The sequence below is a fragment of the Marmota flaviventris genome, chromosome 5 (assembly GCF_047511675.1).
Source record: "Marmota flaviventris isolate mMarFla1 chromosome 5, mMarFla1.hap1, whole genome shotgun sequence".
In the NCBI taxonomy this organism is placed as follows: Eukaryota; Metazoa; Chordata; class Mammalia; order Rodentia; family Sciuridae; genus Marmota; species Marmota flaviventris.
Genome location: NC_092502.1, coordinates 143,896,668 through 144,040,846, shown reverse-complemented (window position 1 = coordinate 144,040,846; position 144,179 = coordinate 143,896,668). Strand labels below are relative to the sequence as shown.

At 35.2% G+C, this 144,179-nt stretch overlaps 1 long non-coding RNA gene across 4 annotated transcripts; it reads right to left on the bottom strand.

Annotated features, from left to right (window-relative positions):
- Positions 1 to 70,924: 70,924 nt before the first annotated feature.
- Positions 70,925 to 140,172, bottom strand: LOC139705798 (uncharacterized). 4 transcript variants are annotated; one of them, XR_011707640.1, is made up of 4 exons: positions 140,076 to 140,172; positions 114,968 to 115,068; positions 95,560 to 95,614; positions 70,925 to 72,180 (listed from the first exon to the last, which is right to left on the bottom strand). It is a non-coding gene; the product is annotated as an uncharacterized lncRNA (long non-coding RNA). The 4 variants fall into 4 exon arrangements; XR_011707638.1 differs by lacking the exons at positions 70,925 to 72,180; positions 95,560 to 95,614 and adding exons at positions 96,817 to 100,060; positions 114,178 to 114,384; XR_011707641.1 differs by lacking the exon at positions 95,560 to 95,614.
- Between the last annotated feature and the right edge of the window lie 4,007 nt (positions 140,173 to 144,179).

The following is a 144,179-nucleotide window of genomic DNA, read 5'->3' as shown; positions in this document are numbered from 1 at the left end:
CGGAAAAAGCATTTGACAAAGTACAGCATCCCTTTATGTTCAAAACTCTAGAAAAACTAGGGATAACAGGAACATACCTCAATATTGTAAAAGCAATCTATGCTAAGCCTCAGGCTAGCATCATTCTGAATGGAGAAAAACTGAAGGCATTCCCTCTAAAATCTGGAACTAGACAGGGATGCCCTCTCTCTCCACTTCTGTTCAACATAGTTCTCGAAACACTGGCCAGAGCAATTAGACAGACGAAAGAAATTAAAGGCATAAAAATAGGAAAAGAAGAACTTAAATTATCACTATTTGCAGATGATATGATTCTATACCTAGCAGACCCAAAAGGCTCTACAAAGAAACTATTAGAGCTAATAAATGAATTCAGCAAAGTGGCAGGATATAAAATCAACACACATAAATCAAAGGCATTCCTGTATATCAGCGACAAATCCTCTGAATTGGAAATGAGGACAACCACTCCATTCAAAATATCTTCAAAAAAAATAAAATACTTGGGAATCAACCTAACAAAAGAGGTGAAAGACTTATACAATGAAAACTACAGAACCCTAAAGAGAGAAATAGAAGAAGATCTTAGAAGATGGAAAAATATACCCTGTTCATGGATAGGCAGAACTAACATCATCAAAATGGCGATATTACCAAAAGTTCTCTATAGGTTTAATGCAATGCCAATCAAAATCCCATCGGCATTTCTTGTAGAAATAGAGAAAGCAATCATGAAATTCATATGGAAAAATAAAAGACCCAGAATAGCAAAAACAATGCTAAGCAGGAAGTGTGAATCAGGCGGTATAGCGATACCAGACTTCAAACTATACTACAGAGCAATAGTAACAAAAACAGCATGGTACTGGTACCAAAACAGGCGGGTGGACCAATGGTACAGAATAGAGGACACAGAAACCAATCCACAAAACTACAACTATCTTATATTTGATAAAGGGGCTAAAAGCATGCAATGGAGGAAGGATAGCATCTTCAACAAATGGTGCTGGGAAAACTGGAAATCCATATGCAACAAAATGAAACTGAATCCCTTTCTCTCGCCATGCACAAAAGTGAATTCAAAATGGATCAAGGAGCTTGATATCAAATCAGAGACGCGCCGTCTGATAGAAGAAAAAGTTGGCTACGATCTACAGTCGGTGGGGTCGGGCTCCAAATTCCTCAATAGGACACCCATAGCACAAAAGTTAATAACTAGAATCAACAAATGGGACTTACTCAAACTAAAAAGTTTTTTCTCAGCAAAAGAAACAATAAGAGAGGTAAATAGGGAGCCTACACCCTGGGAACAAATCTTTACTCCTCACACTTCAGATAGAGCCCTAATATCCAGAGTATACAAAGAACTCAAAAAATTAGACAATAAGAAAACAAACAACCCAATCAACAAATGGGCCAAGGACCTGAACAGACACTTCTCAGAAGAGGACATACAGTCAATCAACAAGTACATGAAAAAATGCTCAACATCTCTAGCTGTCAGAGAAATGCAAATCAAAACCACCCTAAGATACCATCTCACTCCAGTAAGATTGTCAGCCATTAGGAAGTCAAACAACAACAAGTGCTGGCGAGGATGTGGGGAAAAGGGTACACTTGTACATTGCTGGTGGGACTGCAGATTGGTGCAGCCAATTTGGAAAGCAGTATGGAGATTTCTTGGAAAGCTGGGAATGGAGCCACCATTTGACCCAGCTATTCCCCTTCTTGGTCTATTCCCTAAAGACCTAAAAAGAGCATGCTACAGGGACACTGCTACATCGATGTTCATAGCAGCACAGTTCACAATAGCAAGACTGTGGAACCAACCTAGATGCCCTTCAATAGACGAATGGATAAAAAAAATGTGGCATTTATACACAATGGAGTATTACTCTGCATTAAAAAATGACAAAATCATAGAATTTACAGGGAAATGGATGGCATTAGAGCAGATTATGCTAAGTGAAGCTAGCCAATCCCTAAAAAACAAATGCCAAATGTCTTCTTTGATATAAGGAGAGTAACTAAGAACAGTGTAGGGACGAAGAACAGGAGAAGAAGATTAACATTTAACAGGGATGAGAGGTGGGAGGGAAAGGGAGAGAGAAGGGAAATTGCATGGTAATGGAAGGAGACCCTCAGGGTTATACAGTGGAGGAGGTAGAGAGAGAGGAGGGGAGGGGAGGGGAGAGGTGGGGAGGGGGGAGGGTGGAGGATGGGAAAGGCAGTGGAGCACAACAGACACTAGTATGGCAATTTGTAAATCAATGGATGTGTAACTGATGTGATTCTGCAATCTGTGTATGGGGTGAAGGTGGGAGTTCATAACCCACTTGAATCAAAGTGTGGAATATGATATGTCAAGAAATTTGTAATGTTTTGAACAACCCACAATAAAAAATTAAAAAAAAAAAAAAAAAAAAAAGAAGGAATATAAGCACACATTCTAATTAAAAGTTCATTTGGAAAAAAAAAAAAAAAAAAAGGTAAAGTTATTTTTATTCATTTTTGTATTTGTAAGACAAGCTGATATGTATCTTCTGTGGTGTGGTGGATTTTTCACTTTCTGCCTCTAATGATTTAGCCTCTATTGATTGTGAAGGTTGCAGTGAGGGGTGAAAGCACTGTAAGTTGGCATATCAAAGGTTCCAAGAGAGTGCTTCTCTTAATTTGGTATTGATAGAGGGTACAAATTCCCTTTTAATATCCTAAGAAGCCTGATTGGTTTTGTTTGCAGAAATTATGTACAGATATCCAGGTTGGAAAAATAATCAAATATCCTAGGATACTTGATAGAATGTGTTTGGATCACTTATATTTCTTGTTGCCATGAAGATCAAACTGATGTACATATGCATTTTTAAAATAAAACACTTTTTTTTTTTCAGGACCAAACTCAGGGCCTTGCACATGCAGTTACTGTGCCACTGAGCTAAATCCCCAACCCCATAAAACACATCTTTAAGGACAGTTACCCTCACTGTAGAAATCATTCATGTGACATGGTTTCTACAGTGAGGGAAACTGAAAGACCTCTACAATGAAATCTACAGAACACTAGAGGAAGAAGTTGAAGAAGACTTTAGAAGGTGGAATGTTCTCCCAACGTTTTTGGATAGGCAGAATTAATATTGTCAAAATGGCCATACTACTGAAATCACTATACAAGTTTAATGCAATTCCTATTAAAATTACAATGACTTTATTCATAGAAATAGAAAAAGCAGTCATGAAATTCATTGGAAAAATAAGAGGCCCAGAATAGCCAAAGCAATCCTCAATGAGAAAAGTGAATTAGGAAGCATCATAATACCAGACCTTAAATTATACTACTACATAGCCACACTAACAAAAAAGGTATGGTATTAGCACCAAAACAGAAATGTAGAGCAATGGAGCACAATAGAAGACACAGAGAAAAACCCACACAGATACAATTATACTAGACAAGGTCTTCATACATTGGAGAAAAGATAGCCTCTTCAACAAATGGTGTTGAGAAAACTGGAACTCTATCTGTAGCAAAATGAAATGGAACCCCTATCTCTCACCCTGCATAAAACTCAAAGTGGACCAAGGTCCTAGGTATTAGGCCAGAAACCCTGCACCTACTAGAAGAAAAGTAGGGCAAACTCTCCATCACATCACTGTGGGAACTGACTTTGTCAACAAGACTTATAAAGTGCAGAAGTAAAATCAAGAATCCATAAATGGGATAGAATCAAACTAAAAAGCTTCTTCATAGCAAAGTAAACAATCAAGAATGTGAAAATAGAGGCAACAGAATGGGAGAAAGTCTTTGCCACTGGCACCTCAGATAGAGCACTGATATCCAGGATATACAAAGAACTCAAAAAACTTAACACCAGAAAAGCAAATAACCCAATCAACAAATGGGCTAAGAAACTTTACAGAAGAAATGCAACCAATCAACAAACACAGGAGAAAATGTTCAATGTCTCTAGCAATTAGAAAAATGCAAATTAAAAGTACACTGAAATTTTATCTCACTTTAGTCAGAATGGCAATTATCAAGCACCAATAAATGTTGACAAGGATGTGGGGAAAAGATACCCTCATACATTGCTGGTGGGACTGCAAGTTGGTTCAACCACTATGGAAAGCAGTATGGAAGTTCCTCAGAAAACTTGGAATGGATCCACTATTTAACCCAGTTATCCCACTCCTCGGTATATACCCAAAGGACTTAAAATCAGCAAAGTGACACAGCCACTTCAATGTTCATAGCAGCTCAACTCACAATAGATAAACTATGGAACCAACCTAGGTACCCTTCTGCAGATGAATGGATAAAGAAATTGTGATATATATACACAATGGAATATTAGCCATAAAAAGAATGAAATTATGGTATTTTCCCATAAATGGTTGGAACTGGAGAATATAATGCTAAGTGAAATAAGCCAATAGCCCCCCCCCCCCAAATCATGCAGATGCTAACTTCACAATGGGGGGGATAAGAGAAGAAAAGAAATACATTGGATTAGAAAAAATGGAATGAAGGAAAGGGAAGGGAGAAGGGAATAGGAAATTTGGTAGAATGAATTGGACAAAACTTTTCTAGGTTCATATATGAATACATGACCAGTGTAACTTCACATTATGTGCAACCACAAGAAAGGGATCCTAATTAGAGAAAGATAGACTCCATATATATAAAATATCTTAAAATATATCCTACTGTCATACATCTATAAAAATAACAAATAAAGAAAAAAAAAAGAATAAAAAAGGAACCACTTGTCTCTGCTGGCAGCATTATTTTGGCGGGAAAGATTGATAATCATAACTCTGACATATCAACTTTAATGCAAAATATCTAAAATACTTTCATTAATCACAAATTGTAGACCTTTATTTGGTATATTCTGTGTTTAGGGTACTGTGGTTTCAATGAATATATAATATTAGATGTGATGAAATGTAAGGTTTAATCAGTGTGTTCTTTTTAAAGTCTCTTTAGCTGGCACGCATACTCCTTGGCAGTTATACCTTGATCCCCTATTCCCTTTGTGCTGCAAAGAGCACATGCCAAATTTGTAGTTTGAAAAGAATTCATCTGGAGTAGAGTAGAGATGATTTGAGAAGGGAATGCTAACAGACTGAAAAGATTTTCTGTTTCTGTTTCCAGACTAGGTAAAAGACAAAGGAAGGAACAGTTGAAGAGGGAAGTGGACTTAGACATAACCCTTTGCTCTGACTTTAGCTTTTCTGTAGGGTTGAGGCTATGTAGAAGACACAATAAAATTGCCTTTGAGTTTTCAGGAATTTGAGAGTAGGGAGTTTTTGCTTTAATTTCCATTTTGGAAACTCTGAAAGTAGAATTCCTTCAGTTGTGTCTTATGCTCTAGTACAGTGAGGGGATAGAGATGATGTCATGTGTACATGCAAAATGACTGTTGTCACAGGGAACATATTAATGTGGCCTGGATTTGTTGGGAAAATTTTAAGTCTTTTTCTGTCTTAGTAAGTTAGAACAGGGAACATAATGAAACCAGGCCCTTGGTAATTAAGCCATACTCTCCTGCTAGGCATTATTAAAAATAACTTATAGGCCTCCTGCAGGCCAGAAGCATCTCTCAAGGCCCTGACTGCCATTCCCAAGAATGCTATCATTAAAGAACAAGAACCTTGTCTCCCTCCTTCCATGGAAGGACAGAATCCTAACTTTGATTATTGCCAGCTAACAAACACAACTGACCTTATCTCAGTTACCTTAACCAACCTTTTGTACTTTTTTACTTCTCTGACTCTACTGAGCCCCTATACCCTCTATCCATTTAAGATGTCCAAATGAGAGTGGAACTCAGCTCCTTTCTGTATTGCTAGACATTTCACAGATAATGTCTTCATTTATAACTATTTGGTTTCACAGAACAAGTGGTTCTTTGAGGTACCTTAAAGTTTGAACTAAGGATGACCCTGAGATGAATGGAGCTAAAAGACTCAAAACAGAATCTTAGATTTAGAACCAGAAGTTTCACGTACTAAAACCAAGAGCAGTGCTGACTATAAAATTACAACTTAGTATTAAAAGAGTAAAAACCAAGAAAGACAATTGTATCCAATCAAAACCCAAGACACTGTCAGATCCACCAACTCCCAAAAGACCTTAAAAACCTTCTTCACTGGCCAGTTGGGGAGGCAGATTTAAGCATGACAGAAGGCATGTTGAACAGCAGTAGTCTTGGTATTTCTCTGTTTGTTCACACAGATAATGAAATATCTATCTCTTAATGCATAAATAATAGAGCAAACATACCTTTTTCTTGACACTTAGGATACTTTTACTTCTTTCCCTTATGAAACTACTCCAAACCTGATGCTTAATGATTTTCTTTTTCCAAGAGAAACTGAGGTAACAGGAGTCCTGACCAAGTGTCATTCATCCAATAAATGGTATAGAAGATCAATAATAGCCTTTGATAGAACACATTCCAGCCATTACATTTTGGAAGTAAGCCTAAATCCTAACAATCAATCAGATCACAGGGTACAAATATTCATAGAAGGTTTCCTTCCCCTCAGAGGTCTCATTTCTCCCACAGAAAAGCCACTACAAGGTATAATTTTCATACATTCTTTCTGTCCCAGAAAATCTTCAGGTAAGAGCCTCTTTTTATCCAGTTTACTTTCCAACAGTAAAGTAATAAACCAAACTGTAGTAAGACAATGCAACCCCTCCTTCACTTTTTCTCCCATGCAATTTAATGCAGGATCTCAGAGGGATTATCATTGAACTAGCTGCAAACTGTAACATATGGACTAGAAATAATAACTTTAATGTCTGCAAAAGACCTTGGGAAATGTTGCTTAGATTTAATTACTAATCCATTTATACTGAACTTATGCTCTTCAAAAATGATCAGTTATTCAATGGACTTAGAGTATCCAAATAATATAGAGTTACATAATGTAAAATCTCAATTCATAATTTATATTATGCAACTTTGTAATTACATTTGGCCCATTTGTCCCTTATAAGAAAAATGGCATTTTCTGACAGTTCTATTCCTGGTAAAGTTACAGGCTGAAGTGTGACCTTTCACCTTACATGAACAATTACATAACCACGTAATGGTAATCACTTTACCATCTGCAAACCACACTAAATTAAAAGACACCTGATCTTTAGTTCTACATATGGCTCCAAGTCCTGCCTTTGTTTTCCTAGTTCAGTAAAAATGATACTTTCTGTCTTGATGGTAGTTTGACTCAGTCAGTTTGATGGATGGAAAACTAGCACCTAAACATAGCCCCATTTATTGTGGACGGATTACCTCTATCCAGCTTTGTTTCCATCACATAATGCTCAGTTTTATGTAATTTAAGCTTTTATATTTCTCCCCCCCCCAAACACTTTACTGAGGTCTGATTGTCATACAAAAAGAGCTGTGAGTATTGAAAGTAATAATGTCACAGGAGTACATTTACCTCCAGCCTTTCATGTTTCTTCATTCCACTTTGGTCTCATATATAGATGATTTGTATTAATTTTGCACTGTGAAGGTTTTTTAGTCTTCAATGAGATTCCAATGGGTTCTGGAGGGAATAGGGAGCATAGAAAGGCCAAAAACTTTTTTGAAGACATAGATTGCTTATCCTGTCTTGATGTAGAGAAAGGGCTATCCCTTGATGGGTGTCAAATGAATGCAAGGGTTTCACTCACACTTGGTCTTAAGGACGTATTTGCATTTGTTCCCATGTGTAGAAGGCTTTTACAGCATAATTTTTAAAAATCAGTCACATTTCCTGATAATCTAAATACCTCTTTCATGTATTTCTCATTGTTGGTGCTGAGAAGGGAGGGGAGTAGAGAGACTGACAATTCTAAGTCTCTGAATTATTGGCCTTTTTCTTCAATTCTACAAATATTCTGACCTAAGATCCTCTGCTTTAAGGATCCTCTACTTTTAAGCTTTTACAAAAGTACCAGAAGTCAGCTTCTTGTGACAGTTAAATATGAAAGAATTTGAATGTCATCTTTTCTTCTCCTCTTCCATCTATGTGCTTGATATCTGGTCCTCTTCATTTTCCATCTTTTCTTTTATTTTTTCTCATTTCTCCATGTCATCTATTCTCTCTCTTCATCAAGATATCTACTTTACTGGACTTGAATGATTTGAACTTATAATATTGAATTTATCTGGGGAACTGGACCTGTGACTGTGACTTATGGGGTATCTTACACTTCTTAGGATAAAGAGAAAAGTGGGCAGCCTAGATTTAGGACTTGCTGTTTCTGAAAACTCATCTTTGTGAACTGGATTCATGGGATCTAAGAATCTGGTCTTTAGAGGTCCCCTGGATGACTGGAAGATTCTTATCAGAAATGAACTATTAGTATAGAAACAGTTTTAATTAATAATGTAGAATGACTTGATAGCCAGCCAACATGTGATTATGGAAACATTTGCTAAGATTGTGTTACCTTCAAAATATATCCCCTTAGATAGAGCTGCCATGTATCCTGATTGTTAAAGCACGTCATAAATTGCTACATGTGTTAAATCATGAAACTGTACAAAAAACAAGGTAAATTTTATTCAAGTTAACTTGAAAGTAAACTGCAATTTTGATCTTAAGAAAACCTCAAATACATATTCTTAATATTTGAAGAGAACTTACTGAGCCTGGGTGTACATGAAACACATGCGTGCATGCACATGCACACACACATCCTATCTATCTGTCTAGCCAGTCACCCACCCCCTATAAATAGTACAGTTATATAGGTAACATATTACATATCTTATAAATTCCTTCTCCTAGATGCCTCTGGAGGAAAAGTCCATCTCCTCCTAGATCAGTCTTGATTATAGGGATAGCAGGTGGTGAGGTCTGTGGGGTGACTGACTAATGTGTGAGCCTATAAACATTTCCTTCAGATTTATTGTAGAACCTCGTAGTCTAATCAGTTCAGTTTCATTCCTTTATAATCTGAAGATGTTTCACCATTCTTAATGATGCATAAATTAAAATTTATACATTCCTTGGAATACTTATGGGTTTAACTTTACTTGAAAGGATGGGAAAAACAGAAAAGTTATCTGTCAAAGAGGTCATTAGATGACAGCAAAATACTGACAAAAGAGCTAAGGGTAGATACCTGTATTTTTCAGGAGGACAGCTGGTGGTAGGGAAACAGGCTTACGGCCACAAAATGTGGGAGGGAAGTGTCACAGACAAATTCACAAGTTAAGTTTTGCAGAAGTCAGGCCTAACCTTTCTTTTGTGTGTAGTGGGTGTTCACTCTGTCAAACAAGTACTTGGATGGTCTCTGAAGGGAAGTAAAGAAATAACTTTTCCCCCAAGTTAACAGCCAGAACCTTCACACACCTAAATAAACAGCTTCCATGCCAAACATCACATAGTTTATAGGGAGATGTCAGTGGTAGAGCTAAAACATTGCTTGAAAGATTTCCTGTTAGAGGATCTGACAGAAGAGCTGGAGGACAGTTTCTCTGGACTGGGACACTAAATGTTCTTCAACAGTATTCCCAAAGGCTCTGCTAAAGTTGTAATTCTTCACATACAAGTGAGTTAATATATTTCTTTGGAAGTTAAATGGCTGGAATGTGGCTCAATAAAAATGAACACTTGCTTATATCAGTGGGGTTTGATGGTTATTAGGTTAGTGATAAACCTTTACTTACTTCTGTTAGTCTCAGTCTGTGCCTCATTTTTAGCTCTGAATATGATCCAGTTTCTTTTGCTGGCAGAGTTTGACAGTGCTACCTTTGTCTCCACATTACTGATGAATAACATGCTGACTCCTTCTCCTGGCCATCTTGAATTTGCTTTCCAGTGTTTTCTATTGTCCCTGTTTTCCAGGATTAGGTCTTACTGTGTCTCTCTCTTTTTTAAAAGTCATTTTTGTAATAACATATTGGTCAAATCAGAATGGGAGGAGTAAAAATGTAATGAACATAATAGTAAGTACTTACTATGTGACAAGTACTACATATGAGTATTTTTACACCTTATAAAGCAATGTGTTGCAAAGACAGATAACTATTATGAACATTTGTATATATTTATAAATTGCATCTCAGAGAGTTTAACCTAAATACTGCTTGAATGTAAAGTCAGTTTTGGGTTTTAATCTTAACTCCTCTTACTTGCTACTTGTCAAGACCTTGATGTTACTTTTCTCACATGTAGACATGTATGGAAATGTACAGATTTTTCATATGCCTAACATTGAGAAAGTTTCATAATAAAATATTTTATAAAACTATAATAAAAAAGCTAAATTTTAAAGAATATTATAGAGCAGTTTTCCAATGATAATTACTAGGACATTAGGGGATCTAGGGCTACTTGTGAGTGACAGAGGGATATTTGGTTGAAAGTGCTCTGAGCTCTGTTCTCAATTGCTGTACTTTTAACTGTTATACATATCAGTGTTCCAAAATAATATAATTTTTCAAATTCTTTGGGTTTTACAAACCATTACTTATCAAAAATATGTTTATAAGATTTGATTTGTTATAAGGTTGGGAAGATTTGTGTGAGGAACTCAGGATGTCAATGTTAGAACCACAAGGTTGACTGAATTTCTTAACAACTTCTGGAGGCTGAAAAGGAACTACATTTCCTGATAATCTAAATACCTCTTTCATGTATTTATTATAGAGTTTATAGAGTTCTTATTATCTTGTTCAGGAAAGGAAGGGAAGAAGTTGGGGAGAGAGAGGACAGAGCAGACAGATGAGTATGGAAAAGCATTTTTTTTCCTGGAATTGAGTGCAGGAGGAATTTAGCATGCTTCTCATATAAGGGACATCATGGACAGTGATAGTTTCAATCATGGTTTTACTTAAGATATTCTTATGATTGAGTTTTCCTGATGACCTCTAATGAAACTTAAAGCCATAAATGTTAAAATGAATAGCATTCTTTGAAGAGGGAAACAAAACATGATGTATAAAACAGGCATACCAAATGCCTAACCTTCCTCCTGGGTTGTTGCTAAAAATTCAAAAGAGCTAGTATACCTGTTATGGTGGTATATACCTTAATCTCAGTGATTTGCCAGGCTGAAGCAGGAGGATCACAAGATTGATGTCAGCCTCAGCAATTTAGTGAGGCCCTAAACAACTTAGTGAGACCCTGTCTCAAAATAAAAAATAAAAAATGGGCTGGGGATGTGGCTCAGTGGTTGAGTACCCCTGGGTTCAATCTCAGTTTTAAAAATGGAAGAGCTGATATATGTGAAAGCATTTAGAAACTTGTCAGAGCTCCTGTGCTGTGCCTGGTTATTGGTCTAGGTGCTGAGAATACTCAATGCCAATCATTGTAGGTTAAGTTTTACTTGTCTATTCATATTTCAGTAAACTATATATTTAATTGTCTTGCTACTTTGAAAGACAATATTGATTATCAAACAAATTGAGTTATACTTGATCAATGACTATTGGGCTGTTCTCAAAACATGAAATCATTGAGTCTCTAAATTGAAAGGATTTCTAGAGGTTATCCAATTCTTGTCAATGTAAGACTTCCTCTCACAGCATTTCTAAGGGAGAGTATCAAACACTTTAGATATTTATAATTCCCTTGGAGTCTTGTCTGTTATTATCTTTAATTTTTTAGTAAATTTCTTTATTGTACTGAGCAGCATAGAAGGTTGGGGAACAGTGGTAGAGGTGGGAATTGGGAAATTCTCTATGGTCTTATGTTGACTCTTTCCCTCTTCAATTTCTGCTCATTGGCACTAGTTCTGCCATCAGAAGCACAATAGGAAGAATCCTACCACCTTTATACTTGAGAACTTTTGAATATAAAGACATCTGTGAATTCATCTTTGAAATTTATTAATTTATAGGCTAAACAGTTTAAGTTCTCTCATTTGTCATTGAAATGGATTCCAGATATGTCTTGGTTCCTTTGTCTAGATACATTGTTTTGACAGTGTCCATTTTACAACACAGCATTCAGAAATAAACAGTGTCCAGTGACCTACATTTGGCCTGAATAATACATTGGGTTCTGTTCTGGAGAGTTTAATCTAGATTTTTGGTTTATTTCTTTTTTTAAACTTCAGATTAACATATACTTGAAATATGTGTTCATGAGTAACTTCTGATCATCTGTCTATCAAATTGTTTACCAATGTCATTGTACAAACTAAAAGATTTCTATCACATGAGAAATGTTGGATAAATAAAAGACACAAAGGCTGTTTGTAAGTCATAAACATTTTACAAATATTATTTGTTAGAAATAAGATCCTCCTGTTTTTAACAAGTCGGTTCTAAAATCATTGTTGAAATACCTTTGCATCCATAGAACCTAATTCTGTGTTATTTTACTTAGGCAAATTAACCAAATATCTTTCAATTAACCAAATGACTCTTCCTGATGTTTTTTCTTTTTCTTGAAATGAATTAACAAATTAACCTACTCTTTGGTAAATTGGTTAGATAAATATACCACTCAGCACCCCAGTGGATACAAGGAAATCTTAGAACACTGTTTTTCACCAAGGAGTCTCAAGAAGGCAGGGTGGCAAGGAGTTGGGCTGTGAATTTGTCTTTGCTGCTTCATTGAAGTATTCTTACAAAAGGAATTGATCTGGAGAGAGAGAGCTCTCCATCCTGACAGGCTAGAGAAGAGTGGTGATTATTGGTGTATGTCACAAATGCATGATTTCTTTTTTTCTTTTGCAGCACTAGGGTTGAACCCAATGGTGCTCTACTACTGAACTACATCCTCAACCTGTTTTTTTCTTTTTCTTTTTTAAATTTGGATACAGGGTCTCACTAAGTTACTCAAGCTTGTTGTAAACTTGCAATCTTCCTGTCTCAGCTTCTGAAGTTGCTGGGATTACAGGTGTTTACCTCCCTGCCTAATGCAGATGTGTGATCTTAAGTGTTTAAATATTTGCATTAGGGTTACACAATGGACTTGCATTAGAATTCTTGGTTTCCTTAGTGAAGGCATAGTGAAACAAAGGGGAAAGGCATGTTCTGAAGGAATGTAAAGAAGAGAAAACAGCATTGAGTGAGTGTAGAGAGTCCTAGGAAGGTTTGATGGTGATGAACAGCTAAGCACAGGAACACTAAGAAGGTGTTAATAACTGAGGAAAAAAATTAAAGGACTTGTTTTTGATGTAGCACCAGGGGACTGCAAAGCCCAGAACTTCAACACAGAGATTTCAACCCCCAAATTAAGAAATCAGATGGATTTGCGACCAAGAAGAACAAATCTTGATGCTCCTTAAGTGAAAGGAAGATGAAGCTCTGTCTTGAACTGGCGTGAGGAGATTAAGGGGAGCATGATTATAAATGGCATCAGTCAGAGTGGGCTTTTTACAGTCTCACATTGTAAGTGTGGAGTTAGGAGATACCACAGGTTAATTCATTGCCTCAGTGATGTGTTCAAGGGCCAAGGCCAGCCCTTTCCATTCTGCTGTCCTTTCAGCCTTACCCTACTAGCTTTTTTCTTCAGGCTTATTCCTTAGTGTCAGGGTGTTTTCTGTGGTTTCAGATATCACTTCTTCATTTCAACTGCAGAGTTATAGGAAGGTATAAAAAGTGGGCTTAGTCCATTCCCTTCTTTCTTATTGGGGTTGAACTTCTTTTCCAGAAATCCCTATATATTTTCCTGATGTTATCATAGTTCCACTTTTAAATTTACTGGAAAATGCAGCTAGCATAATCAAGATAAACTAATCATAGTTTATCCTTTTGGACACAGGAGAGGAGCTTACCTTTTCTGAGCACATGATTGCCAACTCTCTGTCTCAATCAGGAAGGAAACATAAGAGGAAGCTGTTGAAGGGTACTTAATAATTAACTGCCATAAGTGATAACCACAGCTGAGATCTCATTCAACAAAAATACTCCTTTTGTTTTTGCTTTTGTCATAGACCTGTGATAAAGGAATAAATACTGTATAGCAAACCATGGAAAGAGTTTGTTTATTTATGTTTTAATCTTTGTCTCTGTTGCATTGTGTGATACTGAACTTGTCTTTTTAAACACTTTGTAGGGTATCCTGGAATTTTGAGTTTATGTAAATTAGTTTGTTGCTATGAATTCTGATCCTTGTGAACTATACAGAAATTAACTTCACTGACCATTTTTTATATATTGTGATTTTTATTGGGTTGAAGAAAGGCTTTATTTTGTGCTGATAATGTATTCTGACAGAAGTACTGCCAGAAGTTTTATAGTGTCTAACACATTTGGTGAGATACAAAACAGAAATTCCAAATCTATGATTTCTTACTATAACATAATTTGATCATAATGCAGCAGTGAAGAAGCATTGGGTTGGAAGATAGGAAGCCTGGAATGTACTGCTGGCTCTTCAGCAAATTAACTTGTGGACTTCCTTCAGTTATTTTATTTCTGCACAGCTTAAATGCATCATCTCTTCCCTTGAAGAAGTTTTATTAGATCCATATTTCCTAGACTGTGTTCCATGTAAGAGGAACTTTCTGAGAAAGGTTTATTGATGTATGTGAACTGAAAATTTTGTTCAAATAAGTTTGGAAAATAGTGGGTTAAATCAAATTAATCACATTTCTTCACTGCAGAATTCTCAGAGCCTTTACTGTACAAATATGCTCTGTGGATCTCCAAGGGATAAAGTGAGTGCATGGGATTTTCTAACCCAGTTGGATCAGGAACTCTGTTTTGTTTGTTTGGTTTTGACTTTTTGAAAAATCAAAAAGCATTTTTTCTGTGGAGCACAGTTTGTAAAACATTGACTCAGGAGTAGTTGACTCTGTAATTATACAGAAGGAATTTTTTTTTTTTCTAATCTCAGAGTTTCTTTTCCTGGGGTAACAGCAAGGGATAGCCTTAACCACGTCAGTTATGGAAGGCATATTGAAAGAGAAGTAGGTAGAATCTGTAAGGTAGATGGAATTTTCATAGATGAAGCTGAGTGGAGAAATTTATCAGTAAAAGGAACAGCATGGATAAAGACATGAACAGTGGACTTGGGTAAACCAACATTATCTTCATTTTTAATTTCAACTTTTTCTGGCTTCACTGTGCAGAAATGGGTTGAGAAGGGAACATAACAGAGTGAATGAACTCCATTGTATAATAAGGCATAATCATTTGAGAGCTTTAGGGCCATGTTTCTCTGTGGCCTATTGGAATAAGGGACACTCAGACCATACTTGTGCATGTGTGTGTGTGCGTGCATGCCATATGTGTTCATTTGTATGCATGTGTGTATGTTTATTCATATGTAAGCAGTTAATTTGGATGTGAGATGTTATTTATTCTCCAGTTCACTTTTTGTTCTGTGCTCCTTTTTACTTCAAACCTTGAGATTTCTTGGTTATCTTGAAAGGAAATGTAGAAATCATGCAGAAGAGGAGGTAAGAAGGCAACATGAACATTGTAGTCTTCCTGCTCTTCATTATCTTACCACCTGGTAAGTTTGCTCCTATAACATTTGAATTCTGGACCCAGGATTTTTAAAAGTAGGGACACACAATAGAAAATTTTAGAGTCCAGAAAACCCCCATGTATTCTCAAAACTGCTTAGAATCCGTGAAAGTTATCATAGCATCAGGGAAATTGAAATTTCACATGATTCATGCCCTAGGATTTTTTTTCCTCAGCTTTTATGTCCATTGAATCGTTTCCTGGCTTGTTTGAGTTCTCATCCAACCCAGGAGGTTCCTATCAGAGCTGCCTAAGCAGACTGCGTAATATGGATGATTTATGATGTTCTACTGACGGAGTTGCGGATTTCTTTATTAAACACTGAGAACAAAAGGGAAACGAGGGAAAAGCATAGATCATAATCAATGCTGAATGAAATCTGTGCACTAGGCCTGTGAAAGCCCCAAGACATATTGCTTCCAGCAAATGTGTATGTGGATTTGCTGGCTACCTTCTTTGGGGTTTTCTGTTTTTTCCCCTTTGACTTCCCCAATTGTTGAATGATGGTTCTGTGCCAGGCACTGAGTATATAGCAATGAACAAAACAAACAAAAATTCCTACCTTTATGGAAATTATGTTTCCAAAGTGGGAGACATACATAAATATACATGGACACTCATCTCTATGTATGCACACACATATGCATAGGTATGATTCTACTCTAGATATCTACTGTTTATATAGATACTTAATATACATATATACATAATGCATGCATGAATAGAATACATACACATATAATATTCATGTGAATTAGGGTTAAAGCACAAGAGAAAAAATGAAAAGTTGTTGAAAGAGGGAGTGTTTAATTTTAAATGAGGATCAGAGGAAGGCCTTATTAAGAAGGTAACTAAGGACTTAAAGGCATCCAGGGAATTGCAAATGCAGAGACCTTGAGGAGTTTGATGAGCAGAAGGAAGCCAGTGTCCTTACGGTACAAAGAACAGAAAAAAGGAGATAGAAGGGTGAGATAGCATGGATTTCCTTTGTGTAGGGTTTTGTAAGTCATAGTAAGTTTGGCTTCTTCTTCATGTAATATGGAAAGCCACTGGAAGGTTTTGAGGAGAGGCATTGCATCATCTGACTTGAGGTTTTATTTTTTGTTTGTTTTGTTTTGTTTCAGTAGTGGGTATTGAATCCAGGAGCATTCTCTGAGCTATATCTACAAACTTTTAAAAATTTTTATTTTGAGACAGGATCTTGCCAAATTGCCCAGGCTGGCCTCAAATTTGCCATCCTTTTGCTTCAGCTGGGATTACAGGAGTGCATCACTGTGCTTGGCCTGACTTATGTTTTAATAGAAATATTTGACTTTTGTGGTGAAATTCATTGAACCAGCAAGGACAAAAGCAGGGAGACAAATTCACAAGCCACCTGGGAATTGGAGAGTGTATTTTCGGTTTCTTCCAGTAGCTCTTTTTGACCAGACCTGAATTTCTGATTCTCGCTAGCATATACCCCATATCTAGTTCATAGAATTCCTCCTTCATTTTGCCTCAGTAAGCACAGTAGATGCACCATCAACTTTTCCTTTTCTCTGGCTGCCAAAGCTGTAAGGCAGTCCTTGCTTTTTGGAGTTCCCAGGCAGGAGTCAGACCCCAGTTCACACAGCTCCAGTCTAACAGAAGGAGATTAATGATCCATTCTCTGAGTGCTCTTTGTGGTCTGATTTCTCATGACTGGGGTCAAGAATGAAGCACTTGCTTTTCTCTTTCCAAGGGAGAGAGACAACAAGAATTTTCTCCACAGAAATTCTCTTCAGAAATTGTGCAGATAATATCCTTGAAGTTCTTCTCCTTAGACTGTTTTTGTATATGTCTCCCACACTTCATTCTTGGAGGAAAAAAGTTAGGAGAAATCTCAGAATTCTCTAAGGAAATCTTTTTCTCCAAGCCCTACTAGTCCCCCATTTTTTATGTCCTAGATGTAAGTGAGGTGTTCTGTGATTGTTGTTTTCAACAGTGAAACCTTTGAAAATTTGTGTCTTAGTCTGGCACTTCACCCTGCAGTGTCATAGCTATTATATTCTGATGCCATGATTGCAACATCATGTTACAAAGGGAAGGGCTTTTTGCTAATTGATAAATTGTGTATTTCTTTCTTGCTAATGGATATCAATAAATAAACAATGTGTTTGGCAGGGAGAAAAAAGAAAACTCAGGATGTCTTATATCATTATGTTTTGGCATGGTGATTCACATGAGGTAAATACTTAATAATATTTGATGAAAGAATGATTGAATTTTGTGGTTTCAATGGAAACTGTAAAGTGAATTCATATTAGTAAAGCATTTCACAGTCAGAACTAAGTCCATCCTTCACAAAGGAAGAGGCATGTGAGACTTCAGGTCCAGCATTAGGACTGGACTGGAGTATTTTAGAAATGATGATGACAAATACTGGAACATTGTTTTAGTGTGTTCTGGTATGGGGTTCACACTGAGACTCTGCACTGTTTTTATCAATTAATATCTATCAAGGAAATACTGTGTGCCAAGCCTTGAGCTGGAAGAAAAAGTATATAAATGTGAAAGATTATCTGACAGTATAGGAATGATTGTGAGGCAGTTCACAGTGAATTGCCAGCCAGTGAGATTTCTAAACAATGAGTTCTGTGAGAACAGAAGAAGAAGCGTTTGCTGTGGGATGGAGAAGCTTGTGAAGGCTTTTTGGAGGACTAGAGAGTTTGGCGCTATCCTAAGACTCTATCTTATCAAGTTTTGCATCAATGTAACATATTTCCCATGAGTGTGAAAAATACAAAGCACTTAATCAATCTGTCTACCCTTTGTCACCTTTTTTTTTCAAATCGAGAAATAGAATACTTAATTACCTCCCAAATAAGTGTACATACACTTTAATGAACAAACAGAAGAAAGCCACACGTATAATCATAACTATGCAAGAGAACTTGGACAGTGCTCTAGAAACTCCTTCTCCCAAGCAGTACCCCTCCCCCTACCGCCAGGTAATCACTGCCCTGCACAGTTTTCTTTCCTTGCTTTTCCTTTTAGTTTTGTGCTCTATGTAGTAAAAGCCGAGGTGTTCAAGTCTCATCTAGAATAGAACATTTCTGTGTGATAGAATGTGCAACTTTTTTGGATAAGACTAACATTTTCCCCGTCAGTCCTCTTGGGGATTGAACCCAGAGGTGATCTACCACTCAGCTACACATACAGTCCTTTAAAAATTTTTTTTTTTTTTTTTCATTTTGAAATAAGGTCTCTTGCTAAGTTGACAAGGCTGATCTTGAACTTGTGACCCTCAATTCCTGAGATTACAGACATACACCACAGTACCCAGCAAGACTAACATTCCCAAGAAAGTGCCTGAACTATTTTTTTTTTTGATGAATTTGAGTAAAATTAAGTTTTTTTTTTCTGAATGTTAATTACTCATCCATCAATTTGGCTTTCAGTTGCAATAATTAGACTCATTCTTTGGATATCTAAACAAAAAATTGCTACCTAACGATTCTTTTTTCTTCTAAGTGTACCTTTGAGGAATAACTATTTAAATAGGTGTATAGAGAGCTGGGGTTGTAGCTCAGTGGTAGAGTGCTTGCTTAGCCTGTGAGGCACAGGGTTTGATTCTCAACACCACATATAAATAAATAAAGACATGGATGACTAAAAAATATTTAAAAAATAAATAGGTCTATAGATATCTTTTCCTAAATGTGTAAAAGTATTTTAAAAAAGAAAGTCTGTTAACTACTTGTAAGTATTCTGAAAAGTTCACTTTAATGGTAGATGCCACTAAACAATGTGTTTTTTACCGATCATTTTTTAATGTTGAAATGGATTTGTATTATAGTTATCTTCTTATCATCTTTTCTTCTTTTACTTAGTAGTTTGTTTGTAAGAGCCGGCTATCTTATTCTATATAGTTTTCTTCAACCACGTTTATTGCTGTGTAATTTTTTGTATTTCCTATAATATACTTTAACAAATTATTTATTTATTTATTTTATTCTAATTAGGTATATATGACAGCACAATGCACTTTGATTCATTGTACACAATTGCAGCACAACTTTTCCTTTCTCTGGATGTACACAATGTAGCGTCCCACCATATGTGTAGACAAACATGTACCTAGGGTAATGATGTCCATCTCATTTCACCATCTTTCTTGCCCCTCCTCTACCCTCCCCCGCTTTGCCCAATCAAAGTTATTGTTGTGTAATATTATGTTGAAGGTATATAGCAAAATTTATCCATTCTATTGTTGATGGACACTGTTGTTTCAAGAATTTCAATTTTAGACTGTTAAAGTTGAAAACATAGTTAGAAACACTTGCATATGGTAACAATGCAAATATGAAAGAATTTCTCTAGGGAATGGACACAGGGGTATTCTTGGTAGATAGGACATGCAAACATGCAATCTTCCTTTTTTCTTAATTTTTTTTTAGTTGTAGATGGATAAAATATCTTTATTTTTATTTGTTTATTTTTTTGTGGTGCTGAGGATCGAACCCAGGGCCTCACACGTGCGAGGCAAACACTATACCACTGAGCCACAACCCCAGCCCCCAACCATGCAATCTTAGATCCTGCTCACTTGCTTTTCTAAAGTGTTTCTACCAATCTGTACCCCCAGCAAAACAGTAGTAGTTTCCATTTTCTTCATTTCCTCACTTAACACATGATATTTTAACACTTTTCAATTTTAAAAAATGGCTTGGAGTAGAATAGTATCTAGTTGTGGTTTTAACTTGTATTTGTTTCACTAGAAATGTGGATAAACATATTAACATGCATTTATTAATCATTTGGATATCTTTTTTCATGATTTTTCTGTTTAGTTTCTCTCACATTTTTTTTCTCTATTCTGATGAGCAGTGTGTCTTTTTACTGATTTGGAGTTTCCCTGTTGCTAATATCTTCTCCCACTTTGTACCTATTTTGCTATCCTTTTTCCAATACCATAAAAAATTATTAATCTTTTCTTTGATGGCATATGGTGTTTTTTTTGTGTGTATAAACACATACAAACTCATTTAATTTTAGAATCTTTTTATACTTTGACATCAGGAACAAATTCACGTTATTTTCTAAAAGCCCAATTGTTTTTCCTTTTACTTCTGATTCATAATACAAATAGGATTGATTTAATGTATGATTTGAGCATAACTTTAATATAGTCTTAGCAGCTTTCTTATGTTTCTTGATTATATGACATTTTAATCCTTTATTTTTAGTCTCTTTATAATAATTTATGTTTTTAAAGTATATCTTCTTGAATAACAGCATATATTCAAATCTTGTTTAGCCATTCAGATAGTCTCTGTCTTCTAATCAAGGGTTTATCCATTTTTATATAATGTAGTTATCGATACACTTTGATTTGTGTTTGTTTTCTATTTTTCTGTTTGTTTTCTATTTTTCTCATCTATGTCTTTTTCTGCTTTCTGGAATTCATTTCAGTTAATTGGATGTTTTTTGGGGTTTTGTTTGTTTATTTGTTTTTGTTTTTATTTGGCTTTGCTTAGTATTCTTTTTAAGGGTCATAATGTGCATCTCTGACTTAAACCAAGTATACTTAAATTCAACACTGTACATGTTACATTAAGTGTAAGAATTTTGCAACAGTATAGATGTTCTGTTGTTTTTAATGAACTGCTTTTCTTTATTTTTTAATCTATTATTTTTTTATTTGTTTGTTTTAGTTGTACAGAACAGTAGAATGTATTTTGATATATTTATACAAGATTCACTGTGGTGTATTCATATATATATATATATATACATATATATATATATATGTATATATATATATATATATATATATATATATATATATGAAAGTTATGTCAGATTCATTCCACTGACTTTACTATTACTATCTCCCCTCCCTTTCTTCTATTCCTCTTTGTCTAATCCACTGAACTTCTGTTCTTTCCCTCCCCTCCCCTATGTGTTAGCATCCACACATCAGAGAGAACATTTGACTTTTGGTTTTTGTGGATTGGCTTATTGCACTTAGCATGATAGTCCCAGATGCATCCATTTATGGGAAAATGTCATAAAGTCATTCTTCTTTATGGCTGAGTAATATTCCATGTGTAAAAAATGCAATTTCCTTATCCATTTGTTGTTAGACATCTATATTGTTTCTATATCTTAGTTATTGTGAATTGAGCTGCTGTAAACATTGGTGTGGCTGTGTCACTGTAGCATGCTGATTTTAACTCCTTTGAATATATACTAAGGAGTGGGATAACTGGGTCAAATGGTGGATCCATTCCTATTTTTTTGAGCAATCTCCCTACTGCTTTCCAGAGTGGATGCACCAATTTGCAGTCCCACCAACAATGTATGACTGTACCCCTTTCCCCACTTCCCTTCCAGCATTTATTGTTACTTATATTCTTGATAAATGCCATTCTGATTGGAGAAAGATGAAATCTCAGTGTAGTTTTAATTTGCATTTCTCTAATTGCTAGCATTTTAAAAATATATTTGTTGACCATTCATATTTCTTCTTCTGTGAAGTGTCTATTCAGTTCTTTTGCCAGTTTATTGACTGGGTTATTATTATTTTTTTGGTGTTAAGCTTTTGAGTTTTTTGTATAACCTGGATATTAATGCTCTATCTGAGTACAAGTAATGAAGATTTGCTCCCATTCTGTAGACTTTCTCTTCATATTCTTCATTATTTCTCTTATTGTGAAGAAGCTTTTTAGTTTGATATCCTCCCATTTATTGATTCTTGATTTTACTTCTTGTGCTTTAGGAGTCTTGTTGAGGAATTCGGCTCCTAAGCCAAAGTGATGGAGAATTGGGTCTGCTTTTTCTTCTAGTAGGCACAGGGTCTCCGGTCTAATGCTTAGGTCTTTGATTCATCTTGAGTTGAGTTTTGTGCAGAGTGAGAGAGAGAGGTTCCATTTCATTTTTCTACATATAATTTTCCAGTTTTCCCAGTACCATTTGTTGAAGAAGCTATCTTTTCTCCAATGTATGTTTATGGCACCTTTGTCTACTATGAAATAACTATATTTATGTGGGTTGACTCTCTGTCTTCTCTTCTGTACCATTGGTCTTCATGTCTGTTTTGGTGCTAGTACTATGCCATGTTTGTTACTATAGTTCTGTAGTATAGTTTAAGGTCTAGTGTTGTGATACCTCCTGCTTCACTCTTCTGGCCAAGGATTGCTTTGGCTATTCTGGGCCTCTTATTTTTCCAAATGAATTTAATCCCTTTTTTTTCTATTTCTATGAAGAATGTCATTGGAACCTTAATAGAAATTTCATTAAATCTGTATAATGCTTTTGGTAGTATGGTCATTTTGACAACATTAATTCTGCCTATCCAAGAACATGGGTGATGGTTTCATCTTCTAAGGTTCTCTTCAATTTCTTTTGTTAGTGTTTTCATTGTAGAGGTATTTCTCTTCTTTTGTTATATTAATATATATAATCTATATGTTATAGATTCCCAAGTATTTTTTTCAGGCTATTGTGAAGGGATAACTGTCCTAATTTCTCTTTCAGTTGATTCATCATTGGGGTATAGGAATGCAGTTGATTTATGGGTGTTAATTTTGTATCTTGCCAATTTGCTGAATTCATTTTTTAGTTCTAGAAGTTTTCTGTTTAAGGTTTTTGGGTCTTCTAAATATAGCATCATGTCATGGACAAACAGAAAATTCAAGTTCTTTTCCTATTTGTATTCCTTTAATTTCTTTCTCCTGTCTAATTGCTCTGCCTAGAGTTTGAAGAAATATGTTGAATAGAATGGTGAAAGACAATGTCCCTGCCTTATTATAGTTTTCATGGGAAATGCTTTTAATTTTTCTCTGTGTAGAATGATGTTGGCCTTGGGTTTAGCATATATAGCTTTTACTATGTTGAGGTATGTTCCTACTATCCCAAGTTTTTCTAGTGTTTTAAACATGAATCCATGCTATATTTTGTGAAGTGCTTTTTCTGTATCTATTGAGATAATCATGTGATCTTATATTTTAAGTCTATTAACATGATGAATTACATTTATTGATTTCTATATACTGAACTAATCTTGTATACCTTGGATGAAACCTACTTGATCATGGTGACTATCTTTTTAATGTGTTCTTGTATATTATTTACCAGTATATTTTTAAAGAATTTTTGTATCTATGTTCATGAGGGATGTTGGTCTGAAGTTTTCTTTCCTTGATATGTCTTTGTATGGATTTTTTAAAAATCAGGGTTATACTAGCTTCATAGAATGAGTTTGGAAGGATTCCCTCCTTTTCTATTTCATGGAATAATTTGAGGAGGATTGGTAATTGTTTTTCTTTAAAGGTCTAAGAATCAGTTCAGTCCTGGGATTTTCTTTGTTGGTAGGCTTTTGATGGCATCTTCAGCTTCATTACTTGAAACTGAGGTGTTTACATTTTCTATATCCTCTTAGTTCAGTTTGGGTATGTCATATGTCTTAGGAAATTTGTTGATAACTTCATGATTTTCTAATTTATTTTAGTATAAATTTAACAAGCTGCTTTTCTGATTGATCACATTTTCCTCTTGTTTTTGTTTTTGCTTATTTACTAATATTAAAATTGTATTTTGGATATGGTAGATGTCATCTTTAGATTCTGGATTCTTATTACTCTCTCTAAAGAATATTGATTTTTATTCTAACATAAGTGCAGTTGATTCAGTTGCAATCAAAGTTCAAACTCCATCCTTTCTTGATGGATTGCAAATTAAGCTGCTCACTTCTATCGGTTTTTATTTGTTCTTTGGTAACCTTGGAATCTGCTCTGAGCATGTGAAGTTTAGAGATTATCTAAGAATGTAGACAGAGTTTTTACATAGATTTTGAGGCCCCTGTATCTAAACTCTTTTTTCTAATTTTTTAGCTTGCACCACAGGGGCCAAAATACCTGACAAGAACAACTTAGAGGAGAAAAAGTTTATTTTGGCTTATGGTTTCAGAGGTTCAGTTCATAGTGAGTGAGTCCACTGCACTGGGTTCAAGGTGAAATCAAACATCCTGAGGGAAGGGTATGTTGGAGAAGCACTGCTCACCACATGGTGGCCAGGAAGCAGAGAGAGGAAAGAGGGAAACACAGTACAACATACCCCTGAGGGAAGGGTATGTTGGAGGAGCACTGCTCCTCCAGGAAATACGAAACCTTCCAGGTCATGCTTTCAGTGACCCACCTCCTTCAGCCATGCCCCAGATGCTTACAGTTACCACCTAGTCAGTCCATTCAACTAGGATGAGTTGATTATGTTATAGCTGGCATAATCCAATTATCACTGCTAAACTTTCCTGTACTAACACTGGAGATTTTGGACGACACTTCATACCCAAAACTTGGGGAAAACCATATTCCAAACCATAACTTCTGGCACCCTCAAAATTTGTCATCTTAAACTTTGCCAGTCTGTCTTTATATTTCTGTGTGATTTCTAATTGTGCCCTCACACAAAAAGTCATAAAAATAAAAATTTTATCTAGTGTAATTTCCTTGTTTCAAAGGTTTTTTTCCTATATAGTTTTTTTTTTTACCTGATTTATCACTGTCCAATTGGCTTCAAATAATTGTTTTAAATGTTTTTCTGGTGTTTATACTTATTTTTAATCAGAATATAAGTCTGAAACAAGCTAATGAATATTATAAGATTCTAGTTCACTGAATCACTTTGATTTCACCTTCATTCTTTTTGATTCTCAGATTTTAAATAATTCTCAAAGGATTTGTCTATGTTTGGTGTTTCTAACACGGTGTTATAGGGTACATACAGATAGTAAAATGGTTACTAGAGGGAAACAAAGTATCTCATTGTACATACAATACTCCTCCCTTATCTGTGGGAATATGTTCCAAAATCCCCCAATGAATGCCTAACACCAAAAGTAGTACCTAATTTTATATAAAGCACTGTTATACCACAACAATTGATCTCATTATCTAGATGGCTACTAAGTAACTAATGGACAAGTAGAATATACAGTGTGAACACACTGGAAAAAATGATGAGTTATATTCTGGGCAAGACAGAGCTTGATGATATGAGATTTCATCATGTTACTCAGAACAGTGTGTAATTTAAAACTTGGAATTATTTCTGGAATTTTTTCATTTAATATTTTTGGACTGCAGTTCAATGGAATTGACAACTGAAACTATGGAAAATAAAATCACAGATGAGGGGGACTCCTGTAGTTACTTTTCTTGTTGATAAGAACAGCTAAAATCTATTTGTTTAATAAAACTTTTTTTCATGTCCTTCATGAAATCTCTTGACTTATTCATTCTTCATATCTGCTAATTTGTATCATACCCACATCTCCACATTTCTACCTTCCTCCATCTCTGTGTGTTTTTCTTTTGCCTTTTTTTAAGTTCCACATATAAGTGAGATTATATGATGATTTTCTTACTGTGTCTGGCTTATTTATTTCACTTACCATTATGTCTTCCACATCTATCCACATTGTAGCCAATGCCGGAATCTCCTCCATATTTAGGACTGAATAATATTACATTGTATATACATATTTTAATAATATTACATTGTATATCATGCTCTACTTTATAATTTTTGATCAATCTTGGACCACATAAATGACAGTGGTACCATAAAATAATAATAATAATAATAATAATATGATAATCAGAGTAATAACAAATAATAAGTATTAATTATTAAATATTATAATTATTATAATGTTATTTAAGACGTGTGTGTTACATTTTCTTTATCCATTTGTCTATTGGTATATGCTTAAGTTGTTTTTATATGTAGGTTGTTTTAATAATGCTGTAATGATCATGGGAGTGCAGATCTTTTTAAAATGATTTTATCTCCTTTTGCTATAAACCTAGAAGAGAGATTTCTAGGTCATATGGTAGTTGTATTTTAAATTTATTTCTAGGTCCTCTATTTTGTCCATTAGTGTGTCTGATTTTATGTCAATACTATTTTAATTGGTTAATGTTAGTAATAGCAATCATACCATTTTGATTACTATAGCTTTTTCATAGAATTTTAAATTAGGAATTGTAATGTCTCCAACTTTGCTTTCTTTCTCAGTGTGGCTTTGATGATTTGCATGTTTTGTAGTTCTTTATGACTTTTTTAGATTTTTTTTAATATTTGTGATGAATGTCTTTGAGATTTTGATAGGGATTGTATTCTGTATTTGCTTTGAGTAGTATGAATATTTTTAAAAACAATTTTTAAATCCAAGAACATGGAAAATCTTTCCCTTTATTTGAGCATTTTTTAATTTTATTATTAATGTTTTATATTTTCCAGTGTATAAATCTTTTATCTTGATTTAATTTATTTGTAAGTATTCTTTTTGGAGGGGATGCTATCATGCATGCATTGTTTTCTTGATTTCCTTTTCAGCTAGGTAATTGTGTATAGAAATACTACTGATTTTTTTATACTGATATTGTATCTTGTAACTTAACTGAAATCATTAATTAGCTATAACAGTTTTGTGGACTATTTGGAGTTTTCTACTCAGAGGATCATGTCATCTGGAAATAGAGATTTTTTTTTTCTTCCTTTCTAATTTGGATGTTCAGTTCTCTGATGAAGCTAAGAAAATTCGTGGATTTCACTTTGTTCAGCTGTTTTTCTTCCTGTATGGATGGGAATGATGACTTTAAGCTCCTTACATTGCTGGACTGAAAGCCAGAAATTTCTGAAATCTTTCAGTTTTCAAATGATTTAAAATTTTATTTTGTCTTATAGTCATTCCATTTCACTTATTTTGGAGAGACCCAGAAATTTAGAAACCTAGTCATACAGTAGCAAAACTGATTTTAGAACTGAAATTTGAACTTGTCCACTGTTATTTATCCTAACAAAGTGAGTACAGGTGATAATGTTGATTTTTTTCACAATGAAATCTAGAACAATTTCATTAGAACAATACAATTGGAACAATAAGCATGAGGTTAAGTAGGAAGCAGAGAGTATGTTCTGGAAGAAAAAGTTATCAAGAGGAAAACATTTGACAGAGTGAGAAAATACTTAAAAATATGCTTTTATAAATCTTGAAACATAAATGGAAGTAGAATTTATTGAGTAGTAATTTCATGTAATTAATGCAACATTCTCAAAAATGTGCTAAGATTTCTTTGCCAAGAAGTCTTTTTTTTTCTTTTTTTTTTATGAAATTTGCCTTTAAAAAATTTCTTATCTCTTGAATTCTTCTTCATTCTGTTAGGTGCAGTATAAAGTTTTCCTTCAATGAGACAGTCTTTGTGAAGGTAGGATCAGAATCAGCCACATAATTTGTGGGGCCAGTGAAAAATAAAAATTATGGGGCCCTTAACTTAAAAGCTTACGAAGAATTCCAAGACAGAAACAGCAAAGCACTAAGGCAAGAGTAGGGTCCTTTTAAGCACCAGGGTCTCTGAGATTTTATAGGTCTTGCAGTAACTCAGTTTTGTGATCAGTTATTGGCTCGCTTCTTTGTCATTTCTGAAACACAATTTAATTATGTAGTTTCTAAGATTCTGTACAATGCCGAGTTCATTTGAGATTTCTCAAAAACAGAGTAGTACTTACTAACTCATTTAGTACTCATTTGTAAGTATCCTCCATTCTCCTCCTCCCCCCCACAAAAAAACCCATGAAAACCATATGTATACACATTCAATGCCCAGATATTAGAATCCTTCACTTCTAGATGGTTTGAATGACTCTCTCTCTCTCTCTCTCTCTCTCTCTCTCTCTCTCTCTCTCTCTCTCTCTCCATTATATGTGTTCAGTGATAGATAAGAGCTAGAGAAAGGCTTTAAGGTTTCTCTTCCCCACTTTGGGGAAAGTAAGAGGAAGAGTGAGACACTGAAATCTCTTAGAAAAACAAAAGAATGTTTTAAAGTGACAAATTCTTTGGCTAGAAGCCTCATCTGGTCCTGGCGAGCACACATTCTGCATGATTCTGACTATGCATTTTTATACAATTATTTGTCTTGATGTTGAATAAAAAAATGCCATTACTATGGAAACTGCTTTGTTGTATCAGGCTTTGTTTAAGATAATGCAAAAGAACACATGCTTTTCGCAATGGTTTGTCAACCTCTTTAATATGGATAAAATGAAAACCAGAGCTACATCCTTCTTGTTAACTAGTGTTTTTAAAGCACCATAAAAATTGCAAAGGGCTAAACTAAAGAGTTCCATAGGTCTATGAATTTACATAAAACATTCAGGACTGCTAATAACCCCTTTTCTTCTTAAACATTATAAATGACATTTTCATAAATCTTCCTGCCCCCCATTCTTTTTAAGATTTTTAAAATTTACTTATAGTAAAATTTGTGTGTGTGTGTGTGTGTGTAGTTCTGTTTCAGCAAATGCATAGAGTTGTGTAACTAAAAGATACAAAACAGTGCCATCATTCTTCTCTGTCCCTGTGCTCGCTCTCTGCTTTCACAGGTCCTAGCAACCACAGACCTGTTCTGTATTCCTATAGTTATTTTCCAAAATGTCATTAAATATCATCACACAGTACATAGTTTTCTGATTCTGGCTTATTTCACTTAAAAAATGCACTTGAGATTCATCTATGCTATTGAATTGATAATTTGTTCCTTTTCATTGCTAAGTAATATTCAATTATACAGATATATCACAGCTTATTTATCCAGCACTGCCATGGAGAGACAACTGTTTTGAATTGTTTCCAGGTTTTGGAGATTCTATACTATAAGAATTCATATACATGGGCATAGGATTTCATTTCATTTGGATGAATATCCAGAGGTGAGAATGCTGACTCATATAGTGTGTATTTCAGTTCATAAGAAATGGTCAAATTATTCTCCGAAGTAGTTGTATCATTTTGCATACCCACTGGAAATGTTGTTTTCATTCCTTATTTCTGTCAAGAATAGATATTATTAGATTTTTTTGTGGTAGATTTAGTAATAAGCAAATAATGATATACATTGAAGCTTTTATTTACATTTCCTTAATAATTAGTTATGGTGAACATCTCATATTCGTATTTGCTATACATAATTTATTTTTTGTGAAACGTATGTTCAATTTCTGTTGTCATTTTTAAAAGTTGGGTTATTTTATTGTTGAGTCTTGCAACTTCTTTATATATTCTACATGTGTGGCTTTTTAATAAATATGATCTGAAGATATTGTCTGCCAGTCTGTTGCTTGTGTTTTTTGTCTCTTGTGAAACAAAAATATTTCAATTTTGATGAAGTCCAGTTTATCCAACTTTTAAAAATTAATTCTGCTTTTGGTTTTGTCTAAGAACTTGTTGCTTAGCCTAAGGTCACAAAAGTTTTCTTTTATATTTTCTTTAGAAGTTAATAGTTTCATGTTTTACATTTAGTTATATGGTACATTTTGGGTTAATTTATGTATAAGAAATAAGATTTCCATCAACTTTTTTTGCATATAATGCCCTGTTGTTTTAGAACCATTTGTTGGAAAAATATGTATGCTTTTTCTATTGAGTTGCTTTTACATATTTGTCAAATTTTAATTGACCATATTTTTGTATATGTATTTCTGGGCTCTGAGTTCCATTAATCTGTTTTTCTCCTTTCAGAAATATTGCAATATGTTTACTTTAGTTTTATAATTTTTAAAATTAAATGATGTGAATTTTCCAACTTAGTTCTTTTTAATTTTTTTTTTACCTATTACAAATCCTTTGCTGCTATACCTAAATTTTAAAATCAGATTATCTAGGTTTTTAGAAAATTATTATGGTGTGTTGATTGTAGATACATTGAATCTATATTTTATTCTGGTAAAAAAAATGTCAGTTTATCAACAGTGAGTCTTTCAATCAATGAATATAGTATATATATATATATATATATATATATATATATATATATATATATATATATATATCTATCAGTGTTTTATGATCTTCAGCAAACAGATCCTGAACATGTTAGGGTATACTTAGTTTATACTTATACTTATGGAAATTTTTGGTACTGTTTTAATTTTATTTTCTGTGGCCTATTGCAAGTATATAGAAACACAGTTGATTTTCTTCATTGAACTTGTGTTCTGTGACATTGCTAAACTATTTCTCCACTTAGTTCTACCTTCACATTAAATGTACATGATAAATAAGTGGAGAAATTGTTTTAAAAAATGGAATTTCAGAGTCCCCATATAGGATATTCTTCAAGTTTTCTAGTACAAAAGTACTAGTCCACACACCATCTTTTGTTTAGAAGTATTTTTGTTTACTTTTCAGAGTTTTAAATTGTTTCCTTTTTTGTTTTTTTCCAAATTTTTGTTTTAATCAGTGAAAGATATCAGCTTTATTAGGCTTACATCTATGGTAACATCAGTCCTAAAGTATAAAACTAACACTCTATACTTTCAAGAAGTGTCTCCATTCCCATATTTAATGTAAAATATGTCAAGTATAGCATAAGCCCATGTCTTTGTTCATGGAGGCAAAGATCATGTCCATCATCTTATTAAATCTGAAAAATAGCTTTTGTTGTTATTTTTGAGGTCTAAAGGATTAATGTAAGACATCCAACTCCACCAAGTACTTCCAGGGGGTCACCAGATTATTCTAACCTCTGAACATTTGATGTGTTTCTTGAAGCTGATTTGGACACTAGGGATGCTTCAATAGATCAGGATTCAGTCAAATATGACCTGTCACTGAGAATGTGGAGAATCAGTGGTTCAGTGCATATGTAACTCTCACTCATGGTTCATAAAATCTTATCACAACTGATAAGTAAGTTTCTGTAGTAGGGCACTCTTTGTGACTCAGAAGTTCTTTGAGGGTTGAGGCTTTATCTTATTTGTATTTTATTTTACCTCGAGGACCTGGCATAGTACCTGAAACATTTCATGGTAGATGCTATACAAGTTACATCTTTTATCTTTAGCTCTCTTTCTCTAGTCTTTGGGGTCTTCTCAGGGCAAAATTAATGTTATCTTGGGAAAAGAGGCTCTGCCTCTGCCGCTGAAGGAAATATTTTTCAAAGATGAGGAATGAAGGCAGGTAAATCTGCCAGATTCTGGGTGAAGTATTAGCAGGCCCTTTGGCTTCATACCACACTCACCATTGCATTTTATTTGTAATAAAAACTTATTATAAAAATAGGATCTAATTTATATCTGTGATGAACTCCTTCTGACTAATATTCTGTTAATTACCGAGGTCCTACCAGTAAGCACTTAGATATTTATTGAACTTAAAAATAAGAGCAGTAGTTAGAAAATTGAGAAAAAAGGAAGGACAGACAAAATCATCACAAGAAAAGAAAACTACAAATCAATATGTCTCATGAATATACATGTGAAAGTCCTCCACAAAATACTATTGTCAAATCCAATAATATATAAGAAATTACACATCATGATAAAGTGGGATGTTTTTCCAGGAATGCAAGGTTGACTTAACATAAAAATTAATTAAAGTACTATACCATAGTATTAGAGTAAGGACAAATACCATATGAGTACCTCAATAGATGCAGAATTTTTTTTTTGTCAAAATGCAGTGCCTTTCATGTTAAAAATGTGCAACAAAATAGGAATAGATAGGAACGTCCTTATTTTGATATAGGCACTTATGAAAAATGCACAGCTGACATTATCCTTAATATTGAAAAACTGAATGCATTTTCCCTAAAGAAACAAGACAAAAGTATTTGATTTTGTTACTTCTATTTAACATTTTACTTAAGATTAATTAAGAAAGAATAAAAGACATCCTGATTGAAAACATAGAAGGAAAACTACTCAATTTGCAGATGAAATATTCTTATAGAAACTCCCAAGGAATCCACTAAAAAGTTTCAAGAGCTAGAAAATGAGTTCAGCAAGAGTTCAGGGTACAAAATCAATATACAAAATCAATTACATTTCTGTACCATAGCAGTGAAAAAAAAATTTAAACAAATCAAGAAAACATTTTTATTTCTAATCACAACACAAGGAATAAAATCATAATACATTTTAAAAAGTATGAAATTTTACTCTGTTAACTATAAAACATTATTGAAAGAAAAATTTGAAACCTAAGTAAATGAAAAAAATTAATTATAAGCTTTTAAAATCTACTTAAATGAATATTCGTGGTTATGAAGACTTTATATTGTTAAGATGGTAACGTTCTTCAAATTGACTTACAGATTCAGAGCAATCCCTACCAAAAATCATCTCAGAAATTGATAATTATCCCAAAATTCACACGGGATACCAATAATCTAAACAGTTTGAAAACTAACAAAGTTGAAGAGTTGAAAATTCTTGATCTTAAGACTTAACCAAAAAGCTATAATAATTAAGATATGGTATTACCACTATAAAAATAGACATACAGGTTGATGAAATAAAGGCCAAAATGAACAATTACATATTTATGGTCATTTATTTCTTTTCTTTCTTTCTTTTTTTTTTTTTGTACTGGGGATTGAAGAGATGCTTAATCACTGAGCGATATCTTCAGTCCTTTTTAATTTTTCCAATTTTTTTAGTTTGAGACAGGGTCTTGCTAAGTGACTTAGGCCTCACTAAGTTGCTGAGCTTGGCCTCAAACTTGGCAGTCCTCCTGCCTTAGCCTCCCAGAACTGTTATGATTTCAGGAATGCACCACTACACCTGGCTATGGTCAATTGATTTTTGACAAGTATGCCAAAGCAATTCAGTGGTGGTGGGGGCATTCTTTTCAACAAATGGTGCTATGATAACTAGATATACATATGTAACAAAACAAAAATGGACCTCTACTTCTTACCATACAAAAATATTAATTCAGAATGGATAATAGATCTAAATATAAGAACTGTAAAGCATATTAAACACTTAGAAGAAAAAATAGGAGTTTTGGAGTTAGGAAAAAGGAAGGAGATTGGAGGTCAGAGGGGGGAAAGAGGTAATAAGGAAGGTGGATATGATCAAAATACATTATATGCATGCATGAAAATGTCACAAGCCCATTTTTAAAATTAATATGTGCTAATTATAATATAAAATATATAGCATTCTTCATTAAGCAAAACCTACTTAGATATAACAAAATCATGAATAACAAAAGAAAAACAGATGAATTGAACTTTATCAAAATTAAAAGCTTTTGTGCTTCAAAAGATACCTTCCAGCATGTGAAAAGACAACCCACAGAATGAGAGAAAATATTTGCAAAACATATATCTAATAAAAAAGTTGGATGTAGAATATATAGGGGATTCTTATACTTCAGTAATAAAGACAATTCAAATAAAAAATGGGCAAAGGATATGAATAGACATTTCTCCAACAAAATACAGATACCAATAAGTTCATGAAAAATGGTTAACATGATTAACCAGCATGAAAATGCAAATAGAAGCCTGGTATGGTAGCACAAGCTTGTAATCCCAGTGGCTCAGGAGGCTGAAGCAGGAGGATCACAGGTTCAAAGTCAGCCTCAGCAACCAAGCGAGGTCCTAAGCAACTGAGTGAGACCCTGTCTCTAAATAAAATATAAAAAGGGCTAGGAATAAGGCTCTGTAATTAGTTGCCCCTGAGTTCAATTCCTGGTACCAAAAAAAAAAAAAAAAGGAAACAAAAAAAGAAAACGCAAACAGAAACTACAATACCCACCCACTAGCATGGTTATAATAAAAAGATAGATAAGTAACTGTTGACAAGAATCTAGAGACATTGGAACTCATATATTGTTGGTGGGAATATACATTAGTATGTTACTTCATAAAATACCCTGGCAGTTCTGTAAATGTTAAGTAACCAGCAATCTACTCCTGGTTATGTAACCAAGAGGAATGAAAACATTTGTCCATATAGAAACTTGTATATGAATGTTTATTATTAGTATTACTTATAATAGCTAAAAAATAACAACTCAAGATCCATCCATTGATGAATGTATCAGGTTTGGTATATCCATATAACAAAATATTACTTGGCAATAAGAAGTGGCATAATACTGCTAAGAACTACAACATGAATTGACCTTGAAAAAATCATGCTAAGTGAAAGAAGATGGTCACAAAACCACACATATGTATTATTGTGTTATTGTAAGTGTCTAGAACAGGCAACATATAGAGGTAAAAAGTAAATTCGTGGTTATATAGGGCTGAAGATTGTGGAAAAATGGCAGCTGACTAATGGCTATGAAGTTATTTAAATTTATTTTTGTTTTGAAGTGATGGAGTGTTCTAAAATTGATTGTGGTAATAGTTGCAAAATTCTGGAAATAGAGTTTCCTGAAACAAATCATCAGATGACTTAAAACAAGAGACTGAGTAATATTCCATTGTGTATATGTACCACAGTTCCTTTATTCATTCATCTGTTGATGGGCATCTAGGTTGGTTCAATAGTTTAGCTGTTGGGTGAGTTGAGCTGCTATAAACATTGATGTGGCTGCATCACTAGAATATGCTGATTTTAAGTCCTTTGGGTATATGCTGACCAGTGGGATAACTGGGTGAAATGGTGGTTCCATTCCAAATTTTCTGAGGAATCTCCATACTGCTTTCTAGAGTATGCACCAATTTGCAGTCCCATCAGCAATATAGGAATGATAAGCAAAATAAGCCAGTCCTCAAAAACCAAAGGCCAAATGTGTTCTCTGATATATAGATGCTAATTCACAATAATGGGAGGGGGGCTACAGAAGAATAGAGGTACTCTGGATTAGGCAGAGGGGAGTGAAGGAAGGGGAGAGGGTATAGCTGTCAGAAGTATAATAGAATGAATCAGACATTAGTAACCCATGTGCATGTATGACTAAATGACCAGTTTGATCCTACATCATGTACAACCAGAAGAGTGAGAAGTTATATTCCATCTATGTATGGTGTGTCAGATGCATTCTACTGTCATGTATAACTAATTAGAACAAAAACAAACAAACAGAAAAAAAAAAAAAACAAAAAACAGAGACTTACTCTTCCACAGTTTCAAAAACCCGAAAGCCCAAAATGAGTTTTACTGGGCTGAAATTAAGGAGTTAGTGGGGCTGCACTCTCTCCAGAGGCTCTGGATGAAAATCTGTTCTTCCCTCATCCAACTTCTGGTGGGTGCTAGCACCCTTTGGCTTGTGGCTGTATCACTCCAAACTCTGCTTCCGTGGTTACATTGCCTCGTCTTGTGTGTGTCTCTTTCTTATATCTCCCTTTGCTTACAAGGGCACATGTGACCAGGATAACCTGTCCATTTCAAAATCATTACCATAACTACATCTGCAAAGACCCTTTTTCCTTATTTTCAAAGAAAAATTTAGACAGATTTAATAAAGTTTATTTGAGCAAAGAACAATTAATAAATTGAACAATTAATGAATAATGAATCTCCTCAGGTCCAGAGGAGATTTAGAAAAAAATTCAGAGAGAGATTCAGACTCATTCCACACAGCAATGTGAGTGGTGAGTCTGAAGCAAACTGGAAAACCACTTGATTGGCTAACAGCTCTGTGTTTGCCTTATGAGGCATTTGCCTCATTTGCATTTATTCTGATCACTCTACTTCTTGTGACTGGCCGAAGTTTGTTTATAATTGGCTTAAGTTCAGTTGTTTGTTACAGGTTTTGGTTTGTTTACTACTAAATTAGGTTGTAATTTCTTATTGCAAGAACTGAAAACACAGAAACAGCATCAGTCTAATGGCCTCATGCTTATTTAACATTTACAAAGTAGCATTTGCAATTTTCAATGATAAGCACCTGAAGTCTTTGAGGGTATCACTCAGCCTGCCACAAACCCGAAAGGCCTATATTTTTTTTAAGTGTGTTCTTTACAAAAGATGTTTTTACAGGCTATATCTATCGTAAGTTGTTTACATTTAGTAGTAAATTTGAGGGAAAAGGACCAAGTGACCTCTTAATCTCATTAGTCTAACATCTGGAAACATTACTAGACTTCTTTCCTATATTTAATAACTAAGGCAGGAATTTAAGATATCACAATTGAATGAACTTTTCAAGTTTCAGGCTGTCCTAGGTTTTGTCTCAACTCTGTGGTCAACATACTCTGTATTTTTGACCAGCTGAGATGTTTCATTTTGGCTTGGTTCATCTAAGTAGATGCTGATATTTCCTAGAAACATTTTAGGGTCAGGAAACTTATTTTTTTCCCTTCATTTTATAAGTTCCTGTATAAACTGAGAATTGCTATAAACACAAGAGATCATTTTTTTGGACATGTTTTCCTCTGATAGTTCTCACTGTATTACCTAATCAAGAGTCCCCTGAAGTGACTCTAGGCTTCAGGGAAAATAATGTCCCATAAATTGAAAAAATGGTATGAGGATGTACACTTTAAAATATAACTTCTAAGAGTCCAAATGAAGTGAAGTTCATGTAAACTGTTCGTTTTAAATTTTAGTTAACTGTTTAGAGAAGAAATCTGAGACTCATGATATGAAGGCAATGAGCTGATTTTTGAGACTTTTTTCACTGAAGTAAAAGTTTTTCCTCAGGTAAATACTTGAAGACAGTGCAGTTATTATTATACATCACTATGCAAACACATTTTCAGTGATTGACTTCAGATTCAGCTTCTGAATAATTGAGCTCTTATTACTTTATAGTCATCCCTAATATTTGCCCACAACTGGTATCACCAAACCTGCTTATCTACTTCACTTGGCATCCTTTACTCAGAATGATTTAGGGTTATTATGACAATATAATGAGAATAGGTCTATGGGCATCAAAGTTGAAGAATCAAACAGAACAATGCACATTTGTATGCATAGGTTTGGGTGTACGTTTGATAAAATTAAATAAATCACATATCTTATTATCATACTTTATATACTGCAAATGAAAGGACAGAATCTTTTGTCTTTGGTATACTTTGCCTATCTTCAGCCAAGACAAATAGTTTTCTGCATATTCATCATTTATTGGGACTTGTAAAGGGTTTCATGAAAGAAAAAGAAACAGACTGATTTTACAGGGACTTACGTAGGTAGAAGCAGACAAAATTTATATAATATGTCATGGAGCAATAAGTGTCTGGAGAAAAACCAGATCAGAAAGAAATAGCATTGGGGTGGAAAAACTATTTGGATCAGCCGGTCAGGAAAGACTTACATGATAAAGTGAAGTTTGAGCAGAGATTTGAAGAAGTAAGGAAACTAGCTCTGTGAATATGCATGAAAGTGGCCCTGATGGGAGAAGAGAATTCCCCAGTGGAAACAGCAGTTTCAAAGAAGCATGCTTGGCTGACATCATAAACTGTTGAGAGAAAATGTCACCTCTTAAGAGGACACTCAGGACAATTTAAGAACTAAGTACAAATATACAAAGGAGGAAAAAACTGTTTTATCCTGGAGCAAAATATCCTCTATTGATGAAAGCAAAACAAACCCATTCTTATTTTCCCTTTGTGTCTTCTGCTCTCCATCCTTTCCTGAGAGTTTGTACTTATATGCTCATCCTTTTAGTTTTTCTGGTCTCAAACTATTTTAATAGAATTCATCTAATCATGTCATTCTTGATACATGCTGGTGCACTTAAGATGAGCCATTCTGATTTAGTCATTGTGTGACTCAGCTTCTACTAGGGCATTAGAGTCAAAGCACACTGTTTATTTTTTCCATTCACTTCTAAATAATTGCTTTCTGTTAGGACTAGAGGGCTTCTTTGAAGGATGTTTTCAACCAATATTCTTAAATAGCAAAATGAAGACTCTTGTATAGCCACAAGGAAGAACTTTCTCAAAATGAGGTCTGAATTTTGTAAAAGAAGAGTTGGGACATAGTTGTAGAAATTAGAATTTGAAGGAACAGCAGAACTTCCTTTGAATTCAGTATCCTCATTTTTCTCTTGATGACATGTAGGCCCTGAAAGGCTAGGTAGAATGAATATGATACACATGCTGAGTGTTTTTTGTGTGGCAGGCATTGTGTTGTACATGTCCATGTATATCATTGCACTGTATCAGCTCTGAGGTCTTTTGAAGTATTGTCAGGGATTTGTGTTAACTCTTTTATGTTTGCCCTCAAGGTCTTCTTTCCACATTGAGGTCCCCTTGCTATGATTACAGCATTAGCTTTAACTCTCTGTGATCAGGTGACCTCTTCCTATCCTTCATCAGACTTCCGGCTGGGAACAGGAAGCCTGGAGGAAGACAGTCATAGCTTCCTGTTTGGGGAGTTCTAGAATACTCCACCATTGTTTATCAGTGTCCCTCACCCTGCCAGCATCTTTGCTAACAGCAACTTTAATAAATTATTCTCGTTTACCTTATTTGGGGATTTTATTTCATTCATGCTGAGACTATAATGGATTAAAATTTACTTTCTCAATTTTATAGGGAAAAAGCTGATATTCAAAATTCTTGATTTGGAGCTGGGGATATATATAGCTCAGTGCTTGCTTATCATGTACAAGACCCTGGGTTCAATCCCCAGCACAAAACAAAACAAAACCAAAACCAAACAACAACAACAAAACAAAACAACAACAACAAAAAAAAAACAACTTGATTTAATTCAAAGTTATCCAACTAACTTGTCGGAGTCAGGACTTAAAACCAGTTCTATCTGACTCTGAAGACTTACTTGGTTATTTACACGTAGATATAGCTAGTGGTGTAATGGAGGAACTGCAGCTTGAACTCAAGTTTGGAATCCTTTCTGATTCTTTACACCAGGTTCTATTAAAGATATTGTGCGCACTCAGAGAGAGAAAAAGAGAGAGAGAGAGAAAGAGAGTGAGACACCGAGTCTGTCATTGTTAGGTATGCTTTGTTTTGTTTTTGTTGTTGTTGCTTTTGAAAGAAAAAAATCACAAATTTTTCTTACCATTGAGTTCATTTATTTCAGTTACATCACATTAGGAATATTGTTTTGAATGAAAGTAGCTTAAAGACTTAAAATGATAAGAAACTATTATATTTTAAAATTAATTGTAATTGGGAATAAGGTACTTAAAAAGACAAGGGTGGTATTTGTTTTAATAGGGCTTTATATTTAGAAAGGAGAGACAAATATCAGTTGAATAGTCATTCAAATAAGTGTAAAATTGTAACTGTTTAATAAATGCTATGTAAGAGTGGTATCAGACTGGGAGAATTTAGCTAATAGAGATTTAGCTTGGTCACCTCTGCACCTTGGTTATCAGATTCCAGCTGTGAGGGTCAAAAGTAAGAGAGGGTATGGCCTTTATCTCTCTATATCCTTCTTTTTCATGCCTGCAGTTGGACAGGGCTATGGAAGATTAGGATACTTCCTTTTAGAAAGTGGTGCTTCAACTCAGATTTGAAGGATGAGTAGACACTGAGTGTATGCTCTTCCCAAATGGAAGCTAAAATAAAGGAAGCAAAACTGCTTATTTCCCAACATTAAGAAAAATTTTTCTTAGTGACCTAGCTTACATCATTGTTTTTCTTTCTTTTTAAAAATATTTTCTTTTAGTTGTAGTTGGACACGATACCTTTATTTTATTTTTATATGTTGCTGAGGATCAAACCCAGTGCCCCCACGTGCTAGGTGAGCGCTCTACCGCTCAGCCACAACCCCAGCCCACATCATTGTTTTCCTTTAGTTCACCTTGGTTCCAACTGAGATTGCTTGAGATGGTTTCTAGCTCTGCCATGAGTTAGGTGAAGCTGAGAATCCCCACTATCTTGGATTCAGAGAGGCTGTGGGAGAGATCAGAGAATACAGGCATGCCATGGACTCTGATTGGCAATAGGAACTTTAGAGATAATCTGATCCAACCTCTGCATTTAATACGAACAAAAACCAGGGCATTGGCACTGTACTCTGAGAAACCAGTGTGGTGTCAACTGAACACTGGAAGAGCCACCTGCCTTCTCTCAGCTTCTCATGCTTTTAGACTGGAGAGGAACTGTGTCTGGGAGGACAATGGAAATTTAATTCTACTGCCTTTTATTGGGATATGAGGATTTTCTGGTTAGATTCTTTGTTTCTATGCATTGTCCTGGTTTTGGTTAGGGCCTGTACAGTTAATCTAGTTCAGTGAATATACTCTTCATAGCATTCTTCACTATAGCGTATACTTTACATTGTTACATATTAACACTTCCTTGAACCTTAAAAATTCTTAAATAGTATATGCTTATATAATTATATATAATTACAAATTGTTTCATAATAAAACATGGCAATGTTTTACAGCTCCTTTTATGGGACTGAGTTTCCTGATGTCAACACAAAAGCAGTGAAAGAAAAGTAATCTTATCACAGCCTGATAAGAATGGACCAGCATCCTCCTCTATAACTCAGATGTGGGATGCTAGACAAATAGATGGTTCACAAAGGAAATTTTTTTCTCTCAGAAAACATCGGAAAAGTTTGTAACAAAAACTGAGAGCCATATACAGTCCAGTCAAACATCATTGCCTTCTGGAAGAAGTTTGTCTGATCAGTATCAGGAGTTAATGGTGATGAACAAAAATTGATTCAATAAAAGAAAGAATGGGATAGAAAATTCAGATAGTAACGATAGGTGTTTCTTTTCTTTCCTTTTCGTTTTAGCAGTGTTGGGAACCCAAACCATGAGCCTTACACATGTTAGGCAAAGTCTCTACTATTGAGTCACATCTCTAGCCCAGCTTCCTATCATATATCTGAGATATTTTTTTCTGTTCTTTAAGCATAATTCCATATTTTCAGTTTTAGTTCATATCTGGATAGCATGGCATCTGTATGTTTGGTAAGAGAAATTTCCTCTGATGTTTGCCAGAATATCTCAGCTTATCTTTAGCTTTGGCAAAGGTTATTTGACACTTTATCATGGATAAGTTCCTTTCCCCAATAAACATAATAGAGTGTGTCTTTTGCCTATGGGATTACTTAAAAATGTATTTGGAGTTAAAATATATTTTATGTATATATTATTTATATATACAGCAAACAGAGTGAGCATCTGTAATCCAAAATTTTGAAATCCAAATTACACACCTGACCTCATGTAATGGGTTGCAATCAAAATTCACAAAGTTATTAAAATTATTGTATAAAATCACCTTCAAGTCATGTGTATTAAGTTATAAATCAACCATAAATGAATTTCATAATTAGACTTGGGTCTCATTCCCAACATGAATCATTATGTATAAGCAAATATTTCAAAATACAAAACACTTCTTGTGGGGCTGGAGATGTGGCTCAGTGGTAGAGCACTTGCCTAGCATGTGTGAGGCACTGAGTTTGATCGTCAGCACCCAATAAAAAGGAATAAACAAAGGTATTGTGTCCATCTACAACTCAAATAAAAAAAATCACTTCTTGTACCAAGCATTTCACATAAGGGATACTCTCTCCCTCTCCTTATATGTACAGATATCCATGTATAGATGTGTGTGTGTGTGTGTGTGTGTGTGTGTGTGTATACACACACACACATTATATTTCCCTTGTATTTCATAACTGTATCATAGTTTTTGAACATAGGGAGCTAAGATTCCAAATGAAAAAGTGAAGGGAACCATAACCTGGAAGGTTTTTAAATATATTTCTTTGCAATTGGGGGAAAAAGTCTGAAAAGAACTGTAAAAATGATAAGTGAACTCAGTCTGTCTTTTATAGCTCTTGTTTTTTTTTCCTTGACCTTGAGCCAGTTTGCATTCTCTTATATACAACTCCTTCCAGTAGACTGGCTTTAGACTGTTTGCAGCCGGGCCTTGGCCCCTGAAGAGATATTAGAGGAAGAGTTTAATGGTTAGTGAGTTATGCTGGGAGCTGAGGTTGCTGAAGCAGAACAGGACACAATTGTCCAGACTAGTTGCTCAGGGAATGAGGTTGTCTGGATGGTGTAAGTTTAACTTAATAGCTTTGGCAATGACCAAAGGCAGTGGTTAAAGAATGACTTAGAGAGGGACAGAGTAAAGGGATTACTACTCTTGGAGTTCAGTTGTAGTTCATTTGCTTATAATTTCCGTCTAATCATCAACTAACTTGGGATCCCATTGTAGTTCTGGAGCTTATACAAAAAGGTACCATAGGAAGGCAAAACTGCCTGTGAAGAGTTAAATGTCCCTGAGCAGCAGTGCTAGTGTGCTGTGGATATAATATACAGCAGACTATCTATTCTTAGATATTTTACTGATATATTTTCATTCCCTTATGCCTTTCTTTTCCATAAGGAAAACTCCATTTGCTACAAATAAACCCTTAATATCTAGGGAAGAATTTTGACTGTAAAACTGTATGACTTTTCTTCACTAAAAATATCTATATTTTAAGACACACTCCAAACTTTATAACAAAATACTTTGAAATAGCCAGGCCTTTAAAGAAATCTATGTGAAGATAATGAGAACCAGGTCATGAGCCTAAAAAGAATTTCATGTGTTCTACCTAGCTCATCTTTCCTTTTCGTAGTGGTGTGATGGAAGTTCAGTAAGGTGTTTATATGACTGGGAGGGCATAAGCAGGAGATCCAGTATATATAAGGAGAATCAATCTTCTATCTAGTGGTAATACTGCTATGGGAGGAGTTCCTAGATTTTCTTTAAAAAATCTACTTATTTAGTAAAAACATTACTGTAAAAGTTAGTTATATTGATCCAAAGAAAGGTCCGTTCATAGCCATGGACCTTAGTTAAGAACCAGATAAATTAAAGGACCTGTTACTGGGGGAAGTGTTTGAATTTATTAAGAAAATTCATCATATCAATAAGGGGAAACTTGGAAAAGCATGCATGCATAGGCTCAGTATCATTATCTAGAGTTATAGGGAATTTGTCATAAAGTTGAGAATAGAATTTGGGGCAAAATTCAGAACAAGCTTTAGAACAGAGTAAAAGCTCCATATTTTAGTGATTTCTGTTTTGAGTGATTTCAGAATTAATTTTCAAAGATGTGCCAATGGTGACATTCCAGGGACTGTATTATAATTGTGTGCTAGAGAACAACAATTTGAATTTCTAAATATTTGTACCTAAATAATTTCAAATTTGTTTAAAAGGAAAGAGCACTGAAGTCTGGTTGCATTCATTTAGGTCAGGCAAGTTTATTCCTTCATCCATTTATTGTACAACATTTGTTGAGAGCAGACTATGTGCTAGGCTTGTAATAGGCACATTTTGATGAGTTGCAGGAATGCTACACTCCTCAGAAAATGGTAAGAATTTTGACATTTATGTAATAAATCTTCCTGGAAGAGAACTTCTGGGCTTTGGTAATAATGCCATGTCATTGAAGGCAAGAACAAGCTCAAATGGAGAAATTCAGGCTCATCTAGAGACTTTGACAGATGTTCCATGGATCTTTGAGGATGTTTCTCCAATTTTCTTATTTAAAATGCCCTTTTTGAGTTTTAGCTCCTGCTTTACTTTATTTGACAGGAAAGTTCTTTAATTTCTGTGTACAGACATTCATACTTTGCCCAGAAAAAAAGTGAGCTGTTCATGTTTCACTAGTAAAAATTTTGTCTTGACCTTCCACTTTTAATTCCTCAATATCTACATCTACATTTATTACAGGTCTCTATTTCCATGTGGTCCTATTTACTTATCTTGCATCTGATTTGTCTCCTTCCCCAGTATGTCCAGTGTTTGGTCAAATTTGGCTATGATTTTAAATACAGATGGAAACTATTTGAGTTTTTAAATATCCAGGCCTTTGATGTGGTTTCTAATGTGCCTTTTCCAAGTTTCTAGTAATAACTTCCTCTGATCTTTCTGGTGGCAGTCAGAAGCTATGTGTGTGATTGAATTGCTGTCTATAAAAGTGTTTATTGAATTTTCACTGGGAAAGATGGCTATTCTTGGTGAGCAAAGAAATTGTAATGTAATTGATTTGATTTAATATTTTAATCCTCTTAATCAGTCATTGTCTCTTTTTACATTTTTAGGGATTAGGATAGGAGGTTGGTATAAATATTAGATGTTTGTTTTCTACTATCCACTTACTCTAAGGTTTTTTATTAGAATTATGGGACTTTAGTGGCAGTTTAGAATAGTAATGTATCTTTTACTAGGTATGTATATGTCTTTATTTTCATGCCAGATAGACAGTAGTGGCTTTCTTATGGCTGACTTCTAGGAGTGTTAGCCTCCATTCTTCTTGGACAATAGTTTCTCTAACTGAAAAAGTCTTCTGAAAGTAAATTTAATTGTTTACTAAATGTTCATTTTAGAACGAAAGAATTTTTAGAGTTGGAAGAAATCTTAGAAATATTTATCTATCTCCTAGTGGGTGAAGAAATGCATTAAAATTGAACAGTTCTATTGAAAGCAAACATCCTAGCTCACGGAAAATATCCCATTTGTAAAAGTTCTAATTGTAACAGTGAGCAGAAAAATACCTCCTCTAGTTTCCATTAATTTATTCTAGATGGTCTTCTGTAACCAAATTGAATGTGTCTTTCTTTTGCATTTACAGATGGTTATTAGGTTCATAAAGGCTGCTTTCTCATAGAGAAATATTCAGGATCAATTCATATGACATGGTTCTGCATCTATTATTTTTCATTTTTTATTTCAATTCTCAAAAAAATTTTGAGGACCATTATGTGCTCAGCCTTGTACTACCCACTGAGTTTACAAAAGTGGGTAAGAAAGAATTAGACACTAAAGTCAAAAACTTCAGATTATAATGGGAAAGATAAATAAGCCAAAAATAAAAGTTCAGCATGATTAATATTAAATAAAAGTTTATACTAGATGCCATAGGGTACATAGTAGAGGCAACAAAGACATTTTGTTTTCTTAAAGTGTTACCCAAGTTGAGACTTGAAAGAAAAAATATATTTAGATTGAACAACAGTAAAGGCACAGAAATATGAAGCATTGTGACACATTCAGGTGAAATATGACAGGAGTGAAAGTAGTGCAAGGTATGATGATGGATTTGGTAGACTATGCACTGAATCCTTAGATGGTAATATTAACTATGACTTAATGTAAAGGCTTGTATTTATGTCTAAAATATCAATTGCAAATGTGAGGAGTAGAAGAGATTTTGTTTAATATGATTCCCATGAAAGAGGAATATTGGTTAGTTAGTTGCAAACTTATTTTCAACAGAACTACTAAAGCCCTGAGAAGAGAAAGAAGACTCTAGATTTCAACAGTCTTGTCAACACAGGTTTTCAACACAAATGGAAACTATTGAGGTTTTAAATATGCGAGAATCATAAAGAGTCCTGTGTACCTGAGGAAGTTTGAACTATATGCTGAATACTAGGATCAGTCATTGAAATATTCTAAGTAGGGGAGCAACTTGATAACATTTGCATTTTAGTAAGATTATCTTGGCAGCAGGTAAAGGGAGAGCATTAAAGCAAAACACACCTGGAATTCAGAACACCAAGTCGGCTACTGAAATAATTCAGGAAAAACCGTTGGGGGGATAGACTTGATAAGGAGGTGGGCAAGGAAGAGAAAGAGAAAGAAAAATCTCCTCTATCTGTGGACAACAGATAGAGGAGATTCATAGAACCTGGGGAGGTGTGTGTGTGTGTGTGTGCGCATGTGTGTTTAAACTGTTGCCTGGGGCCATCACTTGAGATCTGATAAAGTGGTATGGGTTGCAGCCTGGATAATAGAATTTAGTTCCAAGAGATTATAATTATACAGAAGAGTTTGAGAACACTAATCTGTATATTTCAATAACTGAATAGGTAATTGTTTTCAACATCATATTTACGTGACACCAAGAAGTGGACAAAATTTTATAGATGCATTCTGGTCAAGTAGGAAAATCACTTTCTTGGAGCAGGTCACTATTATTCTTTATTAATTAAGCCTAAGATGGAATTTACTTCTCATTCATATCACATTATTTTATACAGTAAGTTTCTAATTTATGAATTAGGCCTTTTTTCTCAGGAACCATGTTAAACTAGATCTTTTCTAGTCCCCACATTTGTAATTGATACTTTAGACTTTAATTCAGGTGTTTATATTCACCATATTTAATATTATCTTCTTAGATTCAGCTCATAGTTTATCATATTTTGATTCTTTATTCAAAGCCTTATAATTTCATGAATCATAGATTTAGACACTGCTTTCTATGTCTTTAATCAGGTTATTCAAAAAAGTTATTAAGTATGATAAGAACAATAATTATTGAGTTTCAACAGAATATAGTGGAGATAGCTGTTACAAAGGCATACTTTTCCAGCTTTGAAACTTGTAAGCATTTGGAGCTCAGATGAAATATTTTAGTAAAGGATCCTGGGAGGTCTAGATAGGTGAATTAATTCTCTTCTGTGAGTGATGTAAAATTCCCATGAAGTGGTTTTCTCTGTAGAAAAATCTGATGCCTTTCCCACCACCTAATGACCACTAAGAATATTGTCAGAATTCCTAACTTTTGAGTTACAAAAATTCTCAAAGAAGCTTCCTGATAAAAGTTCAATAGAAATAGTCCATTGTAAAGTATTTGGTTAGTCAGTCTTTTACGAGATGTAATTTATAATAGACCAAGGAAAAGGACCACTGATTTTCCTATTGTAGTAGAAAAAATGCTATTTAAGCCTCTGGATGAGTTGAATAATACTGTTTTGTTTTAAGGATTTTGACTTCAACCTCAAGGGTCTGAAGATGTCGGAAGTCCAAATATCACCAAACAATAAAGCACTTGTTAGACCGACTAAGAGACATGAATGCCATTTTCTGAAAACTGTTGGCAAGCTACAGATAAACTGTGGTACTTGCTAATACACTTTCACTGCATTTCATTCTGGAGAACTCTAGTAGGCAGAGGCCTTTGACACAAGAGATTTTATTATAGACTTTCCTACAAAAGTGAATATTTTCTGAGTTATGGACTTGAGCAAAAGAGGGTTTGTTGTGTAGAACCAAAAGACCTTTTTAACCACAGCAAGATGAATAGGAGTTTTACTGTGAGTAAAGAAGGCCCATGGGAATTTTAAAGACTTCTTTGGAAAACAATTATTATGGAATTATAAAACAGTTACCTTCAACCATCAAAGGCAAAATTTTTATTAGGACTGATCCTAATAAAACATTTTTAAGAAGATGAAGTGTGTCTCTTCTGGACCTGCTGTCCCTGTTCCATTCTGTGGCTCTCTACCTTCTGGTATCTTTACTCCAGATGACTCATGCCCTTAACTGTGCCCCTGAACAGTGTGAACTGTGTCCAGGGCTGCCCTTTCACCCCAACACCATGACCATTAATATGTCAAACCTAAATTTTTGACTGGTATATCTCAGTCTGTCTTTTTTCAAATAGCTTGCTTTAAATCTTATTCTCTCAGCATCCTCATAGGAAATTGTTTCATTAATTTTCTCTAAATAATTCCCTTTGAGAGCACATCTTTAATATTTTACTTCATCCTGAGAGGCAGTTCATAAAACAGAATATGTAAATGTCTAATAAATATAGTTGGCATTTATACCCAAAGGTTCTACAAACTCAAATTCAACCAAACAAGGGTCAAAATAGCTGTACTGAGCAGCTACAGTCATTATCCCAATATAGTAAAACAGCTATTTACATAGCATTCATATTGTATTACATTGTATAAGTAATAAAGGGATGGGGATAAAGGTCAGTGGTAATGTACCTTCTTGGCATGTAGGAGACCCTGGGTTTGATCCCCAGTATTATATACACTCTAAGTCAGGCAGGCAGGCAGGCCAGCCAGCTAAACTAACTAGGATGATGTGCCTAGGTTATATTCAAATGCTATAGCTTTTTATGTAAGGAATTATATAATTACAAATTATGTAAGGGATTATAAATTTTGTTGGGGGTCCTTGAACCAACGCCACCCCATGTAGTTTCTAGGACATATCACTAGGAGGTCAGGAATATGGGATGGTGGATGATGATAACACAATACAACCCACCTACTTTTACCTTTTGACCTTGATTAGTCTTCCCCAAGCTCAATCTCCTCCTTGCAAAAGGCTTTGCTGCCATTCTGAACATTTCAGGCATGTTTCCCTTCAGTTCTTAAACTTGTTATTTTCGATTATGATGAGAGTGAAGCCTTCCCTGACTATTCTATTTAAAGTTTCACCCTCTCTTCCAAGATACTCCCTAGTTTTCCTCCCTGCTCTACTTTTCTTGACATGGTATTAATTGTCTCTGCCACCACAAAACTTAAACTCTATCAGGATAAAGGTATTTATCTAATTTGATCATTTCTCTTATTCTTTATCTAGAACAGTACTTGGAAACTAATATTCCTGTTATGGTTTGGATATGAGATGTCCCTAAAAAACTCATGTGCAATAATGCAGGAATGCTTAGAGCTGACTATATTAAAAATATACAACCTAATCAGTGGATTAATCTATTTGAATAATTAAATAATTTGAAAAGTCTACTCTGCTGGGTGATAACTATAGGCAGTAGGGTATGGTTTGAGGAAGTAGGTCACTGGAGGTATGCCTTTGCAGTGTATATTTTATCACTGGTATCTTGATCTCCCCAGCTGCTTCCTGGCTTCCAGGAGCTGAGTGGTTTTCCTCCACCATGCCCTTCTGCTGCCATTTTCTGACCGATCTTGGGCTCAGATGAATGGAGTTGATAGACCATGGACTGAACCTCTGAAACTGTGAGTCCAAAATCAACTTGTCCTCTGCTAATTTGTTTTTGTCAGGAATTTTGGTCACAGCAATGCAGAACTGATTAATGTACTACTTTGAATATTTACTGAATTCTTAAATAAACCCTTTAAAAAGAATCTAGAAATATTTACTCATACTAAAAATGTGTACACTTTTACTTAGCAATCATACTTGTAGATTACATTGGGCTGTATGCATTTTTGCTACTAGACTTATTGAGAAGTGACATTTTTGTCCATCTTCTTGAATCTAGGTAGGCTTGTGACTGATTGATCAATAAAATATGGTTGGAAAGACACTTCTTGTTTCCAAGACCAGGCCTTAAAAGACTGGTAGTTCCCATTTTCTGTCTTTTGAACATTTGCTTGTAGGACCAGCTGCCACATTGTAAAGAAAACCAAGTAGTTTATAGATAGACCCAGGTAGGAAGGAATTGAAATTCTTGGTTAACAGCCCTCTCTGAACCCCCAATCAACACCCAGTGACAAATTGCCAGCTATGTGGGTTGTCCTAAAAGTGAAAGCTTCGGCCCACTACCCCAGATGAAGCTGTATAAATTGTTCTGCTATCTCTGCCAAAATTTTAAATTCATGAGCTTTTGGGAGGTTATTTGTTACTGAACATTTGGTTACCAGGACCATCACTTTTTATGAATCTTATAAAAAGAAGAACACCAGAACACAAGAACAGATGTATATGGGATGCTGATAGCAATGTTCTTTATGATTAAAAAAAAAGTGAGGAAGAAAGAAAATAAGCTAGGAATAACTTGAATGTTTATTATGCACATTATGGTTAAAAATATTGCATAGCTCTCTTGTGGACTTATTTGTCTATTAAAAATGAGTTAAAATGGAGGAACAGGAGAACTGGAGGAAGGATACACTTCCTAGTAGTTCCTCAGCTCAATATTTAAAAAGTGGGAAGACTGCTCCTCAGCAAGGTGGGTGATTAAGGGTATTCACCAAAATTCAACACTAGACCACAAAATAATCATTGAGATACAGAAAATAAGAAACTTTGAATATAATTTAAGAGATAATATATTAGAGATGCATCAACTTGGCTATCGGTTCACTGTGGAGGGGAAGGGAGGCAAAGGCAGAAAGAGAGGAAAATGCAGCAAATAAAATTGGCTTGGGGGAACACAAGACTGACCCTAACTAACCCAGAAATAGTGGAGGAAGTTGTTGAGTGAAAAGCAATTAAAGTCAAATCAACATAGGAGCCAAGCATCCAGCTGGAATCAGCATCATGATGGCAGGAACCACTTTTGAGTGACCTTGAGGTAGCAAGCACAGGCTGGATATTGAGAACTCATAAAGTAAGTTGCCAGCATGACCCAGTAGTTACCTATTGTGGGGTCCAGAGTATATCTGGGCAAATGCCATTAAAACATGTGCAGAGAGGATGGTGCCTATAGTGAAATAGGCTGGGGACCTAGGAGAGAGAGCTCCCTTTGGTGCTGGCATCCCATATGAGTATCAGGGGAAATGCCAGTAACATATCATACAGGCATGTATGTACTCCAGGTCTTATTATGGGTAATTTACAGCCATGGAGATGAAATATGTGAAGTCTGTCAAGGTTTAGACTCCCCACCCCAAAGAGAAATTTCAGGAGGCCCCTGAGACCCAGACATCCAGCAGAAATCAGCATCTCCCCAGAAATACCAGGGTGTGAACTAAATCTAAGTACAACCACAGGTTAGTCAAGACCAAACTCCAACTACTAAAACTTTCAATGTAGAACTCTTCTCCAGCTCTACTAAGGGAATATACCAGTTCCCAGTCTATTCCATCCTTTACTGGAAGATGGGAAGCTGGACTCTACCACAACTAGCTTTGGCTCTTGGCTAGCAACTTGGGGAGAAACATAAAGAAATGAGACTTAAAAACCCCAGACCTTGTCCCACTGGTTACAGAACCCCCCAAAATAAGTAATAAAGAATAGGACATCTGCATAATTGTTATGGGTTTAGATATGTGGTGTCCCCCAAATGCTCATGTGTGAGATAATGCAAGAAGGTTAACAGGTGATTGGGTTATATCATTGAATTAATCCCCTGGTAGGGATTAACTGAGTGGTAACAATAAACAGGTAAACTGTGACAGGAGGAGGTAGGCATGCCTTGGGATTTATATTTTACCTAGGTGAGGAGAGCTCTCTCGGCTTCCTTCTGTCATGTTCCCAGATGCTTTCCTTTGCCACACAGTCCTCACCTCAGGCCTCGAGGGATGGAGTCGGCCATCCATGGACTGAGAAAAAAAAACTCACAGTAACAAAATTAGAGGTAACAAAGAAGATATCATCACAGACCCTTCTGAAATCCAGAGGATTATCAGAAATTATTTTGAAAATTTATAGTACAATAAACTGGAAACTATAGAATACATTGACAAATTTTAGATATATATGACCTGCCCAAATTGAACCTAAACAGAATAATATCAAAACTGAAATTGAAACAGCAATTAATGGCTTTCCAACAACAACAACAAAAGGATCAGAGAGATTTTCAGCTGAGTTCTACCAGACATTTAAGCAAGAATCAAAAGCTGTTTTTATAAAATTATTCCTTAAAATAGAAAGGGAGGGAACACTCCCCAATATATTTAAGGAAAGAAAATTGGAGATCAATATATCTGATGAACATGGATGCAAAAATCCTTAATAAAATATTAGCAAATTACATTCAAAGACTCATCAAGAAGATAGTAAACCATGATCAAGTGGATTTCATCCCATGAATGCAAGATTGGTTTAACACAGGCAAATCAATAAATGTAATTCACCACAAAAATAAAATTAAGGACAATAATCACATGATCTCATTAGATGAAGAAAAAGCTTTTGATAATATTTAGCAACCATTCATGATAAAAACGTTCAAAAATGGGTATAGAAGAAACCTACCTCAACATTATAAATGCTATCTATGACAAACCCAAAGCCAACATCATACTGAATGGAGAAAAACTGAAAGAATTTCCTTTAAAAACAGAACAAGACAAGGATGTCCACTTGCACCACTCCTATTCAATACAGTCCTTGAAACTCTAGCTAGAACAGTTAGGCAAGAGAAGGAAATTAAAAGGATACAAATAGGAAAGGAAGAAGTCAAATTATCTCTATTTTCTGATGACATGATCCTATGTCTAGAAGACCCAAGAGAATCTCCACAAAAAGATTTCTGAAACCGCTAAATAAATTCAGCAAAGTAGTAGGAAACAAGCTCAACACTCACAAATCAATAGCTTTTCTAATGCCAATAATTAATCTGCTGAGAAAGAAATCAGGAAAACTATCCCATTCACAATAGCATTAAACAAAAAAAAATACCTGGAAATTAATCTAACCAAGGTGCTGAAAGACACCCACATGAAAATTATGGCATACTGAAGAATGAAATTGAAGAAGACATTAGAAGATGAAAACCTCCCAAGTTCTTAGATAAGCAGAAGTAATATTGTCAAATATTATAGCTATATGGTATATATAGTAATGGCTATACTGTCAAAAGTGTTGTATAGATTCAATGCAGTCTCCATCAAAATATCAATGAAATTCTTACAGAATTAAGAAAAAATAGTCCTAAAATTTATTTGATAGAATAAGAGATCCAGAATAACCAAAGCAATCTTGAGTAAAAAGAGTGATGCTGGAAAAATGAAAATAAACCCCTATCCCTCATCAAGCACAAAACTCAACTCAAAGTATATCAAGGACCTAGAAATTAGACCAGAGACCCTGCACCTAATAGAGGAAAAAGTAGGCCCAAATAGTCATCATGTCATATTAGGCCCCAATTTCCTTAACAAGACTCATACAGTGCAAGAAATAAAATCAATAATTAATAAATGGGATGAATTCAAACTAAAAAGCTTTTTTCTCAGCAAAATAAATAATCAAAGAGGTTAAAAGAGCCTACATTTTGAGAGCAAATTTTTGCCACACACACATCAGATAGAACACTAACCTCCAGGATATATAAAGAACTCAAAAAACTTAACACCAAAAAAAAAAAAATCAATCAATAAATGTACTAAGGAGCTGAACAGACAGTTCTCGGAATAAGATATACAACTGATCTACAAATATATGAAAAAATGTTCAACATCTCTAGTAATTAGAGAAATGCAAATCACTCTAAGATTACATCTCACACCAGTCAGAATGGCAGTTATCAAGAATACAAGCAATAATAAGTGTTGGCAAGGATGTGGAGAAAAAGGTACACTTATACATTGCTGGTGACACTGCAAATTGGTGCAACCACTATGGAAAGCAGTATAGAGATTCCTTAGAAAACTTGTAATGGAACCACCATTTGACACAGCTATTTCACCCCTTGGTCTATACCCAAAGAACTTCAAATCAGCATACTGTAGTGACACAGCCACATCAATGTTCATAGCAGCTCAGTTCACAATTGGTAAATCTGTGGAACCAACCTAGATACCTTTCAACAGATGAATGGATAAAGAAACTGTGGTACATATACACAATGGAATATTACTCAGCATTAAAAGAGAATAAAATTATGGCATTTGCAGGTAAATGGATGGAGTTGGAGAACATCATGCTAAGCAAAGTAAGTCAATCCTAAAAAACCAAAGGCCAAATGTTCTCTCTGATAAGTGGATGCTGATCCACAATAGGGGGGACATGGGAAAAATGGAGGAACTTTGATGGTGCAAAGGGGAGGGAGAGGTGGGTAGTGGTCATGCAGGTGGGAAAGATGGTGGAATGAGATGGACATCATTACCCTTGGCACATGTATGACTGCACATATGGTGCAACACTACATCGAATACAACCAGAGAAAAGAAAAGTTGTGCTGCAATTGTGTATAATGAATCAAAACGCATTCCGTGTCATATATGCCTAATTAAAATAAACTAAAAAAAAAAGAGTGCTGGAGTCATCGCAAAATCTGATCTCATATCATACTGAAGAGCTATAGTAACAAAACCATCATAGTATTGGAATCAAAATACACATGAAGATGAATAGAAGAGAAGAATCAGAGTCAAACCCACATAGTTAGTTATCTGATACCTGACAAAGATGCCACAAAACATACATTAGAGAAAAGATAGCCTTCTTAACAAATGGTGCTGGGAAAACTAAATAGTCATACGTAGAAAAATAAAATAGATCTCTTTTACCTTGCATAAAAACCAAATCAAAGTTGATGAAGACTCGGAAATTAGATCAGAAACTTTGCAACTGCTAGAAGAAACCAGAGTCAACACTCCAACATATTGACATAGGCCCCCAACTTCCTTAATGAGACGTCAAAAAATGTAAGAAATAAAACCAAGAACCAGCTTAAATTAAACTGATTAAAGGCTTCAAATTAGAAAGCTTCTACATAGGGGCTGGAGATGTAGCTCAGTGGTAAAGTGCTTGACTAGCATGTGTGAGGCACTGGGTTTGATCCTCAGCACCACATAAAAATAAATAAATAAAATAAAGATCCATTGACACTACACACACACACACACACACACACACACACACACACACATATATATATATATATATATATATATATATATATATATATATATATATATATATATAAAGCCTTTGTATAGCAAAAGAAACAATAATGAAGAAAGAATCTACAGAATGGAAGAAAAATATTTTCCAGCTACTTCTCTGACAGGAGATTAACACCCAGAATATATAAAGAACTCAAAAAGCTTTACACCACAAAACCAAAAAATCCATTCAGTAAAGGGCAAAAGAACTAAACAGACATTTCTCAAATGAGAAAACTCAAATGGTCAACACATTCATGAGAAAATATTCAGCATTCATAGCAATCTGGAAAATGCAAATCAAAGCTACACAGAGTTTATCTCACTCTAGTCAGAATGGCAGTTATCAAGAATATAAATAATACTAAATGCTGGTGAGGATGTAGGGAAAAAGGTGCACTCATACATTGTTGGTGGAACTGCAACTCTAGAAAGCAGTATGGAGATTCCTCAAAAAAACTAGGAATGGAATCATCATGTTACCCAACTATCTCACTCCTTAGGGATTTTAGTTCTTATCTAAAAGAACTAAAACATACTTTAGGGATTCAGTCACATCAATGTTTATAGAAGTTCCACTCACAATAGCCAAGCTATAAAGCCAGCCCAGGTGTAGGTCAATAGATGAATGGATTAAGAAAATTTGGTATTTATACACAATGGAGTTTTACTTCGCCATAAAGAAGAATAAAATTATGGCATTTACCAGTAAACATATGGATCTGGAGAACATCATGTTAAGTGAAATAAGTCAGACAGAAAATCACAGGTCAGACTCTCATATGTAAAGTAAGAGATAAAATGGGGGTGTCATAAAGACAGAGGGGAAGATCAGTGGAATATAAGGATATTGAGGGAGAGGGAGTAGAATGGAAAAGTGCAGGAAATGCAGACTTAATTTGACAAAATGACACTATATGCATGTATAAATAGACCACAGTGAATTCCACCATTTTGGATATCTATAAAGCATCAATTAAAAATACATAAATGAGTGCAAGGTAGAATAGGAAGGGGAATGGGGGGAGAGAAGAAGCGATGGTAAAAGGGGCACTGGGGAATTAAATGTAGTAAATTAATACCATGCGTATGTGATCATGTCAAAATGAACCCAACTATTATGTACAACTACATTGCACCCCCAAAGCAAAAACAAAGTGGCACCAAAAAATTAAAGTGGGCTGGGCTAGTAGCTCAGTGGTAGAGCACTTGTTTAGCACATGTGAGGCAATGGATTTGATTCTCAGCACCACATATAAATAAGTAAAATAAAGGTCCATTGACAGATAAAATAAACTTAAAAAAATTTAAAACTGAGTTTAAAGATGTATGTACCAACATGAAAAGATACAGAGAATATACTGATAATTGGAAAAAAAATAAGTTAAAGAGAAAAATAATTAGTCTGATTTCATGTTCACAAAAAGAAAGAAGCACTTTAAATATGTAACCTTTACAAATAACTGTGAAGAATTTACATACCAAATTATTAACACTGATTTTGTCAAGAGAATAGTATTGAGGAGGAAAACTTATCTTCCCCCACCTGGGAATACCTCATTATTTGTTGAATTGTTACAACAAACAAACCACCATGAGTTGACCACTCATCTGTTTCCTTATCAGTATGTGGAGATATGACATACAAAAGAACTATTATGTCTTTCACTGCCTACATAAAATGATGACAATATTTGCTTTATTATAGGAGTTTATAAAACTAAGTAATGTCTCACCATGCAGCAGCTAGATGGCACCACCACCTCTAACATTTCTGTTGTAATAATTCAACATTAATTGTAGTGGACATTGAATGTGCTGTTTCTTTACTTCTTTACAATAGCATTTATATGGCTTGAGATTTATATGAATTTAGCTATGTTGCTTTGAGACACTATGGATCTCTTCACAGAAGATTCATCATAGATAAACACAAAGTCTTTGAGAAAACCAAAAGCTAGCCTTTCGTAGAGGACAGAACCACTCTATTGTAATCATCCTTTAGGTCTTAATTGACCTAATTTCATCAAAGCCTTTTTCTGTACCCCAGAAAATATGCTGACATGCCTAATTATTATCATATAACGTGGTAAAGACATAGTATCCCTAAATAAGCAAAACCTTCTCAACACACCACATCTCTAAATTAGAATCATTTAAGCAATCTTTGAACAAGGCAACTTCTGCATTTTACAACAACTAGCTACGTGAAATTCTGAGGTTAAATGATTTGTTCATGTTTACTAAAAAGCAGTGTATAATAGTCTCTAAACTTCCTTCCTTGATTTTCCACTTTTTTCTCCAAATTTACATCGTCTTCTTGGGTGTTACAACTAAATGGAATTTTGCAGGGTTGCTTTGCATATACAAAAATCAAAAACAAAAAATGAAAACAAAACAAAAATTACCCACAAGAGGTTATTTGAACCCTATAAACAGGATGGAATTTTAAACAATTTCTAACTCCCATATCACCATGAGCTGTAGAGCAAGGGTTATTTGGGTAACAGGGAAATCGTGTGTAATCAGAACTTTGTTATTAAAGTTCTCAATTTCTTACAAACATTTTAAATAGTATTTTGCATGCCTAACAATACTGAAATGAAAAACCATGTGAGTAAAAATTTGGAGTTTTCTAAAACAATGTTATAAGAATCTGGCTCATTTTTGTTATTATTTCTCTGTCAAAGAAGTTAGTTTTTCTTCTTTTAAATTTAGGTCTTAATTATCTAGAAAAAAAAGTTTCCCCCAGTATGGGGGGGCGGTGATGGCCAGTGTCTCATGAAGGTGTTCTTCTTCCTGTCCAGGATAATCCAAGCCACCCTAAAACTTACAATCTCAAATAATTAGTAAATAACAAAGCACAAATACTCAGAAATATATTTACAGAAAGTAAAGCCCCTGATAGATCTAGTCCACATGGATTCTGGAACTAGACAAAGATATAATGGCTCCGGTGGTTTATTTAAGGGGGTACATCAAAGGCAGGGATAAGATTTCAAGGGTGGAGTCTTGCTTTGTGACGTCTTACAGCTTTGTGATGTCTTACAGTCAGCAGGTTGATTGACATCTTGACAGGTCATACTCATCTCAGGTGCTATGTGAGCCATAGCAGAGCATGATAGAGATTCACATTGTCCCTGGGCAATTGACCAGAGGAAAAGTCCACTGGTCATTCCCAGACACCAGATGTCTGTATCCATGAGACTTCCATGTGCGGTGACCCACAAGGAACCCATGGATGGCTCCTGACACCCCAGTTTGAAAGATGCTAGCAGAACATACTTAATGAGTGCCTCCTTCTTCATATTTATTTTTGTTGATATAAGTGAAAAAGTGTTGTTTGTTTGGCCTTTTCCATATCTACATAAAACACTTATGGAAAGAGTGATTCACTAATGTATTGCTAATTTCTTTGCTTTTTTTTTCTTTTTTCAAGAGTTTGGTTATTGAATTGTAAATTCCAAGCAGTTTTAGAAATCTACCCAAAGACTGTAGCACTTTTATTGGCCAGCACATTATCCAGTAGCAATAGTTTTTTTTCTCTCCATTTTTCAAATCTATCTCTTTCAAAATAAAATTTAAATATTCAGCAGTTTGTATTTTTCCTTTTTTGGTTTTATTTACAAAACTTTAAGTCCTTGTGTATTATGTCATCACTGCAAATTACTTTACCCAGAACTCTGAGATGAAGATGGTAAATAATTTTAGGAAATAATTCTGATAGTAACTTAATATTCTGGGGCTAATATTTCTCAGTCTGTTTGAATCCTTTAAAGAGAAAAAAATAAATTGAAGAAACTTTACATGGTAATAGTTGTATTTATAGTATATATTGACTGTAAAATATATAAAGACAAAAGCAACTATGAATTCAGTGACACTGTGTTCCTAAATTGCTATTAGTCACAAAAAATACACACATATTTTTTAAATGGGAACACTTTTGTGATAAAAATATATGATTTGTTTAGTTGTCAGTTACTAGATGCATCTAGGAATTTAGACTCAATTTTTCTATAGCTTCCTCAAACTGTATGTTGGACGTGATTGCCCGGGGGTGATAAACATCTCCAGATGAATCAAGTTTTAACAATTCATATATATTTTTTGTAGAGGGAATTGAATGTGTCTTATTAGAGAAAGAAAAGCCATCTTGGAACTGTATTGTGTTTTCTTCTTCTTTTTAAAAATTAAAATATTTGTTCTTTTTAGGTATACATGATAATAGAGTGTGTTTTGACATATTATACATACATGGATTATAACCTATCCTAATTAGGATCTCATTTGTTGTTATTCATGATGTGGAGTTTCACTGGTCTTGTATTCATATCTGAACATAGGAAAGTTAAGTCTGATTCTTCCTACTATCTTTCCTAATCTCATCTTCCCTTCCTTCCTTTCATTCCCTTTCCCCTTTTTCTAATTGCCAGGGAGATAGCAAATTGGTTCAACCACCCTGGAAAGCAGTATGGAGATTCCTCAGAAAACTTGGAATGGAACCACCATTTGACCCAGTTATCCTACCCTTCAGCATATACCCAAAGGACTTAAAATCGGCATGCTACAATGACACAGCAACTTCAATGTTTATAGCAGTTCAATTCACAATAGCAAAGCTATGGAACAAGCATAGGTGCCTCAACAAATGACGGATAAAAAAAATGTGGTATATATACACAATGGAATATACTCAGCCATAAAGAAAAATGAAATTATGACATTTGCTGGTAAAAGGATGGAACTGGAGAGATCGTGCTAAGTGAAATTAGCCAGTCCCCCAACACAAAAGGCCAAATGTTCTCTCTGATATTTAGATGCTAACATAATAAGGGGTGGGGAGGGAAGAATAGAAATTCATTGGATTAGCAATTTATATTAAGCAACAGCTGAAATGCACTGGGAATCTAGTATAGTCCAGGCACTATGCAAAATTGTGTTACACATATTAACTAATTCTCACAACAGCCCTATGAGCTAGGTACTATCTTTGTCTACATTTTATCAAAGCAGAGAGATAACCCTTGGGGGTTTAAGTCACTTTTTTGAGGTCACACAGCTAATAAGTGGCAGATTAGAGATCTGAGCTTGGTTTCAAGATTTCAGATATTAATGTGAATCACAATAATGTATTTCCCCTCATCAAATTTAAATCTGTTTTTCACTTGCACGATTAATATGATGTATTATACCCACAAACAATAATTCACATTCTCATGCCTGTATCAATCACACAATTAGAGCTAAAAAGAGATAGACTACCAATTTAATGCTCCTGGAATCTAAAATGTTTTGTAATACTAATAAACCTGGAAGGGTCCTCAGAGAACATCCCATACTGTGATTCTCAAGTAGAGTGGGGAACCAATTTAGTGGCTTTAAAATTCAAATTCCCAGAATCCATTACAGACCTACTGAATAGAGGTAGAGGAACTAGGTGGACATAGATATGCATAATTTTAAAGATGACCTCAGGTGAGTTTAATGTATATCTCTGGTTAAGAACCACTAATCTAATTTCCCTTTTTTATTTTGTATTTGAGGAATTTGGGTTACAGAAGGGAGAACAAGTTACTGCTACACCAGATCTAATGTTAAAGTCCCTATCACTATTAACACAAATATTTTTTTTCTTTTTTCAGAGACCTGTAGAGAGAAAGGACCTATTAAATAACTTGCAATCTGAATAGGGAGCTAGGACTTAGGCAAAAAATATGAATGACAAATAACTCATACTAGGTTGGGAAATGAGATGAGTGGTGAAAGAAAGGAAAGATAATTAGTGTCAGATTAGAGATCTGAGCTTGATTTGAAGAATTTCAGATATTAATGTGAATCACAATAATGTATTTCCCCTCATCAAATTGAAGTGGAGAGATACATCTCCAAGGTAAGCTTCAGAATGGAGGTGGGACTTCAAAGAATAGAATTTGGGGAAGCAGGGAGGAATAGGAAATTTCTCAGGAAAAAAAATAATAGTATGAGAAAAATAGAGCTGAGAAGATAAAAAGAAGTTTGAGATCAGTGAACAAACCATCCTAGTTACAGTGGATGGTCTTTAGGTGAGAAGTAGATCAATTAGAGAAATGAATGGGGACTAGGTAGTGGCCTTGTGTGCTAGACTAAGATGTTTGTACCTTTCCTGTAGGAAGTGGAAAGCTGTTGAAAGTTTTCATGAATGCATAATAAATGAAAATATTATATAAATTCCAGTAGCTAAGTTTGAAGGTAGGAAATCAGATTTACCTGATGGCTTTGGGTTCACTGGAGGTAGAAAGGGCTTGAACCAAGAGTTGGAATGGCAGGTATAACTTGCCTGAAATGTAATTACCACTTTACTATTTCCAGACATAGATTATGATAGCAAATAAACAGGGAAAGTCCTAATCAGAATCCTCAAAGCAGTGCTTGGAACTACTTTCTGAGGCAAAACTTCTAATATCTGTTTTTAATAGAGTAGTATTTTTAAATTTCAAAGAGCTTTGAAGAGACAGAATTTATTCTGAGGTTTTATAATTTGCTTGCTACTGTCTTATTGTTACTCTAGTCAGGTAAGCCTAATTATCTTTCTGTGGACCTCAGAATTTTTCACATGGTGAAGTTAATTCTGGCTCAGAGAAGTAAAATAGAAGTCCATAGTAACTTTTCAGGAAATATTTTTTCCCCACCATTGTGGAAATTTTACAATTAAACTGAAATAACTATAGCTGCAATTGAAGGTAATACTACAGAGAGAACTTATGGACGGACTTGTACCCAGTTTCCTTTGGTGGTAAGGTAAGGTGCTTATCTTCTGCTGTTTGCAAAATTTTTTCCTTTAGTTTTTGAAGTTTGATTAGATGTGTAATGATTTGGGTTTCTTTGGCTTTATCCATTTTGACTATGCCCACCTTCTTGAGTCTGTAGGTATGTATTATTTTATGAACTTGGAAGGTTTTGGGTCATCTATAATTTCTTGGAGTATTTTCCAGGCTCATTCTCTTTCTTTACTCCTTCAGAAACTCCAAAACGTAAACGTTAGATCTTTTGTGATAGTTCCACAGGTCTCTCACACTTTGTTAATTTTTTTTATTTAGTTTTTCTCCAGTTTCAGATTGGGTGATTACTATTTTTCTGTCTTCTGGTTCACTCATTCTTTTGTCTCTGTTATGCTCTGGAGCCTATCCCTGAGCTTATTTCAGTTACTTTTTTGTTTGTTTGCCTTTTCAGTCTGGAAATTTCTATCTGGTCTTGGTTTATATCTTCAACTTTTTTGCTGAGACTTTTATTTTGTTTCAGGGATCTTAGCTCCTTGAAACATTTTTGATTGTAACTATTTTAAAATCTTTTTAAAATAGGAAGGGGAATTGGATTCTCCTGATGACTTAGATAATTCCAGGTTCTCTATCACCTTCTTATTGGCATCTGTTAACTGTTATTTTTCATTCAATTTTAGATCATTTTCTTTCTTGGCATGATAAATAAGTAACATCTTAAACCAGAACATGTTATGAGACTCCAGATCTTATTTAGTCTGTTTTGAGATGACTTTTTTCTGACATTAAGAGAATAAGGGTTGCCACTTTTTACTGTCAGATGGGGGTTGAAGTCCATCCAGGTGCCTCTGTCTGGTACCACTGATACCCAAGGCAGGGCACTTCTTGCTACTACTGAGAACGAATGGGAGTTCCAGCTCCCACCTGGTCTCCCCAGATATCTTTCTGCTTGGGAAAGGTAGGAAACTTCCTTAATGGTCTCTGCCTGCCACTACTGACACCACAGGGAGAGGAGGAATGACTTGTTTTTCTTGGAGAACAGCAGAAGTCCTGATTCTCTCCTCGGGCTCTTCTGACTCCACTCTCATTACTTCTGGGTGGGATAAGAGTCTGTGCTTTCTACGTGTTATCCACAAACACCATGGGTATGTGGAGATGTGGCTCATTATTGCCCAGTGAGAATGAATACCCGTGATCCTTACTTGACTTCTCTGATACTACTATAGTAGAGGATGTTGGGTGCCTTATTACAGCCTGGGGAGGTGGATGCTCACTTGTTGGTGATGGTTGTGTTGGAGGGTAGCTATGGTGTTTGGCTATAGTATAGTGGTTATTTTATATATGAGTTCTCTTTTATATAAGGATTCACTGTGGTGTATTAATATATGTACTAACATGAGGCACCTTATACTGTAAATCAGTATATCATATTCTCTTTTTGTGATTTGATTAAAGCAATATAACTTCTGCTCCCAAATTTTGCTTACTGTCTAGGGTTTTCATAGATAGCATATATGACTCTGGTAAATAATATCTGTCCTAAGTATTTGTAATCTCTAAGCTGTGAAGCTGAAAAGACACCAAGAATTGAAAAAGACCAAAAAAAAAAAAAAAAAAAAGATTAGGAAGTACAATACTCAGGGATCTTTCTATGACTTAGGCTGAGCAATGCATACAACCCAGCTCTAAAAAAGTCTATTTGGTTAGCTTAGGTACAAGGAATACAGTTCTTAAAAGTTCTACTACCATTCCAACTAGTCTTTCTTAATTCAGTATTCATACTCTTTTTATTTTTGATATTAAGGATTGAACACCAGAGGCACTTAACCATGGAGCCACATCCCCAGTCTTTTTTAAAATTTTTTATTTTTTACTTTAAGATAGGAGCTTGCTAAGTTTCTGAGGCTGGCTTTGAACTTGTGATCCTCCTGCTTTAGCTTCCCAAGTCACTGGGATTATATGCCACCACACCTGGCTCATACTCTTATTTTTTGATGCCCTGTTCTAAGCACACAGTAAATATTTTCTTTCTTTTTAAAAAATATGTATTTATTTATGTATTTTTTTAGTTTTAGGTGGACACATTATTTTGTTTTTATGTGGTGCTGAGGATCGAACCCAGTGCCTCATGCATGCTAGGCGAACACTCTACCACTGAGCCACAACCCCAGTCCCTGAGTAAATATTTTCTAAACTGTGTATTAACAGATAGCAGTTGAAAGAGTTTTATCATCATATTATGGTCACATCCATATGTTTTGGAGACTGAAATTTGGCATTAAATGCAACCATTATTGGTTGGGAAAAAATGTATTGGCAAAGACTTCCGTTTTTCCCCTCTTGAACAAAGATTGAGATAAAACACTAAATTATTCTTAGGAAAGGCTGCTAAAAGGGCTACATATTGCTATGTAACAAACAACCCCAACAGTTAGTAGTTTAAAAACCACAATTATATATGTCAGTTCTCTGCTTTGGGCTTATAAATGATTTTTTGCTGATTTTTCCTGGGATTTCATGATTTACAATCAAATGATGATTTTCCTGGGGTCAGAGGCCCAGGATGTCCTTCTTCATACTTTTGGCAGTTGATGCTGGCAGTCAGTTGGGGAACCTTGGTTCTCTTTCACATGGCCTCTCATTCTATGTTTAGCAAGACTGGACTCGTTCACAGCATGGTGTTCTAAGGATTCCAGAAGAGAGAAAGGTGTAAACTATATGGCTTCTTATGACCCACCCACCCCCAATTTGAAGTTACCTGGTGTTACTCCTACAAATCCCAAGTCCAGGCTGAATTCAAGTGAGTGAGAAATAGACTCTCAATGGGAAGAAATACAGAGTCATAGTGGAAAACAACAGGTGAGATGAGAGAAATAGTTGTCACTTTCTCTGAAAACAGTTGACCTACCACAAGGGACTGAAGTCAAATGCTGATGAGGAAGAATGGTAGGGTGAGCTGCTGACTTAGGGTCTTATGTCCTGGAACAAACGCAAGGTGTGAACAGCAGCCAAAAAAAAAGTGTGAAGCAGTTGGCAGGGAGACCTTCTGTGATGAATTTAGACATCTCTAGGACTGCTCATTTTGACTCAGCTAATGGATAGAACTAGACTTTTTCCCCTAGAGTTTTTCCCTTATTGAAAGTAAATACTTAAATCAACAGGCTTCAGTTCAATCTGGATACATAATCAGCCTGGGACAAAAAAGATTTTCCTATCCTAAGCACCCCATGAACTTAAAAAATTCAAATATGAAAATGAATCAGCCTATAAAAAATAGCTATTGTGCAAACATTTTGGCTGCTATAATAATGTTGTAAGCAATACAAAAAGTGAAGACTAGAGTTTTGCAAAATAAATGATCTCTTTGGTGCTTTAGCTCAATGGATTAACAACATTAATTTACAAACCAGTTCTAAGGGGGATTTGTGGATATTGCTTGATGAAGGTGATGTTACATCATACAGTAGTTGGCTGGCTCAATTGTCCAGGGGAGACATTTGTGTCAGACATTTACTTCTGGAACATGAGCTGTGGGTAGAGATGTGCCTGTGTTGATGAGACAGAGTGTGTGCTGAATCAGCTATAACCAGGAATGAAATACCAAGATGTATTTCATTCTTTTGATTGAAATATTTATGGAATGTTGGCAATCCACAAGGAAAGACAATGGGACTAATCACAGGGTGCATACCAACACTCACTGCTTATCTAGTCCATGCTTTATGATGCTGGATCTTGAAGTTTCACCATTTCAGATCTCTTGAGTTCTACCTATATAATCCTACTCACACAGCAGTTAAGAACAACCTAGTATATAAAAGCTATTATAATGTCAGTGATTATTGAGAGATAACATCAAGAGCTACCTCATTATTCAAGATGTATTTCATTCTTTTGATTGAAATATTTATGGAATGTTGGCAATCCACAAGCCATTCTCCTGGAAGTTGGCCAGAGGTGGTACATGAGGCTGGTTTTAGACATGGATGGAACAGCAAGGTCAGCTGGAGGATTTTAAGAGCAGATTCACCCCAAAAGAACATTCTTTCTGGCTCATTTCTTCTGTATGAAGTTTTACCACTAAGGAATCCTTTCCCCCTTTTCCCTTCCCCCCTCTTCCTCCTTACTAACATTGTTTTCTCCAAGCTTTCTCTTTTAAAATGTATACATTTCTTGTGTATTACTGTATTGGCTTCCTGATGTAGTGGAAATCATACAGGCCTTGATTTCAGACCCTATATTTTTATTAACTGTTTTATCGTGGGCAAGATATATTACACCTGTTAGATTCATTGGGTTTTACAAGGATTCAATGCTATAAAAATTGCACATATACATATACATAATATCTCTCTCTATATATAACTTAGAGTATATAACATTCAATAATTGTAGTATACTTGCAGATATTATCAATATTTCTGTAATTTGTAACCTACAAGTATAATCAAAGTGAATGTTAAATTTCAGCTAAAAAGGTAATGAAAACAAAGATGTAATTTTCCCCCACCCAGGTTCACAGATTTTCCTGAATTCCATCTATGTATCCCAAGTTTAAAACCTCTGGAAAGAGCAACTAAAGAAAGTAATTTCCAATATTGTTAGTGTTTTAGTTTTTGTGGTACTGAAGATCCAACCCAAAGCCTCACACATGCTAGGTAAAGTAATGTATCACTGGGCTACTTTTTATTTTTTTAAAAATTATTTTTAGTTGTAGATGGGCATAATATCTTTATTTATTTATTTATTTATTTATTTATTTATTTTTATGTGGTGCTGAGGATTGACCTAGTGCCTCACATGTGATCAGTAAGTGCTCTACCACTGAGCTATTACCCCAGCCCTCTTTTGTATTTTTTATTTTGAGAAAAAGTTTTACTGCATTGCCCACACTGGTTTCACACTTGTCTTCCTTCTACCTTAACTTCTTAAGTATCTGGGATTACAAGTGTGCACTGCCACAGCCAGTGTTAATTTGCTTTTATAAGAGAAGCAAGAAACTAAAGTTTATTGAATACTAGGACTCTCTGTCTCTGACTCTGTCTTTAAATGCTGGAACATTTTATTTATTTTCTAATATATTAAAAAAACATTTATCTGCTCTCCTACAGAACATGTGGTCATAAATAAAGCTTTTCTTGATTCAAATCATGATTATGAGAATCATTTATTTCAGGGTACTATCCTTGGGGAAGAAATATGATGGTTGATTTCCCGCTGTACTTATTTCTTCCAAAGTATCATATCTCTTTATTTAAAAGTGTCTAGTCTGAGTCTATAATTATGAAAAGAACTGGCTGATAAATAGTTACATAGTTCACATGTCACCAAGATATATCCATATCTATGTCTATGTCTATATCTATATCTGCTATAGTTATTATAATAATAAATATGTCAAGTGATTTAAAAACAGTTAATTTAACTGTATGCCCCCACTAGGATGTATCCTAAAGCCAAAAATGCACTTTAAATATTTTCCCACTGTTTTTAGTAATCCTAATAACATTAGTACTGTTATTTTTAAGTTTTTTTTGTTGTAGACATACACAATACCTTCATTTTATTTATTTATTTTTATGTGGTACTGAGGATCAAACCCAGTGCCTCACATGTGCTAGGCAAGCACTCTACCTCTAAGCTACAACCACAGCCACTAGTACTGTTATTTTTTAACCTATTGTATATGCATACGCATATGTGTGTTTAATATACAGTAGGATAACACTAATAAAATATTAAGTAATGTTATTACTACGCATAAGAGAAAGAAAAACATAAAACCAAAGAAGTTAAAGATTGCATTGGAAATAATGGTATGTATTCATGATTTTCTCTTAAAATATTAGTGGCAACATGTTTCTTAGTTTATTGGTGAGTAAATGCAGCAAATTAAATGGTGGGGAAAAGAATAGTCTACTCATTGCAACTATTTTGAATAAGAAGATAAGGTACTTTGGTACTGGTGAGTACAGAAACAAATTGATCCTTGTACTTCATCACTGAGGATATTACACTGAAAAAAATGATATTCACAATTATGATTCAAATCAAGAAAAGCTCCAGTTATGATCATATCTTCTGTTGGAGAGCAGTCAAATGTTATAGTGTCTTACAAAATAAATAAAGCATGTTTTGGCGTTTAAACAAGTTCAGGTATGTCAAAATGTATTTGTATGGTTTTCCTTATTGCTTTATGATACTGAAAAATAAGGAGTGGTTATTTTTGGAAATATTTCCAAATATGAGCTAATATTTCCTATTGATTTGCACTATGTGACATTTTAAAGCATCTTGGTAGGAAATAACAAGTATATGTTTTGAGTCTGTAATTATGACAGGAACTGGCTGATAAATAGTTATATGAATCTACGTGTCTCTCAGAATTCAATGCTGCCTGAATAGGTCATTGCAGGATGATCAGTGTTGACTAAATATACAGTTAATCTCCAGATGAATTTGGAGTATGTTCTTTTCCCTGCAGTGTCTTGCACATTGGAGACCACTGTGATCATTTAATTAATTTTTTTTAATTCCAACTCCCTCTCCTTATTTATTTCTTCACTTTTAAAAAAGTAGTAGCACTGCAGCTTGCTTTCATATTTTAAACTTGATATTTATTGAGTCACTATGGTTAGCTCTCAATGGCATAGAATAGGGCTAATTGAACTGATGTGAGGTACTCAGACATTGGTAGCTTTCTTTTGTTTTGGTAGAACATTTAATTTCCTTAATTATACTTTTCTGTTACCTGTTATTCGGTATCAAAAGTAGAAGAATAAACTGAATTGATTTATCACATTATAATGCAAGCAAATGGTCTTATTTTTCAAAAAAGGAAATACTCTGTTATGTGTAATATTCATTTTTTACTAAATATCTATATTACAGGCATTATTTAAGATACTGTAATTTGCAGGGGTGAATTATACAGAGAGAATGCTCCTCCTCATACTCTTGACCATTCCTCCCATTATTCAAATGACTAAAGTTCCTTATATAGTTGTAAAAACTTTCTCTGTTGTTATCCATGTGTTTTAACAAGTTTTTAAAAATGTATATATACCTGTAGTTGTAAAAACTCTTCTTAGTGTTAGGAGAATCAGATTGCTTCCCTTTTAACCCTAGTCTCATTGAGTGAATAGTCTTTATGTAAAGAATCATTGATTAAATTGGCACACTGGGTACGAGTAGCAGGGACATTTGGACAGCTAGAAGACAGATTTAGGTGGTAGATTCTAAAGAATCTAGGATAAGGGGGAAAGAGTACTACAGAGAGGAAGATCCATTTGTAACTGCTTTTGCGATTGTTCCATGGACTCATTCTGTAGCCCATCTCAGCACAGTTCTCTTGACATTTAATCCCTTGCTTCACCCTCCCACCCATCTCTCCCCTAGGCCTTCCCTTTTGCTGAGGCTGTTCTTTATTTAGGACATATCAATCAGAATATCTTCACAATTTCCATATATACAAAGTTGGCAGAATGATCTTTTGAAAACATAGACCAAATAATATTTTTTCCCTGCTTAAAACATTTCAATGTCTTCCCAGTATGATTAGAATAAAAGTCAAATTCTATGTCCAGCCAGCAAAGGTCTACTTGATTTGGCTCAGATCTGTTCTATGACCCTGTCTCCCATGGTTCTCCTTCTGCTTTAAACATACAGCCATTCTCTCTATTATTTGGACATCTTGAGTATATTCCTGACTCGTGTATTTTGAACTTTTTGTATTTCCTCTGCCTGTTGACTTTTTCAGTAGACCTTTGTCACCCACTGCTAGCTATCAATCTATAAGTATTTTGGGTTTTTATTATTTTTATTGTTTATCTTATCCCACATGAACATATGTTCTGTCATATCCTGTGCTGTTCACTAAAAATATATTGCATGAATAAATGGAGAAAATTTTCATTTTGTTGAAGTTTACTTTTTTTTTTTTTTTTGGTGATGCTGGGGATGGAACTGAGGACCTCACTCATGCTAGGCAATTGCTCTATCACTGAGCTACATTCCTAGCCCTTTTATTTTGAGACAGGGTTTCATCAAGTTATCCAGACTGGCCTCAAACTTGTTATCCTCTTGCCTCAACCTCTGGAGTAGCTAGGATTACAAATCATTTTATTTTAGAGGAACACTTTTTGTAAACAACACCTCATTTTCATTTAGCTTTTTTATTCATAAAAATCTTAAACTATCCAAACAATATTTAAAAATATACACAAGCTGAAAAGCACAAGTCTTATTATATTTAAGTCTCTTTAATTTTGAAGAATTTGAGATGGTGAGAGATCATGTAGCTCTCTTTTTCTTACAATCCATATTAATGCTGAAAAGAAGAAAACAAGTTCATGGGATGTGTTTCCTAGGGTTTAATCAGACGAAGAATATTCTCTGTTGTCGAAGAATAAAATAGACAATAGGAATGTCAGATCAGCAGAATTGCTTTCTATTTTATTCTTACTCTACCAATGTCACTCTTACCCTCACATTCTCTCACCAATTTGGAAAATTCTTTAAGGATGAAAGTGGAATCTTGTGTTTATTTTCTAGTAGTGTCTGGCACATTTCTGAAAGCCCAGTAAATAATAATCATTTTTATTAAATAATAGTGATGAAAGTACTTCAGGTTCATATAGATCTTTACAGTCTAGTAAGAAGTAATACAACATCTTTCTTCACAAAGCTCCAGTGAAATAGCAAGGCAAAAAATCACTTCTTCGTTTTTCATACTGAAAGACTGAGATTGTAGAGTTTAACAGAGTTATCTAAACTCACTCAGCTAGTAGTGGCAGAGTTGGGGTAGCAACTCTTTTGGAGAGTTTCTTCTTCCTGGTTAGAGTTCATGTCTCTAAATGATACATTGTTAGTGATGATGACACTGCTTAAAAATTAAAATTAACAAATAAGTTCAGGTATTAGTGAAATAATGTTCATCCTTTGATAATGAAATGAAAATATGAATTCAGTACTGTACTTGAAAGGTAACTCACATGCAATCTTTTAGATTTCCAGTCAGGCTCCTGAAGCAATGCTGGCAATTAGGGTGGATGGTGAAAGAATAAATGGTTTCAATGGGCCAGAGCCTTAAAACCTTATTGTCCTTTGCAGGCTTGTTTATAACCTGCTCAACATGCTATCAAATTGCTTCACCATGGAGAAGGCAGCAGTATCAATTGCTCTCTTTTAATGCTTAGAGAATTTTGACAAATGATTTACCTGTTTCCACATTTTTAAATTGACATCCCAAATTTTCTATTGCAAATGATGCACTTATCATTGTGTCATAAATATTGACATTTTAATAAAAGTAATGTATCATTTTAAAATCTACCAATGGCAAATAAATTCAGTTACCCACAAAAATGCAATCAAGTTAAAAACACTTGAACAATCTCTTTATAACACTTGGAAATTTTATGTCTTTTTCTTCTAGAATGTTTCCATTCCATTTTTCTTTTAAAAGCCATAACATAAATAGCTTTATGCTTTTATAGATCACTTGTTATATACCTTTTAAAAAGACATGTATTCATTGTTATAAAATTTTTAAAAAATCCTGAAAGTATTTAAAAACATTTCTTATATTGCATTATCATTATAACAGTGTTAGTTTATGATTGTTCAAAGCAAAGATATGTTATAAATTTTCATAATTATTACCATAAAAAGAAAAATCATTTCAGATATGTTGTATAAATGAGATAGATGGGAGAGGTCTTTTCCAATTTCATGTGTCCAAGTATATTATTTATTTCTATGATTAAACAATACTTAGTATCAGTTTTATTTCTATTAATTTTTAAGTGCATAAATTCTAATAAATTTTATTCATACAAATAAGTACATGAAATAGAATGGAAGAAGTTTTCTATAGCAGTGTTATACGGTATGATGTTGTCACAGTATTTACTCAATTCTTTGATTTTTTTCTGCAATAAATGCCAAAATTCACATAGTAAACTTTTCTCAAGATTAATTTTAATGATCTATCAGTTGACAATTTATTTTGGCCCTCCAATTTCACTAAAAGCAAAGAATTTTAAACCATCTTATTTACAAAAGGTTTTGTTACCATGCCATTACAGTAATTCATTTTATCAACACTGATGTTTATATTTGAAAATGTTATTTTTGTTTGTGTGCCCCAGAAGTTTTTACATGCATGAGTCATAAACCATGATAAGAATCCAGATGGGTTTAATTGTCTCATCTTTTATAAGGAGCAAGATGGGGATTATAAAAAAACAATACAGACATATTCTCATGAAGATCAGCTTTAGTAAAAAGGCCTTGAAAAATGGCTGGAGTTGTGGCTCAGTGGTACAGCCCTCACCTGGTATGTGTGAGGCACTGGGTTCCATCCTCAGCACCACATAGACAAAACTAAAATAAAAGTACTGTGTTCCCCTACAACTAAAAAGTGTGTGTGTGTGTGTGTGTGTGTGTGTGTATTTTTTAAAGACCTTGAAATATAATTATCATAGACCAATCATGGGAGTTGAATGAAATACATGATAAACAGGATCAGGAAAAGGATGATTGCAAACAGCCACCATTCGCGTTTTCTTAATTAGTATTAGTTGTCACACTTCAGGGGAAAACTAAAAGGTTGGCCAAATACAATGGCTTTTTATTGTCATCTCAGAAATGTGCTTGGAGAAAATAAGATGTATCTTCAACTTTTATAACTTAGAGATACCTTATAGTTTGAACATAGAAATTTACTATTTCTTGATGGCAATCAGGTTTGAATTCTTTGTAAAGATGAGTAGCATGATATGGGTTAGTTTATTTCTTGGGAAAATTAGGAGATAGGCAATCTTCATTTAGGGTGATTTCTCACATCTTCCTTTAACATATGTCTGTCTTTCTTGGATTCTTCAATTCTTCAACTTTTGAGCTGCTGCAATGATGTATCCACCACCCATTCTTGTGTTCCCCTGTGGCATTTTAATTTTAAGGAGAATTCCTGAAGAGACACAAAAGAATGCAAGACAGAAAAGAAAAGTGACAAGCAGGGAGAATTGGTAAAAATTACTATTTGGAGTAAAAAATTACAGTCTCAAATATACTGCAGTGATAAAGCTACCTATTACTTTCTTCCATGGTCAGGTCCGTGGGATAAATGAAAGGCAATGTTAGTTCCTGTGTGCTGGGTTAGTGTTTATTCTGTAGGTCAAGTAGTATTTTTGTAAGCCAATGACCTCCAACTGACTTCCCAGACTGTGTTATTTAGATCAGATTCACGTGATACAAATATTGCATATCATTTGAAACTGAAGTCCCTGACCAGATATTGAACTTCCAGTAAGTAGAGCCAAAAGATTAATGAATGGATGAAATTTGGGTTTCTGATAGCAATTTGGCTTTTAAACTTGTGAGCAATGATAGAGACAAGCAGGCAAAGGACTGTTTTAATCAAAATCCAAATAAACAAAATGATAGGAGCAGACTGAATATAAATAGATGAAGGTTTTCTTTAGGGCAAAGATAAAGCACATAGCAAAGAAGAATATTTATAATGATTATAGAGTTTAGTTTGGGTTCATTGCTCTTAAGAAGAATAAAGAAAGCCTTGTATTTTCATACATATTGTTTGCTAAATTTTATTTTTAATGGAATCTTGTACATCAGTTTAGAGACAGACATTATCTTGTCTGCTCTTTTTTTTTTAATGTAAAGAATGTGGTGTACTGTACACTATCCTATAATTTTTCTTAGTGGGCCAGTTTTATGTTCAAAACCTGACTATTCTTAAGAACTTTCTGGGAAAATGATAAGCTATTGTGTTCAGCATAGCAAACTGCAGTCATAAATCTTTGAGTCAATGATAAGAACATTTCTATATGTTTGCTAAATTTTATTTTTAATGGAACATTTCCACATGTTTGCTAAATTTTATTTTTAATGGAATCTTGTACATCAGTTTAGAGACAAACAGTATCTTATCTGCTCTTTTTTTAATGTAAAGAATGTGGTGAAATTTTAGCATATTTTATATCCTGCACAATGTATGGGATAACCTAGTTAACTAAGATCTTTAATATATGCTTCAAAATTCTTTTTGATTGGTTTATTACAATTATACATAGTGGTAGGATTCATTAACCATATTTATACATGCACATAACATAATTTGTTTAATCTCATTCCCCAATACCTTCCCTTTCCCTCTCCCCTGCTTCCCCTGCTTGCTCTACTCTACTAGTCTTCTTTTTTTTTAAAGAGAGAGAGAGAGAGAGAGAGAATTTTTAATATTTACTTTTTTATTTTTTTTTTGGCGGACACAACATCTTTGTTTGTATGTGGTGCTGAGGATCGAACCCTGGCCGCACGCTTGCCAGGTGAGCGCGCTACCGCTTGAGCCACATCCCCAGCCCCTCTACTAGTCTTCTTTATATTATTATTGTTATTATTTAAATTACTGCATTATAATTACGTATAGAAGTGGAAATCATTGTGATACATCGACATAGCATAATTTGCTAGATTTCATTCCCTAGTACATCCCTGTCATTGTTTGGATATGTGGTGTCCCCAGAACTCATGTGTAAGACAAAGCAAGAATGTTCAGAGTGTAATGATTGGGTTGCAAGAGCCTTAACCTAATCAGTAGATATGGATGAACTGGGCAGTAACTGGAGGCAGACAGGGTGTGACTGGAGGAGGTAGGTTACTAGCAGGGGTGCCTTTGGTGCTTATATTTTGTCTGTGGTGAGTGGAGCTGTCTGTGTCCAGTTGCCGTGTCTTCAGCTGCTTTCCTCGGCCCTTCTGCTGTGATGTTCTTCTTCACCTCGGGCCCAAAGCTATAAAGTTGGCTGACCATGAACTGACCCTCTGAAACTATCAGCCAAAGTAAACTTTTCCTCCTCTCCATTGTTCTTGTGAGATCTTTTGGACACAGCAGCACAAAAGCTGACTAAAACATTCCCCATACCCTTCTCTTCTCTCTTTCTCTTAATCCTCTTCTGTTGGTCTCCCTTATTTTTTCATGAGATCCCTTTTTAAATTTCTTTTCTCTCTCTCTAGCTTCTACATATGAGAAAAAATATTTGACCCTTATCTTTTTGAGTCTAGCTTATTTCACTTAGCATGATGTTTTCTAGTTTCATCATTTACCATCAAATGCCAAAATTTCATTATTATTTATGACTGAGTAAAACTTTATATATATACACACACACACATATACACACACATACACACACGCACACACACAAACACACACACCTCATTTTCTTTATGCTTTCACCTGTTGATGACTGTGTCCTTCCGGGCCAAAATGTGAAAATGAAGAACCTGTTTACCAGATTTCAGGTGTCCTTTCCTTATGGGTAGTGATTTTTGATTTAATAGGCAGCTATATACTTATTTGCTTGGTGATTCAGTCATCTCCTCTCTTTAAGTTCTCTACTTAGACTTTCCCAACTTGTGATTATGAATTTGAATATATTTGACATGGTTAGATATCTAGGGTCTCTCCAATATGACTATGCAATTAATACTGAAATCCTCAACCATGGGGATCATAGGATATCAGTAAGAGCCTCATGAGGTCGCTTCAAACCAGAGCAGATGACCTGTCCTCTTTTGCATATTTTGGTAGTATATTTGGACTTCCTTAGCTCTTTTTGAAATTTGACACCAACTTGATGCCACCATCACGACAATAAACTAGGTTCACATCTCTGTGTTTGGGGAACAAGTGTGTTCATTGCTGTATTTGAGCATGATCCAAATATGTTTTTTTCTTTTTCCAGGATTGCCTGGAAAGCATTTTAGCAATCTCTTCTGCATATGTTTGAGGAGATCATAACAAGAAAGTACAAGTTGTGGTTTTCACAATGAATTTACTGCTTTCTTATTAAATGGTAATAACAAATGGAGTCTCATAGTTTTTATCTGTATAGTTTTTGATACAGCTTTTGATGTTTCCTCTTGTATAGCCTGGTATAAATTTCTTGCATTTAGCAGGCATTTTATCTTTTTCCCCACTGCCCTCCTATTTTTAAAGCACAAGAAGGTTGAATTCATGATGGTGTTTTAAATCATATCAGATATTTAATTGTTAAGTACTTGGTTGCAGGCCACAAAAATGTAATTGTGTCAACTGGCATTCTTTTATTCATTCAGTATATATTTATGAAGACTTCTTTGGGGGCATAGTGTTAGACTAGGTGACGAACTAGATCCTATTATTTCAAATATTTTATCTTGACAAAAGGCAAAATGTTCCAAAGAAAATATGCAAGAAGGCACTTGGGTTTTTTTGAGGTTTATAATTATTTTGGAGAAATGACCAAATTGAAACATATGGAGATTTAATATATCATTAAAAGATCAATTACTAAACAGCAATAAAAAATGATTCTCAGCTGGGTGTGGTGGCACACACCTATAATCCCAGTGTCTGAAGGACCTAAGAATTAGACCAGTGACCTTGCACCTAATAGAAGAAAAAGTAGACCCAAATCTTGATCATGTCAAATTAGGTCCTGACTTCCTTAACCAGACTCCTGAAGTGCAAGAAATAAAATCAAGAATTAATAAATGGGATGGATTCAAGATAAAAAGCAATGAAGATACAACAAGCACTAAGCGGCCGAATTACGGCTCCCGGAACTGAGCCCGCGGGGACTGCTTCTTGGAGCTTACATTTATAGGAGCTTACACCGAGCACGGAGTGGCCGAGTTCCGGCTCCCGGAACTTCCCTGGCCCGGGGCTAGGAGCCCGCGGAAACTGCTTCTCGGTCTGGGTCCTGCTGAGGGCCGGTCAGGTCTCACCCGGTGCTTTGGTTGCCCGGCAAGGGGAACGAAATGCTGCCATTCGCATAGGATACCAACATGGCAGAGATCTGATGTCTGCAGAAAGCGGCGGAGGAGGGAACTTCATCAATACCAGTGGTGACATAAGCAGTTGGTCTCCTGGTAGGGGGGGTGAGGCACAGTCACCCGAGTCTCCTCAATTTGTCGTCGAGCCAGAGGGAAGGAGCCGGGCCGCCGCCAGCGCCCGGAGCAGGCCCAGTGGCTCGCCAGCGTGGTGACCGCGTGACCCCAATTGGAGAGGGGGCGGAGCGGAGCCGCCACCCGCAACCGCAAGGTGGGCAGACCCGCGACCCAGTGGTACATGGGCGTGGTAGGAGGGGCAGGGCAGAGCCGCGGTTCGCGCTTGCAAGGTAAACAGACCTGTGACAGCCTGGTGGGTCAGGCCCAGTGGCCTACCAGTGTGGTACACACGTCACCCCAACTGGAGTAGGGGCAGAGCAGATCCTTCTCCCACGCCCGGACCAGGCCCTGCCGGTGTGGTGGTCACGTGACCCCAATTGGAGTGGGGGCGGAGCGGAACCGCCACCCGTGCCCGCAGGGTGAGCAGACCAGTGATCAACCTGCAGATCAGGCCCAGGGGTCCGCAGGCGTTGTAGGAGGGGCAGGGCAGATCCGCCGCCCGCGCCTCCAAGGTAGGCAGACCTACAACAGACCAGCGGATCAGGCCCAGGAGCCTGCCGGCGTGGTACAAACACCACCCTAATTGGAGTAGTGACAGAGCAGAGTCGCCGCCCGTGCCAGGAACAGGCCCAGCGTCCTGCAGGCAGGGTAGTCACGACACCCCAATTGGAGTAGGGGCAGAGCAGAGCCTCCACCCGTGCCCGAAAGGTGGGCAGATCTGCGACCGACCAGCGGGACAGGCCCAGTGGCCTGCCGGTACGACAGACACGTCACCCCATTTGCAGTAGGGGCAGGGTAGAGCCGCCGCCCGCGCCTGCAGGGTAGGCAAACCTGCAACCGACCTGCGGATCAGGCCCGGTGGCCTGCCGGCGTGGTACACTCGTCACCCCAATTGGAGTAGGGGCAGAACAGAGCCGCCGCCAGCTCCCAGAATAGGCCCAGTGACCTGCCGGCGTGGTAGCCACGACACCCCAATTGGAATAAGGAGAGAGCAAAGCCGCCGCCCGCACCTGCAGGAAAGATACGCAAGCAGTATGAAAAGACAAGGAAAGAAAGGACCACAAGCAATGCAGGTCAACGCAACTTTAGAAGAGGTAACAGCTGCAGCAGATGGAATGTCAGATAAAGAATTCAGGATATACATGCTTCAGATGATCTGGAGTATCAAGGAAGACATTAAACAGCAAAATCAGACAATGAAAGATCACTTCGACAACGAATTACGCAAACAAATCCAGGAAGCAAAGGATCAACTATACAGGGAGATAGAGGTTATAAAAAACAAACAAACAGAAATCCTAGAAATGCAGGAAGCAATAAACCAACTTAAAAACTCAATGGAGAATACTACCAGCAGAGTAGAACACTTAGAAGATAGAACATCAGACAATGAAGACAAAGTATTTCAACTGGAAAAGAACATAGACAGCTCAGCAAGACTGTTAAGAAACCATGAGCAGAACATCCAAGAAATATGGGATAACATTAAGAGACCAAACTTAAGAGTCATTGGGATACAGGAAGGTACAGAGCTCCAAACCAAAGGAATGAGAAGTCTATTCAATGAAATAATACAAGAAAACTTCCCAGACTTGAAGAATGAGACAGAATCCCAAATCCTAGAAGCCTACAGGACGCCGAATGTGCAAAATCATAAGAGATCCACACCTAGACACATTATAATGAAGATGCCCAACATACAGAATAAGGAGAGAATTTTAAAAGCTACAAGAGAAAGGAAGCAGATTACATTTAGGGGTAAGCCAATCAGGATAACAGCTGATCTCTCAACACAGACTCTGAAAGCTAGAAGATCCTGGAATAACATATTTCAAACACTGAAAGAAAATGAGTTCCAACCAAGAATTGTGTATCCAGCGAAATTAAGCTTCAGGATGGAGGATGAAATTAAAACCTTCCACGATAAACAAAAGTTTAAAGAATTTGCAGCTAGAAAACCATCTCTTCAAAACATCCTCGCCAAAGCATTACAGGAAGAGGAAATGGAAAATAACAATGAAAACCAACAGTGGGAGGTAGGACAGTAAAGGGGGGGGGAATAATCAAAGAGGAAAACAAACCATGTTTAGTAACAGAAATAAACAAATATGGCTGGAAGAACAACCCATATCTCAATAATAACCCTAAATGTTAATGGCTTAAACTCACCAATTAAGAGACACAGGCTAGTAGAATGGATCACAAAACAAGACCCAACAATATGCTGCCTACAGGAGACGCATTTGATAGGAAAAGACTTACATAGGCTGAAGGTGAAAGGTTGGGAAAAATCATATCACTCATATGGAATTCGGAAACAAGCAGGAGTGTCCATACTCATATCAAATAAAATAGATTTCAAGCCAAAGTTAATCAAAAGAGATAAAGAGGGACACTACATACTGCTTAAGGGAACCATACACCAACAAGACATAACAATTATAAATATTTATGCCCCAAACAATGGTGCAGCTATGTTCGTCAAACAAACTCTTCTCAAGTTCAAGAGTCTAATAGACCACCATACCATAATCATGGGAGACTTCAACACACCTCTCTCGCCACTGGACAGATCTTCCAAACAAAAGTTGAATAAGGAAACTATAGAACTCAATAACACAATTAATAACCTAGACCTAATGGACATATATAGAATATACCACCCAACATCAAGCAGTTACACTTTTTTCTCAGCAGCACATGGATCCTTCTCAAAAATAGATCATATATTATGTCACAGGGCAACTCTTAGACAATATAAAGGAGTAGAGATAATACCATGCATCTTATCTGATCATAATGGAATGAAACTGAAAATCAACGATAAAAGAAGGAAGGAAAAAGCATACATCACTTGGAGAATGAACAATAGGTTACTGAATGATCAATGGGTTATAGAAGACATCAAGAAGGAAATTAAAAAATTCTTAGAGATAAATGAAAACACAGACACAACATATCGGAATCCATGGGACACATTGAAAGCAGTTCTAAGAGGAAAATTCATTGCTTGGAGTTCATTCCTTAAAAAAAGAAAAAACCAACAAATAAATGATCTCATACTTCATCTCAAAATCCTTGAAAAAGAAGAGCAAAACAACAGCAAAAGAAGTAGAAGGCAAGAAATAATTAAAATCAGAGCTGAAATTAATGAAATTGAAACAAAAGAAACAATTGAAAAAATTGACAAAACTAAAAGTTGGTTCTTTGAAAAAATAAACAAAATCGACAGACCCTTAGCGATGCTAGCGAAGAGAAGAAGAGAGAGAACTCAAATTACTAGCATACGGGATGAAAAAGGCAATATCACAACAGACACTTCAGAAATACAGAAGATAATCAAAAACTATTTTGAATCCTTATACTCCAACAAATTAGAAGATAGTGAAGGCATAGATAAATTTCTTAAGTCATATGATCTGCCCAGATTGAGTCAGGAGGATATAGAAAACCTAAACAGACCAATATCAATTGAGGAAATAGAAGAAACCATAAAAAGACTACCAACTAAGAAAAGCCCATGTCCAGATGGGTATACAGCAGAATTTTACAAAACCTTTAAAGAAGAACTAATACCAATACTTTTCAAGCTACTTCAGGAAATAGAAAAGGAGGGAGAACTTCCAAATTCATTCTATGAGGCCAACATCACCCTGATACCTAAACCAGACAAAGACACTTCAAAGAAAGAAAACTACAGACCAATATCTCTAATGAACCTAGATGCAAAAATCCTCAATAAAATTCTGGCGAATCGGATACAAAAACATATCAAAAAAATTGTACACCATGATCAAGTAGGATTCATCCCTGGGATGCAAGGCTGGTTCAATATACGGAAATCAATAAATGTTATTCACCACATCAATAGACTTAAAAATAAGAACCATATGATCATCTCGATAGATGCGGAAAAAGCATTTGACAAAGTACAGCATCCCTTTATGTTCAAAACTCTAGAAAAACTAGGGATAACAGGAACATACCTCAATATTGTAAAAGCAATCTATGCTAAGCCTCAGGCTAGCATCATTCTGAATGGAGAAAAACTGAAGGCATTCCCTCTAAAATCTGGAACTAGACAGGGATGCCCTCTCTCTCCACTTCTGTTCAACATAGTTCTCGAAACACTGGCCAGAGCAATTAGACAGACGAAAGAAATTAAAGGCATCAAAATAGGAAAAGAAGAACTTAAATTATCACTATTTGCAGATGATATGATTCTATACCTAGCAGACCCAAAAGGCTCTACAAAGAAACTATTAGAGCTAATAAATGAATTCAGCAAAGTGGCAGGATATAAAATCAACACGCATAAATCAAAGGCATTCCTGTATATCAGCGACAAATCCTCTGAATTGGAAATGAGGACAACCACTCCATTCAAAATATCTTCAAAAAAAATAAAATACTTGGGAATCAACCTAACAAAAGAGGTGAAAGACTTATACAATGAAAACTACAGAACCCTAAAGAGAGAAATAGAAGAAGATCTTAGAAGATGGAAAAATATACCCTGTTCATGGATAGGCAGAACTAACATCATCAAAATGGCGATATTACCAAAAGTTCTCTATAGGTTTAATGCAATGCCAATCAAAATCCCAACGGCATTTCTTGTAGAAATAGAGAAAGCAATCATGAAATTCATATGGAAAAATAAAAGACCCAGAATAGCAAAAACAATGCTAAGCAGGAAGTGTGAATCAGGCGGTATAGCGATACCAGACTTCAAACTATACTACAGAGCAATAGTAACAAAAACAGCATGGTACTGGTACCAAAACAGGCGGGTGGACCAATGGTACAGAATAGAGGACACAGAAACCAATCCACAAAACTACAACTATCTTATATTTGATAAAGGGGCTAAAAGCATGCAATGGAGGAAGGATAGCATCTTCAACAAATGGTGCTGGGAAAACTGGAAATCCATATGCAACAAAATGAAACTGAATCCCTTTCTCTCGCCATGCACAAAAGTGAATTCAAAATGGATCAAGGAGCTTGATATCAAATCAGAGACGCGCCGTCTGATAGAAGAAAAAGTTGGCTACGATCTACAGTCGGTGGGGTCGGGCTCCAAATTCCTCAATAGGACACCCATAGCACAAAAGTTAATAACTAGAATCAACAAATGGGACTTACTCAAACTAAAAAGTTTTTTCTCAGCAAAAGAAACAATAAGAGAGGTAAATAGGGAGCCTACACCCTGGGAACAAATCTTTACTCCTCACACTTCAGATAGAGCCCTAATATCCAGAGTATACAAAGAACTCAAAAAATTAGACAATAAGAAAACAAACAACCCAATCAACAAATGGGCCAAGGACCTGAACAGACACTTCTCAGAGGAGGACATACAGTCTATCAACAAGTACATGAAAAAATGCTCAACATCTCTAGCTGTCAGAGAAATGCAAATCAAAACCACCCTAAGATACCATCTCACTCCAGTAAGATTGGCAGCCATTAGGAAGTCAAACAACAACAAGTGCTGGCGAGGATGTGGGGAAAAGGGTACACTTGTACATTGCTGGTGGGACTGCAAATTGGTGCAGCCAATTTGGAAAGCAGTATGGAGATTTCTTGGAAAGCTGGGAATGGAGCCACCATTTGACCCAGCTATTCCCCTTCTTGGTCTATTCCCTAAAGACCTAAAAAGAGCATGCTACAGGGACACTGCTACATCGATGTTCATAGCAGCACAGTTCACAATAGCAAGACTGTGGAACCAACCTAGATGCCCTTCAATAGACGAATGGATAAAAAAAATGTGGCATTTATACACAATGGAGTACTACTCTGCATTAAAAAATGACAAAATCATAGAATTTACAGGGAAATGGATGGCATTAGAACAGATTATGCTAAGTGAAGCTAGCCAATCCCTAAAAAACAAATGCCAAATGTCTTCTTTGATATAAAGAGAGTAACTAAGAACAGTGTAGGGACGAAGAACAGGAGAAGAAGATTAACATTTAACAGGGATGAGAGGTGGGAGGGAAAGGGAGAGAGAAGGGAAATTGCATGGTAATGGAAGGAGACCCTCAGGGTTATACATTGGAGGAGGTAGAGAGAGAGGAGGGGAGGGGAGGGGAGGGGAGAGGTGGGGAGGGGGGAGGGTGGAGGATGGGAAAGGCAGTGGAGCACAACAGACACTAGTATGGCAATTTGTAAATCAGTGGATGTGTAACTGATGTGATTCTGCAATCTGTGTATGGGGTGAAGGTGGGAGTTCATAACCCACTTGAATCAACGTGTGGAATATGATATGTCAAGAAATTTGTAATGTTTTGAACAACCCACAATAAAAAATTAAAAAAAAAAAAAAAAAAAAAGCAATGAAAACAATCAATAATGTGAGGAGAGTGCTCCCAGAGTAGGAGAACACTGTTACTACATGCACATCAGAGAGAACATTAATCTCCAGGATATATAAAGAACTCAAAAAAACTTAACACCAACACCCCCCCCCCAAAAAAAAAAAAAAACAATCAATAAATGAGCTAAGGAACTCAATAGACATTTCTCAGAAGAAGATATACAAATATCTTTGATCGACAAATATGTGAAAAATGTTCAATTTCACTATTAATTAGAGAAATGCAAATAAAAACTACTATAAGATTTCATCTCACACCAGTCAGAATGGTAATTATCAAGAATACAAGCAATAATAATAAAAAGGTACACTCATATGTTGCTGTTAATACTGCAAATTGGTGCAACCACTATGGAAATTAGTATAGAGATTCCTTAGAAAACTTGTAATGGAACCACCATTTGACACAGCTGTTCCACTCCTTGGTCTATACCCAGAGGACTTCAAATCCGCATATTGTAGTGACACAGCCACATCAATGTTCATAGAAGCTCAGTTCACAATATGTAAACTGTGGAACCAACTTAGATATCCTTCAACAGATGAATGGATAAAGAAACTGTGGTACATATACACAATGGAACATTACTCAGCATTAAAAGAAAATAAAATTATGGCATTTGTAGGTAAATGGATGAGTTGGAGAATATAATACTAAGAGAAGTAAACCAATCCCAAAAAACCACAGGCTGAATATTCTCTTTGATAAATGGATACTGATCCATGGCGGGTGGGGGGGTGGGGGGGGCGGGTAGGAATGGAGGAACTTTGGGCCAATGGGATGGAGGGAAGGGGAGGGCATATGGGGGCAGGAATAATGGCAGAATGGGATGGATATCATTACCCTAGGTACATGTATTACTGCATATGTGGTGTGACTCTACATCAGGTACAACCAGAGAAATGAAAAGTTGTGCTCCATTTGTGAACAAATGAATCAAAATGCATCCTGCTATCACGTATAACTGATGAGAACAAACAAACAAAAAATTCCTAGAGAGGCTGAGACAGGAGGAGGATTGCAAGTTCAAAGCCAGCCTCAACAACTGTGACGTACTGCTAAGCAACTCACTGAGACCCTGTCTCTAAATAAAATACAAAATAGGGTAGAGGATGTGGTTCAGTGGTTGAGTGCCCCTGAGTATAATCCCAGTATCCTCCCCCCACCAAAAAAATGATTCTTATCACATCTTGTCAAGTCTTTCTCTGAAAGGCCTGGTTTATATTTGTAAATGGAAAAACAATAGTAGTTGGCCTAGTTCACTTCCATAGGAATGGTTTATGATGTGGAATTCAACCCTTGGTTCCTTGGTTTTTCATTTTATTGCCTCATTCTCCTGCTTCTTTAGGATATGACATGGAAGACTGGATTTAAAAAAAGGGATATATTAAAGAAATTGCTGATTTTTCATGGTAACATCAGAATTTAATGGATGAGATGACATGAAAGAAAATATTTAAATCATTTAGTAATTTTTACAATCAATTATATACATATATATGAAGTCAGATATATCTTCACTAATTTACTTTATTTAGGATAATATTAAAATATTCTCCCCACACATATTAAATTATGACTTGGAAGTTATCTTCCACAAATATCTTAGATATAAATATATCCTGGATAATGCCCATATGTAGATTATAATAGAGATAGATTCTACATTAGTTCTTCCTCATATTTGTGATTTTAAATTATTATTTTCATTTCTACTGCCATGAAAACAAGAATGGATTTAGAATGCTACTTATACTGTGTCAAAGCTGTGCTGGATGGTTTGCATTCACCTCTCCAGATCTGTCTCTTCCCATCCATACCTGCTTCTCCCTGCTCTTGGCTCCGGAAACTTGACAGGTATAGACAAGTCAACAGAGTGATTTTTCTAGTTTCTAGATGCTTTTGACAAATGGGAGGTTTGGCTGGATTTTAGTCACTCCACCTAAATTTACCTTGGATGGCTTGACCCTTTTTCACAGGTGACATCTAACATAATGGGGTTCCTCTTGGGTTGTGGTTATCTCAACCTTCCTCCTTGGTGTTTGGGAGTATTAACAGATACTGTGATATTAAGAGCTTCAAATTACCCCCTCCTCTCACATCTTTCCACATCTTTGTTTATAGTCTCTTTGTAAATACATCATCCTCAAATAATCCTGCTCTAAGTATGCCATCCATTTCCTATAGTTACCTTGATTTATTTAAAAAAAAAAAAAAAAAAAAAAAACAAAGATACAGAGTTTAGTGTGCCATAATGTTGTGAGTGACTAATTTGTTAATAGGCTAAAGAATAAAAAATCACTGGATATCTTATGAAAAATATTATTAAAGCTCCTAGAACAAACACATTTTCTATTTTCTTTCTGTCCCAGTAAACCTTGCATTTGCTTAATTTTGTACATAGCTCAAAATTTGGGTGAAAGTAAATTTACTGGTGTATAAACTAGTGAACAAAAGAAGTTTAGACTTGCCCCATGGGTAAGATAGAATCATTATTCCAAAAGCTTTATACCAGTTTCTTCCAACAGGCCCTGAGATGATCCTTTATTATCCATAGAAACCCTGCTGATGGATTTTCTGAGAATAAATTTTCTGACTGATAATTCTGTCAGTACTGTTTATAGTTAGTTTTTCCTTTGGCAATTGACAAGAATTATTGTTATGACTATTAGTCATTCTGGTACTGTTCTCTTCTATTCAGAAGCAACGTGCCCTATAGCATCCTAAATGTATGAACTCTAAGCCCTTGGTAAACATTTAGAATGATAAGGGGCTAAGGACAAATACTCAGGATTTTTAAAGTAGGAAATAAGAAAAAGATCATTCTGTATCTTTTTAGTTTTTTATTTTAAAATAATTTCAGATTCAGTCGAAGTTACAAAAGTAGTACAGAGTGCTCTTAAACACACTTTGACTAGTGACATATAACAATAATTATACATTTTATTTTAATGACATTTCTTATTGAAAAGATTTATTGATTTATTCCTATTTTCTGCAGCTTGGTTCCTTCATGAGCTAATATTAAAGAAGTTCCATCTTTCTATTTTCATTTTGGGAAACAAATTGAAGATGAATTTTAAGCGATAACAAAAGGTTTTCAGTTAACATCAGTAAGATTTTGCTAGAAAGTACTAGCTGGGCAAAGAGTAAAATGCTTCTTTCATGATAGAACTTTTAGTAATAACTACTAAATATTGATTTTTAAAATTCTGTAGCAGAGCAGTTTGGTGTGATTTGTTACATGCTAGAGATATTTTACTAGCAGTGCCAAACAACATTTTTGAGAATACTATGCAGTTTATAGGCAGCCTTAGTATAAATAAATTGAGAAGAATCCAATATTTTTACTTCTTATACCTAGCACATTTTCCTATTTATAAAGGTATTTCCAATGTCCTGTCTACAAAACAATTAAATTCTGGTAGAGTATGTTAGGATATTTTGTTTCAGGATGATATATTATTTATTTGAATATTTGATATTAGTTTCCATTTCATATAAATTTGTATTCTCACATTTTTAGGACACTCAGGCTTATGGCCCTAAAAGCTCTTTTTAACATCAAATGACCCTTTAAAAGAAGATTTCATGCTACCAAGAGTTCAAAATTCAGAGAAATAATATTTCTGCTAAACTTGTATTTCTCAGTACCCTATAATGGCTGTTTTCTGATGTCCCATGTGAATTCTTTTTTACATTGTAAAATAATTCACTTTATAACAATGTACTGAATAGCCATGCAATAATTTGACCCTGGCCAACCAAATCCTGTTCACTTTAACACTGAACTCAGTTTCTACATTGCCTGAACACATGATAGCAAGAAAATAAACTTCTCTTTAACGTTTCTTCAGCTATAAAGAGGTAAGCCATTTGTTTTTAAATAAATTATTGGATTTTAGCTGCTTTTCACTCAAGAAAAGTCTACTGATTAAGAAACAGACACATCAAACAAATACTGATAATTTATGAACGAGCCATCTACCAATTTTCAGACTTCTATATTATTTTTGAAATATTTTATAGATCTAAAGTTGGAGAGAAAAAAGTACTTTTAGTTATCCAGAAAGATAGTTAATTTCAGCAAATTTCCATTGGTCTTTTAAATTATACATTGTTCTAATTCTAAGCACTGAGTGATAATAGCTCTGAAGTAGACTACACAGCCTTTTACTATACTCAGTAACAAATCAAGGGGTATGTTACATGTCTAATCATCTCCAATTTGTAATTCTTTCTGCTGAAGAGGAAATTTTATAAATTAAATTACAGTGCAAAAAAAATGTTCAGTTTTAGATAATACTTGCTTCATTTAATATGAACTTTAACAATAGAGGTTACCAAGAGGCTAGCCACTGAGAGTATATTCTTAAGGCACTCTCATAAGGAACAAGACTTTATTCTTTCTCATCAGCATCTTCTTCATCATTCCTCTAACAGTATTTGACTTGCTGAGACTGATATTGCTTATCTTGCAAATAAAGAAGTTGTTTTTAAGCAGTAAGATAAATCTCTTAGGTACCTGTGATCACTTTTTTTATGAGTTTACAATGACCCCCACATTTTTGTATTCTCTCAGGCTGTAGTCTAAATAAGAATATTACTAATAACCTGAGTAGAGATGTGCAGAAAAGTCATTTATTATCTTTTATGGTCACAAAGCTTATTCCTATCTTGTGTGTGTAACAAAGAATAAATTTTTCACCACAACAGAGAAAAATTTCACTACTGCATTCAAAGATAATAAGACACAGTTCCTAAACCATTAGAGTTCATAGTCCAATGAGTGAGAAGTACACAGAGAATTACAATGTAATGTGGTAAATGGTATAATAAGGGTATATACCAGGCATGGAGCACATAGAAACAGATCTTTTTCTAAGGGTGAGGTTAGGGTCAGGGAATACTACCATGGATAGGTAGCCTGAGCAGTGAGTTCTGGAAAGGCTAGTGAGGGGATAATTAAGCAAAGAGAAGAAAAGGCAAATGGAGGAATTAGAGGGTACTGTAAGCAGAGGCACAGTAGATTCAAAATGGTTAAGTAGTAGAGTTAAGACACATTTATGAGCAACAATGTGTAGGAACTCTGCAGTTCTCACCCTGTTTTAATTCTATATGCAAGGCCAATGTTAGCTCTATTTAATAAGTGAGAAAAGTAAGGCCATAAATAATGAGTGAAATTATGTAAAATCCTATTACATATAAATGGTTCAGCTAGGATTTCACCCCAGATATGGTGACTCCAAATTTTGCCCTTTCCATATGCCCTTTTGACCAGGCCCTACTATAGTGAACCGTGAATAGAACTAGCTCTTATAATAAAGTGTAAATTTTTCTTTCTGAGTTTTATACATTTTTAGAAGTACTTCTGTTACTTTGTATCGTAAAGTGCTCAGCACAATGTCAGACTTACAGTAGGAGGCCAGTCATTGTTCTGAGTTGAATTTATGTCTATATCCTAAAATTTTCCTTGAATGAATGGAAGTCTTGGCCAGGTGTTTCCATGTTTTACTCTTCTCATTTAGTTGTTTCAGTCTGTTCTTACCTTTACAGATGTTGATGTGCATTAGAACTTCACTTGCAGATTCTAAACTCATAACTTCAGCTCTCCTCCCTTCTCCTCAGACTCTTTTACACAGAATGGAAAGGTTCTTTTTAAATATATTTGTGTAGAATCTATGCCTTATATATATTTTTTATTTTTTCCTTCTCCAAATAAAGTCTTGAAAACGAAGATTATATCTTTGTTTTTATAATTGGCTTTTGTTTTCAGTTTCCTTTTCTTAAACATAAGTCACAGACATTCAGGGCTTCCTGTGACAACTTTGGAGTTACTGTATACTATTTTTCACACTTACTCTTGGCTAGGGAGATGATGACATTTTTGTTTTTGTTTTTACTTTTACCTCTATTTGAAATTGATGAAAAAAAGAAACTATTGTTTGTCTGGAAAGGAAATTAGAGATTATTTGATGCTGACCTGATGTTAACTAAGGACAGGGCTGAATTTAAGCAACAGAACTGATTTATTCTGCCTACACTTTCCAGCTTTCAAATTGTTTTGACATTTACAGGAATTGCATGAGGCCAATTTTGTGTCAGAAAATCTTAATTTAAAAATTGTATGGAGATAGATCTATGGAAATAATTATATGGCTTTAACCATTCACCTTCCACATAGTAATGTGTGAGAGAGGTCCTAAAGAACAAGCCACATCAATCATTACTGGAAAACCCTGTTATACCCTTTCTGTGTCAGAGTGGCCCCTGCAGCAAGTGTTGCTAGTGAGGAATCCACCATTTCTCTCAGCAGCTCTTTCAATTCTCTGTCCATCAGCACTTTTTCCAGACAGTGAGGTTTGTTTCGTGCAGCTGTGTTTGACCAAATGGTCCCATGGGGTCATTCTCCCAGGCCCATCCCTATCACGTTCCATTATATGTGGGCCATAAAGCCTTGATTTGGATGAGGCTAGGGTAGAGAATGAGAATGTTGTCAGTTAGTTTAAGAATGTATGATTTAGTGTTAACATTTTTTGCTCTCAGTTTAGAGTCCAGGATCCCTGTCAATTGTTTCTTATAAATAAGATACAGTGACAACTAGGTCTACTTTTTATCAGCACTTAATTCCACAGTGACAAACCACTACCTCTAGGACCAAGTCTTATATCCTCGACAATGTGATTACATCATTGTGAGGAGCCTCTCTCACACGTGACATGAGACACTCATTTGACCAGTACACCAAATGTTCTTGGCCTTGCTTTCACATAGTGCTCCATTGGAAAATCATCCATAATTTTCTGGCTGCTGTTATTCCTGGTCTCTGCTTTCCATAACCTCTCATTCCTATTGAACAGCTGTGCTTCTGATTAGTTTTCTCTAGAGGTATTCACTTTTCAGCACTCTGTACAAGGAAACTTTTGAAGTAATGGGAACAATGGGCCCATCCTTGCTTTATTCCAGCCAGCTAGTCTGGTGTGCTTCAGAAAAAATTCTGGAGGAGAGACATGAAACTAAACAGAAACAAAAATTTATTTAAGTGTTTCTTAAATACAAGCATTGGCACTATGAAAATCATGATTATCCATTCACCATATAGGAAAATCTCATGTTTTCTTGTATATATTTCTTGGGTCTCTTTTTTCCATGTATTTTGAGAAACAGATATTTAGTCGTTAGTAACACATGTCAGCTCTCTGAAGATTTGAGGAAAAAATAGATGATCCTTGTTGCTGAAGTTAACTATACATAACCACTTTATGTTTTCTTTTTCTCGACCATTCAGTTAAGTCAGTCTGTTGTTACACACTCTCTTTAAATGGCATTTCCTTCATATTACTTATTATTAATTTTATCAAAATAAAAGCTACCTCAGAAAAATTTTCAAAAGGAGTTATAATTATGTTGTAACTACTAATAAATGAAAATTTTTGATTTCACATTTTTTTTTACTTCAGGAAATTTCTCAAAAGATAATATTTATATGATAACATTGAATGCAAGAATAAACCACTACTGTGGAACCACCATATGACCCAGCTATATTACACCAAAGCTATATCACTATGATATACCAAGTATACCAAATATATACTTTGTATTTATCCTGAAGGATAAAAGTCATCATACTACAGTGATACATGCATACCCATAGCAGCACAATTTACAGTAGCCAAACTATGGAACCAGCCTAGTTGTCTATCAATAGATGAATAGATAATGAAAATGTCTTTCTCTCTCTCTCTCTCTCTCTCTCTCTCTCTCTCTCTCTCTCTCTCTTTCACACACACACACACACACACACACACACACACACACACACACACAAAGGGGAGTTTTATTCAGCCATAAAGAAAAATGAAATTATGTCATTTGTGGGAAAATGGATGGAACTAGAGACCATTGTGTTAAGCAAAAGAAGTCAAACTAGGTTAAGGGTCATATGTTTTCTCTCTTATGCAGAAACTAGAGAGGAAAGAGGAAAAGCAAGATTGGGGCAGATGTCTTGAAATTAAAGGTAGATAAGTGGAAGAAAGGGACCAAAGGGTGGGAAGAGGGAAGGGAAGGGGAAAGGTCTGGGGATTAATATTGGCCAAATTTATTATTATATAGTATATTGTGTTCATGTACAATATATAACAACAAATCCCATCAGTATATACAACTATAATGCACCAAAAAAAAAAAAAACGTGGGAAAAAAAGAATAAGCCACTACTTAAAGAAATGATGAAATGCAACTGTACTTTGTGAATTTACTGAAAGATCTTCTTTCCTTTGGGTTTATTACTAGAGTTGTATGTTAACCTTTATATCTACAGCCAATAGAATATCATTTGCTATGGTGAAGAAATGACTGATTCACTGATTATATTAACTATATGTTTGTTTAAAAGAAAGTAAAATGCACTCTCTAATTATTAAGAAATATCTTGTACAGGAAGTAAGACTTCTAGATCTTGAGAGAGATTGATAGGACTGCAACACAACACTAGTAGAAACCCAGATGAGAAAAAGAATAACATGGGTTTAGGAGAGAATAGATTTCTGACTTTATGGAGAGTTTGTGCAAGGGAACAGAGTGAAGTAAGACTAGAATTATAGGATAGAAAGATGATCAAATTTTAGCAAAGTTTGAATTCTAACATGGAGAGTTTGGCTCAAACTAAAATGCTATTGAAGAGATAGAAGTAGGCAAATATTACCAGTATAATGCTTTAAGGAAAAAAAAATAATCCAGAGCTAAAGAAAGATATATAACCAAAAACTGGAGATAAGATAGGAAGTTGTGAAGTATTTAGTGCTTGAAGAAAGGTGATTAAGTATAAATGAAAGACAAGAGAGAAAGCAACAAACTCTCCGTTCTGTCATTTGTTCAGCAAGTATTGATTAAACATCCAACATACTGTTCCAGGTACTATAGAGAATGCAAAAGAAACATGTACAACTATTCCAAATTTAAAAGTTGGCTTCATAACTCATTGTAGGTTGTATCTTTTATAATTTTTATTTTCTGTTTATTGCTGGTAGAGAAAATCAACTCTAATCTTATATCTAACTACTAATATATATATATATATATATATATATATATATATATATATATATATATATGTATATATAAATATTTGTAGATTCTTTAGAATTTTTGCATACATTATCATATCATCTATGAGTAAGAACACTTACTCATTTCCAATTTATACATCTGTTAATCTTTTTTGTGTCTTATTCCATTTGGCTAGAGTAACCAATACAAAGTGACAAATAGTGATAACACTGATTATTCTTTTTTTCTATATGCTCTAAATCTTAGATGATGACTTTTAGTATTACTATTAATAAGTCCACTGTAAGATATTTTATATCCATATCCTTATTGGATTATGTATCCTATTGCTCTGTTAGTGAAAATTATTATCATAAGTAGATATTAAATTTTATATATGCTTTTTCTGTATTCAGTAAGATTATTATTGAGTGAGCTTTATTCTCTAATGAGGAAAATTACATGAAAGTATGTTTTAGGGGCAAAGGATTGTGGATCAGTGGTAGAACTCTTGCCTGCCTGGCATGTGTGAGGCCCTTGGTTTTCAAATTTTAAGCCAAATTTGCATTCTTCAAATAAATAAATTCAGTTAGTTCTTGTCTATCATCCTCTTTTCAAGTTGCTGAATTATCTTTGCTAACATTTTTATTAAGAATTTCATATGAATGTTTATAACTTAGAATCATCCAATTTTCCTTTTTTGTTGTGTTCTTGATGAATTTGTTACCAATTTTATGAATAATATGCTGGATTTATAAAATTGAATTGTTGAAATGTTCCTGTTTTTACAAAATCTTCAATTATTTGGAAGAATTTTCTGGTAAAGCCAGTAAGGTCTATAATTTATTTGGAGGTGCAGGGAGAGGAAGTTTTTATTTATGAATTGAATTTCCTTTAAGGACACCAGACTATCCATATTTTATCTTTGTTATTTAATTTTCTAAGAGTTTGTTTTCCTAGGAATTTATGTCATCTAAACTTCTAATTATTGGCATAAATAGTTTAGAATATTTTTTAATATTTATTTATTTTTTAGTTGTAGTTGGACATAATACCTTTAATCCATTCATTTATTTTTATGTGGTGCTAAGGATGGAACCTAGGGCCCTGTGCTCTACCGCTGAGCCACAATCCCAGCCCAGTTCAGAATACTTTTATTGTACTTTACTTTTTCCCCTCACGTTTTTTATTTGTGCATTATAGGTGTACATAATGATGAGATTTGTTGTTACACATCTGTGCATATACACAATATAATATAATTTGGCCAATATTACTTCCCAGTACTTCCCCTTCCTCCCCTCCTCCAAGTCTCTGGTCCCTTTTCTCTACTGATGTACCTTTGATTTTCATGAGATCCCCATGCCCCAAACTTTCTTTTGCTTTTTCCTCTCTAGTTTCCACATATGAGTGAAAACATGATCCTTGATATTCTGAGTTTGGTTTATTTCACTTAACATACAGTCTCTAGTTTCATCCATTTTTCTGCAAATAACATAATTTCATTTTGGGGGGATTGGCTAACTTCACTTAGCATTGTCTTCTCCAACTCCATCCATTTACCTGCAAATGTCATGATTTTATTCTCTTTTAATACCAAGTAAAATTCCATTGTGTATATATGACACATTTTTTTAATCCATTCATTTGCTGAAAGGTATCTAGGTTGGCTCCACAGTTTAGCTATTGTGAATTGTGCTGCTATGAACATTGATGTGGCTGTGTCCCTGTAGTATGCTGTTTTTAAGTCCTTTGGGTATAGTCTGAAGAGAGGGATAGCTGGGTCAAATGGTGGTTCCACTCCCAGATTTCCAAGTAATCTGCATACTGCTTTCCATATTGGCTGCACCAATTTGCAGTACCACCAGCAATGTATGGGTGTACCTTTTTCCCCACATCCTTGCCAACACTTGTTGTTTGTCTTCCTAATAGCTGCCATTCTGATTGGAGTGAGATGATATCTTAGAGTAGTTTTGATTTGCATTTCTCTGATTGCTAGAGATGATGAACACTTTTTTCATATATTTGTTGATTGATTGTGTATCCTCTTCTGAGAAGTGTCTGTTTAGGTCCTCGGCCCATTTGTTGATTGGGTTATTTGGTTTTTGTTTGTTTGCTTTTTCTTTTCTTTTGTTTTGTTTTTGGTGCTTAGCTTTTTTGAGTTCTTTATATACCCTCGAGATTAGTGCTTTTATTCTTGATGACTGCTGTTCTGACTGGTGTGAGGTGAAATCTCAGTGGAGTTTTGATTTAAATTTCTCTAATTGATCATGATGTTGAAAATTTTCTATACATTTTTGGCTGTTTGTATTTCTTCTTTTGAGAAATGTCTGTTGCTTTTTTACCCATTTATTAATTGGGTTATTTGTTTCTTTAGTGTTAAGTTTTTGAGTTCTTTATATGCTCTAGAAATTAAATCTCTGTCAGAAAAGCTAAAAAGATTTTCTCTCATTCCATAGGCTCTCTCTTCACATTCCCAATTGATTCCTTTGTGGTGTGGAAGCTTTTTAATTTGATACCATGCCATTTACATTATGAATTTTTATTAATAGTATTTCATATAAGTATTAGGTCAAGTTTTAAATTAAGTTGTTTAGATTTTTCTCTTCCCGTTTGCCCTTTTTCTGTTAGTAAGAAGTAAGGAGGAAATTCTGCTTTGATTATGGATTTGTCTATTTGTCCTTATTTTTTTTTTCAATATATGTGTATCTGAGGTCATGTTACTAGGTTTACTTATCATGATATTCTTGAGTTCCATTCATTTACCAGCAATGACATAATTTTGTTCTTCTTTACATTTGAGTAAAGTGCCATTTTGTATGTATACTACATTTTCTTTATGCATTTGTTGACAGGCACCTTGATTGGTTTTATTCTTGGGTATTTATTATTATTAATTGTGCTGCTATAAACATTGATATGCAAATATAAATATAGTATGTTGATTTTATTTATTTTGGATAAATATGAAAGGGTGGGATAGCAAGACCATATTGTGGTTCCATTTCTAGCATTTTGAAGATTCTCCATACCATTTTCCAAAGCAGTTGTATTTGGGTGTGGTGTCACATGCCTGTGATCCCAGCAACTCTGGGAATGGAGGCAAGAGGATCATGAGATCAAAGCAAACCTTAGTGAGACACTAAACAACTTAGCAAGACATTGTCTCAAAATAAAACATGAAATGGCTGGGCTGGGTGGATATGGCTCACTGGTTTCACCCCTGGGTTCAATCCTTGGTACCAAAAAAAAAAAAAAAAAAGCAGTTATACTAATTTACCATGTGTACCTTTTCCCCTACATCTGCTGCGCCCCTCCCCTGACTCAGGCAATGGCAAGGCCCTACTGAGGTGGATGGCGCAAGGTGTCCATCCTCTGGAGGAGCGCAGTATATTTCTGGGAATGGGCTGCTTTGTTTTTGTATTCCTTTAATAAGTATAGTTGCGACTTCTCATATGACCATTAAGTATGAAGGAAACAACATGACTTTCCCAATTAATGCAACTACTTCTAAAGAATAAATCTGCTCTAAATGCAATGATTCAGCTGTGGAATGTAAATTGTTAATGTTTAATGAAAAACTCCGTGTATTCCTGTCAAGGAAGTTTTTGAGAAATTAAATTAAAATCTAGAGAAGAATTAATGTTAAGAAGACAGATTAGTGCTTAGTACTGGGCAGCTTGTTCTTGTTCCTGTGCACAATGGTTTGTGCTCTTACTCTTGTTTGATTAAAATTAGTAGCCTCTCTTTTCAAGTTAACCACTTGCCATAACCGTGGCACCAGTTCCAGTCAGTAAGTCAAGAAAGAATAGTCAAGGTATAGGCCAATAGTCCGGGACATTTCTAACTATTATTAAAAGTTAACTAAGCAGAAACAGCTCAAAGCAAAACGCGAACTGAAAGGAAAAATGCTTGCTTATGCATAAGCCAAGATACATTCTTCTGATCTAATTGTAGCTACTTACTATTTTGTTTCTTTGAATAATGATTCCTGTCTTGTAACCACAAAATACTGTGAGCCTGCCAAAATGAAAAGTATATATGATTAACTTCACAAGTAAAGATTGGGATTCAGCACCTTCACTTTTGTGTCTGTGTTGTTTCTACACCCCCTTTCGCCGACTCCTCACCATCTGTTCGTCTCCTGATACCCCCTGTTGAAGCTGGACTCCGACATATATCCTCACTAGCAATTTTGTTCTTTGTGTTCTTTTTTCCCCCCTTGGTCACCTTCCATACTTTTATTTAGCACCTACTAGGTACAAGAAGTGTGATATATATTACTTCTCTCAATGCTCCATCCAGTCCTTTCCTGCAGATAGATACTAATCAACCTTTTTACAAACAAGGCCAACTCAGAGAGAGGTGGGTCACATTCAAGTTCCCAAGAAGCTACTAAATGGGAAGACAGGTTTCACAACCAAAACTCCAGAGTTCTTTCCAGTTGTCTTCTTAACTGCAGCTCAGGAACTGGCTGGCCACAGGGAGGACAGGACCATGTGTCTCAGAGGACCTAATCCAAAGTTGCACATTCAGTGAGTCCTTGCCCTGTTAACAATACTGAATGGACACAGGTGGTTGATGGGATTGATGGATGGATGAATGCATGATTAAATGCCAACTTTGGGAGCAACCAAATTAAGCTATGTGAACCAAACAGCATGAATGGCCACTCTTCAGTAATTGTTCTTTGTATTCTTGATGAGAGTATCATGATCTGTATTTTGCAGTAAGATGAAATCTCAGTGTAATTTTGATTTGCATTTACCTGATTGTTAAGGATGTTGAACATTTTTTCATATTTTTGTTGGCCATGTGTATGTTTTCTTTTGAGAACTGTCTGTTTAGTTGTTTTTTTGTTGTTGTTTGTTTGTCTTTTGGTGCTAAGTTAGTTTAGTTCTGTTTTAATTTTTAATTTATTCTAATTAGTTATACATGAGAGTAGAATGCATTTTTTAAATTAAATTATTTATTTATTCTAATTTGTTATATATAATGACAGAATTCTACTCATTTTATATTACAAATATAGAGCAAAATTTTTCAAGTCTCTGGTTTTACACCAAGTATTTTCATACCATTCATGTCTTCACACATGTACTTAGGGTAATTATGTCTAACTCATTTCACTATCTTTCCTAACCCCATGCCTTCCCCTCCCTCCCCTTTGCCTTATCTAAAGTTCCTCCATTCCTCCCATGTCCCCCTCCCCCACATCGCCATTATGCATTTGCATCCTCATATCAAAGAAAACATTCAGCCTTTGTTTTTTGGGGATTGGCTTACTTCACTTAGCATTATATTCTCAACTCCATCCCTTTACATCCAATTGCCATGATTTTATTCATTTTAATGCTGAGTAACATTACATTGTATATATATATACCAAAGTTTCCCTATTCATTTATCTACTGAAGTGGGTTGGCTCTACAATTTAGCTATTGTGAATTGTGCTGCTATAAACATTGATGTGACTATGTCCCTGTAGTATATTGTTTTTAATTCCTTTAGGTATAAACCGATGAGTGGGATAGCTGGGTTAAATGGTGGTTCCATTCCAAGTTTTCCAAGGAATCTGTATACTGCTTTCCATATTGGCTGCACCAATTTGCAGTCCCACAAGCAGTGTATGAGTGTGCCTTTCTCCCCACTTGCCAACACTTATTGTTGTTTGTATTCTTTTTTTTAAGAAGAGAGAGAGAGAGAGAGAATTTTTAATATTTATATTTTAGTTTTCGGCAGACACAACATCTTTGTATGTGGTGCTGAGGATCGAACCAGGGCCACACACATGCCAGGCGAGCGCGCTACCGCTTGAGCCACATCCCCAGCCCTTGTTGTTTGTATTCTTGATAGCTGCCATTCTGACTGGAGTGAGATGAAATGAAATCTTAGTGTAGTTTTGATTTGCATTTGCATCTAATTTCTGGAGATGTTGAGCATTTTTCATATATTTGTTCATTGATTTTATAACCTCTTCTGAGAAGTGTCTGTTCAATTCCCTGGCCCATTTATTAATTTTTTTTTTTGGTGTTAAAAGTTTTTGAGTTCTTATAAATCCTAGAGATTAGTGCTCTATCTGATGTACTTGTGGTATAGATGTGCTCCCATTCTGTAGGCTCTCTATTCACCTCACTGATTGTTTCTTTTGCTGAAAAGAAGCTTTTTAGTTTGAATCCATTCCATTTATTGATTCTTGGTTTTAATTCTTGCACTGTAGGAGTCTTATTAAGGAAGTTGGGGCCTAATACGACATAATGGAGATTTGGACCTGCTTTTTCTTCCATTAGGCACAAGGTCTCTGGTTTAATTCCTAGGTCCTTGATCCACTTTGAGTTGAGTTTTGTGCATGGTGAGAGAGAGAGATTTAATTTCATTTTGTTACATGTGGATTTCCACTTTTCCCAGCACCATTTGTTGAAGTGGCTATCTTTTCTCCAATATATGTTTTTGGCATCTGTGTCTAATATGAGATAACTGTAATTATGTGTGGGTTTGTCTCGTGTTCTCTATTCTCTACTATTGGTCTACAGGTCTATTTTGGTGCCAATACCATGCTGTTTTTGTTACTATTGCTCTGTGGTATAGTTTAAGGTATGGTATAGTGATGCCACCAGTTTCACTCTTCTTGCTAAGGATTGCTTTGGCTATTCTGGGTCTCCTATTTTCCAGATGAATTTTTCATGATTGCTTTTTCTATTTCTATGATGAATGTCATTGGGATTTTGATGGGGATTGCATTGAATCTGTATAGTGCTTTTGGTAGTGTGGTCATTTTGACAATATTAATTCTGCCTATCCAAGAACAAGGAAGATCTTTCCATATTCTAAAGTCTTCTTTAATTTCTTTCTTTAGTGTTCTGTAGTTTTCATTGTAGAGGTCTTTCACCTCCTTTGTTAAATTGATTCCCAAGAATTCAATTAATTAATTAATTAATTTATTTATTTTTGAGGTTATTGTAAATGGGGTGATTTTCCTAGTTTCTCTTTCTGAGAATTTTTCACTGATGTACAGAAATGTCTTTGGTTTATGGGTGTTGATTTTGTATCCTGCTACTTTGCTGAATTCATTTCTTAGTTCTAGGAGATTTCTGGTGGCATTTTTGGGGTCTTCTAGGTAGAATCATATCATCAGCAAATAGTGATAATTTAAGTTCTTCTTTTCCTATCTGTAACCCTTTAATTTATTTCATCTGTCTAATTGCTTTGGCTAGAGTTTCAAGAACTATGTTAAATAGAAGTGGTGAAAGAGGGCATTCCTGTCTTGCTCCAGTTCTTGGGAATGCTTTCAATTTTTCTCCACTTAGAATGACGTTGGCCTGGGGCTTAGTATAGATAGCTTTTATGATGTTGAGATATGTTCTTGTTATCCCTAGTTTTTGTAGTGTTTTGAACATGAAATGGTACTGTATTTTGTCAAATGCTTTCTCTGCATCTATTGAGATGATCATATTATGATTTTTACCTTTGAATCTATTGATGTGACGAATTACATTTGTTGATTTCTGTATTTTGAACCACCCTTGCATCCCTGGGATGAACCCTACTTGATTGTGGTGCACTATCTTTTTGATATGTTTTTGTATTTGATTTGCCAGAATTTTTGCGTCTATATTTATTAGAGATATTGGTCTTAAATTTTCTTTCTTTGATGTGTATTTGTCTGGTTTTGGAATCAGGGTGATATTGGCCTCATAGATTGCGTTTGGAAGTATTCCCTCTTTATCTCTTTCATGACATAGTTTAAGGAATATTGGTGTGTGTTCTTCTCTAAAGGTCTTATAGAACCTTTTCTGTATGCATCCAGATCTGGGCTTTTCTTGGTTGGTAGGCTTCTGATGGTGTCCTCTATTTCCTTGCTTGAAATTCATCAGTTTAAATTGTGAATATCATCCTGATTTAGTTTGGGCATATCATATACCTCTAGAAATTTGTCTATGCCTTCAACATTTTCTATTTTATTGGAGTATAAGTTTTCAAATTAATTTCTAATTATCTTCTGTATTTCTGTAGTGTCCATCATGATATTTTCCTTTTTATCACAGATGTTATTAATTTGGGTTTTCTCTCTCCTTCTCTTTATTAGCGTGACTAAGGGTCTGTCAGTTTTATTTATTTTTTCAAAGAACCAACTTTTTGTTCTGTCAATTTTTTTCAATTGCTTCTTTTGTTTCAATTTCATTGATTTCAGCTCTGATTTTAATTATTTTCTGTCTTCTACTCCTTTTCAGGTTGATTTGTTCTTTTTCTAGGGCTATGAGATATGTTAGGTTATTTATTTGTTGACTTTTCCTTCTTTGAAGGAATGAACTCCATGCAATGAAGTTTCATCTTAGAACTGCCTTCATAGTATCCCAGAGATTTCAATATGTTGCAGTTTCCCTGCTTCTACTCTTTTCCTTTCTTCAGTTGATCCTCTCTCTACTTCTCTCATCAAAACACAAGGCATTCCCTTATTGCCCCATCCTATATAAGATGCCAGAAAGAAAAAAAAAATACATGAGTAATAGAAAAACAAACATCTTAGATATTAGGCTGAAATAAGTAGCCACAGAGATCTTTGTAAACTCTTGAATCTCTGATCATTTAAAACATATTTGAATTTTTAACTCTTTGTCATAGTATACAAGAGAGGGGATGTAATCATTGACTGCTTTCCAACTTTCTAAAACTTTCCACTTCTTTAGTACTATCTACTCATACCTATTTTAGTTTGTTGAAGGCAATTGGGGTGGGGGGAGGTGCTGGAACTCCCTCCTTCTCATTTTCTCATTATTCTTCTTTACAATTCAGTTTATAATTTTCTCCACAGAGAACTTCTTCACTATACAATCTAAAGTAAGTCTCTCCTATTAGTTTCCATTAATAATTCTTTTCCTCTTGGTTTCTCAGTAAAATTTATAATTATTCTTCCCTATTAAAAAGTCAGTGACAAAAGTTAGAGATCATGCTTTTCCTTTTATGATCTGTAACATAAATTACATGAATCCATAAATTCAGGACTAATATGGGGTGTAGGAGTTCATTAAATAATTTTTTGAATGAGCACATGATCTCCAAATGGTAAATCCCCTCTTCCAAAATAAAAATTGTATTCTCTGCTCTCTGCTACAAGTGTTTTTTAAAAGTCCTCAGATATGATTGTACATTGCCTATACTGATCTATCCATTAGAGTTATTTATCAGGTCACCAGTTTTCACAGGTATAGTTCTTGTTTTTCCATTAAAAACTGTTAGGATATTATCAGTAGAACTTGATGAGGGTAATAATGTTTGTCTCATTCCACCATCTTTCTCATACCTACACCCCCCTCATCCCCTCCCTTCCCTCTGCACAATCCAAAGTTTTGAGTTCTTTATGTATTCTGGATATTAATCCCTTGTCCATATTTGTTTCTGCATAAGAAACAACCAAATTTTCTTTTATTTTTGCAGTATATTGTTTGATAATTTTAAGTCATATTTTCTTTATCCTTCATTTAAAAAAATATAAACAGATTCTGTTAAGAGAGACTGCCTGAAGACACCCAGTTACTGAGTGCTTAGACTAATTCTACATTTTCAGACCATGACCCTACTTTTGGTCTCCATAGAATCGTCACAGTTTTTAAGTTATATATATCCTTCTTTCCTTCCTTCCTTCCTCTCCTCTTCTTCTCCTCCTCCTCCTCCTCCTTCATCTCCTCTTTGCCTCCTTTTTTTTTTTGTCAAAAAAAGTTGTTTTCCTACTTCACCCCCACTTCCACAGTGAGATGCCAGAAAGAAAGAAGCATGAATCATTAGAAAAATAAAAACTGACTATTTCAGATATCGAATAAAATGACTGCTTTTTCATATAACAAATTTTCAATTTTTTTTTGCTTTGGATCATTTCTTTCCACTATTTCATAACAACAACCATAATACCAACAGTAATAATGGAGATGGAAGACTACATGGGGGGCAGGAGTAGAGAGTACCAAGGAGGACTAGAAAAATAGAATAAAGCATGAAGTTCTCATTAGTCCATATTTGTGAATATATTTTTTTTTTTGGTTAAGGTTTTTGGAAGAGGTGAGAACTTTCCAATATATGTGATGCTTGTGGCAGAATTGGGGAGCACTGAAGGATGGATGCCAAGCCAATGACAGTGTTTCTGGGATGGAAACAATATCGATAAATAATAGAAGGCAACCATATGTTGGAACCTTGTTGATTAATTTTGGATTTCACCCTCTCATTTCAAGTAACTCTTCTTTTTAGAAACAATCCTCAAATTGATCTCCTAGGTTTGAAATTAGTCAACTTGGAGTGGTTTTGATTTCTCAGTAGAAAGAAAGCAGGGAAGGAAGTAGAAAGAGATAAAATAATGGTTAATTACAAAAAGGTGGCATCATAAGTACTAAATAAAAGTTCTCAAAATATTTACTTATTTGCATTTAAATATTTTTTATCATTTTTATTTTTGTAAAGAAAACAGATCTCTGAACGTATATTTCTAGACATTGAAAATAAGGACATTCTTTTCATGATGCAAGATGGATTTTGGTTTATCCTGGCTTTCCTTGAAAGTAGTTGTATTTCAAATGGTTTATTTTCTTGAATTGCTTAGAATATTGTTTTTCCTGCTTCTGTGATTTTCTTGTGACAAAATTTAAGAAAGATTGTAGAGGTTATATCCTTCTGCCAAATTTTTATTATTAGAGGAATACTCATTACATTTTTTTCTCATAAATTTTTTCTTTTCCTCTTTTTTCAGAAATAAAACTGAAACTTAAAAATCCTGGAGTTTGTCTTCCCATCTTTCCATGTGAACCCCTGATCTCTCCCATAGTCTAACCATGATACTTTCTATTATGATGTGATGCAACTTCGGGGACCCACACACCAGCAGTGGCACTATGCGCTTCAGACTTTCCACCTTCAAAATGGAAACTAAACAAAACTCTTTTCTTTATACTCAGCCTCAGGTATTTTGTTGTAGCTATGAAAAACTGATTAATACACTTAAATTTTCTCACCTATCATATTTTATCAGAAACCCTCTTTCAAGATTCTAGTAGTCTATTTCCTCCTAGGAAACTGAAGCTCTCTCTTTTTTCAATAAGGTCCATATCTGAATTATGAATCCATATTCTTCTTTGATGTTCCCCATATATAAATAAGTAGGTGCAGGCTCCATTTTGCCATAGTATAGAAGCTCGATCTATATGATTAGCTTGCCCATCCTGCCTCTGCTTTTGAAAACATTTTCTGTGTCCTATGGGTCTTTCCTTGTTTTATTTTTCTTAGATTTTATTTCTCCACCAAAGGAAATCCCATTCTTACCACCCACATTGGACACATCCCTTTATCCCAGTTATTGTTGGTATCCTTCCCCCCCTGTGGTAAGCCATTGTTATAGATCGTGGCCGCCATTAGAAGATGGCGCCGGCTTCCACTGTGGCCTGTGGTAAACAACTCCTTTTATGGAGAGTTGGCGCGCAATCCCTGACCGCCCTATGAGAAGGATCCACGTGGCGGCTTAAGATTGGTATGCGGGAGGCTTTATTAGGCTATGCTTGGGCGCTCGGCGGGGGGTTGCTAGAAGATGATACTTGAATCAAGGCCTGAATAAACTGCTGAAAGAAGAATCCTGTGTCGTGTTTTCCCTTGCCGGTGAGGGGTCGCGACACCCCCCAACTACTATATTAATGCAGAAATATCCAGAGGCCAAATGATTGGATAATGAGATAACCTAATCATTCCATCCTAGTTTGAAAGGACTGACTGATGGTAATTGTAAGCAGATGGACCATGGATGGAGGAGGTGAGTCATTTCAGGCTTGCCCTAGAAGGGTTTATCTTCCCTGTAGCCTCTTGCCCCTCCCTCTCTTTCTTTCCTGGCTGCCTTGAATGGAGCACCACTTCTTTACGCCCTTCCACTATGATGTTCTGAATCACCATGGGCCCGGAGCAGTGGACTCAGCTGACCATAGATGAAATCTCTGGAACTATGAATCAAAATAAAATTCCCCTCCTCCAAATTGTTCTTGTCAGGTATTTTGGTCACACATAGAAAAGCTAACATAACCTCTGAACCAGGCTGATCAGACAGCTTCAAGTTAATAGGTTATGTTAGAAAATTTTCCTATTATAGCTATGGGTTATTTTTAAAATCTTATAGTGTAATTAATTCCCCTTATGCTACATAAAAGACCATATTTTCTATTCCAACTGACAAATATAAGGATTGGCATATTAAGTATACAGGAAAGCTTGGATTTTCAAAGTTAGAAGTAAATTAATTCTCTGTGTGTGTATGTGTGTGTGAGTGTGTGCGTGCACTACATCCTTAGCCTCTTTAAATTGTTAATTTAACTTACATTAGTGGATCTCCAAATAGCATGTAAGCCAACTATCATTTTTGTTAAACAATGATAATATATATTATAGAAATTTTTCCTAATTTGATAGATTTATGTGTCATATTAAAAGCTCAGTCAAAGCTGCTTTTGAGCAAATATTTATACTGTATATAATATACTTCATAAAAGTATAATATACTTCCTCATATAATGCTTATAATAAAATTTATTTTGCTTCTCTTGTTTCATCTAATACATTTGAAATTTTTATCTTTCAGAACACATAATTTTTCTTTACTAAAGGAATATTATGTTGTGATGCTTTCTTTTATAAGTTTTTTTAAAATGTCTTATTGACTTTAGTTTTTAAATTCATATATTACATTTGGTAAAATATAACTACACCTGAAAAAATTTTCTCCAAAAATATTTATAAATTCTGAAATCAATATAAGTTCTATCAGGGCTGTGATTGTGGCTCAGTGGTAGAGTGCTCGTCTAGCACATGTGAGGTGCTGGGTTTGATCCTCAGCACCACACAAAAAAAATAACTATAACTAATACATATATATATATATATATATATATATATATATATATATATATGTGTGTGTGTGTGTGTGTGTGTGATATATATATATATATATATATATATATATATATATATATACAGCTTATAGAAACAGTAATTGAGCACCTACTCTCAGAATCTGAAGTTATATAAAACAAGATCATTGTTTTCTTACTTATTGCCTTCTTATGCAGAGTGCTGAGCTCTATGAGAGAAAGAACTTTGTTCTATTCACTCTTGGATTCCTAGCTTAGAATATCTCTTGGAACATACTAGGTTGCCAATAAAAATTTGATGAATGAATTCACTTACTTAAAAATGCTTTTTTGCATATAATGTGCCAAATGTCTGGGCACTGGGGAAGCAGAAGTGAATAGGCCAAAGTCCTGGCTTTGGAGTTTATTTTCAAGTAGGGAAAGAGAAGTATTAAACTATAAAGGATGTGAATATGTAAATAAATATGTCACATGTCTGATGTTGGTAAGTGCTAAGAAGAAAATAAAGTAGGGTAAGGGAACAGAAAGCTTCATGAGGAGACAATTCCTGCCTTAGCAATAGAAGTCAGTGAATGCCTCTCTGAGATGGCAAAACATGAGTAAATGTTACTGGCCCTGTGCCACTGCCATCAGGAATACGGTTGGAAAGACCTGACCTTTGATCATAAGTGATCATAATCTGAGGATGTAGTCAGACATATTACATGTTGAGTATGTGCTACACATACAGTGCTATGGCAACAAAGTCTGGAAGGTGAAGCACAGTCAGGTTTTTTAGCAAATAATGTATATGGTCATAAGGTTGGATGGTGACTATAGGTAGGTTGGAACTGAGGGTAGACTGTAAAGATTCTGACAATTTTGAGGGCTTCAGCTAATAGATGGTAGGTAACTGATGTTAGTCGTTAAACAGGGAAAGAGAATGATCAGATTTGTATTCTAGAAAAATAACTTGTATTAGAATGAAGGGTGGGTTATAGAATGTAGGTTTAGGTGAGCTGATATTTTGATAATGTGATGTTGAAACTCTGTTGGGTTACACCTTTTTTGCACCAAAAAAAAAGTGCTTTCAAAGATTTATTTATTTTTTTTAGTTGTTGGACCTTATTTTATTCTTTATTTATATGCAGTGCTGAGAATCAAACCCAGTGCCTCACACATGTGAAGCAAGCACTCTACCACTGAGCCACAACCCCAGCCCTTAAAGATTTTTTAAATGTAGAATGGAATTACTATATGAAATTATGAGAAAGAAGATTAAATAGTATTTAATGATAAGAATTATAGTTTATATACTCAGATTAAGAGAAAAGTAAGAATAAAGATTTATAATCTGAGATTTATGGAACAGGTATAATCAATATAGGTGAAACAACCCAATTTATCTGTGCATACTTGTGTTTCCCTGTTTAATCCACATGGTGTCATTTTTTACATGCATTTTCTGAGAGTAGTTATTTTTCATTCATAGGCAGTGGTGATGACTCATTTTATCCCTTTTGGTTATTGAAGGCACTTTTTTCATTCAGTAGATTTTCTGATTCACCAGACAGTGTGTAACAAATGTTATTGTCTAGTTGGAATTTGTCTGGGGAAAAATGCTTAAGTAAGTATATCAGTGTTGTTTATACTATCCTCACATACACAATTTTATTTAGCAAAATCTGAACTTGATGAGGAGGCTGTATTTGAAAGGGCTGTCATAACAGATTATCACAGATGAGGTGGATTAAACAAAAGAAATATGGTGTCTTAAAGTGCTAGAGGGTTTCAGAAGTTTAAGGTCAAGTATAGGCAGGGTTAATTTTTTCTTAAGGTGAAAGAAAGATATATTCAGACCTTTTTCCTTGGCTTAAAAGTGGCAGTCTTATCCCCGTGTCTTCATATCATTTTCCTTCTGTACATGTATGTATCCAAATGTCATCTTCTTATAAAGACACTAGTCTTATGGAATAGGAGCCATATGGTGACCATATTTTAACTAATTACCACTTTAAAGTCCCCATCTCTTGAAATGATCACATTCTCTGATACTCATCACATTTTCCGTAACTTCAGTATATGAATTGAGTGAGTGGGGGAGAGGGGTCACATAATTCAGCCCATAATTTGAGACTAAATGTTCTTTCCCTCTTCAACTGTCCAGGTTCCCTAAAGTGGAAACTTTAGTTCAATAAATTTAACTCTTTTCTTTCAAGTGAATTCTTGGTTTCATACTATCATTATTGTCCTCATTAGCAGGGCCATTCAATAACTGGTTGTACATTACTTAAAACCTGTTTGGGACAATTTGCTGATAGTCTTCAATAATTCTAGCTACAGGTCTCATTTCCTTCTCTAAAATTTTACAGAGGCCATGTACAATTCAGTATTTTAATGATGATTTATATGTTTTTTTCAGCTGCATTTATAAATGCTTCTTAGGCAAGATTGCACATTTCTTAAAAGCTGGTATGCCTTTATCATTCTCTGTCCTTCAGAATGTTTAACATAGTTCCAGGAATTTGTTTATTCGTACATAGTAGTGTTGATACTAGAATTTCTAAGTTAGTTTGGTATGTGAGTTATAAAACTCCTATTAAGGAAAAGTTACACTGGGGAAAGATATTGCAAAATGTGGTATAAAATGAACCGAAGCAACAATAAAACAGGTGTGTGCCCGCCCCACGGCTACAGACGGCAGGGCGCCGCCGAGAAGCGGCCAGCAAGCAGAGAGAAACGTTGCTGCGGATTCTGTGGTATCCTGCCGGCTGAGCTCTCACTGAATCCCGGGCTGAGTTCGGGATTTCAGACGGGGAAGGAAGCGGTACAGTTCTATCCCCCACAACGGAAACTCCACCAAGGAAACCAGCGGCCACCATCTTGGAGAGCTGAAGTAACCACCGCCACTCTCTGACAGATTGCAACAATAAAACAGGTGCGTGTTACTCAGCTCATCTCCCATACAGCGGGGAATTCGCATAAAATCTCTCCTAGGCTTTCCGGGGGAGGGATTATCAGAGCGAGCCTGCATAAAGACGTGGGGAAAGCTAGAGACACCTGACCTTCAACTCCCCCTCCCATCAGCCACGAAAACAAAACCTGTCTTGCCAGCGCTGGGGGAGGAGCAAGCGGAAAAAATCAAAACAATAGAGTGCCGGGATTCCCAATAGCCACCCTCCACACTCAACAAATGGCAGGCCCAGAGTACAGTTTGAACTGCTGAGAGGCATCACTCAGGGGAAATCTGGTCTAGCAGGAGAAACCAGGACTAACAGGAGAAACCAGGGGACTAGAGGCCAGGCCCTCGCGACTGGGCGGCTAGAGACTGACCGCCCACCGGCGACCGGGAGCTGAAACCAACCAGAGACAGTCCAGTCCCACCCCCCCATTCGGACACCCCGGCAAGGAGCCTGGGGCCCACCATAGCAGAGAGGTGATGTCACTCGAGCTCGGCCGTCGGAATTCCTTCCCAGCGGAATCCACTTTAGCAAGCATAGTCTACCAACACAAAGGAGAGACAACAAAGATATACAAAACCAAAACAAATCTATAGGAGAGAGAAGAAACACAGCAATCAAATAGAGCTGGAAAGTAACGTGAACATCATGAAAAAACAAGGGAAAAAAGGAGTACAAACAATCCAGGACAACTTAAATATACAGGAGGACCTAGAAGCATCAGAAACATGGATAGGGAAAGAACTGAAGGCATACCTAACTCAGATGGAAAGGAATATTAGAGAAGACATGAGACAGCAAGTCCAAGCAATAAAAGTATATTTTGAAAATGAATTAAACAAACAAATTCAAATGGCAAAGAACGAGCTTTACCAGGAGATAGAGATCTTAAAAAAATATCAAACAGTAATCCTAGAAATGCAGGAAACTATAAACCAAATTAAAAACTCAAACGACAATATTACAAATAGACTAGATCAAGTAGAAGTCAGAACATCAGATAATGAAGACAAAGTTTATCAACTTGAAAAGAATATAGTCAACACAGAAAAGATGCTTAAATCCCACGAGCAATCTATTCAAGAGATATGGGATGTCATAAAAAAACCAAATTTGAGAGTCATCAGGATAGAAGAAGGCATAGAGAATCAAACCAAAGGAATGGACAACCTATTAAATGAAATAATTCTAGAAAACTTCCCAGAGATAAAAGATGGAATGGATTGCCAAATCCTGGAAGCCTACAGGACCCCAAACATTCAAAACCGTAATAGACCAACTCCAAGACATATAATTATGAAGATAGCCAACATACAGAACAAGGAGAGAATATTAAAAGCTACGAGACAAAGGAGGCAGATTACATTCAGGGGTAAACCAATTAGGTTAACGACTGATTTTTCATCACAGACTTTGAAAGCGAGAAGATCCTGGAACAATGTATTTCAAACGCTGAAAAATAATGGATTCCAACCAAGAATACTGTATCCAGCAAAATTAAGCTTCAGATTTGACAATGAAATTAAAATCTTCCACGATAAACAAAAGCTAAAAGAATTCGCAGCCAGAAAACCAGCACTGCAAAGCATTTTGAGCAAAATACTACAAGAAGAGGAATTGAAAAATAGTGCCCAAAACTAACAGTGGGAGGTATCTCAGTAAAGGTGGAGGAAAATAACCAAAAAGTAAAAACTAGCCAAACTAAAATAAATAAATAAATAAACATGACTGGAAGTACAAATCATATTTCAATTGTAACCTTAAATATTAATGGCCTAAACTCACCTATCAAGAAACATAGGCTAGTAAACTGGATCAAAAAAACAAATCCAACAATATGCTGCCTTCAGGAGACTCATATGATAGGAAAAGAGTTACACAGGCTGAAGGTAAAAGGTTGGAAAAAATCATACCACTCACATGGCCCTCGGAAGCAAGCAGGAGTGGCCATACTCATATCGAATAAAATCAACTTCAAACCTAAGTTAATCAAAAGGGATAAAGAAGGACACTATATACTGTTAAAAGGAACCATCCACCAACAAAACATAACAATTATCAATTTGTATGCACCAAACAGTGGTGCTGCAATGTTCATAAAGCAAACTCTCCTCAAGTTCAAGAGTCAAATAGACTACAACACAATAATTATGGGTGACTTCAACACACCGCTCTCACCATTAGACAGATCCTCTAGACAAAAGCTGAATAAAGAAACTATAGAACTCAATAGCACAATAAATAACCTAGACTTAACCAACATATATAGAATATATCAACCATCATCAAGTGGATACGCGTTCTTCTCAGTAGCACATGGATCCTACTCAAAGATAGACCATATATTATGCCATAGGGCAACTCTTAGTAAATATAAAGGTGTGGAGATAATACCATGCATCATATCTGATCATAATGGAATGAAACTGGAAATCAATAATAAAAGAAGGAAGGAAAAATCCTACATCACATGGAAAATGAACAATATGTTACTGAATGATCAATGGGTTACAGAAGACATAAAGGAGGAGATAAAAAAATTCTTAGAGACAAATGACAATACAGACACAACATACCGGAATCTATGGGACACAATGAAAGCAGTTTTAAGAGGGAAATTCATTTCTTGGAGTTCTTTCCTCAAAAAAAGAAAAAAACGACAAATAAATGAACTCACACTACACCTCAAAAACCTAGAAAAGGAAGAGCAAAACAACAGCAAATGTAGTAGAAGACAAGAAATAATTAAAATTAGAGCAGAAATCAACGAAATTGAAACAAAAAAAAAAACCATTGAAAAAACTAAAAGTTGGTTCTTTGAAAAAATAAATAAGATCGACAGGCCCTTAGCCATGCTAACGAAGAGAAGAAGAGAGAGAACTCAAATTACTAACATACGGGATAAAAAAGGCAATATCACAACAGACACTACAGAAATACAGAAGATAATTAGAAAGTATTTTGAAACCCTATATTCCAATAAAATAGAAGATAATGAAGATATCGATAAATTTCTTAAGTCATACGATCTGCCCAGATTGAGTCAGGAAGACACACACAATTTAAACAGACCAATAACAAAGGAAGAAATAGAAGAAGCCATCAAAAGACTACCAACCAAAAAAAGCCCTGGACCGGATGGGTATACAGCGGAGTTCTACAAAACCTTCAAAGAAGAATTAATACCAATATTTTTCAAGCTATTTCAAGAAATAGAAAAAGAAGGAGTTCTTCCAAATTCATTCTATGAGGCCAACATCACCCTGATCCCGAAACCAGACAAAGACACTTCAAAGAAAGAAAACTACAGACCAATATCTCTAATGAACTTGGATGCAAAAATTCTCAATAAAATCCTGGTGAATCGAATACAAAAGCATATCAAAAAAATTGTGCATCATGATCAAGTAGGATTCATCCCTGGGATGCAAGGCTGGTTCAATATATGGAAATCAATAAATGTAATCCACCACATCAATAGACTTAAAGACAAGAACCATATGATCATCTCGATAGATGCAGAAAAAGCATTCGACAAAGTACAGCATCCCTTTATGTTCAAAACACTAGAAAAACTAGGGATAACAGGAACTTACCTCAACATGGTAAAAGCTATATATGCTAAACCTCAGGCTAGCATCATCCTAAATGGAGAAAAACTAAAGGCATTCCCTCTAAAATCTGGAACAACAGGGATGCCCTCTCTTACCACTTCTGTTCAACATAGTTCTCGAAATACTAGCCAGAGCAATTAGACAGACAAAAGAAATTAAAGGCATAAAAATAGGAAAAGAAGAACTTAAATTATTGCTATTTGCAGATGACATGATAATATATTTAACAGACCCAAAAGGATCTACAAAGAAACTGCTAGAGTTAATAAATGAATTCAGCAAAGTGGCAGGATATAAAATCAACACGCATAAATCAAAGGAATTCCTGTATATCAGCAACAAAACTTCTGAAATGGAAATGAGGAAAACCACTCCATTCACAATATCCTCAAAGAAAATAAGATACTTGGGAATCAACCTAACAAAAGAGGTGAAAGATTTATACAATGAAAACTACAGAACCCTAAAGAGAGAGATAGAAGAAGATCTTAGAAGATGGAAAAATGTACCCTGTTCATGGATAGGCAGAACTAACATCATCAAAATGGCGATATTACCCAAAGTTCTCTACAGGTTTAATGCGAATCCAATCAAAATCCCAATGGCATTTCTTATAGAAATAGATAAAGCAATCATGAAATTCATATGGAAAAACAAAAGACCCAGAATAGCAAAAGCAATTCTAAGCAGGAAGTGTGAATCTGGAGTTATAGCAATAGAAGAGTTCAAACTGTACTACAAAGCAATAGTAACAAAAACAGCATGGTACTGGTACCAAAACAGGCGGGTGGACCAATGGTACAGAACAGAGGACACAGAAACCAATCCACAAAAGTACAACTTTCTTATATTTGATAAAGGGGCTAAAAGCATGCAATGGAGGAAGGATAGCATCTTCAACAAATGGTGCTGGGAAAATTGGAAATCCATATGCAACAAAATGAAACTGAATCCCTTTCTCTCGCCATGCACAAAAGATAACTCAAAATGGATCAAGGAGCTAGATATCAAATCAGAGACACTGTGTCTGATAGAAGAAAAAGTTGGCTATGATCTACATACTGTGGGGTTGGGCTCCAAATTCCTTAATAGGACGCCCATAGCCCAAGAGTTAATAACAAGAATCAACAAATGGGACTTACTCAAACTAAAAAGTTTTTTCTCAGCAAAAGAAACAATAAGAGAGGTAAATAGAGAGCCTACATCCTGGGAACAAACTTTTACCCCTCACACTTCAGATAGAGCCCTAATATCCAGAATATACAAATAACTCAAAAAATTAAACAATAAGATAACAAATAACCCAATCAACAAATGGGCCAAGGACCTGAACAGACACTTCACAGAGGAGGACATACAATCAATCAACAAGTACATGAAAAAATGCTCACCATCTCTAGCAGTCAGAGAAATGCAAATCAAAACCACCCTAAGATACCATCTCACTCCTTTAAGATTGGCAGCCATTATGAAGTCAAACAACAATAAATGTTGGCGAGGATGTGGGGAAAAGGGTACACTTGTACACTGCTGGTGGGACTGCAAATTGGTGAGGCCAATTTGGAAAGCAGTATGGAGATTCCTGGGAAAGCTGGGAATGGATCCACCATTTGACCCAGCTATTGCCCTTCTCGGACTATTCCCTGAGGATCTTAAAAGAGCTCACTATAGGGATACTGCCACATCAATGATCATAGCGGCACAATTCACAATAGCTAGACTGTGGAACCAACCAAGATGCCCTTCAATAAATGAATGGATAAAAAAACGTGGCATCTATACACAATGGAGTACTACGCAGCACTAAAAAATGACAAAATCATAGAATTTGCAGGGAAATGGATGGCATTAGAACAGATTATGCTAAGCGAAGCTAGCCAATCCTTAAAAAACAAATGCCAAATGTCTTCTTTGATATAAAGAGAGCAACTAAGAACAGAACAGGGAGGAAGAGCGTGAGGAAAAGATTAACACTAAACAGAGACGAGTGGGGGGAGAGAAAGGGAGAGAGAAGGGAAAGCATATGGAAATGGAGACCCTCAATGTTACACAAAATTACATATAAGAGGTTGTGAGGGGAAAGGGGGAGGGAAACAAGGGAGAGAATTGAACAACAGCAGATGAGGTAGAGAGGGAAGATGGGAGGGGATGGGAGGGGGGATAGTAGGGGATAGGAAAGGTAGCAGAATACAACAGTCACTAATATGCCATTATGTAAAAATGTGAGTGTGTAACTGATGTGATTCTGCAATTGTATTTGGGGTAAAAATGGGAGTTCATAACCCAATTGAGTCAAATGTATGAAAGATGATATATCATGAGCTTTGTAATGTTTTGAACAACCAATAAAAAAAAAGAAGTGATGGGAGATGCTGACACAGAGGGAAAAAAAGAACAAAATTTTAAAATCTTTTTTCTTTATGTCACATGTTCTAATAAAGAATAAGAACAATTGGGAAAAAAATAAAAAAAATAAAATGAACAGAAGATCTGTTTGAATTCTGACTCTGTGGTTTACCAATTATGATATGATCCTTAAAAACAATTCCTTACCAGCCACAAGTCTGAGTGTTTCACCAAAATGGAGTATTTTTAATACAGATTTATAGAGTTGCTGTGAAGGTTAAATAAGATGCAATATTAAATAAGATGCATATATTATTTAGTACATGTTTCAGTCACAAAAGCATATTGTTACTTCTGTGTTTCAATATTTCAAAATTCAGAATTTGTCTTATAATTAGTGTGAAAAGAAACTTGGCATCCTTAAGATAGGGAAGGGAAGAGTGATCAGAGAAGATAACTTTTACCCAATTGTTACCTTAGTTAAATACATTGTCAATGGTGGCATGATCTTAAATTTGGGTACCTAATTATTGCTTTAAATATGCTTAAAAAGATTATATTATGCTCCTATTTATCTTTGATATAATGGTTATTGTGGGGTAGAAGATTGTCTATTACATGTAAAGTGATTCAGTTAAAGAGAGTAGAAATTTTCAGATCTTTTGAAATTAGTTGTATACTTTTCAGATTTAGGACAGGTTATATTACCAATTCATGACTCATGAAGACCAAATACTAAATTTAATTCTAAGGAATCCATCAAACAAACCCAAATTGAGATGCATACTTACTATAAAACAATTACTCTGTGTTCTTTAAAAGTGTCGGTGTTGGGAAAGACAAAGTAGAAGAACTATTTAGCATTATGGAGACAGGAGAGGGTGTGACCTTCATCAAGATGAGTCTCTCTAGTGAAGGACAATTTCCAGGAGGGTATTCTGTTACAAACTGTTCACTGTCAAAACTTTCAGTGAATGGGGACAGTTAATCGTTTCATCCTAAATGTGAAGGAAGAATATAGGTATCAGACCATAGCACTCACTCTGTTTATGACAGCTGAAATTTACTGTAAAATGATTCAACAAATGACAATGATATAAGAATAAAAATGAGAATTCAGTAAATCAAGAAAAAGCTCAGATTGACAAAATTACATCTGGTCAATTTGGGTAAGGTCATATTGTTTTCAAACTTTTTGAGGTTTAAGTTTAAAAACAAATTAAAAACTGAGATCTTCAGGGGGTTGGTGTTGTGGCTCAGTGGTAGAACACTTGCCTAGCATGTGGGAGTCACTGGGTTCGATTGTCAGCACCATATACAAATAAATAAATAAAGGTATTGTGTCCATCTACAACTAAAAAAATTTTAAAAAATGAAATCTTCAGGTGTTTCCAGTGTAACATCAGATTGGAGGACTATAGAGTGAGGTCATCTTTAGAATTCATTCTAGCTCTGATATAAAAGCCTCCTGAAACTATAAAACCACACATACTTCCTACATTTTTTGTTTTTTCCATGAGTTCCCAAACTTTGTCCAATCATAGTATTAACTAGATTGGTTTGCGGGATGGTGATACCAACCTGAAGTTCACAGAACTGTCCTTTTCTCTTTTGATGATCAACAGTGAAGGAGCTTCTGTATTCAAGGTGTTATTCCTCATTTTATGGAAAAAACAGCAAAGCTGAAAATATATTAGTAGTTAATAATTAATAGTCAATAATATATATGTAATAGAGTTGTTTTGAAGATCAAATGAGTTAAAATATGTAGAAAATGTAGCATGTAGTAAGCACTTAATACATTTTAGGCATTATTGCTATCATTGTTAGGTATCTATACTCTGAATTAGTATCATATTATTATTTCATTGGTTTTGTAAAAATGAAGATGCAGTTTAGAAATATTTTAAGTTGAAATCACCAAAGTTGTCTAGCTAATAAATAGGAAAGCCAGAAATCAAACTTCAATCTCAGTTTTCTATCCACTATTGAAGACTCATGGGTATGTGGATTCAGTGTGTTCTTTGTGTTAGCCTCCATGGATCAACAATAAATTACTGTTTAGAAAGGGATTACATGGGCCCAGCATATCACACATGTGAGCATCTGAGTATTTTGTTTCCTATCAGAGTATATATAAATTATTAAGATCATAACATAAGTGTTTTTCATATTTGTATACCATGTAATATCTAGTCCAATGACTTGAAGGTAGCAGTTTTGTTCTGTAATTATCTGTCAAAAAATGTTCCTGAATAGAAGTATTATTGATTTTCAATTGATAGTTAATGCTTATATTTTGGTTTTGCATGTCTCTGTTCCAGCATTTAGTAGGGAGGCATCAGACAAGATTCAAATTTGTTGTAAGGTATTGTACAATTTGATGATGTTTTCTCCAACAATGAAATTTAGGGCTTTTTCTATTTCACCATAATTTTGTTTAACATCTCTCTCTGCTCATATATAGACTATTATAAAATGTTAATTATTATGGCCAGACCTGGTTATAACCTCCTGATTGATTAGTAATTAGATTCTTTTGTTTAACTAACCTTAAAGCTTCATGTTATTCTTATCTTTTAATGAACTTATTGCCATTTAAATTATAGCCAGTTTCTGCTACTTCTTTAGATTTCATACATATCTGCAATAATCAATGACATATAAAATATCAACTGTAAATTATTGGTTTTTATAAGAAGAGAACTTTATAATATAAATTAGTTTATTTTCCATACCAATCAAGGCTGTCTTCTTTCACAATAGCAAATTAGATTCGTATCCATTTGTCCTGGTTGTTTAAGTCCTGCTGATTGTTCTTTGAGAAGCATTGCCAGTATCCTAGATCTGTACCTCCTCTATTCTACAATAGAATACCAGTGTTCATTTGTTCTGTTGCAATGTAACTTTAAACCCATTGACAAACCTTTTCCTATATTCCTTATCCTTTTCTTATTCAGCCTTTTGTAACCACTATTCTACTCTTTACTTCTATGAGATGGATTGTTTTAGATTCCCAGTATGGGTGAGATCATGCAATACTTATCTTTCTGTGTCTGTCTTATTTCAGTTAATATAATTATCAGATTAATCCATGCTGTCACAAATGACAGGATTTCATCTTTTTATGGCTAAATAGTATTATGTGTGTATATCCACACTCATATACTTCATGTATACCACATATTTCTTTATCTGTTCATTTATTGGTGGACACTTAGGTTGATTCCATTATGTTGGCAATTGTGAATACTAGTGCAATAAACACAAGAATGCAGAAACTTCTTCAGCATACTAATTTCATTTCCTTTGAATAGGTATCCAGTAGTGAGATTTCTGGGTCATATGGTGGTTTCATTTTCCATAATGCTGTACTAAATTGCATTCCCACCAATAGTGTATAATAGTTCCCTTTTCTCTACATCCTTGCCAGCATTTTAAAAAAATAATAGCCATTCTTACTGGGGTGAAGTGATTTCTCATTATGATTTTGATTTATATTTCCCTACTGATTAGTGGTAGTGAGCATTTTTTTCATATTTGTTGGTCATTTGTCTTCTTTTGAAAAAAAGTCTATTCAAGTCTTTTGTCTGTTTTTTAATCAGATTGTTTGTACTTTGCTATTGAGTTATTTGATTTCTTTATATTTTCTGGATGTTAACCTCCTATCAGATGTGTAGTTTTCTAATATTTTCTCCCATTCTGCAAGCTGCCTCTTTACTGTGCTGTTGATATCTTTGTCTTTGCAGAAAATTTTTACTTTGATGTAATCTTATATTTGTCTATTTTTGTTTTGTTGCTTTTGCTTCTGGGGTATTATCCAAAAAAGTCTTTCCTAATCCAATGTCATGAACCATTTCCCCTATGATTTCTCCAATTAGTTTCAGAGTTTTAGGTCCTACATTTTAATTTTAATCCCTTTGAGTTGATTTTTGTATATAGTGAAAGATAAGGTTCTAGTCTCATTCTTGTATGTGTGGATATCCAGTTTTTCCCAGTACCATTCAACAAAGACTGTATTTTTTTTCAGTGGGGTCAATGATACTGTATTGTACATTTCAAAATAACTTGAACAGAGAATTTTCAGTGTTTCACTGCAAAAATTAATCACTAAATGTTTGAGATGGTAGATATATTAATTACCCTGATTTGATCATGACCCAATGTATACATATTTGAAAGCATCACATATATCACATCAAAGCTCTGTGATGACACATTCAGAATCTTTTATGGAGTGATGAATTCTCCTTGATTCATCTACCTTGATATCTGATCCTTGAATGTGACTAAAGTCGTGGTTTAATATGTCATTTAAAAACAAAATTAAACCTTAAAAAATTCAGACTCTGCTGCTTAAAGAACATTTAGAAGAACTGGCGCGAATTGAAGTTAGAATTGTGTTTAATTCAGTGAAGGGATACCAAAATTATAAGTTAGTTTTCCACCTGATTTTGATGTTAATTTTCTGAAGTGTCCTGGTCAACTTTGTTAATATGCTTCATCTTAAACACTACATAGAAAGAACCCAGATCCATGCTTTGAATTGTATCACTTCCTTCTTCTTTCCCTACTCCATTTTCTCTCCCCATACCTCCCCTCCTTCCAGACTTCTTTCTTCTTTCTTTTTCCTCTTCTCTCTCTTCTTCATTTCTTATTAATTACAAAATTGTAAAATAAGTTGATAAGCACAACACTATCAAAAACAAATGTGTATCCTGGTACAGTTAGAATTTAAGGTTAAGAAACACATCCCAAATGAGGTGTTAGAAGAGTTGGACTATTCAGATAAGGATGGGTCATGATAATGGAAGGGGTTGGTGAGAGCTTGTGTACATTAAAATAGAGCAGGGTTGAAACGTCATATGATCAGGAGCCAACAGTGTGGAAATCTATAGCCTAAAGTTAAAGCAGAGGAGTTAAGAGACATGAAGTTAGAGAGTAAGGAGATGTGAGATTATAGAAAGATTTCATTTCACTTAGGTAGCTGGGACCTAATATAATGGGTAAGGGGACAACCACCAACAAATTTTAAACTCTGTGATGGCACAGTCAGAATCTTTTAAGGAGTAACAAATACTCTTTGATTCAACTACCTTGATTTATCTGATTCTCAAAGGTAACTGAAGTTATGGTTTATAATTTTACAAGAGAGGGATGCTAATTTATTACTCATAAAGATGTGGAACTTGACATTTGTCTCACTTAAGATTTACATTAATTAATATTAATAAATGTTTAACTAGTTATGTATACATACATTAATATTAATAATAGGAATGTCATACTTTAAGGAAATCTATTGTACATTGAAGCAAATTTGCAAATCAGTTAAATTAGGAGAGATGTATTGATAGAACTTGTTGTTTTTTTTCTCTTTGAAAAGCAAAGAAAATTTCCCCTTGTGTGGGGAGCTCCTCCTTGGCATGTTAAAATAATTTTTTGTACCAAGATAATCAGGAAAGATTAATTGCATAATAAGTGGACATATATAAGTACATTAAAGATGTTTGTAGGATATGAAATATAGGAATCTCTGTTTTGAGAAGAGTACAATCTAATGTTAAATAAATCCTTGCAATAGTATGAGCTGTTCAAATCACCAGGATATTTGTTGTCCTAGTAATAATTATCCATTTTAATTTTTCTTGGTTATTTGCATTTGCCTTATTTTTCTAGACATAATTGAAAAATAATGAACGACAAACAGAAGGTTTCTTATTTGTTAATATTCCCTTAGGACCATTCCTTAATTTATGAGTCTTAATTGGAATTTCTGTCCTCAGTTGTTCTCAAAAAAACTGATGTTGCAAAAATTTTAAAAAATGTGTTTTATTCAGGACAGGACAGGACACATTCTTAGTAATGGAAAATAGATTATTCTTGGACTTTAAGATACAAAGTTGGCAAAAAGGAACTAAGGGAGAGAATTAACAGAGAGTCAGAGTATTCAATTTATCTAGCACAGTACCCTCTAGAAGCAGCCCAACAGACTGGCTAGGGTTTTACATGTGATTGATATGTACACACACATATACCTTTTACCAAACTTTTGATGTCATGACTGCCCTTTAGGACCTGGAAAAAAACATGGAGTACATTAAACAAAAGTGCCTTTCCAAACAATTTGAAAGGTCAACTCTCAACCATTCAAACTGAGGTTCTTGCCCTACACTTGCTTCTCTTAGTATAACACCCACATGGTTTGAAGGAAAATATGCCCTTTAGAAAACAGAGGAGCCATTATGATTTGGATTTGTCAAACATCTTGTAGTACCCTGGGTTACATTAAAACTCCCCAGGCAGTGTTGTCAAGTGCCTGTCTCTTCCCTTAAACATGCCTCACATATTTTAATCCATGTGTTTCATATTCATTTTGACATTTCATCAAGTTAGAGTTGGGTAAGAATCACTTAGTGTCCAAAGACCTTTCCTACTAGTTTTTGGTTCTTAGAAAGTTATACTTTGCCAAATGTAAATGAATTCCAGACCCTTTCTTTTCAAAGAAGCTTTGCAAAACTTAAAAAATCTCCACATATCTATCTTTATTCTAGAGATATTTAGGCATGGTAACCTTTTTCATAGTGCATTCTTTCAAAATGAGGTTCTTCACAGGCATTGTAAAACATGCTTCTTTATGGGTCCCAATACGAATTCACTAAATTTGTGAATCCCTGCTTGTTTCCTATACTGTGATTCTTTAGATAGTATATGGTAGGTATTAAGTATTAGCTATTATTAGCCAAATGCCTTTTAGACATTTCTATTTGATAGTGTTTGTAATGTTCTCTATCCAAAATTGCATTTGTCCTGTTCCTACAAAGGTAATGAAAAGTGTGCCTTATCCCCTTGCAGGGTACTCCATTGCCCAAGCCAGAAACTCCAGCAGCTACTAGATTCCCACTTCTAGTCTTTAGGCCCTGCAATTTTACCTCTTAGATATCTTTCTAGTTAACTACTTCATTTTCATGCCCCCATTGCTATGGCTATTAAGATTCACAATATCCCATCCACCTTAGCCCAGATTACTGTAAAGTCCTCTTGCCTTTACCTGTAGCACTTCTTCAATGACTAACCCTGTGATCCTCCACTCTGTGATCTTTCTTATAATAGGTATTTGATGATGCCATTCCTGGGCTCAAGCTGTGGTTCCTTATTAATGGCTAGGATGAAGTTAATTTTTTTCTTTCATACCCCCACGACTGCTCTCTTCTTACCTCTGCAGCTTAGCTTTTGCTGCCTCCTGCCTGAATCCTTTACCTGAGGCAAATAGAGTCCTCTCACTGTGTTATGCAGTTATCTCCTTTCATTGGATCCCTTGTATGCATGTCCTCCTCTAGAGTCTTCTAGATAACTATTAGTTTCCTTTAAAATCAACTTTAACATTCAAAATTGACCAATCAATCTGATTTAATTGCCACTATGCTTAGCAGAGTGCAGTAGCACAGTGTAATAAATAATAAGATTCTTCATCTCTTTCTTGGAAGAGGTCAAGTAGAGTTTACCACATTACAGTTACTTAGAAAACTTGAATTGAGACCTGGTTCTTTCTACATTTACTCTAGAATCTTCTTAATTTATAAAAGCAATTAATCTTTGGAAGATTTATTGGCTATACATTGTATGTTTTGAGGGAGATATCAAGACTTGCTGTAATGCTGTTAAAAATGTTCTATATGTTGATATTGGTATAGGAATCAGAATATATACTGAATATAGTCAATGAATAAATGCAACAAGTCATTATTTTATACTTAAATTTATACTTAAATTTGTGCACTTGAGTATAATTCATACTACATTTTTAAAAATGAATTGGCTGAAAGTGAAGGTGAGTGGTAAAGTGTGTTCTTAGTATGTATGCACAAGGCCCTGGCTTCAATCCCAAGAAACCCGCACCCTCCACACACACACACACACACACACACACACAATAAATGAATATGTAAAATTTTAAAATCTTAAAAAAATAAAAGTAGTTGACTTTTTGTTTTTAGCTATACAATTTAAGACCATTCTGTGCATTTTATTTTTTGCTTGCTGAATGAAATCATGGGCATCTTGTCTATAGAGCAAGGTGTGGCAAGGTATATTTAGGTTCCTTGGGTCAGGGTTTTTCACCTTCTCACTAAGCAATGAAATGATAAAAGAGTTTAATTGAAATAGTTTTATATTTGCTCTACTTATGTTTTGTTGTCTATTATGTCTTCCTCAAATACAAATAATTATCTTATTGCTCTAGGTTTTAATCATTTTGACTTTTCACAGTTATCAAAACTAAAGATTATTATGAATTGACTCACCTAAATTTATCTTTTAAATGTCTGTGAGAAAAGTAAAGTCTGGATGTGGCTCGGTGTTACAGTCTTGATTAGCATACACGAGGCCCTGGGTTCAATTCCCAGCACTGAAAAAAGAAGAGTAATCCAGAATTTCTTGGTTGTTCCTTTGAGGTCGTAAATCCTTGAATTAGTCATTGTACTGCATGATCTGTAAAAGTTTAATGCTGTGATTCCACTTGGAGTGGTTTCCTTTGAAGAGGATTATGGTTAAGAGTTGCATCCACTCTTGGCTGTTCCTTCCAAAAGGAACTTACCTTTAAAAGTAGGTTTGTATATGTAAACTGCTTTGTTTCATGTCATATATTCTTCTGCTGAGTGAAGAAACATCTGATGATTAAGTGCCTTTTTCTACTTCATTCAAAAACTTTAAAAAATAATAATATTTTACAGACAAATTTTAAGTCATTTATGAGTAGGAGATTTTATGAATTTTTAAATCTGAATTTTTAAAAATGTAGTTTATAGGCAAGGAAGTGGAAGAGGTAGTTTAATCCCTAATCATTCCAGATCAACATATTAATACAACTGATTGCACTGGGTAAGTTCTGGAGATCAGTTTAATGGTTAAATAAAGATAAGGAGCTTAGCCGATATCTAAAGAGCAGGTCATAGAATCTTCTGAAAAGCTTTGCCTTTCATTGATTTCTTCAAAAATTTTGTACTGAAACTTCTTCCAATTTTTGTAGCATATGTTGTCATATTTTGCTTCCTGCCTCCCCCACTCCACTCTTCCCCAGTCTCCTGTTGAAATTGTAAAAAGCTGTATTTTGGGAAGAAATTGTCTAATTGAATCAATAAAAAATAAAAACACTTCTGGGGAATCAGAAGTAAGATATAAGACTGGAATGCAGGTGTTTCTGTTTTGTTTTGTTTTTTTCCCCAAATAACCAAATAAAAAACACTCAAGAAAATCAGATTAACTAAAAAGAAGAGCACAAACTAAGTTTAAGATCAAAGAACTTAAGTCTTGGTTCTGAAAGAGTTTTATTAGGTATATGGAAGTGCCTTTTTCTTTAGGTTGTATTTGTTTTGGTAGACATGAACATTAAAAGAACTTGAAAATATTTCTTTTTTTAATTTTGTTAGAAGTAGTAAGGACTTGTGTGTACTGAATTTAACTGCTTTTACTTAACATTGCCCTTTAGTGAATCTGGGCAGATGTGTAGAGGAAGGACTAGGAATTCACATGAAGAAGGAGATTAAAGAGGCTTTAAAAAAATCCCTCTGCAAAATTTGATTCCTGCGTAGAAATAAGGGTGAAAGTTCTTTAAAAACCTCACAAAAATGGTTAATTCTTTTTCATCAAGAGATATCTGAAGTCAAATACTAACAATTGTGACCTCTTTGTTGTGGTGTATGCTTTTAAAGAAATGTAGGTTTTTAAAATATTATTTTTAGAAATTAGGAATAACATTTCTACTTCCTGTCACAGCAACCTGTCAACCAGCAATTTCAGAAGCAACTCATCTGTTATGCTACTGTGACAAAACTCAGTATTCCAAGTTTGGATGAGCTTGAAGGAAATACTGTTTTAACTCTGTCATTACCTATGTACTCAACTTTAGTTTTACAGTAAAATAAGAAGGTAGTTTCTAGCTGGGAGCTGTGACACATCTCTGTAATCCCAGTGGCTTGGGTGATTGAGGCAGCAGGAGGATTGCCAGTTCAAAGCCAACCTCAGCAATTTAGTGAGGGCCCTAAGCAATTCAGGGAGACCATGTCTCAAAATAAAAACTAACAAAAGGACTGGGGATGTTGCTCAGTGGTTAAGGCTTCCTGGGTTCAATCCCTGGTACTAAAAAGAAAAAGAAAAAGAAAAAAAGTAGTTTCTTTAGGCATTCCCTAAATGTTAGCCTCTTTATTCGTTACATTAGATATTGGCAAAACAATCTAGTCTTGTATCTTAACTAGATTTATTTCAAATATACAATTCATTGATTATAGCATAGCCATCTTCCTGGGAGATGGAAGGGATAGATTTTGCTGTTATTGTGGTGTTAGAACAAGTCTTGGCTTGCCTGGGGAATCAGAAGTAAGATATAACACTGGAATGCAGGTGTTTCTGTTTTGTTTTGTTTTTTCCCCAAATAACCTTGAAATTTTATTTGAGATTTTATTTAATCTCTTTATGCAATGGTCAAGTAGGAACAATAAAATAGGAATAATTCAGTCTTTCCTATTTTATACTATTATTGGTAAATAAGAATGAAGTAAAACCTATATGTATTTTAAAAAATTAAGATATTATTGTTATTGATTAAAGATATGGTATCCCCAAAAGCCTCATGTGGAAAACAATGCAAGAAATTTAGAAGTGAAATGATTGGGTTATGAGAGCTTTGACCTAATGGGTGCATTAATCCACTGATATGAATTAGTTGGGCAGAAACTGTATGCAAGTAGGGTGTGGCTGGAGGAGGTGGGTTACAGGGGGCATGCCTTTGGAGTTTTTTGGTGAGCTGAACTCTCTGTGCTTCCGAATTGCCTTGTCCTGAGCTGCTTACCTTTACCATATTCTTCTTCCCTGATGTTCTGCCTTACCTTGGGACCAGAGCTATGGAGCAGTGTATAGACTGAAACTTCTGAAACTGTGAGCCAAATAAACTTTTCCTCCTCTAATTGTGCCTGTGGGGCCTTTTTGTCACAGCATCAAAAAAACTGACAAAGCAATTATACAAATCTAAGATAGTGATATTATTAAATTGGGGGAGAGCAATGCCAATAGTAATTTGCAACAACCATCATATATATATTTCAGCCTTAATTGTTTGTTAGAATTATAGAGATGAAGATATAATAATGTTGACAAATTACAGCTATTTCTCAGAGCCGTATTTCTCAGACAACTGTTCCTGGAAGAAATATATAAAGTTATTCATCCATACTATAGACAATTTATTTTTTGCTAAAAATAAGAATGCATATATTGGGTATATAATCAATCAATATATTCTGATTAAAATAAGATTAGTCTTTTCTTTTTCAGAAGAATAAAAAAGAAGCAGCACTGTGTCTTGCCATTTCTTTATTTTGCAGTTAAGTTATTGTGTATCTCTGTTGGATGTTGTGAAGAAATGGGCTGGGCATGGTGGCGCATACCTGTAATCCCATCAGTTTGGGAGCCTGAGGCAGGAGGATTGTGAGTTCAAAGCCAGCCTCAGCAATTTAACAAAGCACTTAGCAAATCAGTGAGATCCTCTCTCTAAATAAAATATAAAAAAGGACTGAGGATGTGGCTCAGTGGTTAAGTACCCCTCAGTTCAATCCTTAGTACCAAAAAAAAAAAAAAAGAAATAAAGAAAAATTAGGAAACATGCTACTTATATTAAAAGATTTAAAACAATGTGGGATAAAATAAGTCATAAATATAGCATTATATTCACTTATTTTCTAATTACGCTATTCAACACTAGTGATGCCTTCTAAATTTTTATTGGTTAATAACTTCTGTTGATTGTTACTTGTTTTACCTTAAAATAGTTGGTTTAAGTACTTACTATAGGACGCTATACAATGTCAATCGAAATGCTTTCTATAATTGAAACAAAAGAATATGATTAAATTTTGTTGAATATCATTTTAAGATTAAACATGATTATATTATCACAGAAGAAAGTATATGTTTTACTTTCTTATAGCCCCATGCATTGCTTTGTGTATAAAATGTAAGTACCATTTTTCCCTCAATAGCTAAAGGGCTTACTAAAAATTATTATATACTTATATAAATTTAACAATAGTTATATGAAATGCAATGTGCTGCTTATTTGTACAAATAAAAAACTGAAATTTAAATCTCAAGATTATACTGTCTAAATGAAATAAAGAATTTCAAGTTCAAATGAATTTGAAATGAGTTATTTTCAAGTCTACTATAATTATATTAGATTTTCTTTTCACCCTTACAGCTGAAATTCTGTTAATTATAAAATATGTTGAAAAAAATAAATACATATAGAAGAAATTGACTTACTTCTTTCTGGTATTTAAATTTGAATTTTTAAAATATTGGCCAAGAATTTCTGTTAATGTATATTTGCTATCTTACAGAATCTAAAAAATAACAGTCACTCAGTAAATTTTTTTTATTAATTGACCTGAAAATTTAAGTTAATAACAGATGAGAGTAAATAAAAAGGGAAACAATAACAACAAAAACAGCTGTAACAAAGCTCAGAGCAGAATAAACACCACAGAGGTGACTTTCTTGCCCTCCTCCCTCCCACCTCCAACCCTGAACACTTCCTATACTTCATAACCTTTCTTCAAAGCTCCCCCAATGATTTCCTTTATTAAAAACCCTAAGTTGTTCGCTTTTTAACTAAAATGCAAGAGTATAAATGAATGTCTGAATGTCTAGGAAAAGCTAATGTGAGGTATAATAGAGTTGACCAAAGTGTTTAGTAACTTACACTTGGTCTTCTTTCCCATTAAGCTTTGAGATCTGCTAAAACCTTTGTTTCAATGACCTTTCACTTGAGAAGGAGAGAACATGGTACATTGATGAAGGGTTTGCTTCAGAATTATGTTCTTTCTCAAAATACACTTTTTTTTTGGAACTAGCCTAATCCTAGCATGAACTTAGCCATAATTATAATGACTCGGTTCACCTTGTGCAATTAATGGGATAAAGTATTGCTTAGGCCAGCCTTTCCCCCATATAATTCTGGGAGGATTTCCTCTTAAAATGCAATGTGTTCTTCTGGGATTTAATTATGATGCCTCTTGGAATCTGGCCTAAGTACAAGAATTCAAGCTGGTTTTCCTGGGTGGAGATCATGCAGAAATCCCAACTGGATTCACTGGAATCCAGTTGTAAACATCATGTTATTCTACTTCCTTGTAATAATCTTTTACAATTTTAACTTACTTACTAAAATATGTCTTAACTTTCCAGCTTCTGGTTTAGTGGGCCTGTCTGTGGCTACACTTACTGAGGGTTGACTGATGTGTGTAAGGTTGATAGGCCTATTGTGTTGTTAATGAGAAAGGTAATTGCTATAGCAAACTGGAGGGTGGGCTTCAGGATGGAAAAAGGGCCAACTTTGATAAATTAGAAAATGAAATTCCTTACTTTCTTAGGTGAAAGAAACTTGTAGCAGTGGTCTGAACTTCTAAAGCACTGTGAAGAAAAGTGTAGTTTTGTAAACGCTTACTCTATATTTTGACTGAGTGGAAGTAAATGGAAGTACATGTCATTTCATGATTCTTCAACTTGTTTTTTTAAAACTTCAGAAAGAGACCACTAATGTTGATAACCACAACATTCTTCTGGGATAATTATGCTTTCATGAATTAGACGTTTTTAATTCATTGAAGACACAGCACTATACCTTCATAAATCAATCACTATCCAAATTCATCCTCCTCTTTAAACAATGAAATATTCATCTGAGAGTGGGATGGGAGAGATGATATTTGAAATGAACAAATATCACTGCATGAATTCCATTACATAATTGGAAAGGAGTATAAATGAATCATCTAACTACTTAGTTGTAATTATATAATTGATCTTCCAGCTCAGCATGGTGGTGACAGTTTCTTGCCTTGGCTAATCCTTGATTACTTTAGATTCCCCTGTTTTGCTTCTTAGCCCTTATAGCATCTGCAACAAAATTCCTATTACATTTCCACATTCCTATTTTCTGAACAACGGGAATGTGCATTTATCTCATTGATAAAAAGAAAGAATAGGAAATAGTTGAAGAAGGGAACTATGGAGATGTAGTTTATAGATTGAAAAGGTATATATCTAGGACTGGCCTGTGAGCCATCACTGTCTTCCTTCTGCTGTATTCCTAAGTCACTACTTACAGTAGTTTGAAGGACCTGAGGCAGATATCACATCCTCAGTGGTGGTTCTTGTTAGAGACATTTACTTTTGTTCAGTCTTTAAGTTTCAAATAGGTTCAGTTTTCCCAAAAGAAGACATAGAAATTTGTCTGCTAGAGAGCTACTATAGTTTTATATTAATGTAATATGTGTGAAGAAAGAATGAATTCTTAACAGTTCAATGTGGGAAATTAAATATTCTGTCCAAATGAATTCTCTTATTCCCCCACAGAGCAGCATTTATAGACTGATTTAGCTTGTATTTTTGCTTTTCCAACCAAATCATAATTTTTCTGCATACACTTTGGCTGAAATTTTCTCCATAAATAAAGCTTCTACTAAAATAACTTCCTTAATGTGATGTTTGATGTTATTAGTTCACTGTAAAGCCACAGAAAAATAATATTTATATAATTAACACTCTAAAGGTAATACTCTAGATACTGTCAGATCATATGAGTATTCTATAGAAATCAATGCAAATGCTCTTTTCATCTTTGCTAAAAGAGACCTAAAGAAGTGATGATAGTTTCACCTTATCATAAAGGTTGATTCTTTTGTAAATTTTGTCAAAGAATGATTTACTGGGTTGGAAAGGAAAAAAATATATAAACAATTATCTAGCAATTTGTCCTCTTCATGCTAAAACAAAACAAAACAAACAAAATAACAACAACAACAAAACACTCAGCATAATTGATGTCCTTTAAAAAGCTTGATTTCCTGTAGTTCAAAGCATATGCAATTTTAAAGAATATAGTCATTTAAAAGATCATCCAGTGTCAAACGTTTTATAGTATTGAAGAATTGAAAGCAAGGTAGAAATCAAGATGGGTATTGTATCTACTCCGGGGAGCTAGCCCGTTTCTCTGAGACAATCCTGAATTTTTAGTTGCCTTCGTAAAGCATTTGTGTTTCATATCAAAAGTCTCAGGTTAGAAGGAATTCAGATGATTCTAGGACAGACTTTAAGAACATCTTTACATGAATTAGAAATAGGATAAGCAAAGCTAAGCAGAGGCAACCAAGTGAACCCATGAGCTTTCTTTGGCTCACAGAAGAGCTTGGGCAGCCAGATGCATTGATGCTCTGTGGGCATACATGCATGAAAAGCCTTATGTAAGTGTCAGGTGCCAGGCTGGTGGTGATGGTGTACTAAAAATCACCCGATAGGTGGTAACACAAATCCAGGCTCCTCGTAAAATAAGCTTACATGTTTTTTTTGGTAGGAACCTACACTGGGCTGGACAGTTAATGAGCTCTAGAGCTGTTTATTGATTACTGCTGAGGAGCCTGATGAAGTAGTTCAGTCATGCTGAGATGCTGCTTGGGTGGTGCTGGAAACTGACCCAGCATAGCTGCCCTTTTTCTCCCACAGTGTGGTGGATATTTCCATGAACTAAAGGTCTGCCTTTTGTTTATTTGCTTAGGGGATCCATTGCATGAAAATCATGGGGTTTGTTTGTGCTTTCATTTCCTTATCACATTTTGTTGGAAAGGGAGGGGGAAATGTGTTCAGTCAGTAGGATGGCACTAGGTCAGAGGCAGAAGGGATAAGATGGTCTTTGCTAAGCGCCTGGCCAGCTTGCAGAGGGCTGTGCTAGGAGGATGAAAGATAAGCAGTCTTAGCAAGTGTAGGGAGAGGAAGCAGCACTTCCTCCAGGCAATTCTCAGAACTGTTTCGAAGCTGTTTACTTCCTATTTTGATACCTAGAGCAACAAGAAACAAGGTCTCTGGACCAGCCTTTCATTTTTGGCCTTGTCCAGAGCTCCTTTATCTACTCTTTCTGACAGGAAGCAATTGTGATAAGGCCCTTGGCACTATCTGGAAGATTTTTTTTTTTTCCATTTTCTGTGTGGCTTTTGATTGATCATGTTGTGCACAGAAGGTTCTAACATTGATTTATTAATAAGGTTCAAAGAACTTTCATCATTTAGAGAATTTTTCTTTTTGTTTCAGGAGAAAGAAATTGTTTGCACCTTTAACTAAGGGCATTTTCCAGACTTTCAGTTCAATAACTGATGAGGGCTGAGTGGCTTTGTGTCTAGGGATCAATGCTCCCACATCTACATGTATTATATGTGTGTGCACTTGACATCCAATTTATCATCCTGGAGTAGATTTGTTTTTGTGTGCCAGAAAAGCAGACAGTGAAAGGTTTCTTAAAGAAAATGCTGGTTTGGAGAAGATATTTTAAGCCTCCAGAGCTTATTCAAAATGTTCTATTATTTCATTATATTTTAGAGGAATCTCTTTTTTCTTTGCCCTGAAATCACTTCCCCTTCTACAGGCACCCCCGCAAACCCCTGCCCACCTTTGCAATGGCCCTGAGCTATACCATGTTTATTTTAAGTCATTGGTTTGGTACTGGATTGGGTCTACATTTGGACTCTGTCAGCTTTGGACCAGGAATTTGATTTGCTTGGCCCCACTTCAAATATTGTCAACACCCTGTGCATTTATGTAGTTATTATTTCTTTAAAAATATGAAATAATAACCACAAGTTTATGAGCTGAAAACAGCTTTTCTTACCACACTTACTTCTCAGTGGAGAACAGTGACTTCCACATGCAATGATATTAAGTGTCTTTTATTATCTCCATGCCACTTCCACTGAAATTGACATAATGAGAAATTGGGAGCCTCTTATCTCTCTGTTTTGAGGGAAGTAGACTCAATGAATGCTTTTTAAAATCAAAACCAAAAAGATACATATTGTGCCCTCGAGTGTGAATGCTTAGATAGGAAGGTCACGTTGTACAGGAGTTCATATCAATTGTCAGATTATTTTCCTTCTATACCTTGATGAATAACAGGAAACAAGGAGAATAGAACAATGATGACATACATGAGTTTCTCTTTCACAAAAGAAAAAAAATATGACCTTTTTGTAACTCAGAACAGATTTGGCTTCTGGAAAATACCATCTCAAGATCTGAGGAGTCACCAGACAAGGCAGCTGTGGCACATCTGATTAAACAAACAAATTGGGCACAAGGGACAGTTGTATAAGAGCAATATGCTATGATAGCTAGTGAGATCTGCTTATGAAATCATTTTTTCAGTATGGCCTAATTTGTGGCCATGTTGAGACCACAAATATTAGTCCGAAACATTGTTATTACTCTGTTACTCTCTATAATAAAGCACAGCACAGTAGCAACCAAGTTTTCAGAAGACTAACTTTTTAAAAAAGTGATTATTTTCTATTAATGGGGGTTAAATGCCTTTTGTAATGAAACAGTTGTGAGAGTTGTATGTTTTATGTCTTTATAAAACAGGGAAAAATATGGCATCCCAGGGTTGGTCCTAAATATTTCTGTTGAAAAATGTAAAATATAACACTGTAAGTGGTATTCTGAGATTTGATGTTATTTACTATTTTGTGGTATATAGATAATATACTTTATGGTGAGGCTGAGGAAGCAGTATTGGACAATGAAACCAACAGACCTAGATTCTCATTTCAGCTGTGTTTCCACCTCTAGATGATTTTTAAACAAGCAAAAGTTTGAAAACTACACTACTAGACTAAATATCTCTCTAAGGTTCCTTCAATCTTCTAATATTCAGGTTGATGTTTCATTAAAAGTAAAAACTGTACCTCTCCCATGAGAATGAATGAGGACTATTCACAGCATTTTGCCCAACATTTTGGAACCTAGTTATCTCTATGATTTAGGTTAAGAAGATTGCCTACATCACAGAGATAAACTAAAACAGTGCCCTTGGGGAGAAAAAAAAACTTCATGAGGTTTTGAAAGCACAAATGTCCTTGTACTATATTCTCTTACAGTTACCTTCAGAATAATCCTGTGAAGGTCCTTTCTTCTTCTTTGTGGGCAAGGGTCCAGTCTGCACTGAGACCCATGCATGCAGGTGATTCAGCTCTTTGAAAGGCTTTGGTTCAAGGCTGGTGAGGATTCAGTTCTTCCTTGACTCTTTCAGACTAAACATTTGAGTTATAAGCCACATAAAACCATTTGGTAGGGATTGTAGCAAGGGAAAATCAGTTCACAATCTGACACCTCATAAAGCCTTATTTTAGAGTTTGTGGGGTTTGGAGTATATAATTTATTTTTTTGGTCTTAAGCAAGCATCTGGATGTGAGTTTTTCTCTTTCTGGCTGACAAAACAAAATGGGGTTCAATTAATTTCTCCCCTTTAAGCAGTTTATGATCTTCGCCTCATTTTCTTTGGATCTAATTGGGTGAGCTAGGGTTATTACAAACATGAAGCAGCTGGAGGAGTTTGGGTGCAACCAGATGAATTTGAACTTTGGGTTTCCTTTCCCAGCATTCACAGAGGTTGTTCTCAAAATTTTTCTCCCTGGAGATGCTTGGCAAGCAGTGAGATGTTTTTGCTTATCACACTGGGGCATCTAGTAAATAGAGAGGCCAGGGAGGCCTTCTTTAGTATGCCATCTGCTTGATGGTGGAACTCTCAATAATGCAGGATCTATCAGATTTTTAGTGGAAAGAATTTTTGATGGAGTATTTAATTAATATTGAACTGGAGGTTGGAAGACTTGGATTCTTGTTCTAGTTCTTCTATTAAATAAAGCTCTTTTCTTATGAGTACCCATGAGCCTTAGTCCCTATTCTATTAAATAAGGACAAGAAATATGTTCTATTTATCTTATATAGAGGGTATAAGGATGAAATTAATAAGAATAGTCTGAAAAATCACAGCATTGTAAATTAGAAGTCATCTGACATATTGGAAAGGATACTAGAGACATGTACATTATAATGCCAAGCCAAAATTACTTAGGACTCTAACTTTGTATGCATATTTTAGTTTTCTGAAACTCCTTTTTCCTATGATAAATATAGTGATTAGGTTAGATGATCTTCCTGGTTCCGCCTAGCTCCAAAAGTTTCAAGTTCTTATAAATACTTTTGTCATTGTTCATCACTTTTCAGCAGTGTGACCAAAAAGAGCAACAAAAAAATATAGAGCACAAAACAAAAGACAATGTAGATAGAAATTCTATAGAGAAAAGAAAATTTTAAATGTAGAAAGTTATAGAATTGATTTAACTTCTATGTGGCTACACAGGGCATAATCAAGACCATTGGGAAGATGCTATAAGGAATAGCTCTAACTACAGTGAATTGAAAACCTTTCTGAAAGACTGATTCAGTAATGAAGAAGAAGACATTGGCTTTCAGTGAGGGACCCTTCCATTCCTAAATTATTCAAGAAGAAATATATATTTATATATTTTTTAGGAATACTTTGTAAAGAAGATTTTTGTGATGATCTGAGTTTGGATGTTGTTGTCACAGGATTTAATAAATTAATGGTTAGGTAAGTCACAAATACAGACAGATTATTCCACAGCATTGTAGAATTATAAGTATTTGTTTCCAAAAAAAAAAGAAGACAATGGCAACAGGAAAGGAGAAGATGAAAAACATTATTATACACAAAAGAGACAGAGTGATAAGTGGGTTCAATCTGCATTTTGTTTTAAACTATCACATTCTAAAATCAGTCTGCCTTACCAGAGCCTATCCTTAACAGTTTCCTGTAGCTCATGTCAATATGCTGTCACCTTTGGTTCTCACAATAATTTATTTCACAGGGTGGAGAAAATGTTGAGCCTTACCAAGGGTGAGGAGACTTAATATACTGGCAACAATACAATAGAAACCTGATGTACTTTGTAAGAACATGGTGTTATAGACTCATCTGTGTCACCTCAATGTTCACATATTGAAGTCCTAAGGAACCAGGAAGATCATCTAACCTAATCACCATATTTATCATAGGAAAAAGGAGTTTCAGAAAACTAAATATCTCTGCATTTCAACAATACAATAGAAACCTGATGTACTTTGTAAGAACATGGTGTTATGGATTCAATTATGTCACCTCAATGTTCATATATTGAAGTCCTAAACCCCCTTACATCAGAATGTGATTAGATTTGGAGATAGGGCATGTGAAAAAGTTAATTTAGGCAAAATGAAGTCATGTGGATGGGCCCTAATCCAAAATGACTGGAGTTTTTCTAAGAGCGAAAGACACCAGGGACATGAGTACACAAAGGAAAGACCTTGTGGGGACACAGGGACAAGGCACCATCTGCAAGCCTAAGAGAGTGCAGGCCTAGAAGAAAACAATCCTACTAATGTCTTGGTCCTGCTAATCTCTAAACTGAAAAAATCAATTTCTATTATTGAAGCCACCTAGTTTGTTGTGATAGTCATAGCAAACTAAAACACACAATAAAGGACACTCAGTAACAGCACATCATTTTAAAATTCCTCATCATATAGATTAGGAAAGCTATTATGTGCCCATATCCTCTGCCCACCATCCGTACTTTCCACCATTGGCACTGGAATAACACCTAGAAACTCCGCACCCAGTTGTTTCAGACCTTCCAGGGACTGTCATAACATGCCTGCCCAGCACATCATGACTCTCTGAGGAGGAGAGCAGCTGGGTGAAAAGGGATCACTGGTCATTATTATTTTTAACTTTCTGTTTAGAAACATCCTGCTGAGACGTGCGCAGAAGAGAGATCTGGTACGTCACTCTAAGTGTGTTTCAGTCTTCAGAATGCAAAATATGCCCCTGAATCTAATTAGATATGAGGTCAAACTAAAGAATTTCCTTTCCCAAATTGACTGTGGGAGTTTTGTATATTTATTTGAGAACCAGGTCAACTGACAGGAGCAGCTAACCTACGGGCTCAAACTGTGATTTATACTTTAATGGAGAGGAGAAATGACTTTGGAAATGGCAACTTCTTCTAAATACTCTCTGTTCCTGGCTCTGGCTGGCTGGCTTCTTCTAAGCCAAAGCTGTACATCTGCAATAACTTATACAAAAAAAGTCTATGCCTTGGACCCCTTGTGTGACTCCCTCTCCCAGCACCCATGTATACTCTTGAGGATTAGATGAAAGAATTTACCCACCACAGAGGTCCCATGAAGGGATTTATTACTTGTTGATTTATACTTGTTGAGTAGGTACTGTTTCTTTTGAAATAGTTATTTTAGGAGCAAAAGAAACAGCCAGAGGGAGAAGCATTTTCCAGGAAGATCAACCTAAACCAATTCTTATTGGGAATGTGGCATGAAAAAGAAAAGCTGCTGGACGCAATGGTGCACACCTGTAATTCCAGTGACTTGGGAGGCTGAAGAAGGTGGATCAAAAGTTCAAGGTCAGCCTCAGCAATTTAGCAAGGCCCTAAGCAACTTAGTGAGACCCTGTCCCCCCCCCCCCCAAAAAAAAGTGTATGTGTGTGGGGTCAGGGGTCATGGAGAATGTAGCTCAGTGGTAAAGTTCCCCAGGATTCAATCCCCAGTACCAAAAAATAAATAAATAAATAAGAAAGAAGAAGAAGGAGGAGGAGGAGGGGAAGAAGGAGAGGGGGAGGGGGAAAGGAGGAAGGGGAAGGGGGAAGGTGAAGAAAAGATTGAGTAGATCAGGGAGGCTTGGATTTAATCCTATCTCCCAGCTTCTAGCATAGGAACATGTTCATTGGATAGGTTACAATGATTGGATGGTCCCATTGTCTCTTCCTAAGAAATCCAACCTGTGGAAAATCATCATAGTAAAATCCACATAGTACTTATTCCAACTTGGGCACAAGTGTTTTCTACTTTAACCCAGTTAATCGTCCCAAGGGGTCCTTGAAGCTTGTCTTAGGCAGAACTCTAAAATGACTCCAAAGATTCATGCTCCTTGTGTATATACTGTTTATAACCTTGCCCCAATCCTCTCCTTGAGTGTAAAGGGGACTTGCCAGTGTAAAAGTTATCACATTGTTATTGTTACTCTAAAATAAAAGAATTTTGTCGATGCAATTAAGATATCTAATTAGTGGCCCTGAGTTAATAAAACAGAGATTATCCTATGTGAGCCTGACTTAATCAGATGAACTCTTAAAAAGAGACTGAGCTACCCTGAAAGAAGAGATCGAAAGTATGAGAGGGGCTCTATTGCTGGCTTGATGTGGCAAGCTATGGTGTTGTCAAGAGGGCCACCTGGCAGGGAATAGCAGGTAGCCTGTAGGAACTGAAAATAGAACTTCCATTTGCAATCAACAAGGAAGCAGGAACCAGTCATACTGTTGCAAGGAAATGAGTTGGAGGAGCTTAGAAATAAATCTTTCTTTAGTAAAGCCTCCAGATGAGGATGCACCTGGCCCACACCTCATAGTCACTAAAATGTGACTGACTTCTGACCCAAGGAAATTGAGACAGTATATTTGTGTTTTTTTAAGCCACTAAATTTGTGTTCACAAGAGGCAGCTAAGTTTTTGTAATTCATTAGGCAATGATAGAAAACTAATACACTCGTGCTATCATTATCTCTATTTTATAATAGGGAAACTGAGGTACAAAGAAGTAGTCTAACTTACCTAAGCTTATAAACCAGTAAGTGCTAGAATTTTTATTTGAACTTGGTTTCTTGCTCTAGAGGTTTACATTTAACCATTGAGTTACACTAACCTCCTGCCACCTGTCTTCTCTTTGTTTGGTCCCCTTGCCTGTTGCCATGGTTAGACTAGACATATAGCTCCTCCTCCCTCTGTGATAGTTGGTTCTGAAAAGCCATTTTGAAAGCAATAACTCTAAGCTCTTGGCCTCTAGCCAGTCTCACACTCCATAGCAACTTTGTTTTTCATAGATGGGAAATCCTAGGTTTCATTTCCAGAGGGATTTTTTTTAACACTTCTCTTAAAAAAAATCTTTTTGAGTTACATCCCTGTGGTTAAGGCAGAGTGACATTTACTGGGGAAGTAACTTGTTACAGTCTTAGCTACTCTGCCAACTTCAATGAAAAGGGGGCTTTTAAATGTCCTTTATACATCAAGAAAGATTTTTAAAACACTGAAGAATATACCTAGCAGGCATTGCCAAAATTCATAGGCTTGATATCCACAAGTATCCTGGGCTAATATTTAATTTTTTCTTTTATGAGTGAATAAAGCATGTTTGCCCCAAGAATGAACCAAAATGTTTAGAAATAACACTTCATTTAAAGGGATTTATGGAGGCATGCCAGATCTACAAAGATATAAAACATAGATCTGAAGAGGAGGCAGAAGTCTCCATTGCCTGTAGTCTCTTATGGGAAGAGTTTTAAAAAATGAGGTGATATTCTATTAAGTAAGAGAGATTAACCTGAATGACTTTTCTTAAACTTTCTGAAAATCCCAGCAGATTGTAATGTATTTAATGTAAATAAAAGATGTCTGAGACCCAGGTAATAATAAGGATCCAGATATCAGAAGATAACTAAGGGAGTAATCCTGTAATAACACAACACTGCTGAGGTAAGTGGAGTTTCCACTATGGCTGGTTTGACCTGATCCTTTTAGAAAGAAGGTTGAAGAAATATTATTAACTCTTAAGGATAATATTGGCAGTGATTCAACTATAATGCATTGTAGCCTCTGCCAATTAATTTTTCCTTGGATACATTAGCACTATATGTTCTTGTTATTTCATTTTTGTCATTTGCTTTTTTTGCCTATAAAATGCTCTTGAGAATCCCTTTTCCATTAACCTTAAAATGTCCTGGACTTTGTGCTTTAGCTCAGCTCATTTATAGCCCCTATCTTTGCCTTGGAAACATTGACAAAATACTGATACATATTTGCTTTCTGAAATTGATGGAACATACTGAAGCATTAAATTGAAAAGTGATCTTTATAGGTAAAAGTGACATAAGAGTCTCAGTATCATTGTGTGGTATATATCAAGTTGTTTTCATTTAAGTGATGAATTTGGGCCAAATCATTTAATGCATTTTAATCTTGTGACCAAAAGCATGCATTTATAAGATTCTTTTTTAAACCAGGAATAAGTGTGCTCTGGAACAGATTTGCTTAATAGCACATGATCTTTGGGAACAGAAAAATTTTAAAAATATAAAAGTGAAGCAATAACTCTTTGATTAAAAAACTTGAAAATAAGTTTTTAAATGATGTTAAACTTGGATATGTTTATATATCCAATTTGATACTGATATAAGAACAGGGCCTATACCTATCCCTGGTGGTACCCATAGCAAACTCTCTTGAAGGTAACATCATCTACTCAGGATTGTTGGGATGAATTTAGAAAACACATAAGGTTGTACCTAACACAGTGCCTGACACCTGGGGGTTATTCAACTAATAGTAAATAGGAATCTAAAATTAAAACAAAAACATTGTATTGAGTATCTATAGAATCATTAAATGCAGATATAAAATGTGTAAAATACTTATTAGGAGTAAGTATGGAACTTTCTATATTATGATTGCATTCCTTTTTAAAGTAAAAGAACAATTTTAAGAGAAGCCTTTCCATCTGTGTTGAGAACCTTAAGATAGCCAAAACTTCTTAGATATAAAGAAACTTACAAAGAGCAAACATTGGATAGTTGAAGAATCTCATGGTAGGATAAATTTGGCTATATGGAATTAAGTAATCTATAATAAAAAATATATAATGATAGTCTTTTTTTAGAAGTCTTTCTTGGGCTAAGGAATGCCGTCCAGATGATGTGCAGGTTGATAATAGTGTTTATTTATTTACATTGTGAGCAGAAGTAAAGGCAAGGGGAAAAGCCTTCATCCTCTGAGGACCATACCTGCAGCCTCTGGCCACCTACTCTACTGGATATTCTGATATACTTAAAAACAAGCTAGTTGGGAAACAAAAACTAAAAGCAAATTACTTATAAGGATCTTGACCAGATTTCTCTTCTATTCTGGGAGCTGTGACTCTGCCCTAGTTGGCAAACAGGTCACAGAAGCCCAATCATATTATTGTATCTAAGTTACTATAAAATTAAACAATTTTAATTACTTAACTACTTCGTCATTTCCATTAGATGCTCTCAATAGTCTTTATTTAAATCTTTTTCCAAAGGAAAGATTACATTTGTCACACCTTTGGAGGCTGCCAAGTAACAGAATTGATAAAGAGTATCTCAGGTGTTGAGGTCCATTAGCCAGAACTCACTACCATCTTCATTGTTCTAGGGAAAGAGAAAACAAAGGATGGGAACTGACAGTGGATAAGCCAGAGCCTTGGTTTGAGCTGCGGAAGGATGTGTAGTTAGTTTAAGCATAGAGGAAATATTTCTTAAGGAAACTGGATTAGTTCTTTGAAGAAGTTAAAGCCAAAATACTGTGAAGGAAGGTGAAATACTTGATGATGGTTTGTTTCTTGTTCAGTACAACCACAAATACTAGTTAGCTGGGTGAGAGCCTCTGGGTAGGGGAAGTAGGGTCTCTGCCAATAGTGACCAGCTCTGGGCTGGTCTTCTATTCTCCCCAGGGCCCATCACCTCCTCCTTCAACCTCTCCACATTCCCTAGTTCCTTTCTCCTCTTTCTTTCCCAAGATTTAAGGCATTTTAATTAGTTGTTTTTTCGATTGCTAAAAGCATTTCATGTGTTTTCCTTCTGTAGTTCAAAGTTCTCCAAAGGAGGAAAGTAGTTTGGTAAACTGAATGGCAACTGAGATAATATTCGAGTCTCAGAAAATAAATTTTTAACTCTTTCTGGAGATCTTTGTGATAATATAATACTTGGAAACTACTGCTCTTAAGGGATTTTTAGATACCTGAGGACCTGAGAAGCAGCTATGAGCAAACACTTGAAAAGAATAACTGAATGAATAAAATTGCATAGTGGATGCTCATAGTATTGAGTGTTGGTTTCCAAATCTGTGTCTGCACTCTTAACAAAAGATTATTATGAAGTAGGCTGAGTTACAGCTTCATTCTATCTCATTTTATTTTGGGCCCTTCCCAGAGACATTTATCTTACTCCCAATAAATAAACTTGGTTTATTTTTTCCTGGCAATGTTTGTCATATACAGCATCCTAAGCAGTCTTTTATCATCTTTTTACATTTATGTTTTTGTTGATGTAGAACTTTGTAGAACTTAGCATTCAACTGAAACAATAATATTATCTCTGGGGATTATATATTTTTTTGAAAAGATAAAAATATATACTAAAGAGAATAGGTTACAAAGTGTGACTTCTGCCCAGGTAGAAAGAATTCTAGCCTAGCCACAAGGCATCAAGGGGGTATAGAGGCTTCAGCCTAATCTAAAGGAGAAATGGTCCTAAGAAGACTCAAATAATTACAGTTAACTCTTGTGTTCATCTGGAACGTTTCTTAGTGTTACCTACCAGGAAAAGAGCATTAGATTTGTAGGCATGCAATTAGATCATTCTAATTTCACACTGCTTCCCTCTACTTCCTTCAAATCTATCAAATCTCTGGCCCTTCTCTAGCCAGTTCTGTGGCTGGGAGCTGGCTTCTTTCCACTGCATCACCTGAGATTCTTACTTTTGGGCTTCTGGTTTAATTTAACCAGAGGGAAGCACTAACAGAATTTCAGAATAACAAAAGGGAAAGATTAGTGTTTCTTCACTGTTTTTACCCCAGTTTTGCCACACTTATAGCAGTTTCTATGTTCACTCTCTAAGGCTGTGGCTCTTGTCACACAGTCCCCTTTTCCCAGTAGCAGCTCTTACCAGGCTCTGGAAACAGCTCTCATTTTTAGGCCTTGAGTTGTGATTCTGCTTCCTGCTTTTAGTCCCAGAGTGCTTTACTGGTCCCTTGCCCTTGATCCTTCAGTCAAACTCCTTAGATATGCCTTCTGTATCCTGCCAGAAGCCCAAGGGAGATATCCAGTTTCTTGAACAAGTCAGACAATCTCTCTTTTTGTTTTTTTATCGGTAAAACTGGATAGTACCTATATTCTGTTAGGAGGACTAATGAGCCATTTGAATTTATAAAAGTGTCATAAAAATGCAAACTGAGGGCAGGGGCTATAGCTTAGTAGAGTGCTGGCCTTGCATGCATAAGGCCCTAGGTTCAATCCCCAGTACCAAAAAAATAAAAATAAAAATAAAAAACTGAATAGCAAATAATCTGATAATGTGTAATCCCTGAGCAGCTTTCCTCAGATAGTTGATATGTTCTTCATACCCTCCCCCAATGACAAAGTGATACAAGCTTTGGGAATGCCATCTTGAGTTGACTAAAGGCAAGCAGAAGCAGGAAAGGAAATCCTCTGTTGCATGCCTTCCAGAGCTAAATATAAAACATCCTTAAGTTTCCCCTATATCTGTTCCCCATGTCAGCAGTGTGAATTCAGACCTGGGAAGACATAGAGCAGATCTTAATATACCTTAGTTCCTGCTCTGCATTTTTAATCCCTTATAATGCATCTTGTATACGACTCACATATCTGTGACACTGTAAACCTTCTTTATAATGTTCCTTTGATCAGGGATCATATCTTAGATATTTTTTTTTTCTTTTTATGACTTATAGTAACTCACATACTGTTAAGCATGTATTTGCTGAACTCTTGGGAAATGAATGGCTGGGTATTCAGTACAATTTGTTGACATTGAGACTTCCCAAACCTGATAGTGGACATTCACTGGTTTTCTACAAGAGTATGCTCTCCCTGATTAGTATGACCCTCACTCTGCATGAGTGGAAAGAATTTCTTTAACAAGTGAAGATTTTATGGACATCTGTTGTGTTTTATGTGTGTGTTTTCTTGTGTGATTTGGCACATACAGGACTTTGATTTCATGGGGAGAAACTTTCCATCCTTGTTCTCATCTTACTATGTTGAAGCCCAGTAAAATGATCTTACAAAACAAATATTGATGATGAAAATAACAATGCTTTTCCATCTGGTCTTCCCAAAGCTAATTAATAAAAGCAGTGCTACTTCTGAAGACCAGGTAAACCCATGTTCAGGGTAAATATTTGCATTTTTAAGATAATAGTCCTGGGAATAGTAACTGCTGGTTTACCCACTGAACCAGCTCTAGAAAGGACACAGGGACAATAGTACAAGAGGTATTTGGCTCACTGATTCTTCCTTCTTTTGTTTTCTTACTTGTGAGTAGGCACAATGTACTCCAGAGAACCCTTGCTATTTTTTGTTCCCACATTCTCACTCCTTCAAAAATAAAGAGACATAAAAATAACTTAGGTAATCAGAGACTCTATTAAAGGCCCTTGGGTGACCCAGACAGATTCTACAAATTTGTTTCATGGAGAGGCTATGTAAAAATAAAATTAGCAAACTAGATGATAGCATGAAAGTTCATTTTATGCTGAAGTCACCAAGTGCTGAGGAAAGTAAAGAAATGCTTAGACTCGAAAACATCTTTGGTAAATTGAAGAACTGGCCAGAAATAGAAGATTGTAGGAGTATATGTATGTATGTATGTGTGGTGTGAAGATAGAAAAATGTAACAGTGGGGTGGTGGTAGATTAGCAGGAGCTGAGTAACAGTTCTGGGATGTTCCGAGAGAAAAGAAAACATGATTTTGCTCAATATACAAGTTGTTTGATGTGAACATTAATGCTGGAGAAGTTTAGAAAATGGAGAGACTAAAATGGGAGAATCATCATAGGCCATTCCTTTGATAAAATGAGCCTGAAACGGACCTCAAAGTGATTGTATTGGTAGAAGGCAGATTGATGGGGGCACTGGGCTGCCTCACCATCTCATGGGAGGATTTATATGCTAAAGTTAAACAAATTGTTCAGATAGAATGCCCAGTAAAAAGTATTGAAGTGATATTGAAAATCTCTCCTTCTTTATCCCCACTCCTAATACACAGACTCTGGGTGGAAGGTCAGTCCTTCTGATAAATCTGGCAATGAGGTAGAGAAAGCACTCGTTCTGACTTTTCTTAATGGAGAGAATAGAGGGATTACCTTAGTCATCTGGAGTTGCCATAATAGTATAGAGTGGCTGACATTTATTTCTCATAGTTGTGGAGGTTGGGAAGTCCAAGATCAAAGTTACAGCAGATAGGTTTCGTTCTGAGTCCTATTCTCTTGTTCTGTAGGTGACTACCATCTTGCTGTTTGCTCACAAGACCTCTTGTGCATACTCAGAGGGAAGTTTTGGTCTCTTCCTTTTCTTATAAGGACACTAATCCCATCATAAAGGTTCTATCTTCATGGCCTCATGAAACTCAATCACTTCCGAAAGGGCCTATCTTCAGGTGCCATCACATTGGGTGTTAGGGCTTCGGCATATGTTTTTGAGAGGACATATTCAGTCCATAATCAGGAAGTCAGTTACATAAAAGGAAATTTATGACTCTTTTGGAGGCATTAGGAGAAGTTGTCACATATGAAAGGAAAAATGTAAACATACAACAAGAAATTTAGGAAATTGAGCCCAGATAATAGGGGAGAAGTTGTGACATATCTAGTATATAACTGACCAGCCATAGGAACTAACTAGAGAATACTTGGTCAGACAAAAGAACCAAAATACACAAGATATGATTGTCCATAGAGAAAAATAAATGTAGAATCTGATTTCTGCATTTAGAATTAAGACAAAATTAATTTGAGAGGAGGATATCCTCAAGTCACTTTAGAATGCTTTGATTGCAAGCTGTTTACATTTTAGTATTATATAGGAAGTGGTCTTTGGCATGTAAGGCCAGAAATTAAAAGCAAAGAGATAGCTGCAGAGTAAGGAGACAGTGATTTAAATTCAAGTAGGACAGAGCCTTGGATAGTCTCATTGTAGACCAGGGGAGCCTTTAATATAGTACTTTTGGAACTCTATGATTTTTGACTTTCCATCTTTTGTTTTGTTTTTAAAGAAAGTTCCTGAAGAAGACAGTGGCAAATAGAAGAACAGCTGAACTTCTGGGGTCTAGTACAAGAAGATGAGATTAAATTGGTTGATGGATGAAGTTGGCAGACTTCTCTTAGTATGACAGGCTGCCCTTGATATGTGGGCAGTATACTCCCGAGGTGGTGCACACACTCTCACCTGCACACTTGGCATGTGTCCAAATGTGCCTCGTCGTCACACCAGCAATCACTTATGATAACATGACTTATTTGAAAAAGAATGAATAAGAGAATATGAAATTTTAGATTTAAAACAATGTGAGCCATAAAGTTTAAATTTTTGTTCTTATTTCTGCCTTTAATGCACCATATTTATTGGGATAAATTCCACAAATATTTTTTTCATGACCTTATAAAATATAGTCAAACTCTATATTCCTGTTGGAGCTATGGAATCTACATTACACTGTACCTTATTCTAAACTAATGAAACCTGGATAACTTAAAGTGGTTTGATTAAATGGAGAGGACATATAGTGTGCATACCTTCCCTCTCTCACCCGTCCTTGCCTGTGTGTGTATGTGTATGTGTGTGTGTGTGTATGTCTTTTTTCATTGACTTTCAGATCATTTCTCTCTACTTTAAACTACCATTATCTCTCATTTCTATGTCTGTCTGTCTGTATTGTTGGAATCAGAGCCCATTTCAGTGATTGTGGAATTCTAAGTCTTATCTTTGGAGCAGTCAATGTGAATCAGAATTTAAACATTACCAGCCAAGGACTGACAAACAGTCCCAGAATGTAATGTGTCTGCCAATGTCTGTTATGTGAGGATAGATGGATTTGGTTCTGATGTGATCATTCCCTATTGGCAGCAGGGACCTGTTATGAGACACAGTGCTATGAAACAAATGTTTATTTTCAAATCAGAAATTCCAGAACTCTTATGATTAGTTTTTTAATTTAAAATGAGAACATTGTTAAAATATACATTTACATTTT